Source organism: Salmo salar, chromosome 11 (genome assembly GCF_965601325.2).
Source record: "Salmo salar chromosome 11, fSalSal1, whole genome shotgun sequence".
Taxonomy (NCBI): domain Eukaryota; kingdom Metazoa; phylum Chordata; class Actinopteri; order Salmoniformes; family Salmonidae; genus Salmo; species Salmo salar.
This window is the reverse complement of record NC_138301.1, coordinates 114,011,254-114,155,432: the sequence shown is the minus strand read 5'-3', so window position 1 is coordinate 114,155,432 and position 144,179 is coordinate 114,011,254. Positions and strand designations below refer to the sequence as shown.

The 144,179-nt window shown below is 44.5% G+C and overlaps 2 protein-coding genes and 1 long non-coding RNA gene across 6 annotated transcripts; 2 read left to right on the top strand and 1 right to left on the bottom strand.

Annotated features, from left to right (window-relative positions):
* Positions 1–32,619: 32,619 nt before the first annotated feature.
* Positions 32,620–42,078, top strand: LOC123725204 (uncharacterized). The gene is made up of 4 exons (XR_014379491.1): positions 32,620–33,300; positions 36,505–36,574; positions 36,669–36,772; positions 41,678–42,078. It is a non-coding gene; the product is annotated as an uncharacterized LOC123725204 (long non-coding RNA).
* A 13,188-nt stretch (positions 42,079–55,266) lies between these two features.
* On the bottom strand, positions 55,267–132,359 carry LOC106563791 (uncharacterized). 3 transcript variants are annotated; one of them, XM_014129649.3, is made up of 16 exons: positions 132,180–132,359; positions 122,588–122,672; positions 102,826–102,869; positions 76,369–76,481; positions 75,922–75,986; positions 73,262–73,383; positions 73,111–73,176; positions 72,910–72,975; positions 72,122–72,316; positions 69,195–69,288; positions 68,964–69,092; positions 68,721–68,767; positions 68,389–68,535; positions 61,761–61,961; positions 58,697–59,867; positions 55,267–57,350 (listed from the first exon to the last, which is right to left on the bottom strand). In XM_014129649.3, the coding sequence occupies exons 2-16, from the start codon at positions 122,648–122,650 to the stop codon at positions 55,926–55,928; spliced, it is 3,948 nt and encodes a 1,315-aa protein (XP_013985124.1). In that variant the 5' UTR covers positions 122,651–122,672; positions 132,180–132,359; the 3' UTR covers positions 55,267–55,925. The 3 variants fall into 3 exon arrangements, with proteins under 3 accessions (XP_013985124.1, XP_013985123.1, XP_013985122.1); XM_014129648.2 differs by lacking the exon at positions 132,180–132,359 and having other exon boundaries at positions 122,588–122,800; XM_014129647.3 differs by lacking the exons at positions 102,826–102,869; positions 122,588–122,672; positions 132,180–132,359 and adding an exon at positions 85,139–85,703.
* Positions 132,360–135,268: 2,909 nt separating this feature from the next.
* nsrp1 (nuclear speckle splicing regulatory protein 1) lies at positions 135,269–139,155 on the top strand. 2 transcript variants are annotated; one of them, XM_014129651.3, is made up of 8 exons: positions 135,280–135,478; positions 135,875–135,962; positions 136,384–136,471; positions 136,808–136,864; positions 136,981–137,109; positions 137,370–137,577; positions 137,704–137,806; positions 137,907–139,155. In XM_014129651.3, exons 2-8 carry the CDS (start codon positions 135,943–135,945, stop codon positions 138,775–138,777), a joined length of 1,476 nt encoding a protein of 491 aa, XP_013985126.2. In that variant the 5' UTR covers positions 135,280–135,478; positions 135,875–135,942; the 3' UTR covers positions 138,778–139,155. The 2 variants fall into 2 exon arrangements, with proteins under 2 accessions (XP_013985127.2, XP_013985126.2); XM_014129652.3 differs by lacking the exon at positions 135,875–135,962 and having other exon boundaries at positions 135,269–135,478.
* Positions 139,156–144,179: the final 5,024 nt, after the last annotated feature.

The window sequence follows — 144,179 nt, the reverse complement described above, 5'->3', positions numbered from 1 at the left end:
ACACAGATTCAACCACAAAGACCAGGGAGGTTTACCAATGCCATGCAAAGAAGAGCACCTATTGGTTGATGGGTAAAAAAAACCAGCCAGATATCCCTTTGAGCATGATGAAGTTATTAATTACACTTTGGATGGTGTATCAATATACCCAGTCACTATAAAGATACAGGTGTCCTTCCTAACTCAGTTGCCGGAGAGGAAGGAACCCGCTCAGGGATTTCACCACTTAGGCCAATTGTGACTTTAAAACAGATACAGTGTTTAACGGCTGTGATAGGAGAAAACTGAGGATGGATAAACAATATTGTAGTTACTCCACAATACCAACCTAATTGACAGTGTGAAAAGAAGGAAGCCTGTACAGAAAAAATATCCCAAAACATGAATCCTGTTTGCAACAAGCTACTAAAGTAATACTGCAAAAAACGTGGCAAAGCAATTCACTTTTGTCCTGAATACAAAGTGTTATGTTTGGGGCAATTCTTATAAACCCATTACTGAGTACCATTCTTCATATTATCAAGCATAGTGGTGGCTGCATCATGTTATGGGTATGCTTGTAATCGTTAGGGACTGGGAAAGTTTTCAGGATAAAAAAAGAAATGGAATGGAGCTAAGCACAGGTAAAATCCTAGAGGAAAAGCTGGTTCAGTCTGCTTTCCACTAGACACTGGGAGATTCATTCTCCTTTCTGCAGGACCTAAAACACAAGGCCAAATCTACACTGGACTTGCTTACCAAAAGGACAGTGAATGTCACCGGGTTAGAGTTTTGACTTAAATCTATTTGAAAATCTATGGCAAGACCTGAAAATGGTTGTCTAGCAATGAAAAACAACTAATTTGACAGAGCTTGAAGAATTTTTAAAAGAATAATGGGCAAATGTTGCACAATCCAGGTGTGGAAAACTCTTGGAGACTTACCTAGAAAGACTCACAGCTGTAATCACTGCCAAAGGTGCTTCTACAAAGTATTGACTCAGGGGTGTGAATACGTATGAAAATGAGATATTCATTATCAATACAATTGCAAACATTTATAAAAACATGTTTCACTTTGTAATTATTTAATTCATTTTCAATTCAGGCTGTACCACAACAAAATGTGGAAAAAGTCAAAGTGTGTGAATATTTCCTGAAGGCTCTGTATATATTAGAATCTACACAATAATGGAAAGTTACCAGATAGTATAATAACAGAGAAAGGATTGATCATAATTACAAGACCAATAGTCACACCGGTGACACTAGCTATGTAGTGGCTCAAAGGGAGTGTGACAGAGACCAACATGATGAAACAGAGATAGGAGGAGAGGGATAGAGGAGAGCCCCTGCTGGCTGTGATGGCAACTATAGGTGTAGTCACAGTGATGCTGTTCTTTCTTAGTAACAGCATTGGGGACAATGGTGACTTGTGGCTGGACTGTGTTATCCACTCTCTGATAGACTTGAAACAGGTTCCCATGTTACCTACGGCGTCCACTTCCACCAGCTCTACCTCCAGGGAACAGCAGGAGGCGCTCTAGGCTGCCAGAGTCACGTACCCACCACGCGCCTACCACCTGGGTCCATGGGACAGCAACCTTACCTGGGTTCAGGGGACAGCAACCTTACCTGTGCCCAGGGGACAGCAACCTTATCTGGGCCCAGGGGACAGCAATGTTACCTGGGTCCAGGGCCAGTGCAAGCGGGTTATAGTTATTCAAGGTGACCAAAATAAATATATACACAAAATGAAATTACAAAGAGGCATGCCTAAACTAAAGATATTAACCAAAAACAGATTCACAATCGCTCATCATTTTCCGCACCTGAGTCATTTTCAATGCTTCCTGGCAGAGCACAACCTGACCTGGTTGGTGCTGCCACCTGGGGATTGAGTGTGGAAGTGTAGTGTAGTGAAGTGTAGGGAATTGTGTAGTTATACTCCTAACACTAACCTACAGTAACAAAGTGCGCTGAGAGTCGGGAAGCAAGTTCAGGGAGTGAGTGTTTTAATAAATAAATTAAACATAATAAAAAACAAGACACACGAACAATGAACAGACAGGAAACAGAAACAATGATGCCTGGGGAAGGAACCAAAGGGAGTGACATATATAGGGCAGATAATCAAGGAAGTGATGGAGTCCAGGTGAATGATGACACGCAGGTGAGTGTAACGATGGTGACAGGTGTGCGCCATAATGATCAGCCTGGTGACCTAGAGGCCGGAGAGGGAGCACACGTGACAGTACCTCCTCCCCGACGTGCGGTTCCAGCCGCAGGACCCCGACCAAAATTACAAACCCGGGGATCAGGAGTGGACCAGTCACCTCTGCTGAAGCGCGGGAAACCTGTCAGTCCAGCTGAGAGGCGGGAGCATGGCATACGTGACGGTACCCCCTCCCCGGCGTGTTCGGTTCCAGCCGCAGGATGCCAACCCAAGGGACGATCCCGGGGACACCTACCTAAACTATTCCATAACACCTTGTGATGAGAGACTTCAATTTCAGTTCAATTCCTCCTTAGTTCAATATAATGGACAAATGAAAAATCTCTGGATTATCTGTGGAATCTCTGGAATACCTGAGGGTCTAGTGAAATGGGGGAGAGGGAGCTTCCTGTGATGTAGATAGTCAGGTTTCTCATAGACTCATCTACTGTGAAGGAGAAATGATCAGCCCTTCCTGGACTCCTCACAGCCTGTAGAATTGTCACCTGGACGAAAGTACCCGCAAAACACTAGTCTCAACGTCAACAGTGAAGAGGCGACTCCGGGATGCTGGACTTCTAGGCAGAGTTGAAAAGAAAAAGCCATATCTCAGACTGGCCAATAAAAAGAAAATATTAAGATGGGTAAAAGAACACAGACATTGGACAGAGAAACTCTGCCTAGAAGGCCAGCATCCTGGAGTCGCCTCTTCACTGTTGACGTTGAGACTGGTGTTTCAGAAGAAAGTACTTTGTTTCTGGCCATTTTGAGCCTGTAATCGAACCCACAAATGCTGATGATCCAGATACTCAACTAGTCTAAAGAAGGCCAGTTTTATTGCTTCTTTATTCAAAACAACAGTTTTCAGTTGTGCTAACATAATTGCAAAAAGGTTTTCTAATGATCAATTAGCCTTTTAAAATGACACACTTGGATTAGCTAACACAACGTGCCATTGGAACACAGGAGTGATGGTTGCTGATAATGGGCCTCAGTACGCCTGTGTAGATATTCCATAAAAAATCTGACGTTTCCAGCTACAATGGTCATTTACAACATTAACAATGTCTACACTGTATTTCTGATCATTTTGATGTTATTTTAATGGTGTTTTTCTTTCAAAAACAATGACATTTCTAAGTGACCCCAAACTTTTGAACGGTAGTGTACATATTCTCATTCACCCCTTTAGATTTCTGTGTATTAGGTAGTTGTTTGGGAATTGCTAGATTGCTTGTTAGATATTACTGCACTGTCGGAACTAGAAGCACAAGCATTTCGCTACACTCGCATTAACATCTGCTAACCATGTATATGTGACCAATAAAATGTCATTTCATTGGAGAAAAACAAAATTAGAAAACAAACCCGATTTTGATAAACTCCCATATATACTGGGTGAAATACCACAGTGTGCCATCACAGCAGCAAGATTTGTGACCTGTTGCCACAAGAAAAGGGCAACCAGTGAAGAACAAACACCATTGTAAATACAACCCATATTTATGTTTATTTATGTTCCCTTTTGGACTTTAACCATCTGCACATCGTAACAACACTGTATATAGACATAATATGACATTTGTAATGTCTTTATTTTTTTGGAACTTCTGTGAGTGTAATGTTTACTGTTCATTTATATCATTTATTTCACTTTGTATATTATCTACTTTACTTGCTTTGGCAATGTTAACATATATTTTCCATGCCAATAAAGCCTTGAATTGAATTGAGATCGAGAGAGAGAGCGAGAAAGAGCAAAAGTAAAGGAATTTTATGTTCTCCTCTAGGATGTTGAAGGTCAATAAATACCAAGGTGATGAAAAAGATATGAGAGGAAAAATACAAATACTATCAGTTAATGTTGCTCGTTACATATACCAAGGCCCAGCTACTCAAATCAAATTGTATTTGTCACATGCACCGAATACAACAGGTACAACCTTACCATGAAATGCTTACTTACAAGCCCTTAACCAACAATAGAGTTCAAGAAAGAGATTAAATATTTACTAAATAAACTAAAGTAAAAACCATAAAATAACAATAACGAGGCTATATACAGTGGGAACCAGTAGAGAGTAAATGTGCGGGGGTACAGGTTAGTTGAGGTAATTTGTACATGTACAGCGCCTTCGGAAAGTATTCAGACCCCATGAGTTTTCCACATTTTGTTACGTTACAGCCTTATTTCAAAATTGATTAAATAAATACAAATTCTCAGCAATCTACACACAACACCCCATAATGACAAAGCGAAAACAGGTTTTTAGAAACAGAAATACCTTATTTGCATAAGTATTCAGACCCTTTGCTATGAGACCTGAAATTGAGCTCAGGTGCATCCTGTTTCTATTGATCATCCTTGAGATCTTTCTACAACTTGATTGGAGTCCACCTGTGGTAAATTCAATTAATTGGACATTATTTGGAAAGGCACACACCTTTCTATATAAGGTTCCACAGTTGACAGTGCATGACAGAGCAGAAACCAAGCCATGCTGTCAAAGGAATTGTCCACAGAGCTCCGAGACAGGATTGTGTCGAGGCACAGATCTGAGCAAGGGTACCAAAATAATTCAGCAGCATTGAAGGTCCCAAAGAACACAGTGGCCTCAATTATTCTTACATGGAAGAAGTTTGGAACCATCAAGACTCTTCCTAGAGCTGTCCACCAGGCCAAACTGAACAATCAGGGGAGAAGGGCTCATCCTGAGTGGCACAGCGGTCTAAGGTACTGCATCTCAGTGTTAGAGGCATCACTACAGACACCCTGGTTCGAATCCAGGCTGTATCACAACCGACCGTGAATGGGAGTTCCATAGGGCGGCGCACAATTGGCCCAGTGTCGTCCGGGTTTGGCTGGTGTAGGCCGTCATTGTAAATAAGAATTTATTATTCACTGACTTGCCTAGTTAAATAAAGGTTCAATTTTAAAAAATAAAAAAAAGGGCCTTGGTCAGGGAGCTGACCAAGAACCCGATGGTCACTCTGACAGAACTCCAGAGTTCCTCTGTGGAGATAGGAGAACCTTCCAGAAGAACAATCCTCTCTGCAGCACTCTTCCAATAAGGGCTTTATGGTCGAGTGGCCAGACGGAAGTCATTCCTCAGTAAAAGGCACATGACAGCACGCTTGGAGTTTGCCAAAAGCCACCTAAAGGACTTTCAGACCATGAGAAACAAGATTCTCTGGTCTGATGAAACCAAGATTGAACTCTTTGGCCTGAATGCCAGGTGTCACGTCTGGAGGAAACCTGGCACCATCCCTACGGTGAAGCATGGTGGGATGTTTTTCAGCGGCAAGGACTGGGAGAGAAGTCTGGATTGAGGGAAAGATGAACGGAGCAAAGTACAGAGAGATCCTTGATGAAAACCTGCTCCAGAATGCTCAGGACCTCCGACTGGGGCGTAGGTTCACCTTCCAACAGGACAAGAACCCTAAGCACACAACCAAGACAATGCAGGAGTGGCTTCGGGACAAGTCTCTGAATGTCTTTGAGTGGCCCAGCCAAAGCCTGGACTTCATCCCGATCAAACATCTCTGCAGAGACCGGAAAATAGATGTGCAGCGACGCACCCGTTCCAACCTGACAGAGCTTCAGAGGATCTGCAGAGAAGAATGGGCAAAACTCCCGAAATTGGTACCAAGTCAATGTGCGGGGCACAGATTAGTCGAGGTAATTTGTAGTGTAGGTAGGGGTAAAGTGACTATGCATAGATAACAAACAGTGAGTTGCAGCAGTGTAAAAACAAATGGGTGGGGGTGTCAATGAAAATAGTCCGGTTGGCAATTTTATTAATTGTCAGCAGTCTTATGGCTTGGGGGTAGAAACTGTTAACCTCTATGGGCTAGGTGGGACGCTTGCGTCCCACCTACTCAACAGCCAGTGTAATCCCGTGGCGCGTTATTCAAATACCTCAAAAATGCAAAAACTTCAATTTTTCAAACATATGACTATTTTACACCATTTTAAAGACAAGACTCTCGTTAATCTAACCACACTGTCCGATTTCAAAAAGGCTTTACAACGAAAGCAAAACATTAGATTATGTCAGCAGAGTACCCAGCCAGAAATAATCAGACACCCATTTTTCAAGCGAGCATATAATGTCACATAAACCCAAACCACAGCTAAATGCAGCACTAACCTTTGATGATCTTCATCAGATGACAACCCTAGGACATTATGTTATACAATACATGCATGTTTTGTTCAATCAAGTTCATATTTATATCAAAAAACAGCTTTTTACATTAGCATGTGACTAGCATTCCCACCGAACACTGCCGGTGAATTTACTAAATTACTCACGATAAACGTTCACAAAAAACGTAACAATTATTTTAAGAATTATAGATACAGAACTCCTCTATGCACTCGATATGTCCGATTTTAAAATAGCTTTTCGGTGAAAGCACATTTTGCAATATTCTCAGTAGATAGCCCGGCATCACAGGGCTAGCTATTTAGACACCCAGCAAGTCTAGCACTCACCAAAGTCAGATTTACTATAAGAAAAATGTTATTACCTTTGCTGTCTTCGTCAGAATGCACTCCCAGGACTTCTACTTCAATAACAAATGTTGGTTTGGTCCCAAATAATCCATTGTTATATCCAAATAGCGGCGTTTTGTTCGTGCGTTCAAGACACTATCCGAAAGGGTAAATAAGGGTGACGAGCATGGCGGAATTCGTGACAAAAAAATTCTAAATATTCCATTACCGTACTTCGAAGCATGTCAACCGCTGTTTAAAATCAATTTTTATGCCATTTTTCTCATAAAAAAAGCGATAATATTCCGACCGGGAATCTGCGTTTAGGTAAACAGACGAAAGAAAATAAAGCATGGGGTCGACTCGGGCACGCGCCTAAGCCCATAGTACTCTGATCGGCCACTTGCCAAACGCGATAGTGTGTTTCAGCCAGAGGCTGCCTCGATATCGTTCAGCTTTTTCCCGGGCTCTGAGAGCCTATGGGAGCCGTAGGAAGTGTCACGTTATAGCAAAGATCCTCAGACTTCAATAAAAAGAGCCAAGATAAACAACACCTTGTCAGACAGGCCACTTCCTGCATGGAATCTTCTCAGGTTTTGGCCTGCCATATGAGTTCTGTTATACTCACAGACACCATTCAAACAGTTTTAGAAACTTTAGGGTGTTTTCTATCCAAAGCCAATAATTATATGCATATTCTAGTTACTGGGCAGGAGTAGTAACCAGATTAAATCGGGTACGTTTTTTATCCGGCCGTGTCAATACTGCCCCCTAGCCCTAACAGGTTTTAAGGAGTCTTTTGGACCTAGACTTGGCGCTCCATTACCGCTTGCCGTGCGGTAGCAGAGAGAACAGTCTATGACTTGGGTGAGTGGAGTCTTTGACAATTTTTTGGTCCTTCCTCTGACACAGCCTAGTATATAAGTCCTGGAAGGCATGAAGCTTGGCCCCAGTGACGTACCTCTGTAGTCTGTAGTGCCTTAAGGTCGGATGCCGAGCAGTTGCCATACCAGGCGGTGATGCAAATAGTCAGGATGCTCTCGATGGTGCAGTTGTAGAAATTTTTAAGGATCTGGGGACCCATGCCAAATCTTTTCAGTCTCCTGATGGGGAAAAGGCATTGTCGTGCCCTCTTCACGACTGTCTTCGTGTGTTTAGACAATGATAGTTTGTTGGTGATGTGGACACCAAGGAACTTGAAACTCTCAACCCGCTCCACTACAGCCTTGTCGATGTGAATGGGGGTGTGTTCGGCCCACCTTTTTCTGTAGTCCATGATCAGGTCCTTTGTCTTGCTCACATTAAGGGAGAGGTTGTTGTCCTGGCACCACACTGCCAGGTCTTTGACCTCGCCCCTATAGGCTGTCTCATCGTTGTCGGCGATCAGGCCTACCACTGTTGTGTCATCAGCAAACTTAATGATGGTATTGGAGTTGTGCTTGGTCACACAGTCGTGGGTGAACAGGGAGCACAGGAGGGGACTAAGCACGCACCCCTGAGGGGCCCCTGTGTTGAGGATCAGTGTGGCAGATGTGTTGTTTCCTACCCTTTCCACCTGGGGCGGCCCGTCAGGAATTCCAGGTTTCAGTTGTAGAGGTAGATGTTTAGTCCCAGGGTCCTTAGCTTAGTGATGAGCTTTGTGGGCACTATGGTGTTGAATGCTGTGCTGTAGTCAATGAACAGCATTCTCACATACAGTTGAAGTCGGAAGTTTACATACACTTAGGTTGGAGTCATTAAAACTCGATTTTCAAATATTCTTGATAACAAACTATAGTTTTGGCAAATCAGTTAGGACATCTACTTTGTGCATGACACAAGTAATTTTTCCAATAATTGTTTACAGATAGATTATTTCACTTATAATTCACTGTATCACAATTCCAGTGGGTTAGAAGTTTACATACACTAAGTTGACTGTGCCTTTAAATAGCTTGGAAAATTCCAGAAAATGATGTCATGGCTTTTGAAGCTTCTGATAGGCCAACTGACATCATTTGAGTCAATTGGAGGTGTACCTGTGGATGTATTTCAAGGCCTACCTTCAAACTCAGTGCCTCTTTGCTTGACATCATGGGAAAATCAAAATAAAATCAGCCAAGACTGAAGGTACCACGGTCATCTGTACAAACAATAGTATGCAAGTATAAACACCATGGGACCACGCAGCCGTCATACCGCTCAGGAAGGAGATGCGTTCTGTCTCCTAGAGATTAACGTACGTTGGTGCGAAAAGTGCAAATCAATCCCAGAACAACAGCAAAGGACCTTGTGAAGATGCTGGAGGAAACAGGTACAAAAGTGTCAATATCCACAGTAAAACAAGTCCTATATCGACGTAACCGGAAAGTCCGCTCAGCAAGGAAGAAGCCACTGCTCCAAAACCACCATAAAATAGCCAGACTACAGTTTGCAACTGTACATGGGGACAAAGATCGTACTTTTTGGAGAAATGTCCTCTGGTCTGATGAAACAAAAATAGAACTGTTTGGCCATAATGACCATAGTTATGTTTGGAGGAAAAAGGGGGAGGCTTGCAAGCCGAAGAACACCATCCCAACCGTGAAGCATGGGGGTGGCAGCATCATGTTGTAGGGGTGCTTTGCTGCAGGAGGGACTGGTGTACTTGACAAAATAGATGGCATCAAGAGGAAGGAAAATGATGTGGATATATTGAAGCAACATCTCAAGACATCAGTCAGGAAGTTAAAGCTTGGTCACAAATGGGTCTTCCAAATGGACAATGACCCCAAGCATACTTCCAAAGTTGTGGCAAAATGGCTTAAGGACAACAAAGTCAAGGTATTGGAGTGGCCATCACAAAGCCCTGACCTCAATCCCATAGAAAATGTTTGGGCAGAACTGAAAAAGCATGTGCGAGCAAGGAGGCCCACAAACCTGACTCAGTTACACCAGCTCTGTCAGGAGGAATGGGCCAAAATTCACCCAACTTATTGTGGGAAGCTTGTGGAAGACTACCCGAAACATTTGACACAAGTTAAACAATTTAAAAGCAATGCTACCAAATACTAATTGAGTGTATGTAAACATCTGACCCTCTGGGAATGTTATGAAAGAAATAAACGCTGAAATAAATAATTCTCCCTACTATTATTCTGACATTTCACATTATTCAAATAAAGTGGTGATCTTAACACATTTTTACTAGGATTAAATGTCAGGAATTGTGAAAGACAGTTTAAATGTATTTGGCTAAGGTGTATGTAAATTTCCCACTTCAACTGTAGGTCCTCTTTTAGTCCAGGTGGGAAAGGGCAGTGTGGAGTGCGATTGAGATTGCGTCATCTGTGGATCTGTTGGGGCGGTATATGAATTGGAGTGGGTCTTGGGCAGGTTATAAATGAGATATTCTAGATATCACCATTTTTTCTAAGAGTGTGCAGATGAAAGAGAGATGTATTTTATTAGTTGTACGTGTCTGTCCTACACTACAAGTTTATCACCCACTGTCACTGTACCTGAAGTCCTGATAGACTGCAGTATCTCTCAGTTCATTGATCTGGTCTGCATCAGGCTCACAAAGTCTTGTAGCACAAAGAAATTGAATAGGATACAAAAGAAACACTGTCCATTACTTAACATACTACATAAATAACACATTATCCATGGTGCACTGGTCTTGTATGACCACATACAGAACCAGGAAAAACATGGACTTGCAACAATTTTCATGGTTTGATCAGATTGTGTGGACTACATATGAATGATTACTGACTAAAATGGGATAATACGTGTACAGGTTGTACAGTATAAGATTTTATGTTTTCCAAAATGATTTTGGAATTCAGTACTTTTTAGAATGTAGGGACAGTGGTGGTCCAAAATAGGGGAGGGTTGTCAAGCTTCTTTTATTGGTTTGAGGAGGATTGTTTTATTTTTTATTGGACACGGGACGATAGGGCATTTTTTCCCAGGTTTACATTCCCCATGTTGCAGGTTTTACTTTATAATTTATTTCATTCGAGCCAAATTTCCTCATCTGCTTGCATGCTCCTCCCCTATATCAAGGTGTTTTGGTACTTCCTTTATGCTCTACTCTTTTCTGTGTGCTAACTTTTACCATACCACAGGTCAGTATATTCTACCAGTCTAACAGTCTATCCTGCCCTCTATCCACCAGTCAGTGAAAATAGTGGATAGTTTGTCCAGATCTGCAATATGCAACTAGCAATCATACCACACATAAATAATTCAAAGCTGCACCAATTTTCAATATAAAAGAGGAGAAGCCAGGTTCATCATTGCGCATGAAAGAACAGTTAAGACATGAGACATGCAGTTTAAAAAGCTCCCCTATTGATCTTGTTTAGGGGCAATACAATTATTCTACCTAGACTAGCCTACAACACCACAATGCAATGCAAAATTACATTATTGTTTTCAAGTGAGTACAATTCTACTATAGGCTGCAAGTGCCATTTGAATAGTGGGGCATAAGTCCTGAATATTTAAGTCCATTTGGATCAGTTGTGGATCTACTCTTGCCAGTTTAGCGTAGAAGGCCAGTCTGGCTGTATTTTAAGCTCGGATACTGAGATGCGCTGTCTGTTGCAGATCATCATTCTCCCAAGTTGCCCTATGATAATGTGGCCACATATGCTCCCAGCAGGCAGTTATTCAGGAAAGCTTAAATGTTCACTTCCTTTCTTTTTGTCTCAATATAAAATAATTTCTGGGTAATAATTAAATACCTTACTGTGGATTGTTTGAAATTAAAAACGGTCAACATTAAACAAAAATAGTATCTTAGCAAAGAGAAATTTATCAAGCAAGAATTTTGCTAGGACTGTCTGGGAGTGGTCTGAGTGGGGAGTGACATCACCAGGCAGGCCAAAACGCCATCCCACCAAAACGGCTCTTACACTAAAATGGCATTTTCATCAATTTCACAGTATTATTCCAACATCATAGTGTGGAAATATATATAAAAGACAGGAAAATCACGTTTTTGACTGCACTGGGCTTTTAAGCAAAATGGGACTATGGCTAGTCCTGTCTGTGTGAAGGAGAGGCCAGTTAACAAGACTTATTATAACATAATAGTTTCTTTATATAGTGAACAAAAATATAAACGCAACAATTTCAACAATTTTACTGACTTACAGTTCATATAAAGAAATCAGTCAATTGAAATAAATGAATTAGGTGTAATCTTTGGATTTCACATGACTGGGCAGGGGTGCAGCCATGGATGGGCCTGGGAGGGCATAGGCCCAAATACCCCACTGGGGTGCCAGGCCCAGCCAATCAGAATTAGTTTTACCCTCACAAAAGGGCTTTATTACAAACAGAAATACTCTACATATTCATCAGCTGTCCGGGTGGCTGGTCTCAGACAATCCTGCAGGTGAAGAAGCCAGATGAGGAGGTCCTGGGCTGGCGTGGTTACACGTGGTCTGCGGCTGTGAGGCCGGTTGGACGTACTGCCAAATTCTCTAAAACGAAGTTGGAGGTAGGTTATGGTAGAGAAATTGACATCGAATTCTCTGGGATGGACACTTTATCGGTATGCCTGATTATATAAAGCGGTCACAGCAGATGTGTGTGTGCCACCCTGACAAAGGATTCCAGAAAGCAGGGACTTTCTACTGTCTGAATGATTGCTGTGGCCATACTGTATAAACCCCATGTGGTTGTGGTTCCTTGGCAGGTTGGCATGTTCTGTTCAGTTCAGATTCAGGTTCATTTAACATCATCAAAAATATACATACAATGTATGATGTCATTTTACATTTATTGAACCTTAAATTACACAAATGTTGGAATATATGCCAATCATCAACCTATTACCTTTAAAGGTAGCATCTCATTTAGAAGGAAAACAAATCGAAACACATTTCATCATCATCACAATCCTTATTGTCACAGACATCAATTCAACATCCATTCCATGTTGGTTCAACTTCAATTCATTGAAATAACGTGCAAACAATGTTGATTCAACCAGTGTCCAGTAGGATGTAAAACCTTTCTCCAGAAATACATTTTGACACAGCATACAAAGCAACAAAGTGAGAAAAGCTCATTTATATGGAAAATAATCTGACCAAGAGCAACCATTTCTTATCATCATCATCATCATCAGTCAATTCATTTTGAGAGTGCATACAAAGCATAGCAATGAGAAACCTTCTCCACACTGCATTAATGGGAAGGCTCCTGTTCTGAGAGAGAGACATAGACAGAGAGAGCTGGTGAACCTTTAGAGTCATTGAAAACAAGACAGTCTTCCCAGAGTTGGAGCAGCTATGAGGCTTCTCCCTCACTATGCACCTTTTAATGTTGCACCTACTATCTACTTTGAATGAAACTCTCACTTTGCAGAGTCAGAGCACTGGAAAATGGAAAGGTTTTAAGGCTCAGTCACACAGCGACTATTAACGGTTAAAGCAGCGGATGGTCGTCCTATCACTTACTGTCACCATGGTGTGTTATAGTGACTATCTGCTGGGTGCCTGGCGAACGACAGCTGTTTGCAACGATTCAACATGTAGAATCGTCGGGTAAATTAACAAAAAATAACTGACAATATTCTGGTCAGAAGCAGTTGGACCGTCCATCGTTCTAGTGTATTTTCCTTTCTAAAAGGTGTGCATGCTGCACTGATGTTGCTTTAGGCTGCTTGACTGAGAGAAACCCCCCCCACACTTGGCGCAGTGGTAAGGTTTCTCTCCAGTGTGAACCCGCGTGTTTTTTCATATTCGATGAAAAGGCACTTTTCTTTCCACACTGGGGGCATTCGTAAGGTTTCACTCCGGTGTGGCCTCTCTTGTGCCTTCTTAGATCTCCAGTTGAAGAGAAGCGTTTCCCGTAGTCTGAGCAGTAGTGAGGTTTCTCGGAACTGTGCAAACTTTGGTAATTCTCCTTCATGCGATCTACCCGTGAAAACACTTTACTACACACAGAGCACACACTAGCAGGCGGAGGGTGTACACTGTGAATAAGCTGATGAACTTGAAGTTTTGGGCGGTGGGAAAAACTCTTATCGCACTCTGAGCATCGGTAAAGTTTGTCTCCACTATGCACCCGCTGGTGTTATTTCATGTTACCTAAATGTGAGAAACCCTTACCACACAGGCAGATGTAAGGCTTCTCTCCTGTATGTATTCTTTCATGCAAATTCAGGTTTCCAGAGTTAGAGAAGCCTTTTCCGCATTGTATGCAATGGTAGGGTTTCACACCTATATGTATTCTTTGGTGGACTACGAAGCCTGATGACAAAGTCTTTGCCACAGTCAAAGCAGTGGTAAGGTTTCTCCAAAATACCACTAGGTATTTTCAAACTATGAACTCTATTGTGAGATGTTAGGTGATGTTTCAAGGAAAATCCCTTTCCACACAAAGAGCATATGTGTGGTTTCTCTCCTGTATAAATTGTCTTATGTTTTTTCAGATGTTTTGGTCTCGAGAAACTCTTCCCACACTGATCACAGATATGAGGCTTCTCTCCTGTATAAATTGTGCAATGGAATTTCAGGTTTGATAGTTGTGAGAATCTTTTTCCACACTGGGAGCAGTCATATGTTTTATCTGGTTTGGTCTTGTAAAGGTCTGGCTCCCCTGCTGCAGAACAACTCATTCCGCTGTCAGAGGTAGAGGTTGGGCTCTCTCCTGCTGAAGACAGAGTGTTTAGTTAAACAAAGAGACTTCCTAAAACCTCCATATCTATCTATCAGTCTGTCTATCAGAAATCCCTCCACCGTTCCTTGACTACTCACCCCTAACTTAGCTGAAACAATTGGATATCAAACATATGAGTAACAAGTCCTCCAGTACATGTAAAAGTATTCCATACAGTAGTTATATTAATACATTGACTAAATGTGCCTTCAGAATGTATTCACACCCCTTGACTTTTTCCACATTTTGTTGTGTTACAGCCTAAATTTATTAAAATGTAGATTTCTTTGTCACTGGTCTACACACAATACTCCATAATGTCGAAGTGGAATAATGTTTTTATAAAATGTTGCAAATTAATAAAAAATGAAAAGCTGTAATGTCTGGAGTCAATAAGGATACAACCCTTTTGTTATGACAAGCCTAAATAAGTTCAGAAGTATACAAGTCACATAATACGTTTACATGGACTCACTCTGTGAGCAATAATAGTGTTTAACATGATTTTTGAATGACTACCTCATCTCTGTACCCTACACATACAAGTATCTGTAAGGTCCCTCAAACAGATTCAACCACAAAGACCAGGGAGGTTTTCCAATGCCTCGCAAAGAAGGACACCTGTTGGTAGATGGGTATTTTTTTTATTTTTAAAACAGAGATTGACTATCCCTCTGAGCATGGTGAAGTTATTAATTACACTTTGGATGATGTATCAATACACACAGTCACTACAAGGATACAGGAGTCCTTCCTAACTCAGTTGCCAGAGAGGAAGGAAACCGCTCATTGATTTCAGCATGGGGCCAATGGTGACTTTAAATAGTTACAGAGTTTAATGGCTGTGATAGGAGAAAACTGAGGATGAATCAAGAGCATTGTAGTTTCTCCACAAAACTAACCTAATTGACAGAGTGAAAAGAAGGAAGCCTGTACAGAATAAAAAATATTCCAAAACACGCATAATGTTTGCAAGAACGCACTAAAGTAATACAGAAAAAACAATTGCTAAACAATTAACTTTTTTGCCCTGAATACAAAGTGTTATGTTTGGGGCAAATCCAATAAAACACATTACTGAGTACCACTCTCCATATTTTCAAGCAAAGTGGTGGCTACAGTACATCATGTTATGGGTATGCTTGTAATCGTTAGGGACTGGGAAAGTTTTCAGGATAAAAAAAGAAATGGAATGGAGCTAAGCACAGGTAAAATCCTAGAGGAAAACCTGATTCAGTCTGCTTTCCACCAGACATTGGGAGATTAATTCACCTTTTAGCAAGACAATAACCTAAAAACACAAGGACAAATCAAAGGCATATCTAATTAACATTGTACAATGAATGGATTCACATGCAATACATAAAACTTAAGTTACAAGCATTATAAAGCATACTTCTAGGCATATAGATCCCAAAGTTAACTTACAAGACAAAGCATGAACAAAGAACGGCCTAGAAGCCTAGGAAATGAGAATTGATCATAAAACCTACCTCCATGGACTGGATACAGGATGAGAGAGAGGACATAAAACCTTCCTCCATGGACTGGATACAGGATGAGAGAGAGGACATAAAACCTTCCTCCATGGACTGGATACAGGATGAGAGAGAGAACATAAAACCTTCCTCCATGGACTGGATACAGGATGAGAGAGAGAACATAAAACCTTCCTCCATGGACTGGATACAGGATGAGAGAGAGAGAGAACATAAAACCTACCTCCATGGACTGGATACAGGATGAGAGAGAGAGAGAACATAAAACCTACCTCCATGGACTGGATACAGGATGAGAGAGAGAGAGAACATAAAACCTACCTCCATGGACTGGATACAGGATGAGAGAGAGAACATAAAACCTTCCTCCATGGACTGGATACAGGATGAGAGAGAGAGAGAACATAAAACCTACCTCCATGGACTGGATACAGGATGAGAGAGAGAGAGAACATAAAACCTTCCTCCATGGACTGGATACAGGATGAGAGAGAGAACATAAAACCTTCCTCCATGGACTGGATACAGGATGAGAGAGAGAACATAAAACCTTCCTCCATGGACTGGATACAGGATGAGAGAGAGAGAGAACATAAAACCTACCTCCATGGACTGGATACAGGATGAGAGAGAGAGAGAACATAAAACCTACCTCCATGGACTGGATACAGGATGAGAGAGAGAACATAAAACCTTCCTCCATGGACTGGATACAGGATGAGAGAGAGAGAGAACATAAAACCTACCTCCATGGACTGGATACAGGATGAGAGAGAGAGAGAACATAAAACCTTCCTCCATGGACTGGATACAGGATGAGAGAGAGAACATAAAACCTTCCTCCATGGACTGGATACAGGATGAGAGAGAGAACATAAAACCTTCCTCCATGGACTGGATACAGGATGAGAGAGAGAGAGAACATAAAACCTACCTCCATGGACTGGATACAGGATGAGAGAGAGAGAGAACATAAAACCTACCTCCATGGACTGGATACAGGATGAGAGAGAGAACATAAAACCTACCTCCATGGACTGGATACAGGATGAGAGAGAGAACATAAAACCTTCCTCCATGGACTGGATACAGGATGAGAGAGAGAGAGAACATAAAACCTACCTCCATGGACTGGATACAGGATGAGAGAGAGAGAGAACATAAAACCTTCCTCCATGGACTGGATACAGGATGAGAGAGAGAACATAAAACCTTCCTCCATGGACTGGATACAGGATGAGAGAGAGAACATAAAACCTTCCTCCATGGACTGGATACAGGATGAGAGAGAGAGAGAACATAAAACCTACCTCCATGGACTGGATACAGGATGAGAGAGAGAGAGAACATAAAACCTACCTCCATGGACTGGATACAGGATGAGAGAGAGAACATAAAACCTACCTCCATGGACTGGATACAGGATGAGAGAGAGAACATAAAACCTTCCTCCATGGACTGGATACAGGATGAGAGAGAGGACATAAAACCTACCTCCATGGACTGGATACAGGATGAGAGAGAGAGAGAACATAAAACCTACCTCCATGGACTGGATACAGGATGAGAGAGAGAACATAAAACCTTCCTCCATGGACTGGATACAGGATGAGAGAGAGAGAGAACATAAAACCTACCTCCATGGACTGGATACAGGATGAGAGAGAGAGAGAACATAAAACCTTCCTCCATGGACTGGATACAGGATGAGAGAGAGAACATAAAACCTTCCTCCATGGACTGGATACAGGATGAGAGAGAGGACATAAAACCTACCTCCATGGACTGGATACAGGATGAGAGAGAGAGAGAACATAAAACCTACCTCCATGGACTGGATACAGGATGAGAGAGAGAGAGAACATAAAACCTACCTCCATGGACTGGATACAGGATGTGAGAGAGAGAGAACATAAAACCTTCCTCCATGGACTGGATACAGGATGAGAGAGAGAACATAAAACCTTCCTCCATGGACTGGATACAGGATGAGAGAGAGGACATAAAACCTACCTCCATGGACTGGATACAGGATGAGAGAGAGAGAGAACATAAAACCTACCTCCATGGACTGGTTACAGGATGAGAGAGAGAGAGAACATAAAACCTACCTCCATGGACTGGATACAGGATGAGAGAGAGAGAGAACATAAAACCTACCTCCATGGACTGGATACAGGATGAGAGAGAGAGAGAACATAAAACCTACCTCCATGGACTGGATACAGGATGAGAGAGAGAGAGAACATAAAACCTACCTCCATGGACTGGATACAGGATGAGAGAGAGAACATAAAACCTTCCTCCATGGACTGGATACAGGATGAGAGAGAGGACATAAAACCTACCTCCATGGACTGGATACAGGATGAGAGAGAGAGAGAACATAAAACCTACCTCCATGGACTGGTTACAGGATGAGAGAGAGAGAGAACATAAAACCTACCTCCATGGACTGGATACAGGATGAGAGAGAGAGAGAACATAAAACCTACCTCCATGGACTGGATACAGGATGAGAGAGAGAGAGAACATAAAACCTACCTCCATGGACTGGATACAGGATGAGAGAGAGAGAGAACATAAAACCTACCTCCATGGACTGGATACAGGATGAGAGAGAGAACATAAAACCTTCCTCCATGGACTGGATACAGGATGAGAGAGAGGACATAAAACCTACCTCCATGGACTGGATACAGGATAAGAGAGAACATAAAACCTACCTCCATGGACTGGATACAGGATAAGAGAGAACATAAAACCTACCTCCATGGACTGGATACAGGATGAGAGAGAACATAAAACCTACCTCCATGGACTGGATACAGGATGAGAGAGAGGACATAAAACCTACCTCCATGGACTGGATACAGGATAAGAGAGAACATAAAACCTACCTCCATGGACTGGATACAGGATAAGAGAGAACATAAAACCTACCTCCATGGACTGGATACAGGATGAGAGAGAACAAAGGCATTTCCTTTCCATTGATATCATCTGTAGGTGTAACCTTTCAACCCAAAATCATCCACCATTGACCAATCAAATGATACACACCAAGCCCCAATCTCCACAGGGTGTCACAGCATCAAAGTCCAAAACGAACAGAAAAACGTCACAAAATGTCCGAATTCAGAGTTCACCTTGTACAAGTACAAGTTACCACAGAGATCATCCATCCATATAGATAGCATCAGAGTTATCCTCAGTGACCAAGTCGCAGATAGAAACATTTACAAAAACATGGATACTATAGCCTTATTCTATCACAATAGTCAGTTCTCTGGATACTGTAACAGAGAGAAACATTTTGGCCCCTCAGAAGGGGGGGGGGGGGGGGGGGGACTAATCCTTGGGCATTGTCCTTTGCTTTCCTTGTGTTCCTGGACCAGTTGCCATGCAACTCCAGATAACAGAGAGCACATCAGCCTACACAGGCAGACTGTTCCCTCTGCTACCGCACGGCAGGTGGTACCATGTTTAGAACCAACAGGACCATAAACAGCTTCTACCCTCAAGCCAGAAAACGGCTAAACAAGACTTCTAAATAGGGACTCAAATGGCTTCCTGCACTTACCCTTTTTTGCGCTAACTCTCCTGCAATGACTATGCACACACACTGGACTCTACCCACACATCCTTACACTGACACCCCAAAACACACACATCCTTACACTGACACGCCAAAACACACACACATCCTTACACTGACACCCCAAAACACACACACATCCTGACACTGACACCCCAAAACACACACACATCCTTACACTGACACCCCAAAACACACACACATCCTAACACTGACACCCCAACACACACACACATCCTAACACTGACACCCCAACACACACACACACACACCCTTACACTGACACCCCAACACACACACATCCTTACACTGACACCCCAAAACACACACACATCCTTACACTGACACCCCAAAACACACACACATCCTTACACTGACACCCCAACACACACACACATCCTTACACTGACACCCCAACACACACACACATCCTTACACTGACACCCCAAAACACACACACATCCTTACACTGACACCCCAACACGCACACACATCCTTACACTGACACCCCAACACACACACACACACATCCTTACACTGACACCCCAACACACACACACATCCTTACAGTGACACCCCAACACACACATCCTTACAGTGACACCCCAACACACACATCCTTACACTGACACCCCAACACACACACATCCTTACACTGACACCCCAACACACACACATCCTTACACTGACACCCCAAAACACACACACATCCTTACACTGACACCCCAACACGCACACACATCCTTACACTGACACCCCAACACACACACACATCCTTACACTGACACCCCAACACACACACACACACACACACATCCTTACAGTGACACCCCAACACACACATCCTTACACTGACACCCCAACACACACATCCTTACACTGACACCACAAAACACACACATCCATACACTGACACCCCAACACACACACATCCTTACACTGACACCCCAACACACACACACATCCTTACACTGACACCCCAACACACAGACACACACATCCTTACACTGACACCCCAAAACACACACATACTTACACTGACAACACACATGCAAACTGATGTCATACACACACACACTCACCACATACAGTTGCTGCTACTGTTAATTATCTATCCTGTTGCCTAGTCACTTTAACCCTACTATCTGTACATAGTTACCTCAATTACCTTGTACCCCTGTAGCGACTAGGTACTCCCAGGATATGGCCATGTTATTTTTACTCGTTATTAGTATTCACTGTGTATTTATTCCTTGTGTCACTTTAAATATATATATATATATATATATATATATATATATATACTGCTCAAAAAATAAAGGGAACACTTAAACAACACAATGCAACTCCAAGTCAATCACACTTCTGTGAAATCAAACTGTCCACTTAGGAAGCAACACTGATTGACAATAAATTTCACATGCTGTTGTGCAAATGGAATAGACAACAGGTGGAAATTATAGGCAATAAGCAAGACACCCCCAATAAAGGAGTGGTTCTGCAGGTGGGGACCACAGACCACTTCTCAGTTCCTATGCTTCCTGGCTGATGTTTTGGTCACTTTTGAATGCTGGCGGTGCTTTCACTCTAGTGGTAGCATGAGACGGAGTCTACAACCCACACAAGTGGCTCAGGTAGTGCAGCTCATCCAGGATGGCACATCAATGCAAGCTGTGGCAAGAAGGTTTGCTGTGTCTGTCAGCGTAGTGTCCAGAGCATGGAGGCGCTACCAGGAGACAGGCCAGTACATCAGGAGACGTGGAGGAGGCCGTAGGAGGGCAACAACCCAGCAGCAGGACCGCTACCTCCACCTTTGTGCAAGGAGGAGCAGGAGGAGCACTGCCAGAGCCCTGCAAAATGACCTCCAGCAGGCCACAAATGTGCATGTGTCTGCTCAAACGGTCAGAAACAGACTCCATGAGGGTGGTATGAGGGCCCGACGTCCACAGGTGGGGGTTGTGCTTACAGCCCAACACCATGCAGGACGTTTGGCATTTGCCAGAGAACACCAAGATTGGCAAATTCGCCACTGGCGCCCTGTGCTCTTCACAGATGAAAGCAGGTTCACACTGAGCACATGACAGATGTGACAGAGTCTGGAGACGCCGTGGAGAACGTTCTGCTGCCTGCAACATCCTCCAGCATGACCGGTTTGGCGGTGGGTCAGTCATGGTGTGGGGTGGCATTTCTTTGGGGGGCCGCACAGCCCTCCATGTGCTCGCCAGAGGTAGCCTGACTGCCATTAGGTACCGAGATGAGATCCTCAGACCCCTTGTGAGACCATATGCTGGTGCGGTTGGCCCTGGGTTCCTCCTAATGCAAGACAATGCTAGACCTCATGTGGCTGGAGTGTGTCAGCAGTTCCTGCAAGAGGAAGGCATTGATGCAATGGACTGGCCCGCCCGTTCCCCAGACCTGAATCCAATTGAGCACATCTGGGACATCATGTCTCGCTCCATCCACCAACGCCACATTGCACCACAGACTGTCCAGGAGTTGGCGGATGCTTTAGTCCAGGTCTGGGAGGAGATCCCTCAGGAGACCATCCGCCACCTCATCAGGAGCATGCCCAGGCGTTGTAGGGAGGTCATACAGGCACGTGGAGGCCACACACACTACTGAGCCTCATTTTGATTTGTTTTAAGGACATTACATCAAAGTTGGATCAGCCTGTAGTGTGGTTTTTCACTTTAATTTTGAGTGTAACTCCAAATCCAGACCTCCATGGGTTGATAAATTGGATTTCCATTGATTATTTTTGTGTGATTTTGTTGTCAGCACATTCAACTATGTAAAGAAAAAAGTATTTAATAAGATTATTTCTTTCATTCAGATCTAGGATGTGTTGTTTAAGTGTTCCCTTTATTTTTTTGAGCAGTGATATATATATATATATAAAGATTATTTAAAAAAGAAATATATAACTCTGCATTGTTAGAAAATGACCCATAAGTAAGCGTTTCACTGTTAGTCTACACCTACTGTTTATGAAGAATGTAACAAATCAAATTTTATTTGCAACACATGCAGATGTGTGATATGACTGACTGTCCAGTACAGTAGTACTGATCATATTAAAACTTACCAGGCAGAGGAGACTCCGACATTTCCTCATACTTTTCTTCCTTCAGAACTCCAGAATAGTCTGCATAGAATGTTCCGATTACATCAGTTAAACAATACAGGATAAGGAAGGAAACCTCCTGGATGTCACCATTACACAAAATACACGTATCCATCCCTAATCAGCACTTACTTGGAATAGGGAAGAAAAATATTCATGATCCACTTCTTCCTCTTCTTTTTGGACTTCGCTCAGCTCCAGCGTCTGACTACGCGCTTCCATCTTTACTGACGTAATCTTACAGTATCCTACCGCTCCGGCGACCTCTACAGTCAGCTGAGTAGCGTCCCTAAATGTGTAGATCATTTGTTTTTATTATTTGTTTTGCTGGGGTCAAATACAGACAAATTCCACCTATATGTTTGGGCATCATCATCCTTGCAAAAACGGTCAAACGAACATTGCATAACAGTGAATGGTTGACATTTAAAGTGAAAACAAGAGGGTAACAAAAGGACAGGAAAAAAAAGATTGGGTATAGTCTAAATAAATGTGCATGCACGATAATAAAGCACTGGAGACATCTTGTAAATTGACTGAAGATTATACGGCACAAGGCAGGCCTATGCTTTCTATACAGTTTTTTTTATTTGATTTAACTAGGCAAGTCAGTTTAAAATGTTTATCTTGTAAACGCCATTCCGGGCTCCCGAGTGGCGCAGCAGTCTAAGGCACTGCATATCTAGTCACTACAGACACCCTGGTTCGAATTAAGGCTGTATCACAACCGGCCGTGATTGGGCGGCGCACAATCGGCTCAGCGTCGTCCGGGTTTGGCCGTCATTGTAAATAAGAATTTGTTCTTAACTGACCTGCCTAGTTAAATCAAGGTAAAATAAAAGTTTAACATATATTGAGGTGTGCTCACCGGGACAATGCCTAGACTACTACGATAATGTATTTAGTTCCCGTTTTATAAATCTAGTTTGATTGAATTTTTCATCCTAAACTTACATTTTATTGCAACCGGTAGAATGCAATGCAACATTTTCTCCCACTGTTTTTTTTTTACTGGTCTCACAAACATTTTTATGGTGCGTTTGACTTCGCTCACGAGTCTTTGGCCATTTATTCCCTTAGCTCAAGACCACACAGTAACCTAAGCTACATGAAACAAACATGAGAACTAGACCTACAGTTATTCAAATGGCAATCTATAAATACACTCACGTCATTTAATGACTTCACTTCTCTCTCTTAAGTTTTTCGGTTACCTATAGCCTACCTGTTTCAGCCTATGTTGAACAATAAGCTACATCTAGTATCAGTTTATACCATATTTCACTACATGTGTTCGCATAATCATCATCACCATCATCATCCCACGATATGACAAGTTTGGGTTACACATTCCATTGCCCTTATTATTGTTCTCCTTTCATAGTATTTCAATTAACCATTGCTACATTGTACATAGGCGTATGATGTTTCCCCAGAAATGCCAATACGAGACGTCAGGAACTGCATTAAACCTCAGTGGTTAGATGACTTCCAAATGAAATTAGGTCTGTGCCATCCAGGACGTACATACCAGGCGGTGTCTGAGAAAGTCCAGAAAAATTGCCAAAGACTCCAGCCACCCGAGAAATAGTAGGTTCTCCAGGCTCCCGTCCGGCAGGTGGTACCGCTGCATCAAGGCTCAAACCAACAGACTCCTAAACAGCTTCTATCCCCTGGCCATAAGACTGTTAACTGTTAAATGGCTAAAACTACTGCTGTTCCTGTCGCACAGACTATCCACACTGACTCTATACCCATCCACAGCGATCAGTTGAAGAGCATGCATTTAGTTTTACTAGCGTTTAAGAGCAGTTGGAGGCCACGGAAGGAGTGTTGTATGGCATTGAAGCTCGTTTGGAGGTTTGTTAACACAGTGTCCAAAGAAGGGCCAGATGTATACAGAATGGTGTCGTTTGCGTAGAGGTGGATCAAGGAATCACCCGCAGCAAGAGCGACATCATTGATCTATACAGAGAAAAGAGTCGGCCCGAGAATTGAACCCTGTGGTACCCTCATAGAGACTGCCAGAGGTCTGGACAACAGGCCCTCCGATTTGACACACTGAACTCTATCTGGGAAGTAGTTGGTGAACCAGGCGAGGCAGTCATTTGAGAAACCAAGGCTGTTGAGTCTGCCGATAAGAATACAGTGATTGACAGAGTCAAAAGCCTTGGCCAGGTGTATGAAGACGGCTGCACAGTACTGTCTTTTATCGATGGCGGTTATGATATCGTTTAGTACCTTGAGCGTGGCTGAGGTGCACCCGTGACCAGCTCGGAAACCGGATTGCACAGCGGAGAATGCACGGTGGCATTCGAAATGGTCAGTGATCTGTTTGTTAACTTGGCTATCGAAGACTTTAGAAAGGCAGGGCAGGATGGATATAGGTCTGAAATAGTTTGGGTCTAGTGTCACCCCCTTTGAAGAGGGGGATGACCGCGGCAGCTTTCCAATCTTTAGGAATCTCAGACGATATGAAAGAGATGTTGAACAGACTGGTAATAGGGGTTGCAACAATGGCGGCAGATCATTTTAGAAAGAGAGGGTCCAGATTGTCTAGCCCAGCTGATTTGTACGGGTCCAGGTTTTGCAGCTCTTTCAGAACATCTGCTATCTGGAGTTGGATGAAGGAGAAGCTGGGGAGGCTTGGGCAAGTAGCTTTGGGGGGTGCAGAGCTGTTGGCTGGGGTTGGGGTAGCCAGGAAGAAAGCATGGCCAGCCGTAGAGAAATGCTTATTGAAATTCTTGATTATCGTGGATTTATCAGTGGTGACAGTGTTTCCTAGCCTCAGTGCAGTGGGCTGCTGGGAAGAGGTGCTCTTATTCTCCATGGACTTTACAATGTCCCAAAGCTGTTTGGAGTTAGAGCTACAGGATGCAAATTTCTGTTTGAAAAAGCTAGCCTTTGCTTTCCTAACTGACTGTGTGTATTGGTTCCTGACTTCCCTGAAAAGTTGCATATCGCGGGGACTATTCGATGCTAGTGCAGTCCGCCACAAGACGTTGTTTTTGTGCTGGTCGAGGGCAGTCAGGTCTGGAGTGAACCAAGGGCTATATCTGTTCTTAGTTCTACATTTTTTGAAAGAGGCATGCTTATTTAAGATGTTGAGGAAATTACTTTTAAAGAACAACCAGGCGTCCTCTACTGAGGGGATGAGGTCAATATCCTTCCAGGATACCCGGGCCAGGTCGAAAGGCCTACTCGCAGAAGTGTTTTAGGGAGCGTTTGACAGTGATGAGGGTGGTCGTTTGACCGCGGACACATAACGGATGCAGGCAATGAGGCAGTGATCGCTGAGATCCTGATTAAAAACTCCAGAGGTGTATTTGGAGGGCAAGTTGGTCAGGATAATATCGGTGAGGGTGTCCATGTTTACGGATTTAGGGTTGTACCTGGTGGGTTCCTTGATAATTTGTGTGAGATTGAGGGCATCTAGCTTAGATTGTAGTACTTTCAGGGTGTTAAGCATGTCCCAGTTTAGGTCACCTAACAGAACGAGCCCTGAAGATAGATGGGGGGCAATCAATTCACATATGGTGTCCAGGGCACAGCTGGGAGCTGAGGGGGGTCTATAACAGGCGGCAACAGTGAGAGACTTATTTCTGGAGACTTGTCAAATATCCAGACACAATGGGTCCCTTACTATCTCCAGAGGTGGTCAGGAAGATCACAATGAGTCTTTTATTCGTCTATGTGGGCACAATCAGAATGTGGACAAGATGAGTACAAATGACACGTTAGAACCAGGTATAAACGGGAATTATATTTCATATATATTAACTATTGTCTTTTTTTAAATGAATGGTTCCTAAAAAAAAGACAACATTACAAAATTTCAAAACAGTAAAGTGCATATTTGACAAACCTCCCCATATCATTGTTATTTCTGATAGAAAGGGAAGGGAGAAACTGCACTTTTCAGTCCCACACACAGACACACTTCCGATTATGTGCAAAAATGATAACACACTCAAATACACACTACATACAGTACGCAACAAACATTACACATCCTGAAATGATAACACACTCAAATACACACTAGACAGTATGCAACAATAAACATTACACATCCAAGAAGTGACTATAAAATGCCCACAACTTACACACCCACACACACAAATACACACACTGTGCCGTGGCGGAGATCTTTGTGGGCTATACTCAGCCTTGTTCCGGGATGGTATGTTGGTGGTTGGAGATATCCCTCCAGTGGTGTGGAGGCTGTGCTTTGGCAAAGTGGGTGGGGTTATATCCTACCTGTTTGGCCCTGTCCGGGGGTTTCATCGGATGGGGCCACAGTGTCTCCTGACCCCTCCTGTCTCAGCCTCCAGTATTTATGCTGCAGTAGTTTATGTGTCGGGGGGCTAGGGTCAGTCTGTCACATCTGGAGTATTTCTCTTGTCTTTTCCGGTGTCCTGTGTGAATTTAAATATGCTCTCTCTAATTCTCTCTTTCTCTTTCTCGGAGGACCTGAGCCCTAGGACCATGCCTCAGGACTACCTGGCTTGATGACTCCTTGCTGTCTCCAGTTCACCTGGCCGTGCTGCTGCTCCAGTTCCAACTGTTCTGCCTGCAGCTATGGAACCCTGACCTGTTCACCGGACATGCTACCTGTCCCAGACCTGTTGTCCCAGACCTGCTGGAACCCTGACCTATTCACCGGACGTGCTACCTGTCCCAGACCTGCTGTTTTCAACTCTAGAGACAGCAGGAGCTGTAGAGATACTCTCAAAGATCGGCTATGAAAAAGCCAACTGACACTTACTCTTGTGTTACTGACTTGTTGCACACTCGACAACTACTATGATTATTATTATTTTACAATGCTGGTCATTTATGAACATTTGAACATCTAGGCCATGTGCTGTTATAATCTCCACCCGGCACAGCCAGAAGAGGACTGGCCACCCCTCATAGCCTGGTTCCTCTCTAGGTTTCTTCCTAGGTTCTGGCCTTTCTAGGGAGTTTTTCCTAGCCACCGTGCTTCTACACCTGCATTGCTTGCTGTTTGGGGTTTTAGGCTGGGTTTCTGTACAGCACTTTGAGATATCAGCTGATGTAAGAAGGGCTATATAGATACATTTGATTTGATTTGACACACTCCATTAAAGTGGCCTTGAAACCAATGTAGGCAAGCCTGAGACAGATGTGCTTGTTTTTAACTGATCTGAAGAAATAAGCTTGTGTTAGCATTAATCAATGTTCTTAGGGGAAGCAGCCATATTGTAGACCTATCTGGAGTTTCTCTAATCTATGAGGGATGGGGTACACCTAGTACCGGCAGAGGGCAACAAAGATACTCTGCACTGGCCGGTGGCCGCAAACAATTTGAAGGGGTAGTTCACACCACAAATTACATTATACAATCTATGTTCCAAGGAAGACTGTAAGCCACTATTTGTTTCATTTATATTTTATTGATGCCATAAATCAATGGTGCCACCTGTCAATCAATGATTTTAGAGGGTGGAATAATGATGATTAAGGGTTTCACAGTCCAGATCCGTCTACATTGCACAATGGGCGTCTGACTACCTCCAGAAGAGGTCAGGAAGACCTCACCACAATCAGATCACAATCTAAAACTGTGGTCACAATCAGAATGTGGACAAGATCAGGGAGAAGGATGCACGTTAGAACCTAAATAAAAAACAGGGCTATAGAATCTTTGCTCCAAGGAAGACTGTAACCCACGATTTGTCTGCAATGTTTCCGCGTTCGCGGATACCACATTTAGATTTTATTAGGATCCCCATTAGCGACATCTAGTCTTAATGGGGTCCGACACATAACAAAAAATACACAGATCAGACACGGACAGAGTATGATTAGCTCGGTTTCAAGGGTGTTTATTAAATAATAAATCAAAAAGAAAAGAAAAGGATAGGTCTCCCCCATGAGACCTTCTCCGGGATACTGTCTTCTGGGCCTTGCTGGATCCTGTCGTGCACACAAACTCAACTCACTCGCCGTAGCTCAGATAACCGTCTCCAACTACATGGAAGTCACCTCACTTCCCCTAGTCCTCTCCTGTGTGCTGCCCTTCTGGCAGCTTTATGGGGCTTGTACAGCTGGTGAGCAATCAGCCCTTGATTACTCACCAACTCCCCAATCAGCCCCAATTAGTCCTGGGAGGAGAGCCCGTCGAGACCTGGCACATCCAGCAGATGGAGCCATCGCCTCGACGAGTTTCCCCCTGGTGGCTGACCTGCTGTACACCACCCCCGTGACCAGGGTGAAGTGGGTACCCAACAGGTAATACTTGAGTGTTTAGTGCCCACTTCACCGCTAGACACTCTTTCTCCACAATGGAGTACTTTTTCTCTCTAGGAACCAGCTTTCTGCTGATGTACATGATGGGGTGCTCCTCCCATCATTCTGGGACAGAACGTCACCTAGTCCCGTATCGCACACATCCATCTGGACCACCTTCGGCACCTGGAAATCGGCGTTATGAGGATCGGATGGGAGTACAGCGCTTCCTTCAGACGGCTGAACGCCGCTTCTGTCTCGTTCGTCCATTTCACTGTTTTCGGGAGGCGGACCCTGGTTAGATCGGTGAGGGGGGAAGCTATAGCAGCAAAGTTAGGGATAAATCGGCTATAGTATCCTGCCAGTCCCAGGAAGGACTTGACCTGTGTCTTGGTGCGTGGAACGGGCCAGTCACGCACTGCGTGACCCTTCCTCTCCTGGGGCTTGACATTCCCCCGTCCGATGAAATACCCCAGGTACTCCACCTCCTCGAAACCTAGTTTGCACTTCTTAGGGAGTCAACCCGGCTTGTCTGAGTGTGTCCAGCACCGCCTGGAGGCGCATCAAGTGCTCTTCCCACCTTGGCTGTGGATGATGATGTCATCCAAATAGGCCGCTGCGTACTGCTGGTGGGGTCGAAGTACTTTGTTCATTAGCCGTTGGAATGTGGGCGGGGCTCCGTGGAGACCGAACGGGAGCACCCGGTACTGATACAACACATCTGGTGTCGAAAACGCCGTCTTCTCCCGGGAGGAGGCTGCCAACGGTATCTGCCAATATCCTTTGGTCAGGTCAAGGGTGCTGATGTACCGGGCCTTTCCCAATCGGTCGATGAGCTCGTCCACCCTCGGCATGGTATATGCATCGAACAAGCTGATGTCGTTCACCCCCCGGAAATATTTACAGAAGCGGAGGCTACCGTCCGGTTTGGGCACCAACATGAATTTACTAAAAATGTACTAAATTACTCACGATAAACGTTCACAAAAAGCATAACAATTATTTTAAGAATTATAGATACAGAACTCCTCTATGCACTCGATATGTCCGATTTTAAAATAGCTTTTCGATGAAAGCACATTTTGCAATATTCTCAGTAGATAGCACGGCATCACAGGGCTAGCTATTTAGACACCCAGCAAGTTTAGCCCTCACCAAAGTCCGACTTACTATAAGAAAAATGTTATTACCTTTGGTGTTCTTCGTCAGAATGCAATCCCAGGACTGCTACTTCAATAACAAATGTTGGTTTGGTTCAAAATAATCCATAGTTATATCCAAATAGCGGCGTTTTGTTCGTGCGTTCAAGACACTATCCGAATGGTAAAGAAGGGTCACGAGCACGACGCATTTCGTGACAAAAAAATTCTAAATATTCCCTTACCGTACTTCGAAGCATGTCAACCGCTGTTTAAAATAAATTGTTATGCCATTTTTCTCGTAAAAAAGCGATAATATTCCGACCGGGAATCTGCGTTTAGGTAAAAAGACGAAATAAAATAAAGCATGGGGTCGACTCGTGCACGCGCCTAAGCCCATTGTCCTCTGATCGGCCACTTGCCAAAAGCGCAAATGTGTTTCAGCCTGGGGCTGCCTCGATATCATTCAGCTTTTTCCCGGGCTCTGAGAGCCTATGGGAGCCGTAGGAAGTGTCACGTTACAGCAAAGATCCTCAGTCTTCAATAAACAGAGACAAGATTCTCAAGGAATAGTCAGAGAGGGCACTTCCTGTAAGGAATCTTCTCAGGTTTTGGCAGGTTTTGGCAGGTTTTTGCCTGCCATATGAGTTCTGTTATACTCACAGACACCATTCAAACAGTTTTAGAAACTTTAGGGTGTTTTCTATCCAAAGTCAATAATTATATGCATATTCTAGTTTCTGGGCAGTAGTAATAACCAGATTAAATCGGGTACGTTTTTTATCCGGCCGTGTAAATACTGCCCCCTACCCCCAACAGGTTAAAAACATTAACATGTAGTGTGTGTGCATCTCATAGTTACACCTTCATGTCAGTACATTCACACAGCAAGTAGGTCACATGGGGGAGAGGCGTTCACTGTAAACACTGCATATCGGGAACAATAGTAATGGCATCTTTTGTAGGAACTAACTCCACCATGGCTTGTTGGCCAAAGTCTATGGGGAAATTAATGTTGTTTTTTTTGTAGGGTTTTTGGATTAATGCTGGTAAAAACAGCCTTAGGAGATCTTATACATTTTGTTCTATGAGATAATCTTCATCAGCTAACATAATTTTTTGTGAATTTTGAAGCATTTATGTAATCAAAACAAACACATAAATCACAAAGGCTTTGTAATGAATAAATGTCATGTTAATTGACTGATATTATCTCATTAAACACCTTAAGCCTGTGTTAACCTCAAATCTTATTTTCGGTGTCTGCTGCAATAGCCCATCCGTGACAAGGCTTGATGAGTTGTGCGTTCTGAGATGCCATTCTGCACACCACTGTTGTACTGTGCCATTATTTGACTGTTTGTGGCCCGCCTGTTAGCTTACACGATTCTTGCCATTCTCCTGTTTTTTGTTTGTTACGCCATTCTCTGTAAACCCTAGAAATAATGGATCCGTCGCGCCTGGCATCGACAATCATACCACGCTCAAAGTCTCTTAGGTCACTCGTTTTGCCCATTCTAATGTTCAATCGAACAGTAACTGAATGCTTCGATGCCTACTTTATATAGCAAGCCATGGCCACATGACTCACTCTCTGAGAGATGGCGGAAGTGGATGCTGATTGTGGTGGGGATTATGATCCCAAGAGCCCTGTAAGGGTGAAGGAGATTGAGGTGGAAAAACTTAGAGTGGTCGAATCTCTCGAATCTCCTATGTGGAGGTGATTAAAAGTGTTGAGAAAACAAGTGACACTAGTAAAGATATGGTATTGGATGGATGACGTGCCTGTAGTAAATGTTAGCTGCCATTCAAAAGAAACCATGTATGTTAAAAAGGAGGATTTTGTGGTGTTCATTGCCACAGTTCTAAACTCAAGTCTCAAAGAAATCAAAGAAACTGGACATTATTGTGGTTGAGGCAGAAAGGTTTTTGGTACTGTGTAGGGATCAGATCTGTTTTGCTTTTAACAGAGCATTTGTTTGATTTAGTTTACTTAATTTTGTGAAGGTAGTTTATTCGTTTTTGGTAGTTTGTTCAGTTTTTCCTGTTCCCATCCCACACAGAAGAGGGCGGTGTGTACACAGTGATGTCAACTTAGCAATTTTGTTGCTAGATTTAGCAACTTTTCATACTACCCTGGCAGCTTCTTTGTCAAACAGCACCTAGCAACAAATTTAGTTACTTTTAAAAATATATTTTGAACTTTTAGCAACTTTTGAAAAGTGACTCAAACGCTAAAATGCTGGCATTTCCCCCTCTAAATGACACAAAAACGATTTTCTCTGTCACACACAACACACGTGCCCAGCTGCAAATGTGCATTGTGAGTGACGTCAGCAGCAGGCCAGCAGCAATTTCAGCAAATTGTAAATCATTGTTGGCTGATTGCAGCAGCAGTAGTACGGGTTCTACGAGCCAAACCCAATGAATATAGTTGGTCACGAATGTTTGATCTTGAACAGAACTTACAACATCAATCAACATGTCTCAATCAAAACTGTACAGAAAAGAGTGGGAGTCTGTACCTGAACTAATGTCAAATCATATTTTTCGCCGAGATGGCCAGTCAATTTGAGTAACGTTATTGTGTTTTCTACGTAATGACGCAGTTTTACGTTATCACGCAATGACATCGCAACGTCATTTAGCAACTTTTAGCAACAAATCAACCTGCCTCTAGCAACTTACCAAACGACATTATACCGTAGAAGAAGACTCGCCGTCTGTTGGAGTGATCCATTTTCGTGAACAGGTTGATGAACAAAATAAACCGGCCTGGACACTGGGTGTATGTAATAGCCTAAACATTACGACACTTCTAGTCAATCAAACAAGCCTCACGTAAATCGACAAACTCTCATACACCTCCATACAAAAAAAGGGTTTAACTCACGTGGACACATTTTGGGCGGAGTAAATCCTCTCGCTTCGCCTCTTCATCTGATTACCTTGAAAACAACGGTCGGACATCTTGGACGCAGTGTCCAATTCTTGAATTTATACCAGTGGTCGAGTCAGTAGCTAGTGCTTTGAAAACTTCATCGGAGTATCGGCGCTCCGGTATCACGAGTCCCATCACAAAGCCTCTAGCGCGACCGAACAAAGCACATACTATAACATATATTTAGGTACTTCCTAGCTACTGTAGTTAGCAACAACAATGAGAAACTGCTGTGCGGTGAACTGTGCTAATAGAGGTGGTCAAGGATGGAGATTCTTCACTATACCAAGAGGATCTCACCCCTTCCAAAAGAATAGAAGACGGTTGTGGCTGCAAGCCATAAAACGAGTGGATTGGGGTCCTGATGGTCTGAGGGGTGATTATAGCTTGTGTGGAGCACATTTCATCTCTGGTAAGTATGCTTGGGCTAGTTAGCAAATGCTAATACGTTTACTAGTTAAAGTTAAAATGACGGAATCAATAAAAATAACAGCGCAATACCCGCCTTTGTTTAGCTAAAAAGTTAGGGTATGGGGCTGGAGAAATGTACTTAACCACTGAAATTCACATGTGTGTCGTGAACAGCGTGAGCAACAATAGTGGAATCGGCTGTTCGCCTTTAAAAAAAAATTACCCTGTTTACATTTATGTAAACTGATAAAAATTTAGGAATCATCACACAATTGAACTAGATAGACCCACATGGTTGGAATGTTTTTTTGTTGTTTGTTAATTCAACAGACAATAATTAGTTAATTTGACACAAAATACATTTTGAAATCTCATTGTGGATGTATTAGACTTCATAATTGCATTGTGGGCAAAAGTTCCAACCTTACCTGTGGATCTTGGGTCCATGAAATGGGGTATCAGCCTACACAGTGACACCCACAGATTACAGTTCTTGAAGAGTATAGACAAATATTAACGTAGTAGCTTCTTATCGTGGGACTTCAGTACCTCCAGTGATTTTTATTTATTTTTATTTTTTATTTTTAGAACTTTTCTTGTTGAAAAGCAATATCCCAATTTATAAATACAGTAAAGTACACACACTGAAGGGTAAATTAAAAGTAACACAATAAAATAACTAACAAGGCTATATACAGGGGGTACCGGTACTAAGTCAATGTGCGGGGGTAAAGGTTAGTCAAGATAATGTGTACATGTAGGTAAGGGTAAAGCGGGCGGGGGTCAATGTAAATAGTCCGGGTGGCCGTTTGATTAATTGTTCAGTAGTCTAATGGCTTGGGGGTTGAAGCTGTTAAGGAGCCTTTTGGACCTAGACTTTGCGCTCCGGTACCGCTTGCCTTTTGGTAGCAGAGAGAACAGTCTATGACTTGGGTGACTGAAGTCTTTGACCATTTTTTGGGGCCTTCCTTTGACACTGTCTAGTTGGGCATTCAAGGAGTTGGTTTGATGGAAAGTTGTGATGTCAATAGAGAACAAAAGAGGAAAGTCCCCCCCCACACTTGTGGCATGTCATGACTTACCTGGACCACTTAATGAGATATGCCGTTAAGTAATCAGGTGCTAAATGAGGTGAAATGGAGAATGGAGTGCCATTTTAACTGTGGGAAATCAACTTACTATTCGGGTCTATTGTGTGTATGGAACATATTGCGATATACCGGACACTTGAGAAATTTAACCAACCCATAAAGCATCATCACATTTGCAGACTTATGTAAGACAGCCTACTATTCAGAATGTGATGAGTAGATTGGCCAGTCATAATTTAGGCTTATAATATAACTGAATCACTGTTCGCAAAAAAAGCCAGTTCAAAGCATGGCTGAGTGGCGTATAGCGTAGAGGCCTGGGCTATAGGCCATATCAGATATGTTCTTTCTTTGTACGGGAAAACACATTTCATACAATTCTACTACACTTTGTATGACTGGAGACATCAGCAGAATAGTTTTTAATTTGAGAAACAGATCAATAAAACCAACGTTGTCCATATAAACAGGCCTAAGGGGATACACAAATAGAATACTTTCCAAATGAACTGTAGTTGATTTGATTAAAACACATAGGATGTATGTATACATACATACATACATACACATATATATATATATATATATATATATATATATATATATATATATATATATATATATATATATATATATTATATATATATATATATATATATATATATATGCCTGTTTTTAAAATGTTCAACCAATTGATCAATCAAGTACTTGGGAGTATGGCTAGATGGTACTGTCTTTCTCTCAGCACATATCAAATCTGCAGGCTAAGGTTAAATCTAGACTTGGTTTCATCTATCATAATAGCTCCTCTTTCACCCCTGCTGCCAAACGAACCCTGATTCAGACTACCATCCTACCCATGCTAGATTATGTAGACGTAATTTATAGATCGGCAGGTAAGGGTGCTCTCGAGTGGCTAGATGTTCTTTATCATTCGGCCATCAGATTTGCCACCAATGCTCCTTATAGGACACATCACTGCACTCAATACTCCTCTGTAAACTGGTCATCTCTGTATACCCGTCGCAAGACCTACTGGTTGATGCTTATTTATAAAACCCTCTTAGGCCTCACTCCCCCCGATCTGAGATATCTACTGCACCCCTCATCCTCCACATACAAGACCCGTTCTGCCAGTCACATTCTCTTAAAGCACCCACATCCATGGGTTGCTCCTCTTTTCAGTTTGCTGCAGATATCGGCTGGAACGAGCGGCAAAAAAACACTCAAACTGGACAGTTTTATCTTCATCTCTTCAGTCAAAGACTCAATCATGGACACACTTACTTAAATATAGGTTAAATAAAAATAAATCAATTGAACAGGTCAGGGTTCCATAGTCCTAGGCAGAAACTGGATCAGCTGCACGACCAGGTGGACTGGGGACAGGGGGGCACTGTAGCCCCATCCGACAATACCCCCTGACAGGGCCAACCAGGCAGGATAAACCCCATCCACCCCACACCACCAGAGGGATAGGCTGATACCCCATTTCATGGACCCAAGATCCATAGGTAAGGCTGTACATTGCAATATTAATGTCCAATACACACAATAGACTGACTGTGAAGATTATTTCCCCAAAATTGAGGTTATAAAGTGTTTTATATTTACGTTGTTTACAAACGTTGGAGTAAAACAAGCTGATATTTTGGCTTCTGATGTGGTACGACAGTTGAACTAAGCTCATGAGGCATTTATAAGTTACTGCTATATTCTTCAAGAATCAGTGGGTATAGATCATTCAACTAAGGATTCTAGCTTTAAAGGAATAATTCACAAAAATAACAAAATTAACATATTGATTTCCATAGCCTGCAAAGGACAAGCAATTAAATGATTTGGTTTTGTTTACCATGTCACTGTTTCCCAATGTGAACTTCATAGCATTTGTGGCACATCCAACACAGGTCAATGGTACTGATTTTATCCTCTTTTTGTTGCTTCATGTCCAAATCTTCTATAATGAACTACATTGACCTACACAATCAATTCTAGATACTTAAGGATGATTTTGACATAATTTAGCAAGCCAAGATAAAATAACCTTCTAGTAAATCAGATAAGTTTGCTAGCCAGTCCATTCACTAATCACCATTTTTCTTTCCAACCAGGAGAACCTTCTATGGACTACGACAGCCCCGATTTTGTTCCATCAATATTTCCCCAAGGCAAACAGACAAGGTATGTTTGTATTCATTACATTTTGTGTTTTCCATTTTAAATGCATTTTCATTCAGTTGCTAATTCTCACTTGAGCTCTACTGTTGTCCCCTAGAAACTCAAGAAAGACAAGATGCAGTAAAGCACAGTCTAACGGCAGTGCTGTTGCCATGGCAAGCCCAGACACAGAGGTCGATGACCTTCCTGACTGTTCTGAAGGTACACAGTTATGTTAACACTTAGGCTTTGACATTGTAAGGCATTACTGCTGAGCGATTAACCAAAATGTCAGTTATTTTTCGTTTTTTAAACAACTAATTGACAGATGTCGGTTAAATAATTTTAATTCCATTTCGTTCAGTTTTTTTTTCCTGTGAGCTCAATGCGCACATCACACAGTTTCTTTAGAGATAAATAAGATCAAGCCTGAACTTCACAATGTAGTAGGGAGTTGTAGTTTCCAACAGGCCAACATTCTACATAGTTTAGCGCATAAAACATGGTAGTTGACTACAATGACCATAATCCATTGCGCATCTACTCGTCCAGTCTGTTTCTTTTATAACTGCTACTACGGAATAGAGAAGAGTGCAAAGTGCGTGATGTGAGGAGATTACAGAGAGCAGCTGTTGCTCTACCTGAAAATACATGATCTAAGTGATTGATAGTTGGTATTCAGCAGTCCTAAAAGTATGCCTTCATTTTGTAGTTCTACAAAGTAAATGTTATTTTGTCAAGACAGCATAGGCAGCAGCTCTATAGAGATGAGATGATGACTTGGAATAAAATGATAGTAATTAAATAAAACAAATGTAATATACACAACAAGGAACACCTAGGTCCTGGAGAACAGGAGCAGAGTTAAAGGGAACAGGGTAGGAGACAGAGACGTAAACAAGCAAACACACATCACTCACCCTCCCCCGTAAAGATGTTCATGTTCACAAGCAATCTTTCATAATTTCATATCACTGTCATTTGTCTGTAAAAACAAAGTTGAGCAAATAAAGTTGTTGCTGTCACCCTGCGAAAACAATTTTTTGCCCTGTTCTGACATTGTACATGATGCATTGTCATGCTCATCTTTGTGACAGATTTTCTCTACTATAATTAGCTAGCCAATAACACTGGGGGGGGGAAAAAACATTTTGGTGGAATGTGACCAAGCAATAAATGTACAAAGAAATGGAAGTATGCTTTTTTGCCAGTTGTTATTATAATAACTTAAACATTTAGCTACAATTTGATTTTCATTTATTATGTACCTGTCTAGTTAGCTAGCTAATAGATGCAATGACAAGGTCAATGGAACACAGGCCGTGAGGGATAAAGGACACCGGATTGGCACACATTGAACAAATCTGATCTAACAAAGTGGATATTCGTCAAATCTATCATGATTGGGGCATTGGAACAAACCCAGATTGTGGTTACTAAAGTTTGATTTGGATATATTTGTTTGTTTTCACTGCATAACATTTAACGTTTTAGAAGTGAAATGCTAACCCCCGTGCGTATAAGCTGGTATCATACAGTTGAAGTCGGAAGTTTACATACCCTTATTTTGGAGTCATTAAAACTCGTTTTTCAACCACTCCACAAATTTCTTGTTAACAAACTGTAGTTTTGTCAAGTCGGTAAAGACATCTACTTTGTGCATGACACAAGTAATTTTTCCAACAGTTGTTTACACAATTCCAGTGGGTCAGAAGTTTACATACACTAAGTTGACTGTGCCTTTAAACCGCTTGGAAAATTCCAGAACATGATGTCATGGCTTTAGAAGCTTCTGATAGGCTAATTGACATCATTTGAGTCAATTGGAGGTGTACCTGTGGATGTATTTCAAGGCCGACCTTCAAACTCAGTGCCTCTTTGCTTGACATCATGGGAAAATCAAAAGAAATCAGCCATGACCTTAGAAAAAAAATTGTAGACCTCCACAAGTCTGGTTCATCCTTGGGAGCAATTTCCAAATGCCTGAAGGTACCACGTTCATCTGTACAAACAATAGTTCGCAAGTATAAACACCATGGGACCACGCAACCGTCATAGACACGTTCTGTCTCCAAGAGATGAACGTACTTTGGTGCGAAAAGTGTGAATCAATCCCAGAACAACAGCAAAGGACTTTGTGAAGATGCTGGAGGAAACAGACAACAGTAAAACAAGTTCTATATCGACATAACCTGAAAGGCCACTCAGCAAGGAAGAAGCCACTGCTCCAAAACCGCCATAATAAAAAGCCAGACTACGGTTTGCAACTGCACATAGGGACAAAGATCGTTCTTTTTGGAGAAATGTCCTCTGGTCTGATGAAACAAAAATATAACTCTTTGGCAATAATGACCATTGTTATGTTTGGAGGAAAAAGGGGAGGCTTGCAAGCCGAAGAACACCATCCCAACCGTGAAGCATGGGGGTGGCAGCACCATGTTGTGGGGGTGCTTTGCTGCAGGAGGGACTGGTGTACTTCACAAAATAGATGGCATCACGAGGCAGGAAAATTATGTGGATATATTGAAGCAACATCTGAAGACATCAGTCAGGAAGTTAAAGCTTGGTTGCAAGTGGGTCTTCCAAATGGACAATGACCCCAAGCATACTTCCAAGTTGTGGCAAAATGGCTTAAGGACAACAGTCAAGGTATTGGAGTGGCCATCACAAAGCCCTGACCTCAATCCTATAGAACATTTGTGGGCAGAACTGAAAAAACGTGTGCAATCAAGGAGGCCTACAAACCTGACTCAGTTACACCAGCTCTGTCAGGAGGAATGGGCCAACATTCACCCAACTTATTATGGGAAGCTTATGGAAGGCTACCTGAAATGTTTGACCCAAGTTAAACAATTCTAAGGAAATGCTACCAAATACTAATTGAGTGTATGTAAACTTCTGACCCACTGGGAATGTGATGAAAGAAATAAAAGCTGAAATAAATCATTCTCTCTACTATTATTCTGACATTTCACATTATTAAAATAAAGTGGCATTTTTACTGGGATTAAATATCAGGAATTGTGAAAAACTGAGTTTCAATGTATTTGGCTAAGGTGTATGTAAACTTCCAACTTCAGCTGTATAAACTCAGCAAAAAAAGAAACGTCCTCTCACTGTCAACTGCGTTTATTTTCAGCAAACTTAACGTGTAAATATTTGTTTGAACATGAGATTCAACAACCGACATAAACTGAACAAATTCCACAGACATGTGACTAACAGGAATGGAATAATGTGTCCTTGAATAATGGGGGGGGTCAAAAGTAACAGTCAGTGTCCGGTGTGGCCACCAGCTGCATTAAGTAGTGCAGTGCATCTTCTCATGGACTGCACCAGATTAGCCAGTTCTTGCTGTGAGATGTTACCGCACTCTTCCACCTGCAAGTTCCCGGACATTTCTGGGTGGAATGGTCCTAGCCCTCACCCTCCAATCCAACAGGTCCCAGAGGTGCTCAATGGTATTGAGATCCGGGCTCTTCGCTGGCCATGGCAGAACACTGACATTCCTGTCTTGCAGGAAATCACGCACAGAACAAGTAGTATGGCTGGTGGCATTGTCATGCTGGAGGGTCATGTCAGTATGAGCCTGCAGGAAGGGTACCACATGAGGGAGGAGGATGTCTTCCCTGTAACGCACAGCGTTGAGATTGCCTGCAATGACAACAAGCTCAGTCCGATGATGCTGTGACACACCGCCCCAGACCATGACGGATCCTCCACCTCCAAATTGATCCTGTTCCAGAGTACAGGCCTCAGTGTAACGCTCATTCCTTCGACGATAAACGCAAATCCAACCATCACCCCTGGTGAGACAAAACCGCGACTCATCAGTGAAGAGCACTTTTTGCCTGTCTGGTCCAGTGACGGTGGGTTTGTGCCCATAGGCGACGTTGTTGCCGGTGATGTCTGGTGAGGACCTGCCTTACAACAGGCCTACAAGCCCTCAGTCCAGCCTCTCTCAGCCTATTGCGGACAGTCTGAGCACTGATGGAGGGATTGTGCATTCCTGGTGTAACTCGGGCAGTTGTTGTTGCCATCCTGTACCTGTCCCGCAGGTGTGATGTTCGGATGTACCGATCCTGTGCAGGTGTTGTTACACGTGTTCTGCCACTGCGAGGACGATCAGCTGTCCATCCTGTCTCCCTGTAGCGCTGTCTTAGGCATCTCACAGTACGGACATTGCAATTTATTTCCCTGGCCACATCTGCAGTCCTCATGCCTCCTTGCAGCATGCCTAATGCACGTTCACACAGATGAGCAGGGACCCTGGGCATCTTTCTTTTGGTGTTTTTCAGAGTCAGTAGAATGTCCTCTTTAGTGTCCTAAGTTTTCATAACTGTGACCTAACAGCTTACAAACGGTAGGCAATTAAGACAGTAGCCGTTCCACAGGTGCATGTTCATTCATTGTTTATGGTTCATTGAACAAGCATGGGAAACAGTGTTTAAACCCTTTACAGTGAAGATCTGTGAAGGTATTTTGATTTTTATGAATTATCTTTGAAAGACAGGGTCCTGAAAAAGGTGTGTGTATATATATATATATATATATATATATATATATATATATATAACTCATTACATACTCATTGTAAAATTGAGTATGTAATGAAGTAATACCTCAGATATTGAAATGATAAATTACCCAACATGATGACTTAAAATTTGGAATTTGGTGATGTCCTTTAGCCATCTCTTGTTCAGCACAATCTCAGTTGGGGCCAGATGAGCTGGTGATCCTCTTTCCAGCCAGTCCTTGGAATGAAGATCCTCCAGACTGCTGTGGTTACATTGTCCCAACATCCAGCTGTGCTCATTGACAACATCGGTCTGGATGATAAATAACATAGTCTAGCTTATAGCAGCCACAATCTAACTGGTCTTTGATGAGCTGGCTTGGCTACTGCATTTCTCTCTCCCTCCTGTCCGCTCCCCTGTTATCTCACATTGGCTCAGCTTCCTCCTCCTGCAGCAGAGCTGCACCGTCTCTCCCGGTGTGCAGAGCAATAAAATAGAATATTCGACTAGTGAAATTATTTCACACGCTCATCCCAAGTTTGAGCCCTGCTTTGGTAGGTAACCCTCAAACACAGCACTTGTTAAGTTAACAATTTTTTTTCAACAGTGCTGCATGGTCCTGACTGTTACCATAGTGACCAAAGCACGCCAGATCCGAAGATGGCGGATGAAAGTCAGAGGCTGGACCTGAATATCAAAATCAAAGAGGAAGATGTGGATAATTTTATGTATCTAAGTGAGTATTAATATCAGATTCAGTATTAGGCCTGTTGAGATCAATAATAGTACCGAGCGATGAGTTGCTTTTTGAGGTTTCGTTTAAAAAAATATTATTTTTTTTGCGTAATGATATGTAACCTTGAAATGATTTTAGAGCTTTTGAATTGAAATTCCATAGTCTCTAACAACATAGAATACAACTATTAATAAGAGCCCCATGATGGTAGTGACTTCCCGTTACTGCTTAGCACATTACTTTACATCAATAAAATATTTCAGTTGTGTATATTACTTTTTTCTTTGATTATTATTTCATTAAGTCATCTCTGCTCAGGCAGTAGCAGCCAGCCAACCATCTAACATTATCTGTCTCTCATCTAACGTTGTCTCTGTCGCTCTCCCCCGTCTAACGTTGTCTCTGTCGCTCTCCCCCGTCTAACGTTGTCTCTGTCGCTCTCCCCCGTCTAACGTTGTCTCTGTCGCTCTCCCCCGTCTAACGTTGTCTCTGTCGCTCTCCCCCGTCTAACGTTGTCTCTGTCGCGCTCCCCCCGTCTAACGTTGTCTCTGTCGCGCTCCCCCCGTCTAACGTTGTCTCTGTCGCGCTCCCCCCGTCTAACGTTGTCTCTGTCGCGCTCCCCCCGTCTAACGTTGTCTCTGTCGCGCTCCCCCCGTCTAACGTTGTCTCTGTCGCGCTCCCCCCGTCTAACGTTGTCTCTGTCGCGCTCCCCCCGTCTAACGTTGTCTCTGTCGCGCTCCCCCCGTCTAACGTTGTCTCTGTCGCGCTCCCCCCGTCTAACGTTGTCTCTGTCGCGCTCCCCCCGTCTAACGTTGTCTCTGTCGCGCTCCCCCCGTCTAACGTTGTCTCTGTCGCGCTCCCCCCGTCTAACGTTGTCTCTGTCGCGCTCCCCCCGTCTAACGTTGTCTCTGTCGCGCTCCCCCCGTCTAACGTTGTCTCTGTCGCGCTCCCCCCGTCTAACGTTGTCTCTGTCGCGCTCCCCCCGTCTAACGTTGTCTCTGTCGCGCTCCCCCCGTCTAACGTTGTCTCTGTCGCGCTCCCCCCGTCTAACGTTGTCTCTGTCGCTCTCCCCCGTCTAACGTTGTCTCTGTCGCTCTCCCCCGTCTAACGTTGTCTCTGTCGCTCTCCCCCGTCTAACGTTGTCTCTGTCGCTCTCCCCCGTCTAACGTTGTCTCTGTCGCTCTCCCCCGTCTAACGTCGTCTCTGTCGCTCTCCCCCGTCTAACGTCGTCTCTGTCGCTCTCCCCCGTCTAACGTCGTCTCTGTCGCTCTCCCCCGTCTAACGTCGTCTCTGTCGCTCTCCCCCCGTCTAACGTCGTCTCTGTCGCTCTCCCCCGTCTAACGTCGTCTCTGTCGCTCTCCCCCGTCTAACGTCGTCTCTGTCGCTCTCCCCCGTCTAACGTCGTCTCTGTCGCTCTCCCCCCGTCTAACGTCGTCTCTGTCGCTCTCCCCCCGTCTAACGTCGTCTGTCGCTCTCCCCCCGTCTAACGTCGTCTCTGTCGCTCTCCCCCCGTCTAACGTCGTCTCTGTCGCGCTCCCCCCGTCTAACGTCGTCTCTGTCGCGCTCCCCCCGTCTAACGTCGTCTCTGTCGCTCTCCCCCGTCTAACGTCGTCTCTGTCGCTCTCCCCCGTCTAACGTCGTCTCTGTCGCGCTCCCCCCGTCTAACGTCGTCTCTGTCGCGCTCCCCCCGTCTAACGTCGTCTCTGTCGCGCTCCCCCCGTCTAACGTCGTCTCTGTCGCTCTCCCCCCGTCTAACGTCGTCTCTGTCGCTCTCCCCCGTCTAACGTCGTCTCTGTCGCTCTCCCCCGTCTAACGTCGTCTCTGTCGCTCTCCCCCCGTCTAACGTCGTCTCTGTCGCTCTCCCCCGTCTAACGTCGTCTCTGTCGCTCTCCCCCGTCTAACGTCGTCTCTGTCGCTCTCCCCCGTCTAACGTCGTCTCTGTCGCTCTCCCCCCGTCTAACGTCGTCTCTGTCGCTCTCCCCCCGTCTAACGTCGTCTGTCGCTCTCCCCCCGTCTAACGTCGTCTCTGTCGCGCTCCCCCCGTCTAACGTCGTCTCTGTCGCGCTCCCCCCGTCTAACGTCGTCTCTGTCGCTCTCCCCCGTCTAACGTTGTCTCTGTCGCTCTCCCCCGTCTAACGTTGTCTCTGTCGCGCTCCCCCCGTCTAACGTCGTCTCTGTCGCGCTCCCCCCGTCTAACGTCGTCTCTGTCGCTCTCCCCCGTCTAACGTCGTCTCTGTCGCTCTCCCCCGTCTAACGTCGTCTCTGTCGCTCTCCCCCCGTCTAACGTCGTCTCTGTCGCTCTCCCCCCGTCTAACGTCGTCTCTGTGGCTCTCCCCCGTCTAACGTCGTCTCTGTGGCTCTTCCCCCGTCTAACGTCGTCTCTGTCGCTCTTCCCCCGTCTAACGTCGTCTCTGTCGCTCTCCCCCCGTCTAACGTCGTCTCTGTCGCTCTCCCCCGTCTAACGTCGTCTCTGTCGCTCTCCCCCGTCTAACGTCGTCTCTGTCGCTCTCCCCGTCTAACGTCGTCTCTGTCGCTCTAACGTCGTCTCTGTCGCTCTCCCCCCGTCTAACGTCGTCTCTGTCGCTCTCCCCCCCGTCTAACGTCGTCTCTGTCGCTCTCCCCCCGTCTAACGTCGTCTCTGTCGCTCTCCCCCGTCTAACGTCGTCTCTGTCGCTCTCCCCCGTCTAACGTCGTCTCTGTCGCTCTCCCCCCGTCTAACGTCGTCTCTGTCGCTCTCCCCCCGTCTAACGTCGTCTCTGTCGCTCTCCCCCGTCTAACGTCGTCTCTGTCGCTCTCCCCCCGTCTAACGTCGTCTCTGTCGCTCTCCCCCCGTCTAACGTCGTCTCTGTCGCTCTCCCCCCGTCTAACGTCGTCTCTGTCGCTCTCCCCCGTCTAACGTCGTCTCTGTCGCTCTCCCCCCGTCTAACGTCGTCTCTGTCGCTCTCCCCCCGTCTAACGTCGTCTCTGTCGCTCTCCCCCCGTCTAACGTCGTCTCTGTCGCTCTCCCCTCCGTCTAACGTCGTCTCTGTCGCTCTCCCCCCGGTCTAACGTCGTCTCTGTCGCTCTCCCCCCCGTCTAACGTCGTCTCTGTCGCTCTCCCCCGTCTAACGTTGTCTCTGTCGCTCCCCATTGAGTCATACTATTTGTTGGCTTGCTAGCAGCTGCCCATGCTGCAGAGCTGTCTGACTAAATCATTTTTAGTAGTTCTAGAATAAGTAGATAAGGCATACTTTCAAGTCTGCTACCACTATCAATTGGGTAGAGCTACATCGAACTGTCAATCTCTCATCTCTGTGTCATGTACATTCCTCTCTCATGCGGTCTGTGTGTGGAGCTGGGAAGAACAGGCGCAATGTATTCTGGTCTTTTGTAGTTAATTCAAAGAACAAAAATAGGACAGCCCTCTGAATAACCTTAAATAAACATTTTTATTGATGCACAAACATTTTCTGTCCTATTTTTGACCTTTTGGATTATATGCGAAGATTCAGCACCTGGTCTAAGTTTATATAAAGGTGGAGTCGAGCACCTTGTTTCTTTTCATAGTAGTTAATCACCACTTTTCTGAGCGTTCTAGGTTGAATATCTGGGTATTCTAGGTTGAATATTTGCCTATTGAAAACTACAACTCTACAGCGTCGTATGATTTCTCTCTAGAGAACTAAATGGAATTAAACTAATTGATCCAATGTCGGTCAATTATAAAAAAATAAAAAAATGTGGCTAATCGCTCAGCACTAACAAATAAGTTGTCAGTCAGAACGAGAGTGAGCAGGGAATCAATCTGCCTTCTTCAGTGATGCTTATTGTTTATATTCTGTCTAGACTATTCTGGAGTTCTGAAAGAAGAAAAGAAAGAGGAAACGTGGGAGTGTCCTCAGCCTGGGAAATTGGGTCCTGACTGTAACCATAGTGACCTAAGCAAGCCGGATCCAAAGATGGAGTCAGTCAAAATGGAGGATGAAAGTCAGACGTTGGAGCTGAATGTTAAAATCAAAGGAGGAGAAGAAGATGAGGAAATGTATGGCACTGAATGTGGCAAGACCTCTTTGGCAACAAGGAATCAGCTCACATCCACTGTAGAGAAGTCTTACCATTGCTCTGACTGTGGGAAGAGTTTCAGCCAACATTCAAACTTAAAACAGCATCAGAGAACACACACAGGGGAGAAATCTCATAACTGTTCTGACTGTGGAAAGCGCTTCAATCATAAGGGGAGTTTGGTATACCACCAGAGAATACATACAGGGGAGAAACCTTATAGCTGCTCTGACTGTGGGAAGAGGATTACGCTCCCCCCGTCTAAGGATTACTTTATCCTATCCTAGGTATTCCTTAAAGAGGTGGGGTTTCAGGTGTCTCCGGAAGGTGGTGATTGACTCCGCTGTCCTGGCGTCGTGAGGGAGCTTGTTCCACCATTGGGGTGCCAGAGCAGCGAACAGTTTTGACTGGGCTGAGCGGGAACTGTGCTTCCTCAGAGGTAGGGGGGCCAGCAGGCCAGTGGTGGATGAACGCAGTGCCCTAAATATAAATACCTAAATTACATAACTATTCAGACCTTTTGCAAAGAGACTCAAAATTGAGCTCAGGTGCATCCTGTTTCCATTGATCATCCTTGATGTTTCTAAAACTTGATTGGAGTCCACCTGTGGCAAATACAATTGATTGGGCATGATTTGAAAGGTACACACCAGGTCTATTTAAGGTCCCACAGTTGACAGTGCATGTCAGAGCAAAAACCAAGCCATGAGGTCGAAGGAATTGTCCGTAGAGCTCTGAGACAGGATCGTGTTGAGGCACAGATCTGGGGAAGGGTACCAAAAAATGTCTGCAGCATAGAAGGGCCCCAAGAACACAGTGGCCTCCATCATTCTTAAATGGAAGAAGTTTGGAACCACCAAGACTCTTGCTAGAGCTGGCCGTCTGGGAAAACTGAGCAATCAGGGGAGAAGCGCCTTGGTCAGGGAGGTGACCAAGAACCCGATGGTCACTCTGACAAGAGCTCTAGAGTCCCTCTGTAAAGATGGTTGTTATTCTGGAAGGGTTTCCCATCTCTGCAGCACTCCACCAATCAGGCCTTTATAATAGAGTGCCAGACGGAAGCCCCTCAGTAAAAGGCACATGACAGCCCGCTTGGAGTTTGCTAAAAGGCACCTAAAGACTGACCATGAGAAACAAGATTCTCTGGTCTGATAAAACCAAGATTGAACTCTTTGGCCTGAATGCCAAGTGTCACATCTGGAGGAAACCTGGCACCATCCCTATGGTGAAGCATGGTGGCAGCATCATGCTATGGGGATGTTTTTCAACAGCAGGGACTGGGAGACTAGTCAGGATCGAGGCAAATTACAGAGAGACCTGCTCAGGACCTCAAACTGGGGTGAAGGTTCACTTTTCAACAGGACAACAACCCTAAGCACACAACCAAGACGACGCAGAAGTGGCTTCGGGAAACGTCTCTGAATGTCCTTGAGTGGCCCAGCCAGAGTCCAGACTTGAACCCGATCTAACATCTTTGGAGAGACCTGAAAATAGCTGTGCAGCAACGTTCCCCATTCAACCGAACAGAGCTTGAGGATCTGCAGAGAAGAATGGGAGAAACTCCCCAAATACAGGTGTGCCAGGCTTGTAGCGTCATACCCAAGAAGACTCGATGCTGTAATCAAGTACTAACAAAGTACTGAGTAAAGGGTCTGAATACTTTTGTAAATATTTTTTATTTATGTTTTTATTTATTTTAATTTCACTTTTATTTAACCAGGTAGGCTAGTTGAACAAGTTCTCATTTACAACTGTGACCTGGCCAAGATAAAGCAAGCAGTTCGACACATAACAACACAGAGTTACACATGGAGTAAAACAAACATACAGTCAATAATACAGTAGAAAAATAAGTCTATATACGATGTGAGCATATGAGGTGAGATAAGGGAGGTAAAGGCAATAAATAGGCCATGGTGGCGAAGTAAATACAATATAGCAATTAAAACACTGGAATGGTAGATTTGACAGATGAGTGTGCAAAGTAAAAATACTGGGGTGCAAAAGGGGCAAAATAAATACAGTAGGGGAAGAGGTAGTTGTTTGGGCTATTTATAGATGGGCTACAGTGGGGGGGAAAAAGTATTTGATCCCCTGCTGATTTTGTACGTTTGCCCACTTACAAAGAAATTATCAGTCTATAATTTTAATAGTAGGTTTATTTGAACAGTGAGAGACAGAATAACAACAACAACAAAAATCCAGAAAAACGCATGTCAAAAATGTTATAAAATTATTTGCATTTTAAATGAGGGAAATAAGTATTTGACCCCTCTGCAAAACATGACTTAGTACTTGGAGGCAAAACCCTTGTTGGCAATCAGAGGTCAGACGTTTCTTGTAGTTGGCCACCAGGTTTGCACACATCTCAGGAGGGATTTTGTCCCACTCCTCTTTGCAGATCTTCTCCAAGTCATTAAGGTTTTGAGGCTGACGTTTGGCAACTCGAACCTTCAGCTCCCTCCACAGATTTTCTATGGGATTAAGGTCTGGAGACTGGCTAGGCCACTCCAGGACCTTAATGTGCTTCTTCTTGAGCCACTCCTTTGTTGCCTTGGCCGTGTGTTTTGGGTCATTGTCATGCTGGAATGCCCATCCACGACCCATTTTCAATGCCCTGGCTGAGGTTCTCACCCAAGATTTGACGGTACATGGCCCCGTCCATCGTCCCTTTGATGCGGTGAAGTTGTCCTGTCCCCTTAGCAGAAAAACACCCCCAAAGCATAATGTTTCCACCTCCATGTTTGACGGTGGAGATGGTGTTCTTGGGGTCATAGGCAGCATTCCTCCTCCAAACACGGCGAGTTGAGTTGATGTCAAAGAGCTCCATTTTGGTCTCATCTGACCACAACACTTTCACCAGTTGTCCTCTGAGTCATTCAGATGTTCATTGGCAAACTTCAGATGGGCCTGTATATGTATTCTTGAGCAGGGGGACCTTGCGGGCGCTGCAGGATTTCAGTCCTTCACGGCATAGTGTGTTACCAATTGTTTTCTTGGTGACTATGGTCCCAGCTGCCTTGAGATCATTGACAAGATCCTCCCATGTAGTTCTGGGCTGATTCCTCACCGTTCTCATGATCATTGCAACTCCACGAGGTGAGATCTTGCATGGAGCCCCAGGCCGAGGGATATTGACAGTTCTTTTGTGTTTCTTCCATTTGCGAATAATCGCACCAACTGTTGTCACCTTCTCACCAAGCTGCTTGGCGATGGTCTTGTAGCCCATTCCAGCCTTGTGTAGGTCTACAATCTTGTCCCTGACATCCTTTGAGAGCTCTTTGGTCTTGGCCATGGTGGAGAGTTTGGAATCTGATTGATTGATTGCTTCTGTGGACAGGTGTCTTTTTACAGGTAACAAGTTGCACTTAGGAGCACTCCCTTTAAGAGTGTGCTCCTAATCTCAGCTCGTTACCTGTATAAAAGACACCTGGGAGCCAGAAATCTTTCTGATTGAGAGGGGGTCAAATACTTATTTCCCTCATTAAAATGCAAATCAATTTAGAACATTTTTGACGTGTTTTTCTGGATATTTTTGTTGTTATTCTGTCTCTTACTGTTCAAATCAACTTACCATTAAAATTATATACTGATCCTTTCTTTGTCAGCGGGCAAACGTACAAAATCAGCAGGGGATCAAATACTTTTTCCCCCCACTGTATGTACAGATGCAGTGATCTGTGAACTGCTCTGACAGCTGGTGCTTAAAGCTAGTTTGGGAGATAAGTGTTTCCAGTTTCAGAGATTTTTGTAGTTCGTTCCAGTCATTGGCAGCAGAGAACTGGAAGGAGAGGCGGCCAAAGGAGGAATTGGCTTTTGGGGTGACAAGTGAGATATACCTGCTGGAACGCGTGCTATGGGTGGGTGCAGCTATGGTGACCAGCGAGCAGAGATAAGGCGGGACTTTACCTAGCAGGGTCTTGTAGATGACCTGGAGCCAGTGGGTTTGGCGATGAGTATGAAGCGAGGGCCAGCCAACGAGAGCGTACAGGTCGCAGTGGTGGGTAGTATATGGGGCTTTGGTGACAAAACGGATGGCACTGTGATAGACTGCATCCAATTTGTTGAGTAGGGTGTTGGAGGCTATTTTGTAAATGACATCGCCAAAGTCGAGGATCGGTAAGATGGTCAGTTTTACGAGGGTATGTTTGGCAGCATGAGTGAAGGATGCTTTGTTGCGAAATAGGAAGCCAATTCTAAATTTAACTTTGGATTGGAGATGTTTTATGAGTCTGGAAGGAGAGTTTACAGTCTAACCAGACACCAAGGTATTTGTAGTTGTCCACATATTCTAAGTCAGAACTGTCCAGAGTAGTGTTGCTGGACGGGCGGGCAGGTGCAGGCAGCGATCGGTTGAAGAGCATGCATTTCGTTTTACTTGTATTTAAGAGCAGTTGTAGGCCACGGAAGGAGAGTTGTATGGCATTAAAGCTCGTCTGGAGGGTTGTTAACCTCTCTGGGAAATGTGGGACGCTAGCATCCCACCCGCAGGACACACTATTCAACAGCCAGTGAAATAGCAGGGCGCCAAATTCAAAACAACAAAAACCTCATAATTCAAATTTGTCAAACATACAACTATTTTACACCATTTTAAAGATGAACTTCTTGTTAATCCAACCACATTGTCCGATTTTCAAAAAGGCTTTACGGAGAAAGCATTGCATTAGATTATGTTCGGACAGCGCCGAGACAAGAAAAACCACACAGCCATTTTCCAAGCAAGGAGAGGCGTCACAAAAACCAGAAATACAGCTAAAATTAATCACTAACCTTTGATCTTCATCAGATGGCGCTCATAGGACTTCATGTTACACAATACATGTATGTTTTGCTCGATAAAGTTTTACATTGACCTGTAATTTTACATTTTACATTGACGTGTAATGTTCAGAAATGTTTTGCCTCCCAAAACTTCCGGTGAATGAGCACATCAATTTACAGAAATACTCATCATAAACGTTGATAAAATATTAAACTGTTATTCAAAGAATTATAGATACACTTCTCCTTAATGCAACCGCTGTGTCAGATTTCAAAAAAACTTTACAGCAAAAGCACACTTTGCAATAATCTGAGTACGGCACTCAGAGACGAAACCAAACTCGCCATTTTGTGGAGTCAACAAAACTCAGAAATAGCATTATAAATATTCACTTAACTTTGATGATCTTCGTCAGAATGCACTCCCAGGAATCCCAGTTCCCCAATAAATGGTCATTTGTTTCGATAAAGTCCATATATGTCCAAATACCTCCTTTTTGTTTGCGCGTTCGGTAGAGTACTCCAAATGCGCTGTGCTTGCGCAGTTAAGTTCAGACGAAAAGTCAAAAGTTATATTACAGACGATGTATAGAATGTCAAACGATGTATAGAATCAATCTTTAGGATGTTTTTATCATAAATCTTCCATAATATTCCAACCGGCTGATTCCTTTGTCTTCAAAAAAGAAAAGGAACACAGCTAACTCTCTCATAGGAGTGCGCGCCACTGAGCTCATGTCATTTTCTCACTCATCTACTTCCAGGAGCTCTTATTCTCTCCCTATTCGCAATAGAAGCATGAAACAACGTTCTAAAGACTGTTGACATCTTGTGGAAGCCTTAGGAAGTGCAAAATGAACCCTAAGTCACTGTATACTGGATAGGGAATCACTTGAAAAACTACAAACCTCAGATTTCTACACTTCCTGGTTGGATTTTTCTCAGGTTTTTGCCTGCCATATGAGTTCTGTTATACTCAGACATCATTCAAACAGTTTTAGAAACTTCAGTGTTTTCTGTCCAAATCTACTAATAATATGTATATCCTACCTTCTGGGCCCAAGTAGCAGGCAGTTTAATTTGGGCATGTCATTCATCTGAATTTCCGAATACTGCCCCGTCACTAAAAAGTTAAGTGTCCAAAGATGGGCCAGAAGTATACAGAATGGTGTCGTCTGCATAGAGGTGGATCAGAGATTCACCAGCAGCAAGAGCGACATCATTGATATATACAGAGAAGAGTCAGCCCAATAATTGAACCCTGTGGCACCCCCATAGAGACTGCCAGAGGCCCGGACAACAGGCCCTCAGATTTGACACACTGAACTCTGTCGGAGAAGTAGTGGCGAACCAGTTGAGGGAATCATTTGAGAAACCAAGGCTGTTGAGTCTGCCGATGAGGATGTGGTGATTGACAGAGTTGAAAGCCTTGGCCAGGTCAATGAATACGGCTGCACAGTACTGTTTCTTATCGATGGCGGTTAAATATAATATATTTAAATTAGCAGAAATTCTAAACCTGTTTTTGCATTGTCAGTATTGTGTGTAGATTTGATTCATTTTAGAATAAATTTGGAAAAAGTGAAGTGGTCTGAATAGTTCCCGAAGGCACTGTATAAGTGAGTTTGTCCCAATACTTTTAGTCCCCTCCATTTTAGATGACTACGTGCAAAAAGTTCTTTAACTTTTTAAATGTTCACTCAGATGACAATACCCTCCAATTAAAGCTGACAGTCTGCACTTTAACCTCGTAGTCATTCTATTATTTAAAATACAAAGTGCGGGAGTACAGAGACAAAACAAAAAAAAGAGTAATTGTCACAATACATTTGGAACTCTGTGTTTGTTTCTTTTTGACCATTTTAATAGAAAATAATCACATTAAGGTACTTCATTGTTAACCAGAAATGATTTGATATTGAGATAAAAACGGTTGCAATGGATCTTTAAGCTGGCACACTTCATGGTGGTCTTCATCAGTAACCACATTTCCATCCAGTTTTTATGCAAGTAAAGTCATACCGTATAAAAATATCACGACAGCTGTGATGGAAACGAGTAGTTTTGGTACAATTTTCTTTTTGTGTCGAATTATTTAGGCAAGAAATGGTGGTGGAAATATTGGTATAATATATCGAGGAAACGGAGTCCCACTATGACTCTGTTCAGTTATGATGATCTTCAGTGCATGGTCATCTTGATGCTCCTTTCCAATAAAATTCAAAGTATTGTTTTAAATATACTGAAGTAGCAAAATGAAAAGTATAAATCATAACTTCTTCACAGTATATTAGGCAAACCAGACTGCACTGTTTTCTTGGACAGCCAGGGTCACACTCCAATACTCAGATACCATTGAACACATGCTTCGTTTGTGAGTCCGCCAGATCTGAGGCAGTAGGGATGACCAGGGTTGTTCTCTTCATAAGTGTGTGAATTTGACCATTTTCCTGTCCTGCTAAGCATTCAAAATGTTATGAGTACTTTTGGGTGTCAGGGAAAATGTATGGAGTAAAAAGTTATTCAGTGAAGTAAAAGTTTTCCAAAATATAAAGTACAGGTTCCTACAAAAAACAACCAAAGTAGTACTTTACACCACTGCCATGACCAAAGCACATTTGCTATTTAACGGAACAGTTGTGATAAACCGGTAGTTGAAATGCGATGGAAACGTTACATTTTTATTCGGTGTGAAAGAGTACGTCATAAGCGCCTGTCTGGTGGAAACACTACTGCTCTAATTGGATGGAAACTTAGCTAGTGACTCACTGTGGAAAAGAGGGAAACACTACTGCTCTAATTGGATGGAAACTTAGCTAGTGACTCACTGTGGAAAAGAGGGAAACACTACTGCTCTAATTGGATGGAAACTTAGCTAGTGACTCACTGTGGAAAAGATGGAAACACCACTGCTCTAATTGGATGGAAACTTAGCTAGTGACTCACTGTGGAAAAGATGGAAACACCACTGCTCTAATTGGATGGAAACTTAGCTAGTGACTCACTGTGGAAAAGATGGAAACACCACTGCTCTAATTGGATGGAAACTTAGCTAGTGACTCACTGTGGAAAAGATGGAAACACCACTGCTCTAATTGGATGGAAACTTAGCTAGTGACTCACTGTGGAAAAGATGGTAACGATTAAAAGTGTAATCATTGATCGGGCTTGCATAGAGCTCACCAGATTGTAGTCCTAAAACCTGGAAATTATACTGAACAAAAATATAAACACATGTAAAGTGTTGGTCCCATGTTTCATGAGCTGAAAAAAAATATCCCAAAAATGTTCCATAAGCACAAAAAGCTTATTTCTTTAAAATGTTGTGCACACACGTTTACCTCCCTGTTAGTGAGCATTTCTCCTTTCCCAAGATAATCCATCCACCTGACAGGTGTGGCATATCAAGAAGCTGATTAAACAGAATGATCATTGCACCTTGTGCTAGGGACAATAAAAGGCTCCTCTAAAATGTGTTATTTTATCACACAACACCACAGATGTTTTGAGGGTGTGTGCAATTGACTGTAGGAATGTCCACCAGAGCTGTTGCCAGAGAATTTTATGTTCATTTCTGTACCATAAGGCACCTCCAACATCGTTTTAGAGAAGTTGGCCGCATACCACGTATGTCCGTCCACATCCGGCTTCTTCACCTGCAGGATAATCTGAAGGGGGGTGCTGAGGAGTATTTCCCTCTGTTATAAACTCCTTTTGTGGGAAAAAACTAATTCTGAGTGGGTGGGCCTATGGCTGCACCCCTGCCCAGTCATGTGAAATTTACATTTACATTTAAGTCATTTAGCAGACACTCTTATCCAGAGCGACTTACAAATTGGTGCATTCACCTTATGATATCCAGTGGAACAACCACTTTAAATCTATGGATTAGGGCCTAATGAATATATGAACTGTAACTCAGTAAAATCTTTGATATTTTTGTTCAGCCATCCCTATAGGATAAATGAATGGGGTTTTGGAATAAATGCAGAACATTTGGTCTGAGTTAACAGTGGCTTATTATTTTGTCCTGAGATAATAGCAGCGAACATGACCTTAATGAAGCCTTTGTTTTTTTTATTGACTAATTCTTCAAGTGAAATTAGCTGATGATTATCAAACAGAACGTATTAGGTCTCCTAAGCCTGTGTTTATCCAAAATAGCCATTCATTTTCTCCAACGAACCATGGCAGAGTTAGTGCCTACAAAAAGATGCCATTACCATTTCTCTCTTTTGAATGTCTTTTGAAAACAAAAAGGTTGTGCCTGAAGATATTACTACAGTAGTTAAGTTCTCAAAGCTCATTGGAGGAGAGGATCCAAGGTCGACTTCCTCCTCCAATGAGCTTTGAGAAGTAAAGGACAGAGGAAGAACTGGGGTGCGTGCAGTTTGTACTGAATGACACGTGGTGAAAGTGCAGGTTTGGATGGTGAGGTGTGGCCTGATTAATATGGGTGTGAACATCTGAAATGCCAAAACTCATGCAGCTCACCGTAATCACAACGGTTCTTAACTGGTTCTGTACAGAACGGTTCTTAACTCGTTCTGTACAGAACCATTTCCATTGAATTCAACATTGCACACCGTTCTGTCGTCAGTCTATATGTCATACGTAAAGAAATATTTTGTGGTCCTTTTGAGAAACAGTCGGAGTTAAGTTGTCATTATTTATTGGTCACAGTTTAAGCACATAAAAAAATGAGAATATTTACAGATTTAAAAGGAAATGACATTTCTGCACTGTAAAATACTCACAACTATTCAACTCACATTAAGCATGCTCCAAGAGTAGGAACCATACATTAATCAAAAAACACTAAAGTGCATATTTGAGAAACCTCCCCATATCATTGTTATTTCTGATAGGAAGGGAGAAACTGCACTTTTCAGTCCCACACACACTTCCTATTATGTACACAAAAGTCAAACATTATTTTAAAACACACACACACACGGAGATATTCTGCCTCACACAAACAGTTCAGACTCCAACCAATAGAAAACAAAGGACATCCTAAAATGATAACTCAAATACACACTACATACAGTATGCAACAAGAAACATTACACATCCTAGAAGTCACTACATACATGATGCCCTCACGCCCTGAAGCGATCAGCTTTGTGTTAGCTATAATCCATCTAGCCTTCCAATGATCCTAGAGGAGGCTGGCATATTTTACACACATCTGACTATCATCTGCCAGGGAAGGTGGTAGGGGCTAAGGGAAGTGGCTGGCGTTTGACCAGCTTTCAAATAGTTCCAGAAAGAAATGAACCAGTTTTCATCACTCTCTCACACACAGTGAGGGTCACATAGTGTGGTAGAGGGTGCTGACAGTCCGTTTCTTCAGCCTACGTAGGGGGTGTGTCCTTCCGTACTGCTGTCGTGTTGCCACGGAGATCAGGTCAGGCGTCAGCGAGGGGGCGTGGCCAGAGTCACGACGTTTCCCCTTCTGCCAGCCTTGATTGGATGTAGGAGAATGCAAGTGTTCTGAGGGGGTGTGTCCACTCTCACAAGGCCTCTCCGCTCTGTTGGTGAGGGACTCTTGCCTGCTGGTCGAGACAGAAGGACACAGGGCATTGTGGAACAGCACCCTCAGTTTCCTGGAGGACTCGTCAGCTGCTGTGGAAGGAAGGAGGGGTTCCACAGCGGGTGTCGCCAGAGAGGTGGGGCTAATATCCCAATTGCTCAGGTCATTGGCCGACAGCTCTAAGCAGCCCAGCTTAGCCAATGAGGCAGAGCGCTTCATCAGGGAGGGCGGTGTAAGCCCAGCCTGGCGAATCCGTGCCTCCACCTCCCTGGCTCTCTGCCTGTCGCCACCCCTGACCCTCTTCTGCCTCGCCTGCGTACCTTCCCCCCACACCTGGCCCACACACCTGGGTACCTTGGCTCCGCCCCCGCTCACCTGGCGAAGGAACGCCCCCAGCTCCCGCAGAGTTTCCCATGTCTCCCTCATGATGTCGTCACCGGGGAGTCCTCGACCCGGGAGACTGTCCCAGTCTGTGCCCGACTCAAACTCTGTCACCCCCTCCAGACACAGGAAATCCACGGAAGAGAGGGGGTCGATGACGGAGTTTAGGGTAGGATAGAGAGGGGTGATGAGGGTAGGGTGGAGGGTAGATGCAAGGCTGCCATCACTAAGGTTGTGTTTGTGCATTTGGACACTGTCTTCATGTAAACCTTCTCTCCAAGCCTCCTGTCCTCCATCTTCCTCCATAGGACTACAGCCCCCATCCTTTTCCTGCACAGTGCTGACCTCTGACCCCTGCAGGCAGCGTGGTGCATTCTGGGGGTTGGAGTTTGTCTCTGGGAAGGGGTGAGAGGCAGGAGGGGAGTGTTCTCTTGAGTGAGGGAAGAGAGGGGAGCGACGATGGGGGTGGGTGGGGGGGAGGGAAGGTGGAGGAGGGGAAGGGGAGTCCTGCCTCATTCGCTGCTCCAGCTGTTGGGTGACGCGGCGCACAGAGCCCATCGCCCAATCAGCAGAGTGAGGGGCGGGAGGAGAGTGGGAGACTGCTTCCATCTCTTCTGCTTCATCCTTCACTTCCTCTTTGACAACCTCCACTTCTTGCTGTGACTCTGCATCTTTGCCCTCTACTTCCTGGTTTGACTGACCCACTTCGTGGTCCTGGGAAGCAGTAGGCTCTGGTTGGCTGGGAGGGCCAGGGGGAGGGGCCACAGTGTGCGTCATGGACTCCAGTTCAGTGACTATGAGGTGAACAGAGACAATGCTCTCCTGAGAGAAAGAACAGCAATCAGTACAATAAATAACAATATAGAAGTAGTCCTTTTGCAAGTTGGTAGCCTAAATTAATTTTCTTAAGATCCCCACTAACACCACTGGGTGGTGATGTTGGAGAACACAAACACACAACTGAATCTATTAGGTACTCATATCTTCAGGGCATGGATTCTACAGGTCAGAAACGTTCAACAGGTATGTTGTTCCATGCTGATGCATCACGCAGTTGCTGCAGATCGGACTGGCCCATCTTAGCTAGCATTTCTTTTGGTTTTTTTAGCCCATAGATTTTGTTGTCATTTTTTTGTCACTAAATATCACATGAATACACATTATACATGGCAAAATGTGTAGAATTGCAAGAAAATTAGCTTTAACATCTGCAAAATGTTCTTTCCACCCCATGACAAAATGTAAAGAACTGCAGGAAATAAGCTTTAAACCTGCAAAATTCTTTCCAACAAGAGCAGTGTGAACAGTTTGTGGTGTCATGAACGGTGCTTGTGCCCATAGAAATAGACGTGGGTGCTAGCTGGGGGCGCGGGATGTTCCCCAATGCTGGAAGAGGGGCCACGAGTGAAAAAGTTTGGGAACCCCTGATTTAGCAGGTGCTGTTATCCAGAGTGACTTACAGGAGCATTAAGTGTCTTGCTCAAGGGCACAGACAGATGTTTCACCTAGTCGGCTCGGGATTCGTACCAGCAACCTTTCGGTTACTGGCCCAATGCTCTTAACCCGCTAGGCTATCTGACATCCAGTTTTTAGCTGATAAGAGTGGAACCCATCTGTGACAAAGAGCAACGAGTTGTGCATTCCGAGATGCCATTCTGCACACCACTGTTATTTGTCCGTTTGGGGCCCGCCTGTTAGCTTGCACGATTCTTGCCATTCTCCTTTGACCTCTCTGCCGCTGACTTGATATTTTTGGTTTATCCTACCGTTCTCGGTAAACCCAAGACACTGTCGTGCGTGAAAAGCCCAGGTGGGCGGCTGTTTCTGAGATACTGGCACCGACAATCATACCACGCTAAAAGTTGCTTAGGTCAGTCGTTTTGCCCATTCTAACATTCAATCAAACAGTAACTGAATGCCTCGATGCCTGTCTGCCTGCTTTAAATAGCAAGCCACAGCTACGTGACTCACTGTCTGTAGGAGCAATGCATTTTTGTGAACAGGGTAATAAACTGTCCGGTGAGTGTATTTCTGTATGAACATGCTTCTGTGTGGAACAGTTGTATTGCAACTACAGATAGTCAAACCCTAATTAAATCACCAATTGCCTTTATTACAGTGCAAAGACTCATCACAGGATTTGATCAAAATCATTCAAATAGTCTCACCCTCTTCCTCTCCTCGACCTCCTCCTCCTCCCCAGTCGCCACAGCAGAGGGATCCTCCTGCTGTTCCTGTCCTGGATCCCTGGGTATGGGCTGAGGTGTCTGCTGCAGTGCCTGATCAGAAAGGCAACGGGTCCTCCCATCCTGAGTCAGGCCCTGGAACTTCTCTCTGGCGCTGAAGAAGTTGATGTGGTCTGTGCTGAGAGCCGAGGACCCCTCCGCCTCGAGAGCAGGGTCCTGAGGGGGAGCACTGGGCTGACTAATGATGAGTACCTCAATACTGGAGGGTTGTTGTAATGCTGAACTGCCCAATGATGCCCCAGGTAACCGCTGGTCACAGTCTAGTTTCTTGTCAGGCACTGGTGTGGACGGCTCTTGTGGTCCTGCTGTTTGTGTGCTTGTTTCCGGGGTCATCGACGATGACTCAGGCACTGATGGTGTCACCTGCAGCTGGCAGTATTTTTCCTTAGGCAAGGTGGTGGACGGCTCCTTGGCTTTCGGAGTCTCGTCTTCATCGGAGGGGGTTGGAAGGGTGGCGGGGGAGACAAGGAGGTGGTGGATAGGGGGCGAATGAGGGCGTCCGACCGGCACGGTCTCCGCCACGGTTACCGTGGAAATGTTAGGCACCACAGTGGCCGCCCGCGGCTGAGGGAGAGGGGTTGAGGGGTCCTCTTCATAATCACACAGGCCGTTGGAAAGAGGGGGTGACTGGGAACACACAGACTCCCCCTGGGCCTGGGAACCAGTGGAACCAATAGTAGCTGCTGTTGAAGGATTCTGGTCCCCGGTGCCTAACGACCGGTCCCCGGTGCCTAACGACCGGTCCCCGGTTGTGGAGGTCAACAGAGCTTCAGTCCTAGTCTCCTGGTTAGTGTCCAGATTATTCTCCTGGGTAGCAGTAGTATTGGGCTGGCTACTGGACTGTACCACCTTCCCTGCACTAGAAGGGGTCCCACACTCAGAGATGGACCGCACCACCTGGCCCGTGTTGGAGGGGGATCCCAGCGGCTGCAGCAGCTCCTGCAGGGAGGGGGCGGCGGGGCTGTTACCCTGGTTACGAGGGTGGGAGCGGCCCAGGGTGTGGGGGTGTTGGACGGTCTTACACAGCGGCTCGTGGTGCTCCGATAGGTCACTGTCCGAGTGGGAACGCCACAGCTTGTTGTGTCTCTGCTTACTGGGGGGGTAGTGGAGAGAGAGGGTAGTGGAGAGAGAGGGGGGAGAGAGGGTAGTGGAGAGAGAGGGTAGTGGAGAGAGAGGGGGGAGAGAGGGTAATGGAGAGAGGGTAGTGGAGAGAGAGGGGGAGAGAGGGTAGTGGAGAGAGAGGGTAGTGGAGAGAGAGGGGGAGAGAGGGTAGTGGAGAGAGACGGGGGAGAGAGAGGGTAGTGGAGAGAGAGGGGGGAGAGAGAGGGGGAGAGAGGGTAGTGGAGAGAGAGGGGGAGAGAGGGTAGTGGAGAGAGAGGGGGGAGAGAGGGTAGTGGAGAGAGGGTAGTGGAGAGAGAGGGGGAGAGAGGGTAGTGGAGAGAGAGGGTAGTGGAGAGAGAGGGGGAGAGAGGGTAGTGGAGAGAGAGGGGGAGAGAGGGTAGTGGAGAGAGAGGGGGGAGAGAGGGTAGTGGAGAGAGAGGGGGGAGAGAGAGGGGGAGAGAGGGTAGTGGAGAGAGAGGGGGAGAGAGAGGGGGAGAGAGGGTAGTGGAGAGAGAGGGGGGAGAGAGGGTAGTGGAGAGAGAGGGGGAGAGAGGGTAGTGGAGAGAGAGGGGGGAGAGAGGGTAGTGGAGAGAGAGGGGGAGAGAGGGTAGTGGAGAGAGAGGGGGGAGAGAGGGTAGTGGAGAGAGGGTAGTGGAGAGAGAGGGGGAGAGAGGGTAGTGGAGAGAGAGGGGGAGAGAGGGTAGTGGAGAGAGAGGGTAGTGGAGAGAGAGGGTAGTGGAGAGAGAGGGGGGAGAGAGGGTAGTGGAGAGAGAGGGGGGAGAGAGGGTAGTGGAGAGAGAGGGGGAGAGAGGGTAGTGGAGAGAGAGGGGGGAGAGAGGGTAGTGGAGAGAGAGGGTAGTGGAGAGAGAGGGTAGTGGAGAGAGAGGGTAGTGGAGAGAGAGGGGGGAGAGAGAGGGTAGTGGAGAGAGAGGGGGTAGTGGAGAGAGGGGGTAGTGGAGAGAGAAAGAGGGGGGGCGAGGGTAATGCGAGAGAGGGGAGTTGGAGAGAGGCAGGGGAGAAAGGAAAGAATGACCGAAGAAGAGGAAAAAAGAGGGAATTGAGAGAAGAGATCAACATTAAATACTAGTTTCTGGTAGGCTCCTCCATCCAGCTCCATACCAGACTGGCTGCTCATTGGCTGACTGAAAACTGACTCATGGGCCCGGCTGACTCATGGGTAATTCCCCTGACTCATGGGTAATTCACACCAGGAGTTACTTGTGTGTTTATGTGTGAGGCACACACACACACACACACACACACACACACACACACACACACACACACACACACACACACACACACACACGTGTACAAAACATTAGGAACACATTCCTAACATTAAGTTGCACCCTTTTTGCCCTGAAAACCATCTTAATTCATTGGGGCATGGACTCTACAAGGTGTTGAAAGCGTTCCAAGGTGGCTGGGTGTCCTTTGGGTGGTGGACCATTCTTGATACACACGAGAAACTGTTGAGAGTGAAAAACCCAGCAGCGTTGCAGTTCTTGACACAAACCAGTGCGCCTGGCACCTACTACCATACCCCATTCAAAGGCACTTTAATTATTAGTCTTCCCCTTCACCCTCTGAATGACACACAATCCCTGTCTCTGTTGTATGAAGGCGTTTTAAACCTTCTTTAACCTGTCTCCTCTCCTTCATCTACACTGACTGAAGTGGATTTAACAAGTGACATCAGTAAGGGAACATAGCTTCACCTGGATTTACTGGTCAGTCTCATGGAAAGAACAGTGTGTTTCTCACAACTAACATCTGCTTAGAATGTCTTTACTGGGTTTGTGCTGTAAGTGACAGACAATGCAACCTGAGTGAGAGTGAATGGGTATGTGTATTAGCTAGTGCAGTGTGTGTGTGTGTGTACCTGGCCAGCAGTATGCCCTGGTACTCCTCTAGCTGTCTCATGAAGGAGGGGTTAGGTTTGGTGACAGCACGTCGTTCCTTAACGAAGTTGAATGCTCTCTCCAGGTCCCAGCCGTACTCCTTCATAGCGTAGGCTATCACCGTGGACGCAGAGCGACTCACACCCATCTTACAGTGAACCAAACACTTAGCTCCTGCTTTCCTACAGGGACACGACGAGACATTATTTAACACACACACTATAACTGGTTAACGTAATGACATAGGAGCAGAGATCAGAAACATTAGAGAGACAGACAAAGATGGGAAAGACAGAGAGAAACACAGAGACCCATCTCTAGAAAGATGTGAGTGAAAGTTAATGTGGCGAGAGAGTTGAGAGAAAGAGAGAGTTGAGAGAAAGAGAGAGTTGAGAGAGTTGAGAGAAAGAGAGAGTTGAGAGAGTTGAGAGAAAGAGAGAGTTGAGAGAAAGAGAGTTGAGAGAAAGAGAGTTGAGAGAAAGAGAGAGTTGAGAGAGAGTTGAGAGAAAGAGAGAGTTGAGAGAAAGAGAGTTGAGAGAAAGAGAGTTGAGAGTTGAGAGAAAGAGAGAGTTAAGAGAGTTAAGAGAGAAAGAGAGAGTTAAGAGAGTTAAGAGAGAAAGAGAGGTTAAGAGAGTTAAGAGAGAAAGAGAGTTGAGAGTTAAGAGAGAGTTGAGAGAAAGAGAGAGTTGAGAGAAAGAGAGAGTTGAGAGAAAGAGAGAGTTGAGAGAAAGAGAGAGTTGAGAGAAAGAGAGAGTTGAGAGAAAGAGAGAGTTGAGAGAAAGAGAGAGTTGAGAGAAAGAGAGAGTTAAGAGAGAGTTGAGAGAAAGAGAGAGTTGAGAGAAAGAGAGTTGAGAGAGTTGAGAGAAAGAGAGTTGAGAGAAAGAGAGTTGAGAGAGTTGAGAGAGAGAGAGTTGAGAGAAAGAGAGAGTTGAGAGAGTTGAGAGAAAGACAGAGTTGAGAGAAAGACAGAGTTGAGAGAAAGAGAGAGTCACAACTTGCAGACTTGTTTACGCTGCTGTGCGTTTTTGTTGCCGATCTTACTTTGATACCTGACGGTTTTTTACTTTTTCATTACCGTATATTTTTACTTTTTCCCTCACTCAACTTTTTTCCTCACTCAACTTTTTTCATTCATCCCCGGAGGTTTTATCTGGACATGGTTCGTCAGGACTTCAAACAGCCGAAGCTAAGTAACATTAACATGATGCCTTCTAATTGCAGTCGTTGTATTTATAATATACAGGAGAACGATCGCCTTACGGCAAGGATAGCTGTGCTGCAAGCCCAGCTTCAGACGCGATCGTTAGGCAAGGGTAATTTCAGTGTAGGAAAGGATGAAACAGCGTCTGTGCCACCAGTAAGTACAGATAGTAACGTTAGTATAAACCCCCTCGCACGGTCCCCGCAGCCGGACATCTTTCTCATGGCTTCTGGAGGGAAACGCTGTAGGAATGCTCAACCGGTGTCGCTTATTCAGCCGACAGAAACTTTCAACCGGTTCTCCCCATTAAGCGAGTCGGAGTCGGAGGCCGAGACTTCTCTGGTCTCTACTCCTCCCGTTGTGGGGTCTGAGACGCCGACGGCTCCCACCATTAGCTCTGACAAATTGAAAACCCTAGTCATTGGCGACTCCATTACCCGCAGTATTAGACTTAAAACTAATCATCCAGCGATCATACACTGTTTACCAGGGGGCAGGGCTACCGACGTTAAGGCTAATCTAAAGACGGTGCTGGCTAAAGCTAAAACTGGCGAGTGTAGAGAGTATAGAGATATTGTTATCCACGTCGGCACCAACGATGTTAGGATGAAACAGTCAGAGGTCACCAAGCGCAACATAGCTTCAGCGTGTAAATCAGCTAGAAAGATGTGTCGGCATCGATTAATTGTCTCTGGCCCCCTCCCAGTTAGGGGGAGTGATGAGCTCTACAGCAGAGTCTCACAACTCAATCGCTGGTTGAAAACTGTTTTCTGCCCCTCCCAAAAGATAGAATTTGTAGATAATTGGCCCTCTTTCTGGGACTCACCCACAAACAGGACCAAGCCTGGCCTGTTGAGGAGTGACGGACTCCATCCTAGCTGGAGGGGTGCTCTCATCTTATCTACGAACATAGACAGGGCTCTAACTCCTCTAGCTCCACAATGAAATAGGGTGCAGGCCAGGCAGCAGGCTGTTAGCCAGCCTGCCAGCTTAGTGGAGTCTGCCACTAGCACAGTCAGTGTAGTCAGCTCAGCTTCCCCCATTGAGACCGTGTCTGTGCCTCGATCTAGGTTGGGCAAAATTAAAAATGGCGGTGTTCGCTTTAGCAATCTCACTAGTATAAAGACCTCCTCCATTCCTGCCATTATTGAAAGAGATTGTGATACCTCACATCTCAAAATTGGGTTACTTAATGTTAGATCCCTCACTTCCAAGGCAGTTATAGTCAATGAACTAATCACTGATAATAATCTTGATGTGATTGGCCTGACTGAAACATGGCTTAAGCCTGATGAATTTACTGTGTTAAATGAGGCCTCACCCCCAGGTTACATTAGTGACCATACCCCCCGTGCATCCGGCAAAGGCGGAGGTGTTGCTAACATTTACGATAGCAAATTTCAATTTACAAAAAAAAAAACAACAATGACGTTTTCGTCTTTTGAGCTTCTAGTCATGAAATCTATGCAGCCTACTCACTCACTTTTTATAGCTACTGTTTATAGGCCTCCTGGGCCATATGCAGTGTTCCTCACTGAGTTCCCTGAATTCCTATCGGATCTTGTAGTCATAGCAGATAATATTCTAATTTTTGGTGACTTTAACATTCACATGGAAAAGTCCACAGACCCACTCCAAAAGGCTTTCGGAGCCATCATCGACTCAGTGGGTTTTGTCCAACATGTCTCTGGACCTACTCACTGCCACAGTCATACTCTGGACCTAGTTTTGTCCCATGGAATAAATGTTGTGGATCTAAATGTTTTTCCTCATAATCCTGGACTATCGGACCACCATTTTATTACGTTTGCAATTGCAACAAATAATCTGCTCAGACCCCAACCAAGGAGCATTAAAAGTCGTGCTATAAATTCTCAGACAACCCAAAGATTCCTTGATGCCCTTCCAGACTGCCTCTGCCTACCCAAGGACGTCAGAGGACAAAAATCAGTTAACCACCTAACCGAGGAACTCAATTTAACCTTGCGCAATACCCTAGATGCAGTTGCACCCCTAAAAACTAAAAACATCTGTCATAAGAAACTAGCTCCCTGGTATACAGAAAATACACGAGCTCTGAAGCAAGCTTCCAGAAAATTGGAACGGAAATGGCGCCACACCAAACTGGAAGTCTTCCGACTAGCTTGGAAAGACAGTACCGTGCAGTATCGAAGAGCCCTTACTGCTGCTCGATCATCCTATTTTTCCAACTTAATTGAGGAAAATAAGAACAATCCGAAATTTCTTTTTGATACTGTCGCAAAGCTAACTAAAAAGCAGCCTTCGCAAATGGAGGATGGCTTTCACTTCAGCAGTAATAAATTTATGAACTTCTTTGAGGAAAAGATCATGATCATTAGAAAGCAAATTACAGACTCCTCTTTAAATCTGGGTATTCCTCCAAAGCTCCATTGTCCTGAGTCTGCACAACTCTGCCAGGACCTAGGATCAAGGGAGATACTAAAGTGTTTTAGTACTATATCTCTTGACGCAATGATGAAAATAATCATGGCCTCCAAACCCTCAAGCTGCATACTGGACCCTATTCCAACTAAACTACTGAAAGAGCTGCTTCCTGTGCTTGGCCCTCCTATGTTGAACATAATAAACGGCTCTCTATCCACCGGATGTGTACCAAGCTCACTAAAAGTGGCAGTAATAAAGCCTCTCTTGAAAAAGCCGAATCTTGATCCAGAAATTATAAAAAACTATCGGCCTATATCGAATCTTCCATTCCTCTCCAAAATTTTAGAAAAAGCTGTTGCACAGCAACTGACTGCCTTCCTGAAGACAAACAATGTATACGAAACGCTTCAGTCTGGTTTTAGACCCCATCATAGCACTGAGACTGCACTTGTGAAGGTGGTAAATGACCTTTTAATGACGTCAGACCGAGGCTCTGCATCTGTCCTCGTGCTCCTAGATCTTAGTGCCGCTTTTGATACCATCGATCACCACATTCTTTTGGAGAGATTGGAAACCCAAATTGGTCTACATGGACAAGTTCTGGCCTGGTTTAGATCTTATCTGTCGGAAAGATATCAGTTTGTCTCTGTGAATGGTTTGTCCTCTGACAAATCAATTGTAAATTTCGGTGTTCCTCAAGGTTCCGTTTTAGGACCACTATTGTTTTCACTATATATTTTACCTCTTGGGGATGTCATTCGAAAACATAATGTTAAATTTCACTGCTATGCAGACGACACACAGCTGTACATTTCAATGAAACATGGTGAAGCCCCAAAATTGCCCTCGCTAGAAGCCTGTGTTTCAGACATAAAGAAGTGGATGGCTGCAAACTTTCTACTTTTAAACTCGGACAAAACAGAGATGCTTGTTCTAGGTCCCAAGAAACAAAGAGATCTTCTGTTGAATCTGACAATTAATCTGGATGGTTGTACAGTCGTCTCAAATAAAACTGTGAAGGACCTCGGCGTTACTCTGGACCCTGATCTCTCTTTTGAAGAACATATCAAGACTGTTTCAAGGACAGCTTTTTTCCATCTACGTAACATTGCAAAAATCAGAAATTTTCTGTCCAAAAATGACGCAGAAAAATTAATCCATGCTTTTGTTACTTCTAGGCTGGACTACTGCAATGCTCTACTTTCCGGCTACCCGGATAAAGCACTAAATAAACTTCAGTTAGTGCTAAATACGGCTGCTAGAATCCTGACTAGAACCAAAAAATTTGATCATATTACTCCAGTGTTAGCCTCCCTACACTGGCTTCCTGTTAAGGCAAGGGCTGATTTCAAGGTTTTACTGCTAACCTACAAAGCATTACATGGGCTTGCTCCTACCTATCTTTCCGATTTGGTCCTGCCGTACATACCTACACGTACGCTACGGTCACAAGACGCAGGCCTCCTAATTGTCCCTAGAATTTCTAAGCAAACGGCTGGAGGTAGGGCTTTCTCCTATAGAGCTCCATTTTTATGGAATGGTCTGCCTACCAATGTGAGAGACGCAGACTCAGTCTCAACCTTTAAGTCTTTACTGAAGACTTATCTCTTCAGTAGGTCCTATGATTAAGTATAGTCTGGCCCAGGAGTGTGAAGGTGAACGGAAAGGCTGGAGCAACGAACCGCCCTTGCTGTCTCTGCCTTGCCGGTTCCCCTCTTTCCACTGGGATTCTCTGCCTCTAACCCTTTTACAGAGGCTGAGTCACTGGCCTACTGGTGTTCTTCCATGCCGTCCATGGGAGGGGTGCGTCACTTGAGTGGGTTGAGTCACTGACGTGGTCTTCCTGTCTGGGTTGGCGCCCCCCCCCCCCCCCCCTTGGGTTGTGCCATGGCGGAGATCGTTGTGGGCTATACTCGGCCTTGTCTTAGGACGGTAAGTTGGTGGTTGGAGACATCCCTCTAGTGGTGTGGGGGCTGTGCTTTGGCAAAGTGGGTGGGGTTATATCCTGCCTGTTTGGCCCTGTCCGGGGGTATCATCGGATGGGGCCACAGTGTCTTCTGATCCCTCCTGTCTCAGCCTCCAGTATTTATGCTGCAGTAGTTTATGTGTCGGGGGGCTAGGGTCAGTCTGTTACATCTGGAGTATTTCTCTTGTCTTATCCGGTGTCCTGTGTGTATTTAAATATGCTCTCTCTAATTCTCTCTTTCTCTCTTTCTGTCTTTCTCTCGGAGGACCTGAGCCCTAGGACCATGCCTCAGGACTACCTGGTATGATGACTCCTTGCTGTCCCCAGTCCACCTGGCCGTGCTGCTGCTCCAGTTTCAACTGTTCTGCCTGCGGCTATGGAACCCTGACCTGTTCACCGGACGTGCTTGTTGCACCCTCGACAACTACTATGATTATTATTATTTGACCATGCTGGTCATTTATGAACATTTTAACATTTTAACATTTTGACCATGTTCTGTTTTAATATCCACCCTGCACAGCCAGAAGAGGACTGGCCACCCCTCATAGCCTGGTTCCTCTCTAGGTTTCTTCCTAGGTTTTTGGCCTTTCTAGGGAGTTTTTCCTAGGGAGTTTTTCCTAGCCACCGTGCTTCTTTCACATGCTTTGCTTGCTGTTTGGGGTTTTAGGCTGGGTTTCTGTACAGCACTTTGAGAATATCAGCTGATGTACGAAGGGCTATATAAAAATAAATTTGATTTGATTTGATTTGAAGAGAGAGTTGAGAGAAAGAGAGAGTTGAGAGAGTTGAGAGAGTTGAGAGAAAGAGAGAGTTGAGAGAAAGAGAGAGTTAAGAGAGTTGAGAGTTGAGAGAAAGAGAGAGTTGAGAGAAAGAGAGAGTTGAGAGAAAGAGAGAGTTGAGAGAAAGAGAGAGTTGAGAGTTAAGAGAGAAAGAGAGAGTTGAGAGAAAGAGAGAGTTGAGAGAAAGAGAGAGTTGAGAGAAAGAGAGAGTCCACAGAGGTCTGAGTCAGTCGGCCAGTCCAGTAGTGACTCACCTGGCTCTGGAGATGAACTTGTAGGTGTCGTTCCAATAGGCCAGCAGGTCTGTAGCCTCTTCATCATACACACGGATGTTATGGTACTCAAACACACCTGGGAAGAAGTTGTCAATCTCCCTCGTCACGTTCAGAATATACTGCACACTGGGGAGGATGAGGATGAGGGAGAGAAAAGGGAAGGAATGAAGGGAGAAAGAGGAACAAGGGAAGGAGAGAGAGGTGGCCAGGTTGTCATTATAGATAGGCAATGGAAATGTCAATAGAATTGAGATTTTGAATTTTATGAGCAGTGCAGTATGGGAGTAGTAGTTCTCTAGAACAAGACTTACCCACTGTTCTGCAGCTCTTCCAAATTGGATGCGTTCCACTCAGAGCCCTGGAGGGAAACAAAAACACTAAGATCAGTTCCACTCCAGTCCAGCTTTTTTTCCAATGTGCCTTTACCCCTTAAGGTCATGTGGAAGCCAGTTTAATGGCCGACAATAATAGCCAGTTTAACAGTAAGGATTACTAGAGAAAAGACTGGGATAGAATCAGAAAAGAATGCCAGAGAGACCAATCGACCGACCTACCAGGTAAACATGGTCAAATATCTCAGTGGGACTGTCCATCTGACCCAGGATCAGGATCATCTCGTTGTCTATGTACTCCTTAAACTCACACAGGTTACACACCATGTGCACCTCCAGCTCTGTGCGGATCTAGGACAGACACACAGGTTATACGCTCATACACACAATGTGCATTTCCACCACGCTACTAACAGACAATGTAAAAACTATGAGGGCATGTTATGAACACACCTCTTTGCAGGTGACATTCTCCAGGTCTTTATGCATCATGATCTCTCTCAGACGAGTCTTGATGAGCCGCTCTGTCCTCTCTCTCTCCGTCGGCCTGGAAACAGAGCGGGGCAGTGGAAGTGTGTGAGATAACCCTCCCTCCTGGACTTCAAACGCTGACCCTTCCAGCTTTATTCCTACCCTTTCTTAACCCCTCCCGTTCTTAACCCCTCCCGTTCTTAACCCCTCCCTTTCTTAACCCCTCCCTTTCTTAACCCCTCCCTTTCTACCCTTTGTTAACCCCTCCCTTTCTACCCTTTGTTAACCCCTCCCTTTCTACCCTTTCTTAACCCCTCCCGTTCTTAACCCCTCCCGTTCTTAACCCCTCCCGTTCTTAACCCCTCCCTTTCTTAACCCCTCCCTTTCTTAACCCCTCCCTTTCTACCCTTTGTTAACCCCTCCCTTTCTACCCTTTGTTAACCCCTCCCTTTCTACCCTTTCTTAACCCCTCCCTTTCTACCCTTTGTTAACCCCTCCCTTTCTTAACCCCTCCCGTTCTACCCTTTCTTAACCCCTCCCTTTCTACCCTTTCTTAACCCCTCCCTTTCTACCCTTTGTTAACCCCTCCCTTTCTTAACCCCACCCTTTCTTAACCCCTCCCTTTCTACCCTTTCTTAACCCCTCCCTTTCTACCCTTTGTTAACCCCTCCCTTTCTTAACCCCTCCCTTTCTACCCTTTGTTAACCCCTCCCTTTCTACCCTTTCTTAACCCCTCCCTTTCTACCCTTTGTTAACCCCTCCCTTTCTTAACCCCTCCCGTTCTTAACCCCTCCCTTTCTTAACCCCTCCCTTTCTTAACCCCTCCCTTTCTACCCTTTGTTAACCCCTCCCTTTCTTAACCCCTCCCTTTCTTAACCCCTCCCGTTCTACCCTTTCTTAACCCCTCCCATTCTACCCTTTTTCAGGCCATAAACCACAGAGCTATATAATAGTGGTATACACCTGTGAATATGTAGTGGTGTGTGTGTGTGTGTGTTATAGTGGTGTGTTGTATAGTGGTATAGTGGTGTCTGTGTGTGTTATATAGTGGTGTGTGTGTAGTGTATAGTTGTGTGTGGCGTGTATAGTGGTGTGTGTGTAGCGGCGTATAGCGGTGTGTGTGTAGCGGCGTGTGTGTGTAGCGGCGTGTGTGTGTAGCGGCGTGTGTGTGTAGCGGCGTGTGTGTGTAGCGGCGTATAGCGGTGTGTGTGTAGCGGCGTGTGTGTACCGTGTGTATAGCGGTGTGTGTGTAGCGGCGTGTGTGTACCGTGTGTAGTGTGTATAGCGGCGTGTGTGTAGTGTGTGTAGCGGTGTGTGTGTTGCGGCGTATAGCGGTGTGTGTGTAGCGGCGTATAGCGGTGTGTGTGTTGCGGCGTATAGCGGAGTGTGTGTTGCGGCGTATAGCGGAGTGTGTGTAGCAGCGTATAGCGGTGTGTGTGTTGCGGCGTATAGCGGAGTGTGTATAGCGGCGTATAGCGGTGTGTGTGTAGCGGCGTATAGCGGTGTGTGTGTAGCGGCGTATAGCGGTGTGTGTGTAGCAGCGTATAGCGGTGTGTGTGTAGCAGCGTATAGCGGTGTGTGTGTAGCGGCGTATAGCGGAGTGTGTGTAGCGGCGTATAGCGGAGTGTGTGTAGCAGCGTATAGCGGTGTGTGTGTAGCGGCGTATAGCGGTGTGTGTGTAGTGTATAGCGGAGTGTGTGTAGCGGCGTATAGCAGTGTGTGTGTAGTGTATAGCGGAGTGTGTGTAGCGGCGTATAGCGGTGTGTGTGTAGCGGCGTATAGCAGTGTGTGTGTAGTGTATAGCGGAGTGTGTGTAGCGGCGTATAGCAGTGTGTGTGTAGTGTATAGCGGAGTGTGTGTAGCGGCGTATAGCGGAGTGTGTGTAGCGGCGTATAGCAGTGTGTGTGTAGTGTATAGCGGAGTGTGTGTAGCGGCGTATAGCAGTGTGTGTGTAGTGTATAGCGGAGTGTGTGTAGCGGCGTATAGCAGTGTGTGTGTAGTGTATAGCGGAGTGTGTGTAGCGGCGTATAGCGGTGTGTGTGTAGTGTATAGCGGAGTGTGTGTAGCGGCGTATAGCAGTGTGTGTGTAGTGTATAGCGGAGTGTGTGTAGCGGCGTATAGCGGTGTGTGTGTAGTGTATAGCGGAGTGTGTGTAGTGGCGTATAGCGGTGTGTGTGTAGTGTATAGCGGAGTGTGTGTAGCGGCGTATAGCAGTGTGTGTGTAGTGTGTAGCGGCGTATAGCGGTGTGTGTGTAGTGTATAGCGGAGTGTGTGTAGCGGCGTATAGCGGTGTGTGTGTAGTGTATAGCGGAGTGTGTGTAGCGGCGTATAGCGGTGTGTGTGTAGTGTATAGCGGAGTGTGTGTAGCGGCGTATAGCGGTGTGTGTGTAGTGTATAGCGGAGTGTGTGTAGCGGCGTATAGCGGTGTGTGTGTAGTGTATAGCGGAGTGTGTGTAGCGGCGTATAGCGGTGTGTGTGTAGTGTATAGCGGAGTGTGTGTAGCGGCGTATAGCGGTGTGTGTGTAGTGTATAGCGTACACCAGCACTATGTGAGATTTTAACAATAACTATTTCTAGAAGGTCCCTTTCAGGTCCATAGAAACAGCAAGGATGTTTAAACCCTCCTTCTTAATCCACCTTCACCTAATTAGGCAGTTAAACAAGAACTTGATGGCAGAGATAGTTATTCCTCAGGACCAGAGCCTTGTGAAGCTGGTTGTAGCCCTGTCAACATCTGAACAATACATGTCTCTGGTGACAACACACGTTTTGTTTTACTGCACATCGGCTATGTGTTGATCATGGGACCTCAAGTCATAAAACATTTCCAATGTAGTGATTACACACGGCAAATAAACATCAACGTTGAAACAGTCCCACGCATCATGTAGCGCGTTTATGACACTCACACGTCAGAGAACATCACGGGAGAGTCGGCACGGTGTGATTGGACGTCCTGCATGGCGTTCCACTCGTTGATGCGCGATTGGTCAGAGGAGACCCGGCTCTGGTAGTAGCTGACCCAGGTCAGGAACAGACTGCCGGGGAAGTAGTTATGGCAACGAGCCACCTCACACGCCTTGTGGAGCGACTGCAGAGCAGACCTGGGAGAGGGAGTGGAGAGAAATGGAGAGGGGGGGAGAGGAGAGGAGAGAAATGGAGAGGGGGGGAGTGGAGAGGAGAGTGGAGAGGGGGGGGGAGTGGAGAGGAGAGTGGAGAGGGGGGGGGAGTGGAGAGGAGAGTGGAGAGGGGGGGGAGTGGAGAGGAGAGTGGAGAGGGGGGGGGAGTGGAGAGAAATGGAGAGGGGGGGAGTGGAGAGAAATGGAGAGGGGGGGAGTGGAGAGAAATGGAGAGGGGGGGGTGGAGAGAAATGGAGAGGGGGGGAGTGGAGAGAAATGGAGAGGGGGGGAGTGGAGAGAAATGGAGAGGGGGGGAGTGGAGAGAAATGGAGAGGGGTGGTATAGAGAAGGATGAGAGGGGGTAGAGGGAGAAGATAGAGGGATGGAGAGAAATGGGCAGAGAAGGATGGAGAGACCGTGGGTGGGGGGGGGGGGGGAGAATGTGACATTGATGAGAAATTGAGAAGATCAAAAGGTAAATGGTATGCAAGGTAAAATAACAAAGAAGAGGTGTATCAGACATTAGCTAGCATGGTGGAAACAAACCAAAAACAGAATATTCTGAAAAGTGTACTCACCACATGGCCTGCACCGACACAGGCTTGAATACATGGATCCTGTTATCAGTGGACACACTGAAACCCCTGAGAGAGAGAGAGAAATAAGCACTCATAAGAATTTACAAGGTCCCTTTTTCCTGAAAGTCCTCTGAAACATACATCTGTGGAGATGAGTGTGTCCCTGTCAGTATGGTGTGTATGTGTGAGAGACATTGTTACCCGTCTCCATCCAGGTGTATCAGCGAGTCGCTCCATAGAGGGAGAACCAGCCCCACCGAGCACGAGCTGGAAGACCCACACAATAAGCCTGTGTTACTACACCACATTTCTCTGTGATAGAGATCGTATTGGACTGAGTCCACACACACACCTGTCTGCAGGGCTGAAGTCCATACCCAGCACCAAGCTCTCCTCGGTGTCCTGACGGCCGTTAGTGGAGACCACCACCATGTAACGAGTCCCCTGGTACAAGCTACTCTCCAACCGGACAGCCTAGAGAGAGAGAGAGAGAGAGAGAGAGAGAGACAGAGAAGTACAGAGAGAGAGAGAGAGCGACAGAGGGAAGTACAGAGAGAGAGAGAGCGAGAGGGAAGTACAGAGAGAGAGAGAGAGCGACGGAGGGAAGTACAGAGAGAGAGAGAGCGAGAGGGAAGTACAGAGAGAGAGAGAGCGAGAGGGAAGTACAGAGAGAGAGAGAGAGCGAGAGGGAAGTACAGAGAGAGAGAGAGCGAGAGGGAAGTACAGAGAGAGAGAGAGCGAGAGGGAAGTACAGAGAGAGAGAGAGAGAGCGACGGAGGGAAGTACAGAGAGAGAGAGAGCGAGAGGGAAGTACAGAGAGAGAGAGAGCGAGAGGGAAGTACAGAGAGAGAGAGAGAGCGAGAGGGAAGTACAGAGAGAGAGAGAGAGCGAGAGGGAAGTACAGAGAGAGAGCGAGAGGGAAGTACAGAGAGAGAGCGAGAGGGAAGTACAGAGAGAGAGAGAGAGCAACAGAGGGAAGTACAGAGAGAGAGAGAGAGCGAGAGGGAAGTACAGAGAGAGAGAGCGAGAGGGAAGTACAGAGAGAGAGAGCGAGAGGGAAGTACAGAGAGAGAGAGAGTGAGAGGGAAGTACAGAGAGAGAGAGAGCGACAGAGGGAAGTACAGAGAGAGAGAGAGCGAGAGGGAAGTACAGAGAGAGAGAGAGCGAGAGGGAAGTACAGAGAGAGAGAGAGAGAGAGACAGAGAAGTACAGAGAGAGAGAGAGAGAGCGACGGAGGGAAGTACAGAGAGAGAGAGAGCGAGAGGGAAGTACAGAGAGAGAGAGAGCGAGAGGGAAGTACAGAGAGAGAGAGAGAGCGAGAGGGAAGTACAGAGAGAGAGAGAGAGCGAGAGGGAAGTACAGAGAGAGAGCGAGAGGGAAGTACAGAGAGAGAGAGAGAGCAACGGAGGGAAGTACAGAGAGAGAGAGAGAGCAACGGAGGGAAGTACAGAGAGAGAGAGAGAGCAACGGAGGGAAGTACAGAGAGAGAGAGAGAGCGAGAGGGAAGTACAGAGAGAGAGAGCGAGAGGGAAGTACAGAGAGAGAGAGCGAGAGGGAAGTACAGAGAGAGAGAGAGCGAGAGGGAAGTACAGAGAGAGAGAGCGAGAGGCGAGAGGGAAGTACAGAGAGAGAGAGAGCGACAGAGGGAAGTACAGAGAGAGAGAGAGCGACAGAGGGAAGTACAGAGAGAGAGAGAGAGAGCGAGAGGGAAGTACAGAGAGAGAGAGAGCGAGAGGGAAGTACAGAGAGAGAGAGAGAGCGAGAGGGAAGTACAGAGAGAGAGAGAGCGACAGGGAAGTACAGAGAGAGAGAGAGCGAGAGGGAAGTACAGAGAGAGAGAGAGAGCGACAGGGAAGTACAGAGAGAAAGAGAGCGACAGGGAAGTACAGAGAGAGAGAGAGCGAGAGGGAAGTACAGAGAGAGAGAGAGCGATAGAGGGAAGTACAGAGAGAGAGAGAGCGAGAGGGAAGTACAGAGAGAGAGAGAGAGCGAGAGGGAAGTACAGAGAGAGAGAGAGAGCGAGAGGGAAGTACAGAGAGAGAGAGAGAGAGCGAGAGGGAAGTACAGAGAGAGAGAGAGAGCGAGAGGGAAGTACAGAGAGAGAGAGAGAGCGAGAGGGAAGTACAGAGAGAGAGAGCGACAGGGAAGTACAGAGAGAGAGAGAGAGCGAGAGGGAAGTACAGAGAGAGAGAGAGAGCGAGAGGGAAGTACAGAGAGAGAGAGAGAGAGCGAGAGGGAAGTACAGAGAGAGAGAGAGCGAGAGGGAAGTACAGAGAGAGAGAGAGAGCGAGAGGGAAGTACAGAGAGAGAGAGAGAGCGAGAGGGAAGTACAGAGAGAGAGAGAGCGAGAGGGAAGTACAGAGAGAGAGAGAGCGACAGGGAAGTACAGAGAGAGAGAGAGAGCGAGAGGGAAGTACAGAGAGAGAGAGAGAGCGAGAGGGAAGTACAGAGAGAGAGAGAGAGCGAGAGGGAAGTACAGAGAGAGAGAGAGAGCGAGAGGGAAGTACAGAGAGAGAGAGAGAGCGAGAGGGAAGTACAGAGAGAGAGAGAGAGCGAGAGGGAAGTACAGAGAGAGAGAGAGAGCGAGAGGGAAGTACAGAGAGAGAGAGAGCGAGAGGGAAGTACAGAGAGAGAGAGAGCGAGAGGGAAGTACAGAGAGAGAGAGAGAGCGAGAGGGAAGTACAGAGAGAGAGAGAGAGAGAGAGAGGGAAGTACAGAGAGAGAGAGAGAGAGAGGGAAGTACAGAGAGAGAGAGAGAGAGAGAGAGGGAAGTACAGAGAGAGAGAGAGAGCGAGAGGGAAGTACAGAGAGAGAGAGAGAGCGAGAGGGAAGTACAGAGAGAGAGAGAGAGAGGGAAGTACAGAGAGAGAGAGAGAGAGAGAGAGAGAGGGAAGTACAGAGAGAGAGAGCGACGGAGGGAAGTGCAGAGAGAGCGAAGGAAAGGAAGCGTGAAAAGCAGATCTTGATTATTGCGTTGACGTTTTGATCATGCAGGTGTGTGTGTTTACTCACCAGTTTGATGTTGTCCTCTGGTCGGAGGAGAGTGAACATGGTCTGCAGGTGCTGCTGGAGGTCACCTGGAGAGACGGGCGCACACACACTTAACACTGCACTCTGTGTTCCCATGATAACCACCACCACACTGTTCCATTCCTCAGTATAGCATCCTAATGGCCTTTACAGTAGACTGCATATCTGCTCATCTCTTCTCTTTGTCACATTAATGCTTCATCACTGGCATCTTTCCATCTCTCTCTCCGCTAATTGAACCGTGAATTAGGGAGTTTCTCATGGCCACGGTGCTTTGCTTGCTCTTTGCGGTCTAGGCCAGGTAACTGGTAAACACTTGGTGACAACTGCTGATGTCAAAAAGGGCTTTATAAAATACATTTCAATGATTGATCTGGACATGAAACTACTGTGCTCAGTTTCCCATAATGTCTGTACTCCGTACTGTACCTGCATGTTTGCTGCGGAGCTGAGCGAAGCGGGAAGCAGAGGTAGGGGAGGAGCCATTTCCCCGGGGCAGGAAGAGGGCGGCACCTTTCACTGTCAGGAAGCTCTCACTGATACTGGAGAGAGAGAGTGGGACAAGAGAGAGAGATGGAGCGGAGGAAGAGTGTTAAAATGCTTTCACAACAACCAATACAATCCTATTATGGTAGAACAGCCCAATCTGCTGCCCCTGAGGCAGGGCAGTGTAACTGAGGAATAACAGGGAAAAGAGGAGGTCGCTTAGAGACAGAGCGGAACAAAAGCAGACCGTCCCGTGCCCCCCCGACTCTCTTCAAGGTTCCAGCACACCACTACATATGGGTTGTTGTCTGATGACAGAGTGTCACCTATTAGATGGATGTTCTCTAAAAACGCTACAGGCCGAGGGGCGATGTTCTCTTAAAACGCTACAGGCCGAGGGGCGATGTTCTCTTAAAACGCTACAGGCCGAGGGGCGATGTTCTCTTAAAACGCTACAGGCCGAGGGGCGATGTTCTCTTAAAACGCTACAGGCCGAGGGGCGATGTTCTCTTAAAACGCTACAGGCCGAGGGGCGATGTTCTCTTAAAACGCTACAGGCCGAGGGGCGATGTTCTCTTAAAACGCTACAGGCCGAGGGGCGATGTTCTCTTAAAACGCTACAGGCCGAGGGGCGATGTTCTCTTAAAACGCTACAGGCCGAGGGGCGATGTTCTCTTAAAACGCTACAGGCCGAGGGGCGATGTTCTCTTAAAACGCTACAGGCCGAGGGGCGATGTTCTCTTAAAACGCTACAGGCCGAGGGGCGATGTTCTCTTAAAACGCTACAGGCCGAGGGGCGATGTTCTCTAAAACGCTACAGGCCGAGGGGCGATGTTCTCTTAAAACGCTACAGGCCGAGGGGCGATGTTCTCTTAAAACGCTACAGGCCGAGGGGCGATGTTCTCTTAAAACGCTACAGGCCGAGGGGCGATGTTCTCTTAAAACGCTACAGGCCGAGGGGCGATGTTCTCTTAAAACGCTACAGGCCGAGGGGCGATGTTCTCTTAAAACGCTACAGGCCGAGGGGCGATGTTCTCTTAAAACGCTACAGGCCAAGGCGTGTGTGAACCAGAAGTCCTCACAAGGATAGTAAAACAGCTGAAAATACTATATTTTTGGTTATGGAAAATATATTATACAGTGGTTTAGATGGTACAACGATTATCTACACTAAACTTGCTTGTTTTGACAAACTGAAACTAGGCAAACTAACATTTTTGCAACCAGGAAATGGCAGAGCGATTTCTGCATAGTGCAACTTTAACATGGTTGTGAATGTATCTCATCTGTATCACTGAATTTGCACAACGACTCATCCCGAATTGAATTCCGCTGCTCTACAGATCGCTCCAGGGAAGAAACGCTAGTAGGTGTGGTATTTGGCCGGAGCGATGTGGTAGTCAGGCCATCATTGAATACCTACAGTAATCAGAAAGATGACTTAACAGTACAGAGGACTAGGCCTACTCACTGACTGTGTCCCAATGGTAACCCATTTCCTGTATAGTGCACGAGTTTTGACTAGGGCTTTGGACAAAAGTAGTGCATCATATAGGGAATAGGGTGCCATTTGGGACAAGCCTCCTACTGTACAGTCATCTACTGTACTCCCAACTCTGTCTACTTGCGGTGGTCTTCCATGTTTTCTGCTGAGAACAGCAGTTTTATCCTGCAGGCTGAAACTGACCTCAGTACTAAAGGCATTCATGTACTGGTCGGCAGCAGAATACCGTAGGTACAGTACTGATCTGCAGCAGAATACCGTGCAGAAGGTACAGTACTGGTCTGCAGTAGAATACCGTACAGAAGGTACAGTACTGGTCTGCAGTAGAATACCGTGTGGGAAACTGAGCTACAGTATGGGACTGAAGCAGTGCAAACTGAGCTTTCAGACCAAAACACTGAACACACATGCCACTAAATACCTCTGCCATGTTCTCTACCACCCTTACACAAATCACTGTTTCTGGAGAAAATACACTTTTTCATACTCTGAATCTATGGGTTTTAACCCTGAGCAATACTAATGTTCTTTCATCATGACAACAAACCATCCTCCATAACATGACACACAGGGAGAGATTACACACAAAGACACACACGGAAATGTGCTTTCAAACACACAGCTGGTTCCAATTTTGTGGTGGCTTAACTGTACTGGACATGCTCATAAACTAACGAACGAGGGGGAGAGAGAGGAGCTTAAAAACACAGGAGGTCAAGAAAACAATGTGTGTGAGACCTCTGCACGGCCATTTTAAACTTGACCCTCCTCTACAGTGCTTCATTCAGCCACTCTCTCTCTACTGCAGTCACTAGCTTATGGCTTTGGCCTTTATACAACATGAGGCGCAAACCCATATTAGATAAAGTAATGATATTTCTATGGGCTTACCCATTGGTCTAACTTACCCAGAAGGCCATGTAGCTGCACTTCAGGAAACATATTAAAGTGTTTTACATTTTATTACAGCAGGGGTTCTCAAAGTATATATTACTTTTTTAATTTTAATGATTAAACGACTTTTGGCCAACGGATCCGTGGAATACGTTTAAAGTGTGTAAAACAAAAAAGGTGATATTATTCATCTACAATGTATGTTCTTAACCCTGGGCAACATGGGCCTGGGGAGGCTCACAGGGATATTAGTATCCACAGTACTCTGTTCTTAACCCTGGGCAACATGGGCCTGGAGAGGCTCACAGGGATATTAGTATCCACAGTACTCTGTTCTTAACCCTGGGCAACATGGGCCTGGAGAGGCTCACAGGGATATTAGTATCCACAGTACTCTGTTCTTAACCCTGGGCAACATGGGCCTGGAGAGGCTCACAGGGATATTAGTATCCACAGTACTCTGTTCTTAACCCTGGGCAACATGGGCCTGGAGAGGCTCACAGGGATATTAGTATCCACAGTACTCTGTTCTTAACCCTGGGCAACATGGGCCTGGAGAGGCACACAGGGATATTAGTATCCACAGTACTCTGTTCTTAACCCTGGGCAACATGGGCCTGGAGAGGCTCACAGGGATATTAGTATCCACAGTACTCTGTTCTTAACCCTGGGCAACATGGGCCTGGAGAGGCACACAGGGATATTAGTATCCACAGTACTCTGTTCTTAACCCTGGGCAACATGGGCCTGGAGAGGCTCACAGGGATATTAGTATCCACAGTACTCTGTTCTTAACCCTGGGCAACATGGGCCTGGGGAGGCTCACAGGGATATTAGTATCCACAGTACTCTGTTCTTAACCCTGGGCAACATGGGCCTGGAGAGGCACACAGGGATATTAGTATCCACAGTACTCCACCAATTATCAATTGTTCAACTGAATACTATTCCCCAGTGCATTTTGACATAAATGCACTGCAACTTAAAGTTCATATGGATCCGTTTAAATCGCAATATCAAACAATTTCTGGGAAACAATTAAGTACCTTTTTTGCTTACTACATGATTCCATATGTTCTATTTCATAGTTTTGATGTCTTCACTATTATTCTATAGCAAAAACAAAGAAAAACCCTTGAATGAGTAGGTGTCTCCAAACTTCTGACTGGTACTGTATATTTCCCAAGCCAATAAAGCCCTTTGAATTGAGAGAGCGAGAGCGGGACAGAGAGCGGGACAGAGAGCGGGACAGAGAGAGGGACAGAGAGAGGGACAGAGAGAGGGACAGAGAGAGGGAAACAGAGCGAGCGAGCGAGACAGAGAGAGGGACAGAGAGAGGGACAGAGAGAGGGAAACAGAGCGAGCGAGACAGAGAGAGGGACAGAGAGAGGGACAGAGAGAGGGACAGAGAGAGGGACAGAGAGAGGGACAGAGAGAGGGACAGAGAGAGGGACAGAGAGAGGGACAGAGAAGGGACAGAGAGAGGGACAGAGAGAGGGACAGAGAGAGGGACAGAGAGAGGGACAGAGAGAGCGAGACAGAGAGAGGGACAGAGAGAGGGACAGAGAGAGGGACAGAGAGAGGGACAGAGAGAGGGACAGAGAGAGGGACAGAGAGAGGGACAGAGAGAGGGACAGAGAGAGGGACAGAGAGAGGGACAGAGAGCGAGCGAGCGAGACAGAGAGCGAGACAGAGAGAGAGGGACAGAGAGAGGGACAGAGAGAGGGACAGAGAGAGGGACAGAGAGAGGGACAGAGAGAGGGAAACAGAGCGAGCGAGCGAGACAGAGAGCGAGACAGAGAGAGAGGGACAACGAAAGCTGTTTAATGTTTCCCCTGTTTATTTCCCTTTTGTTTATTGTCTATTCCATTTGCTTTGGAAATGTAATCCTGTTTCCCAAACATAAGTTTGTACTTTAACTATTTGCACATAATGACATTTGTAAAGTCTTTATTCTTTTGGAACTTGAGTGTAATGTTTACTGTTCATTTTTATTGTTTATTTCACCTTTGTTTATTATCTACTTCACTTGCTGTGGCAATGTTAACATATGTTTCCCATGCCAATAAAGCCCTTGAATTGAAATTGAATTGAGAGAAACAGAGACCGAGAGAGAGAAACAGACAGAGTAATCCAACCATTTGTATGCAGCAATCTTCTCCATTTCAAATCCTCTCACTCATTGATCGATACAGGTGAGTGTCATAATGACATGGGGCACATTGGGGTGGACCCACCAGTCTCAATGAGCGGAGATTTGAAATATAAAAATGGAAGCGTACACATTGTTGGATTACTTCATAGAGCAAATAAAGATATATATTTGAATGTACAATATGTTCCATTATCAAAACGCACCACCTGCAACTGGACACAATGACATCTTAGAATATACCAAGATGATATCGCCAAGTTAACCTGTTGTGGATAGGGGGCAGTATTTTCACGGCCGGATAAAAAAACATACCCGATTTAATCTGGTTACTACTCTTGCCCAGAAACTAGAATATGCATATAATTAGTAGATTTGGATAGAAAACACTCTAAAATTTCTAAAACTGTTTGAATGGTGTCTGTGAGTATAACAGAACTCATATGGCAGGCAAAAACCTGAGAAGATTCCAAGCAGGAAGTGGCCTGTCTGACAATTTGTTGTCCTTCTGTTGCATCTCTATCGAAATTACAGCATCTGAGCTGTTACGTGACACTTTCTAAGGCTTCCATTGGCTCTCTAAAGCCTTCAGAAACCGGATTTAGGCGTCTCTTGTCTCTGGGCAGATAACAGCAGCACAGTTTGTCAGTGGTCTGCCTGGTGACAGAAAGACTGGAGATGCGCGTTCACGAGCCCTTGCCATTTTTTTCTTTCCCTCTTTGAATGAATACAACATTGTCCGGTTGGAATACTATCGCTATTTTACAAGAAATAGCATAAAAATTGATTTTAAACAGCGTTTGACATGCTTCTAAGTACGGTAATGGAACATTTTGATTTTTTTTGTCACGAAATGCGCTCGCGCGTTACCCTTTGGATAGTGACCTGAAAGCACGAACAAAACGAAGGTATTTGGATATAACTATGGATTATTTGGAACCAAAACAACATTTGTTGTTGAAGTAGAAGTCCTGGGAGTGCATTCTGACGAAGAACAGCAACGGTAATACCATTTTTCTAATAGTAATTCTGAGTTTAGTGAGCCCCGAAGTTAGCGGGTGTCTGAATAGCTAGCCTGTGATGGCTGAGCTATGTACTCAGAATATTGCAAAATATGCTTTCGCCGAAAATATATTTTAAAATCTGACATAGGGATTGCATAAAGGAGTTCTGTATCTATAATTCTTAAAATAATTATGTATTTTGTCAACGTTTATGATGAGTAATTTAGTAAATTCACCGGAAGTTTTCGGTGGGAATGCTAGTTCTGAACATCACATGCCAAAAGCTGTTTTTTGATATAAATATGAACTTGATTGAACAAAACATGCATGTATTGTATAACATAATGTCCTGGGAGTGTCATCTGATGAAGATCATCAAAGGTTAGTGCTGCATTTAGCTGTGGTTTGGGTTTTTGTGACATATATATGCTTGCATGGAAAATGGCTGTGTGATTGTTTTTTGGCTATGTACTCTCCTAACATAATCTAATGTTTTGCTTTCGCTGTAAAGCCTTTTTGACATCGGACAATGTGGTTGGATTAACGAGAGTCTTATCTTTCAAATGGTGTAAAATAGTTGTATGTTTGAGAAATTGAAGTTATAGCATTTAAGGTTTTTGCATTTCGCACCACGCTATACTATTGGATATTTGGCGAGGCGTTCCGCTAGCAGAATGTCTGTCCTCAACAGGTTTTAAGGTTGGTCGAAAATTCTCTGTCCTACACCAAACACTACTTAGCCTGTAACTCCCAGTAAGTAATGGACACCAAAAATCTTTGGTTAAATCACATTATCTGGGCTCCTGAGTGGCGCAGTGGTCTATGGCACTGCATCTCAGTGCTAGAGGCATCACTACAGACACCCTGGTTCAAATCCAGGCTGTATTTTAATGAGCAGGCTTTCTTTCATGATTTGTTTTATTTTGACTGGAGCAAGAGAGCTTATTCCTGATGTGGAAACTGCCTGGAAATGATTTCATGATGGTTTTTTTCCCCAAATAGTAAACAAACATGCCCCACTCCACCGGCTCAGAGTTAAAGGGAGGGATAATCCATGGTTTTCTTCTGAGCTGTATTATTCACAAACCTAGTCTAGCCTGGGCTAAAGCAAGGAAATCATGTTCTGATGCTAAATGGCTTCTTTTTAGGCAGTTACGAAAGGTGCTATTTTCTTCTCAGGAAGGCAAAGTCTGAATATTTTATGTCTGTTACCACTGATAACCTGAATGACCCTAGAAAGTTTTGGAAGGCTATTAAGTCTGTCTGGTAACAGTAATGGTAATGAAATTACCGTCACATGTATTGAAGGACTGCTGCTGTATATGACAAAACTGAAATGCTGAATTGTTTCAATGAGCACTTTGTATCATCTGGTAGGAGGTTTGATTCAGTATCCTGTCTCTGTACAACCCTGTATGGATGAACCTGTGAGAGTTGGTCAAACGTTTAGCTTTTTGCCATTCTCAGTGCAGGAGGTACATAAAGCCCTGAAAACATTAGATCAGAGAAAGCCTGCAGGTCCCGATCTTCTTGATCCCTGCTTTGTAAAACTGGCAGCTGATTTCATAGCTGAACCACTTACATATCTGTTCAATCTAACCCTGGAATGGAATGAAATTCCCAAGATCTGGAAATCAGCATTTGTAAAGGGGGGAGATCCAACTCTTAAATAATTATTGGCCAATCTCAAAGCTGTCTCACCTGGTGAAAATACTTGAAACCCTTGTGAGTGAACAGCTAAAAGAGTTTTTATATACTAACTCTATTTTATCAATGTACTAAAATCGGGCTTCAGGAAGAAGCATAGCACAATTACAACAGCCATGAAAGTTTTAAATTATATCACTGAAGCCCTTAACAAAATACAGCACTGTCTCTCACTTTTATTGATCTCTAAGGCTTTTGATAGAGTTGATCATGCTATACTGAGGCAGAGATTGTCAAGCGTAGGTCTTTCGGAGGATGCAGTTTTATGGTTTGCTAACTATCTGTCTGATAGTGCACTCAATTTGATGGGCTCATGTCTGTTAAAATTGTCTGTCTAATGGTGTGCCCCAGGGCTCTGTACTTGGTCCCCTCTTATCCCATATTTATATAAATAATTTAGACAAATGTGCAAAATGCACGACTTCACTTTTATACTGATGACACTGTTTATTGTTGTGCCTCGTCTCTCACAAAAGCTTTTTATACTCTTCAACATACCTTGTGTCAATTGAAGCTTATCCTCAATACTGACAAAACTAATGGTGTTTTCTAAAGCAAGAACTAGACCTCTGAGCCTTTCACCACCTGTCAGGGCAATGAGACAGACTGTAACCTCATAAATATCTTGGAATTTTAATTGATGAAGGCCTCTTCTAAATTGCATATTCAACAACTTACATTTATGCCTATACTAGACTATGGGGATATTTTATAAATGAATGCTTCTGCTCAGTGTTTGAGATCAATTGACACCCTTTACCATGGAGCATTGAAATTTATTTTAAACCGCAAAACCCTTATGCACCACTGCACTTTATATACACATGGGTTGGCTGGCCTTCTCTAGTCAATAGTAGGCTCAGTCACTGGTATACTTTTATTTACAAAGCCATTTTGGGGTTTCCTACCATTTTATTTTGACATTTTTATTGTTCAGAAATGTGGTGGGTACTCTTCGTTTGGGGGAATTTATCCTGCTAACTGTTCCAAATGTCCGAACTGAATTTGGTAAAAGGGCTTTTATGTACTCTGCGCCATCGTCTTGGAACGCCTTACAAAATACTTTAAAACTGGAAGAACTTGTCCAGATTGGTGTTTTTAAATAATTGATTAAGGATTTTGAGGCCGATTCCCTGACCTGTCAATGTTGTTTATTTGCTGTTTTATGATTTTGTTATACTCTTGTGAATAATATATATATATATATATATTTTTTTTTTACTAGATTACCTGTCGTTTTCATGTCCGTCTGTAATTATGTAATGACATGGTGCTGCCTAACTTGGCCAGGACGCTCTTGAAAAAGATATTTCAAAATCTCGATGAGCCCTTCCTGATTAAATAACGGCTAAATAAAACATATGTAGCTAAATGTAAATGCAGCATGATTGGGGTATATGAAGCTAGAGGTGGGAGCAGGGCCTCAACTGGAGCCTTTAACTGCAAACTTACAGCTGATCAATCTTGCTCTGGGAGATGACGGAGTCCTCTATGAAGTACGGTGTCAAGGCGTAGAAGCACCGGGCCGGAGAGCTCCGTGGAGACGGGGCTACAACACCGGGAGGCATCGCTGCGATGTGGAGGACGGGAGTGGGTCGACCTGTGGTGCTGTGGCGAGGCTTGCTTCACTCCAGAGCGGCCATGTGATTGGTTACGCACGGGTGACCATGAACCACTGTACTGCACTGACCACGATCGGGGACAAACCGAAAAACACGCCACTGATGTCTAGTTTTAGAACCTCAAACTCTTATTTCATCCAGATACACGGTTCGCGCACGAGCACCAAATCACTAGCACACCAAACAACGCGAGTCCGCTCCGTTTAGTCCAAAGTCAACATATGTAATAACACTAACATAATAAAAACGTAAACAAATAAAATCAATATAAAAACGCTAAAAACAGAAGTTCAATGTTTCACAATTCGCTCTCCAGATTCACTTCATTATTGGTGCCAAATAAACGCTTGACTGGATCAAGAGCCTGATCTGTGTGAGCTGTATTCTGTTCAGATGATGACATCCTGAATGTTCCCAACCGGCAGTTGGGCTGCGGTAAATACCACTACCCGGGAGAAAGGGAGGAGACTGCGCACATGTGCTTCAATCCGGGCTCCGCGGGGATAGAAGGTGTAGCGCTGAAGCCATAAACACTGATCTTAGATCGGCGTTGGTGGTGCTCCCCAATGATCGTTATGGTTACAGGATGTGGAGGAAAGCTGATCCTAGATCTGCGCCTAAAGGTCGCCTTCTGCCTAGCGGCAGCGACACACGACCCGACTGTTTTCAGCTTCCTTCCAGTAAGAACGCGACGAAAACAAAACACGGAACAAAGATTAGGAAATCCAACAGCAACCAGATAACACGAGGAGAACATGAGCCAGGTCCTAGCCGGGGTTGTTTATCTGGTAGTGAAGCAAGCATGTTGATTTCAATGTATTAGGTGGCCTACACCTACATTTTATGTTGTGGAAAATACAGGCTTAAACCAACAAACATGTTCATATTCTCAGCTGTCAAATGACAACAAGTAGCATCCTAATCCTACCACATTGTGTGAGTCTGTGTATGATGTTTTCTAATTGTGTGTCTGGCTGAATGTTTGTGTGTGTTGTCCTCGACCCTCTATGTGGTATAGAGGAAAGACAGTGAGGTGTTGTGGTTAGATTGATTATGGCTCAGCAGTGTGCAGCGATGCTGCTGTCATGCCCTTGATTAACCTGATGGGCCACACACACACGAGATTGAATCCTTCCATGATCACATGCAATCTATCAATTTAATTTCAATCACAGACACATTTAATCCTAACATATAGCGGATGTATAGAATAGGATAGATAAGGTTATATATAATGATGATTGGGTCCAATAAGATAATAGTATAATATTCAGAGCTGTTAAAGCCTGGATACTACAGCTGATGACAGAGAAACCCTTCATCCTCTACTGCTAACTGATTGGAAGAGGAACTCATGACCCAATCACCTTCCTGCTCCATTGCTCTTTATTTTTACGCCACTTACCACATTCTTTTCTCCCTCATATCACTACATGTCTTCTCTCTCTCTTTCTGTCATGCTTGTCTTTCCTCTGTTCAGATTTATCTGTCTCTATCATTCCATCTCTAACACACAAAAACTCACACGGAGGATATCGCTGTGCTTGTGGAAACCTTGTTCACTAGGGAGCTGAGCTCATGTTTGCAGCACTGTGAGTGGGAAAGCAGGAAAATGTTCAGTGTGTGTGTGGGAATGTTCCTCTTTCTCCCTAGCTCAGCGTTTCCCAAACTCAGTCCTCGGGACCCCAAAGGGTGCACGTTTTTGCCCCAGCACTACACAACTGATTCAAATCAAAGTTTGATGATTAGTTGATTTGAATCAGCTGTGTAGCACCAGGGCAAAAACCAAAACGTGCACCCCTTGGAGGGGCCCCAGGACCGAGTTTGGGAAACCCTGCCCTAGCTCATCTTCTATCTCTCTGGTTGGACCACTGAAATTGAAACTTTCCAATGAGACAGAAGATGCTGGACAAAAACACCAGACACTCTGTTGGACCAGCCATGTCACTGGGTCTGTGTCCACACACACACACACACACACCATGGTGACCCTACAAGCCACATGTAAAAACACTCACACCAGGCTCACAAAAATATATACACACACATACTCTAATCCTTTCTGAGGCGGGATGGGGTTTACTAATTGATTAGTGCGTTAATAATCTGATCGACTTCCTGCTAGTAGATTATTTAGATAACCTTCAATACCTGACTGGATTGGTGCCAAATGCCAATAAATATACACTGAGTATACAAAACATTAAGAACACCTGCTCTTTCCATTACCAAAGGACTTCCAGCCAATTTGACACAACTGTGGGAAGCATTGGAGTCAACATGTACCAGCATCCCTGTAGAACGCTTTAGACACCTTGTAGAGTCCATCCCCCTGATTAATTGATGCTGTTCTGAGGGCAAGGGAGGGTGCAACTCAATATTAGGAAGGTGTTCCTAATGTTTGGTATACTCTGTGTGTGTCTCTCAGAGTTTAGCCTACCGGTGTCTGGGCAGTCATCTTACTGTATGCAGTGGGGCACACTACATGGACTAGATCCCTCAAAACAACTCTGGATGCCCAAGCCAGTTCAACCACATTTTTTCATTGTTCTAATCAGGGACTGATTTAGGCCTGAGAACCAGGTTGGTGCAATGAATTATCAAGTAGGACAGAAAACCAGCCGGACTTGGCAGGAGAAGAGTTGAATACCCCACGGACTAGAGAGTATGTTTTAACCAGCCGGACTTGGCAGGAGAAGAGTTGAATACCCCACGGACTAGAGAGTATGTTTTAACCAGCCGGACTTGACAGGAGAAGAGTTGAATACCCCACGGACTAGAGTGTGTATGTTTTGCTCCCCCGACATCATTGTATTGCTACTGTTCACTGACCTGCAAGGTTACACCTGGCTGCTGCTATCTGACATTAATGTGGAACAGACAGCGGTTTAACTACTTTGCAGATATGAAACCGACAATCAGAATATATCAGTAAAAAATATGAAATTCCCAGGTTATGCTACAAAACAAACTTTATAAGAGTATTTAAAAATAGGTTATATTCCATGATGTACACTAAGACATTGTTGGCAGAATAGATGGATTCAGTTCAATGCATGATTAATATAACTCACCAATACATTTCTTGGTAGTCCAAAAAATATTGCTATCAGGTTGTAAATCACAGATACACTGTTTCAATGACTCAATATTTTGGACAAAAACGGATAAACGTTACTAAGGCTGGGAATGTCAATACAATCAAACTAGCAAAGGCAATTATCACAGGTAAGTCATAATGTGGCTAATAGGCTAGCGTATCTATTTATGTAGCAAGTTAAAAACACAGGGCTTACCGTAGGCTAGATAGCTAGCTATCTGCTAGGAGGATGTCATGTCATTGGAGGAGTGGTTGAGTGACTGACTTTTTCCCCTCATATTGTTTTCGGTAGCTATATACAGCTAGAGATGCAGGTGTCATTTGGTTAGCTAACAAGAACTTGAACGACTGTTATACAGTTAGCATATATCTTGCGTTAGCAAATTCACTCTGGCTATCTACTCCGATTTCAGATCACTTGTCTGAGTGTGCCACAGCGCAGAATAACTGAATTTACGCAACACCTGAATATGACCGCTGTCAGTAAACGTTGGCAAATCAATAGTCACGAACGCTCTAGATAACAGCCTAGCTAACCCACTCTGCTAGGGCAAGTAAAATGGTCAGAGTGAAGTAGCAAGCTAGCCAACCTTAGCCAGGAAGACAAGCTGCAGAAGGACGAGAACGCTACAATTCCCCATTGTTTATCATTGCAATTTTGATGGCCAACTAGCTGAAATAGTTGAGAGGGTTTATCTAATGTCCCATCATTATATTTTAGCTCATCTTGCTCTGGCTAGCATTAGTTGTTGATGTACAGTATCAGTAAGAAGTATTGACACACCTACTCATTCAAGGGTTTCTTTATTTTTACTATTATCTACATTGTAGAATAATATTGAAGACATTGAAACTATGAAATCATGTAGCAACCAAAAAAAAGTGTTATCAAAATACTTTATATTTGAGATTCTTCTATGTAGCCACCCTTTGCCTTGATGACAGCTTTACTTTGAATGCTTTTCCAACAGTCTTGAAGGAGTTCCCACATATGCTGAGCACTTGTTGGCTGCTTTTCCTTCACTCCGCGGTCCAACTCATCCCAAACCATCTCACTTGGGTTGAGGTCAGGTGATTGTGGAGGCCAGGCTATCTGATGCAGCACTCCATCACTCTCCTTTTTGGTCAAATAGCCCTTACAAATGACGGTGCAAACCAGATGGGATGGCGTATCACTGCAGAATGCTGTGGTAGCCATGCTGGTTAAGTGTGCTTTGAATTCTAAATAAAATCAGACAGTGTCACCAGCAAAGCACACCATCACACCTCCTCCATGCTTCACGGTGGGAACCACACATGCGAAGATCATCCGTTCACCTACTCTGCGTCTCACAAAGACACGGTGTTTGGAACCAAAAGTCTCAAATTTGGACTCCAGACCAAAGGACAGATTTCCACCGGTCTAATGTCCATTGCTCGTGTTTCTTGGCCCAAGCAAGTCTCTTCTTATTGGTGTCCTTTAGTAGTGTTTTTTTGCAGCATTTTAGCCATGAAGGCCTGATTCACACAGTCTCCTCTGAATAGTTGATGTCGAGATGTGTTTGTTACTTGAACTCAGAAGCATTTTTTTGGGCTGCAATTTCTGAGGCTGGTAACTAATGAACTTATCGTCTGCAGCAGAGGTAACTCTGGGTCTTCCTTTCCTGTGGCGGTCCTCATGAGAGCCAGATTCATCATAGCACTTGATGGTTTTTGCGACTGCACTTGAAGAAACTTTCAAAGTTCTTGACATTTTCAGGTTTGACTGACCTTCATGTCTTAAAGTAATGATGGACTGTCATTTCTCTTTGCTTATTTGAGCTCTTCTTGCCATAATATGGACTTAGTATTTTACCAAATAGGGCTATCTTCTATATACCACCTCTACCATGTCACAACACAACTGATTGGCTCAAATGCATTAAGTAAGAAAGAAAGAAATTCCACCAATTCACTTAACAAGGCACACCTGTTAATTTAAATGCATTCCAGCTGACTACCTCATGAAGCTGGTTGAGAGAATGCCAAGCATGTGCAAAGCTGTCAAGGCAAAGGGTGGCTACTTTGAAGAATCTCAAATATTTTGATTTGTTTAGCACTTTTTTGGTTACTACATGATTCCATGTGTTATTTCATAGGTTTGATGTCTTCACTATTATTCTATAAATGTAGAAAATAGTAAAAATAAAGAAAATCCATGGAATGAGTAGGTGTGTCCAAACTTTTGACTGGTACTGTGCATAATGGAGAGAGCCTACCTTTCATGGTTGTTTGATCAATAGGACTGTAAAGTTCCCAAATGTAAGGGGACTCCTGTGGTACTGACATATTTTTAGAAATCCATTCAGGTGTATTTTGTGGCTTTTGGTGAATGCATCCTAATGATCTAAAGTCACGCTGTTGCAACTGTCTGTAAACACACAGTACAGTTCAAAGTGAATGATGGCAGGCCTGTGTAGCAAATGGCTTGTTTGCATAAAGGCCTACTGTAGCTCTGATTGTCTATGGTGCACCGGTCTGTGTAGACTCCGGTCCTGGACGAGACAGATGTTTTTATTAGGTTTTATTTGCTGCAGTGTCTATTAAATTGTCCAAACACACGGCCGCTTTCCCAATCTATATTGCTATAGCAGTTTCACAAATTACCTAGAATGTCTGGGAATTACGTATACGAAAAATGAATGAAACGTGAAAATGACCATAAGTGCTTGCTTGTCAGAAAATGTAAAAAAAATAAAAATCTTCCTGTGGTGTCTATGAATAGGATTTAATAAGATTTCATGTTGCTAAAATGCTGTCAGTTCCACTTTAAGGAACTGGTATAATGCTTTTAATTTCCTGGTAAAATGAAGGTAAACATTACCTGAATACAACAGGGAGGTGTTCAACAGTCCCAGCAGCTATTTCTAACCTCATCTCTCCTTGTTTATTTAGGACTGACCTACTGAAACAAAACCTCACAAAAAAACTGCTTACAGAGAATGGAGGGACTGACTGGTACAAATCGGTTACACTCATACAATCGTTTCCTTTCTTTAGCTCTATTCTCTTCTCATATCACCTGGCTGTATGTTCTAGTCCCTCCTCATATCATCTGGCTGTATGTTCTAGTCCCCCATATCATCTGGCTGTATGTTCTAGTCCCTCCTATCATATCACCTGGCCGTATGTTGAAGTCCCTCCTCATATCATATCACCTGGCTGGTATGTTCTAGTCCCTCCTCATATCATATCACCTGGCTGTATGTTCTAGTCCCTCATATCATATCACCTGGCTGTATGTTCTAGTCCCTCATATCATATCACCTGGCTGTATGTTCTAGTCCGTCATATCATATCATCTGGCTGTATGTTCTAGTCCCTCCTCATATCACCTGGCCGTATGTTCTAGTCCCTCATATATCACCTGGCCGTATGTTCTAGTCCCTCATATCATATCACCTGGCTGTATGTTCTAGTCCCTCCTCATATCATCTGGCTGTATGTTCTAGTCCCTCCTCATATCATATCATCTGGCTGTATGTTCTAGTCCCTCCTCATATCATCTGGCTGTATGTTCTAGTCCCTCCTCATATCATCTGGCTGTATGTTCTAGTCCCTCCTCATATCACCTGGCTGGTATGTTCTAGTCCCTCCTCATATCATATCACCTGGCTGGTATGTTCTAGTCCCTCCTCATATCATATCACCTGGCTGTATGTTCTAGTCCCTCCTCATATCATATCACCTGGCTGGTATGTTCTAGTCCCTCGCCAAATCACCTGGCTGGTATGTTCTAGTCCCTCCTCATATCATATCACCTGGCTGGTATGTTCTAGTCCCTCCTCATATCATATCACCTGGCTGGTATGTTCTAGTCCCTCCTCATATCATATCACCTGGCTGGTATGTTCTAGTCCCTCCTCATATCATATCACCTGGCTGGTATGTTCTAGTCCCTCCTCATATCATATCATCTGGCTGTATGTTCTAGTCCCTCCTCATATCACCTGGCTGGTATGTTCTAGTCCCTCCTCATATCATATCACCTGGCTGTATGTTCTAGTCCCTCCTCATATCATCTGGCTGTATGTTCTAGTCCCTACTCATATCATATCATCTGGCTGTATGTTCTAGTCCCTCCACATATCATCTGGCTGGTATGTTCTAGTCCCTCCTCATATCATCTGGCTGTATGTTCTAGTCCCTCCTCATATCATCTGGCTGTATGTTCTAGTCCCTCCTCATATCATCTGGCTGTATGTTCTAGTCCCTCCTCATATCATATCACCTGGCTGGTATGTTCTAGTCCCTCCTCATATCACCTGGCTGGTATGTTCTTGTCCCTCCTCATATCACCTGGCTGGTATGTTCTAGTCCCTCCTCATATCACCTGGCTGGTATGTTCTAGTCCCTCCTCATATCACCTGGCTGGTATGATCTAGTCCCTCCTCATATTATATCACCTGGCTGTATGTTCTAGTCCCTCCTCATATCATATCACCTGGCTGGTATGTTCTAGTCCCTCCTCATATCACCTGGCTGGTATGTTCTTGTCCCTCCTCATATCACCTGGCTGGTATGTTCTAGTCCCTCCTCATATCACCTGGCTGGTATGTTCTAGTCCCTCCTCATATCACCTGGCTGGTATGTTCTAGTCCCTCCTCATATCACCTGGCTGGTATGTTCTAGTCCCTCCTCATATCATATCACCTGGCTGGTATGTTCTAGTCCCTCCTCATATATCACCTGGCTGGTATGTTCTAGTCCCTCCTCATATCATATCACCTGGCTGGTATGATCTAGCCCCTCCTCATATCATATCACCTGGCTGGTATGTTCTAGCCCCTCCTCATATCACCTGGCTGGTATGTTCTAGTCCCTCCCCATATCACCTGGCTGGTATGTTCTAGTCCCGCCCCATATCACCTGGCTGGTATGTTCTAGTCCCTCCCCATATCACCTGGCTGGTATGTTCTAGTCCCTCCCCATATCATATCACCTGGCTGGTATGTTCTAGTCCCTCCCCATATCATATCACCTGGCTGGTATGTTCTAGTCCCTCCCCATATCACCTGGCTGGTATGTTCTAGTCCCTCCCCATATCACCTGGCTGGTATGTTCTAGCCCCTCCCCATATATCACCTGGCTGGTATGTTCTAGTCCCTCCTCATATCACATCACCTGGCTGGTATGTTCTAGTCCATCCCCATATCACCTGGCTGGTATGTTCTAGCCCCTCCTCATATCACCTGGCTGGTATGTTCTAGTCCCTCCTCATATCACCTAGCTGGTATGTTCTAGTCCCTCCTCATATCACCTAGCTGGTATGTTCTAGTCCCTCCTCATATCACCTAGCTGGTATGTTCTAGTCCCTCCTCATATCACCTGGCTGGTATGTTCTAGCCCCTCCTCATATCACCTGGCTGGTATGTTCTAGTCCCTCCTCATATCACATCACCTGGCTGGTATGTTCTAGTCCCTCCTCATATCACATCACCTGGCTGGTATGTTCTAGTCCCTGCCCATATCACCTGGCTGGTATGTTCTAGTCCCTCCTCATAGCACCTGGCTGGTATGTTCTAGTCCCTCCCCATATCACCTGGCTGGTATGTTCTAGTCCCTCCCCATATCACCTGGCTGGTATGTTCTAGTCCCTCCCCATATCACCTGGCTGGTATGTTCTAGTCCCTCCCCATATCACCTGGCTGGTATGTTCTAGTCCCTCCCCATATCACCTGGCTGGTATGTTCTAGTCCCTCCCCATATCACCTGGCTGGTATGTTCTAGTCCCTCCCCATATCACCTGGTTGGTATGTTCTAGTCCCTCCTCATATCACCTGGCTGGTATGTCCTAGTCCCTCCTCATATCACCTGGCTGGTATGTTCTAGTCCCTCCTCATATCACCTGGCTGGTATGTTCTAGTCCCTCCTCATATCACCTGGCTGGTATGTTCTAGTCCCTCCTCATATCACCTGGCTGGTATGTTCTAGTCCCTCCCCATATAACCTGTCTGGTATGTTCTAGTCCCTCCTCATATAACCTGTCTGGTATGTTCTAGTCCCTCCTCATATCACCTGGCTGGTATGTTCTAGTCCCTCCCCATATCACCTGGCTGGTATGTTCTAGTCCCTCATATCATCTGGCTGTATGTTCTAGTCCCTCCTCATATCATATCACCTGGCTGGTATGTTCTAGCCCCTCCTCATATCATATCACCTGGCTGGTATGTTCTAGCCCCTCATATCACCTGGCTGGTATGTTCTAGTCCCTCCTCATATCATATCACCTGGCTGGTATGTTCTAGTCCCTCCTCATATCACCTGGCTGGTATGTTCTAGTCCCTCCTCATATCACCTGGCTGGTATGTTCTAGTCCCTCCCCATATCACCTGGCTGGTATGTTCTAGTCCCTCCTCATATCATATCACCTGGCTGGTATGTTCTAGTCCCTCCTCATATCATATCACCTGGCTGGTATGTTCTAGCCCCTCCTCATATCATATCACCTGGCTGGTATGTTCTAGTCCCTCCTCATATCATATCACCTGGCTGATATGTTCTAGCCCCTCCTCATATCATATCACATGGCTGGTATGTTTTAGCCCCTCCCCATATCACCTGGCTGGTATGTTCTAGCCCCTCCCCATATCACCTGGCTGGTATGTTCTAGCCCCTCCTCATATCACCTGGCTGGTATGTTCTAGTCCCTCCTCATATCACCTGGCTGGTATGTTCTAGTCCCTCCTCATATCACCTGGCTGGTATGTTCTAGTCCCTCCTCATATCACCTGGCTGGTATGTTCTAGTCCCTCCTCATATCATATCACCTGGATGGTATGTTCTAGCCCCTCCCCATATCACCTGGCTGGTATGTTCTAGCCCCTCCTCATATCACCTGGCTGGTATGTTCTAGTCCCTCCTCATATCACCTGGCTGGTATGTTCTAGTCCCTCATATCATATCACCTGGCTGGTATGTTCTAGTCCCTCCTCATATAACCTGGCTGGTATGTTCTAGTCCCTCCTCATATAACCTGGCTGGTATGTTCTAGTCCCTCCTCATATAACCTGGCTGGTATGTTCTAGTCCCTCCTCATATAACCTGGCTGGTATGTTCTAGTCCCTCCTCATATAACCTGGCTGTTATGTTCTCGTCCCTCCTCATATCATATCACCTGGCTGTATGTTCTAGTCCCTCCTCATATCACCTGGCTGGTATGTTCTAGTCCCTCCTCATATCATATCACCTGGCTGTTATGTTCTAGTCCCTCCTCATATCATATCACCTGGCTGGTATGTTCTAGTCCCTCATATCATATCACCTGGCTGGTATGTTCTAGTCCCTCATATCATATCACCTGGCTGGTATGTTCTAGTCCCTCATATAACCTGGCTGGTATGTTCTAGTCCCTCATATAACCTGGCTGGTATGTTCTAGTCCCTCCTCATATAACCTGGCTGTATGTTCTCGTCCCTCATATCATATCACCTGGCTGTATGTTCTAGGCCCTTCCCATATCACCTGGCTGGTATGTTCTAGTCCCTCCTCATATCATCTGGCTGTATGTTCTAGTCCCTCATATCATCTTGCTGTATGTTCTAGTCCCTCATATCATATCACCTGGCTGTATGTTCTAGTCCCTCATATCATATCACCTGGCTGTATGTTCTAGTCCCTCCCCATATCACCTGGCTGGTATGTTCTAGTCCCTCCTCATATCATATCACCTGGCTGTATGTTCTAGTCCCTCATATCATCTGGCTGTATGTTCTAGTCCCTCATATCATATCACCTGGCTGTATGTTCTAGTCCCTCCCCATATCACCTGGCTGGTATGTTCTAGTCCCTCCTCATATCATATCACCTGGCTGTATGTTCTAGTCCCTCATATCATCTGGCTGTATGTTCTAGTCCCTCATATCATATCACCTGGCTGTATGTTCTAGTCCCTCATATCATATCACCTGGCTGTATGTTGCAGTCCCTCCTCATATCATATCACCTGGCTGTATGTTGCAGTCCCTCCTCATATCATATCACCTGGCTGTATGTTCTAGTCTCTCCTCATATCATATCACATCACCTGGCTGTATGTTCTAGTCCCTCCTATCATATCATATCACCTGGCTGTATGTTCTAGTCCCTCCTATCATATCATATCACCTGGCTGTATGTTCTAGTCCCTCCTATCATATCATATCACCTGGCTGTATGTTCTAGTCCCTCCTATCATATCATATCACCTGGCTGTATGTTCTAGTCCCTCCTATCATATCATATCACCTGGCTGTATGTTCTAGTCCCTCCTATCATATCACCTGGCTGTATGTTCTAGTCCCTCCTATCATATCATATCACCTGGCTGTATGTTCTAGTCCCTCATATCATATCATATCACCTGGCTGGTATGTTCTAGTCCCTCATATCATATCACCTGGCTGGTATGTTCTAGTCCCTCATATCATATCACCTGGCTGGTATGTTCTAGTCCCTCATATCATATCACCTGGCTGGTATGTTCTAGTCCCTCCTCATATCATATCACCTGGCTGGTATGTTCTAGTCCCTCCTCATATCACCTGGCTGGTATGTTCTAGTCCCTCATATCATATCATATCACCTGGCTGTATGTTCTAGTCCCTCATATCATATCACCTGGCTGGTATGTTCTAGTCCCTCATATCATATCACCTGGCTGGTATGTTCTAGTCCCTCATATCATATCACCTGGCTGTATGTTGCAGTCCCTCCTCATATCATATCACCTGGCTGTATGTTGCAGTCCCTCCTCATATCATATCACCTGGCTGTATGTTGCAGTCCCTCCTCATATCATATCACCTGGCTGTATGTTCTAGTCTCTCCTCATATCATATCACCTGGCTGTATGTTGCAGTCCTTCCTCATATCATATCACCTGGCTGTATGTTGCAGTCCCTCCTCATATCATATCACCTGGCTGTATGTTGCAGTCCCTCCTCATATCATATCACCTGGCTGTATGTTGCAGTCCCTCCTCATATCATATCACCTGGCTGTATGTTGCAGTCCCTCCTCATATCATATCACCTGGCTGGTATGTTCTAGTCCCTCATATCATATCACCTGGCTGTATGTTGCAGTCCCTCCTCATATCACCTGGCTGTATGTTGCAGTCCCTCCTCATATCACCTGGCTGTATGTTGCAGTCCCTCCTCATATCATATCACCTGGCTGTATGTTCTGAGAAGTGTAAGTATTGGGACATAGACCCAAGTGTGTGTGTTTTTTTGGTTTTACTATCCTTGTAGGGACCAGACATCCTGACAATGATAGTAAAACAAGGAACATTTAGACAAATGGGGACATTTCACAGGTCCCCACAAGGAAAAAGGCAATTTAAGGCTTAGGTTTAGAATTAGGGGTAAGGCTTAGGGAAACTATGATTTTTTAAAATGGGAAACAATTGTTTAGACCCACAAGGATATTAAAACAAACGTGTGCTTGAATGAGTAATCAGGTTCTGAGGTAATGATTAACACTAGGAACACAGACTAACATTGTGGTCATCCAAAGCCTGATTGATGGAAGGCTGTGGGGTGCAAATGGGTATCTGACGCTATCACTGTGGTCAGATAAACAGGGAAGTCCACTAACCCAAAGTCTGATGCAAGAGGGTGCAGTCAAACTGTGAAAGCAGTTCCTGGTTGATTTCCTCTCTGGAACCAGCTCACCAGGGTTTGCATACAGAGCAGAGGTTTATGTCATTTTATCTGATCAAATAAACGTATGTACATGTGTAGAGGAGGCGGCGTGAGTCACCTAGGCTTTAGCTCAGAGGGCTAGTACAGTCCAAGTCACATTGGCAACCTGGGTTCAATACAACGTCTGCTGTATGCATGCATGCATGCTGGATGCACGTAATCTATCGAGAACAATAAAAGGTATCTCATGAAAGTCACACCTCGCCCTGACATAGCCAATCACAACCTGTGGAAGCCTGAGGCGGCCAATCACCTGAACGCTGTGTCATTAGACTTGATAAATCAGTCATTTATGACTGTGCAAAGACAGACACAGCCAGCCAGCCGTTAATACTGTACTAGTGCCAGGGGACTTTTACAGTGAACAATATAAAAGTGACGTCCCCTGTTGACATTGTCCAACCACTACTGACTCAGTCAATACACAGAGCAGTGTATCCCTTTCCTTTATAGATGCTGGGGCGGGACAGCTGTTTACCTCTGTTGCTGCCTCCCAAAACAACTTGGCTTCAATCTGGTTTTAAAAGACCTTGGATGTTGTTTTGGGGACTTCTGTGCTCCTTCCATGGAACAATGGAGAGAAAACACCAGTTGACCTAAAACAGCATGGTTTCTCACAGTGTAGTAGATTACCCTCAGAAGCACACACACACATACATATATAAAACTAGGCCTATGTAGTCCAGGTACAGTATATTGACACACACACACACATATAAAACTAGGCCTATGTAGTCCAGGTACAGTATATTGACACACACACACACACACACATAAAACTAGGCCTATGTAGTCCAGGTACAGTATATTGACACACACACACACACACACACATACATATATAAAACTAGGCCTATGTAGTCCAGGTACAGTATATTGACACACACACACACACACATATATAAAACTAGGCCTATGTAGTCCAGGTACAGTATATTGACACACACACACACACACACATATAAAACTAGGCCTATGTAGTCCAGGTACAGTATATTGACACACACATACACATATAAAACTAGGCCTATGTAGTCCAGGTACAGTATATTGACACACACACACACACACACACACACACACATACATATATAAAACTAGGCCTATGTAGTCCAGGTACAGTATATTGACACACACACACATATATAAAACTAGGCCTATGTAGTGCAGGTACAGTATATTGACACACACACACACACACATATAAAACTAGGCCTATGTAGTCCAGGTACAGTATATTGACACACACACACACACACACACATATAAAACTAGGCCTATGTATTCCAGGTACAGTATATTGACACACACACACACATACACATATAAAACTAGGCCTATGTAGTCCAGGTACAGTATATTGACACACACACACACACACACACACACATATAAAACTAGGCCTATGTAGTCCAGGTACAGTATATTGACACACACACACACACATATATAAAACTAGGCCTATGTAGTCCAGGTACAGTATATTGACACACACACATATAAAACTAGGCCTATGTAGTCCAGGTACAGTATATTGACACACACACACACATACACATATAAAACTAGGCCTATGTAGTCCAGGTACAGTATATTGACACACACACACACATACACATATAAAACTAGGCCTATGTAGTCCAGGTACAGTATATTGACACACACACACATACACATATAAAACTAGGCCTATGTAGTCCAGGTACAGTATATTGACACACACACACACACACACACACATATAAAACTAGGCCTATGTAGTCCAGGTACAGTATATTGACACACACACACACACACATATAAAACTAGGCCTATGTAGTCCAGGTACAGTATATTGACACACACACACACACACACACACATATAAAACTAGGCCTATGTATTCCAGGTACAGTATATTGACACACACACACACATACACATATAAAACTAGGCCTATGTAGTCCAGGTACAGTATATTGACACACACACACATACATATATAAAACTAGGCCTATGTAGTCCAGGTACAGTATATTGACACACACACACACACACACACACACACACACATACATATATAAAACTAGGCCTATGTAGTCCAGGTACAGTATATTGACACACACACACACATACATATATAAAACTAGGCCTATGTATTCCAGGTACAGTATATTGACACACACACACACACACACACATATATAAAACTAGGCCTATGTATTCCAGGTACAGTATATTGACACACACACACACACATATAAAACTAGGCCTATGTAGTCCAGGTACAGTATATTGACACACACACACACACACATATAAAACTAGGCCTATGTAGTCCAGGTACAGTATATTGACACACACACACACACATACACATATAAAACTAGGCCTATGTAGTCCAGGTACAGTATATTGACACACACACACACACATATATAAAACTAGGCCTATGTAGTCCAGGTACAGTATATTGACACACACACACACACACATATAAAACTAGGCCTATGTAGTCCAGGTACAGTATATTGACACACATACACACACATATATAAAACTAGGCCTATGTAGTCCAGGTACAGTATATTGACACACAGGTCCATCTGACAGTTTACATGGTATTAGGACGACCCCTGTTCATCCCCTTAAACGCTACACCATTTGCACTTAGCAGCACACCAGGACGCACAAACAACCCCAGGCAGGCAGCATCTGGAAATAGGATCCACTCGAAGAGTTCGCCTGAAAAGGTTAAATCTGGAGCGGCTGAAAACAGCAGCGTGTGTATGTGTGTGTGTTAAAATACTTTCCATAGTGTGAGCTGCTCAAAGGGGTGTGATGGGTCCACACTCAAAAAGGATGTCGCATAAAGATTACTTCATTACTCATTGTTTGTTCATTACTCATTCATTGTTTTTAATTATTTTCACTGCATCAGGGATAGCGTACACAGATGTTTCGGCTTTACATCCTTCTTCAGCGTGTTGTGTGAGCTGCTTCCATGTGTATTTGTTGAATAGATAAAAATATATCTTTTTCAAAAGTGATTTGTATCCTCTTTTAATGAGAAGGCACACACACACACACAACTCAAAAGAGTGCGCGCACACACACACGTTGCTGCTCCTTGTGAATATTGATTTCACTCCCAGCTGCACAAACACTGACAGCTCTCTCAGTGCGATAACAGAAACCCAAACTGGCCTGTGATCCATGTTCTGTTCTAATTATTTTGGCCCACATCCTGACAGACTCCGACAAGCTACACTGCTCTCTAGTTGACAGTCAGAGAACTGCAGTGCCAATCTTGGCAGCCTTTCTGACAAGAATGGGACAAATAAAGCATTGGGAAGAGATGAAGCCCTAATACAGACTTTGTTTTGTAAACACACAGACGAACACACGAGCAGAAGGCAATGTTACGTGAGAGCTGTTCAGCTGGAGTCTGTTGTGGACAGAGACATGACAAACCTGATCTACAACGACTCCACAGCTCAGGCACTCACTGGTCTAGGCAACAATGGGAGAACCAGATTGTGATGTTACAATAGCACAGGACAGTACTTTAGCACAGGAGTTCTTTATGGAGTCTCAATCACAGAGAAGCTCTTTATGATGTCACAATCACACAGGACAGAACACTCACACAGGTGCTGTTTGAGGTCACCAGCGATGTTTCCATTAACTTGTCCAGTGATTTGTCGATTTAGAAAGTTTGCATAGAGAATACATGTGACAATTGCCTGCTAGGGTGCGTTTCCATTGAACTATCTTGTGCCGATGAAAATAGCTGGACATAATGACATCACACCTATTTGTTTCATGTCTCAGGTAGTCCGCGAAAGCCAGCATGGATAGAATGCAATAATTGTCTAATATTTTCCATATTCTAATAATTATCATGTGCCATCGTATCGCCACGGTGAGACTTGCACTCCTGTAGATCTGAAATAATTGGAAGGTGAAACTTGCCAGCCAACCAGAAAAGCAAGGCGAAGCAATTCAGGCATTCTTGAAAGTCAGGACAATTCTTGTCCTGCAGAGAAAAATGCTTATAGTTGAAGAAAAAAAGAAAGGTATTTCGCAAGACCTAGGCATTTACAATTATGCCGCATTCAAAACAACTGGAAGCTCGGATCTCCGAAATAGCAGACTTCAGTGCATTCAAACCTGGGAACTCTGGGGGAAAAAACAAGCTCCGACTGGGAAAAAATATATAGCGATTTGTACAGCCATCCGACTCGGAAACTCGGGCCTCTTTCTAGAACTCTGACTTTCTGACCTGAAGATCACTGATGTCATGACTTGGCCTATTTTTCCGAGGTCCCAGTTGTTTTAAACGCAGTATCTGTTGTGGAGTGAGCTTTATAGTTACGCAGTGACATCACATGCCCTGCGTACCTTCAAAATGATTCGTCAATCATCATTTATTCAAAAAACACAGTTTCCATCGTCATTTGCCACAAAATTTAGACCGAAGAAAAATCCACCCGTCAAACGGATAAAATGTTTGTCGATCTTTAGAACACATACGTCTCAATGATTTTTATTTGCAACATTGCTTTTGTCGAATAAACCTGGGTCAATGGAAACCTGCTTACTGCCATACTGCCACATTTCTCAGATTTCTCACAATTGCACATGGTCTCTCTCTGATGTCACAATGACACAGAGTGACATTTGTAGTGTCACAAACAAGAGTGATGATATCGGGGTGTGTGTCTGTCTTACCTCCTAGGCTGAGAGCGCCGGTCATCCTCCCCACTGCCAGACTCCTGAGGAGAGAAAACACAACATCAGTGTGGTCAGCTAGTCCAGAGAATGACCAACTCTCACACTGACCAGCTGAGGTAACAGATCCCATTTAACTGATTCAAAAAAGGGTTTTAACTGTAATCCACTACCTTACCAGCAAAAATATTGTAATCAGATTTACAGATACTTTTCATTTCAGAAAGAATGTTTGCACCATTTTTCTGACACCTTTCTGTTTCAATAACCATGTGGATGAATTATCTGATGTGTGATAAATCATGACCAGGCTGATGGAAACAATACGCCAGTACAATTTTATAAATGCTAACAGACCATTTATTTGTTGACATCGTGAGATTTCTTTTTGTCGATACATTTAATTATATGAGAAATTGCGGTGGAAACGCCTTTATGCACAAATATTGATATACTATTCATCATATCGAAGTAAACTTGGAGTCACGTGATATGTTGTGTGGTCCTCCCACTAGGACTCAGGAAAGCATACAGTTTATTAAACTACAAATTAAATAAATGATGAACTGAACAGGGTGATGAAAGTGTACGTGATGAGCTTGATGCTCCTTTCCAATAAATATTGAGGGTCGTATTCTGGTGACATTATAATCGATGTGGCTGCCATTTGACAAATAAAATTAAATGGCTCGTATCCATAACCTCAATGTAGGTAGTCATACCCGCACTGTATATGCGACCTGTTGAGCAGTTGGCTAGAGCACACCAGACAAGACCAGAGTGGGCACATTTGCTTTATAACGCAACAGTATTTGTGACAAAACCATCAGTAGAGTTGAAAATGCGATGGAAACCCATGTAACTTGTATTTTTCCATTCGGTACCTGGGAATGTAACCTTTATTTTATGTGTATACGTCACCACACACAGATTTTTATCCGCAATAAGTCAGTTTGATGGAAACATCTCGTGAAAAACGCGCCATATGCACATTTTAGAAAATTCGCATGAAAATCGGTCGCAAATTGGATGGAAACCTAGCCAATGACATTCAAATAAGCATTGAAAAAAAGCGCAAGATTAAGTTAGTTTCGCCTGAGTGAGTCTGACCACAAGTCAGAGACCACTATGATGACCCACCAAATGCGTTTGATGGATCGTGGGAAAGGAGCCGGAATAGGCTTTGGTAGGCTACAGTCCAAGCTCTTCCAATGGTGCTTCTGCTGTCGGCATCCAAAGATGATCCAACTTGAATAAACGCTTGGAGGTAAGGACAACAGCAGTGGTGTAGCCTACGTAAATCCGAGATACAAAACGTAACAAAATACTAAATTGTGTATGGTATGTATACATTTCTGGATGTCCACCACACATGTCGTATGATATGTTACGAATTCCAATTCGTATTATACGTGATGCATTTGCAAAACGTACAATATGTTTTAATTTTCAAAACATGATATCGCTAACGTTAGCTAGGCTATGGGTTAGGGTTAAGTTTAGGAGGGTTAGGGGAAGGGTTTGCTAACTTGGTAAGTATACTGAACAAAAATATGAATTCAACATGTAAAGTGTTGGTCCCATGTTTCATGAGCTGAAATAAAAGATCCCAGAAATGTTCCACATTTACAAAAAGCTTATTTCTCAATTTTCTGGCCACAAATTTGTTTAAATGCCTGTTAGTGAGAATTTCTCAGTTTCCAAGATAATCCATTCATTTTACAGGTGTGGCATATCAAGAAGATGATTAAACAGCATGAACATTACACAGGTGCACCTTGTGCTGTGATTGTGGCCTCTGGAATGTTGTCCCACTCTTCAATTACTGTGCGAAGTTTCTGGATATTGGCAGGAACTGGAACGTTGTACACGTCAATCCAGAGCATCCCAAACATGCTCAATGGGTGACATGTCTGGTGAGTATGCAGGCCATAGAAGAACTGGGACATTTTCAGCTTCCAGGAATTGTGTACAGATCCTTGCGACATGGGGCTGTACATTATGCTGAAACATGAGGTGATGGCAGCAGATGAATGGCACAGGATCTCGTCACAGTATCTCTGTGCATTCAAATTGCCATCAATAAAATGCAATTGTGTTTGTTGTCCGTAGCTTATGCATGCCCATAGCATAACCCCACCATGGGGCACTCTGTTCACAACGCTGACATCAGCAAACTGCTCGACCACAGGACACCATACACGCTGTATTCCATCTGCCCGGAACAGTTGAAACCCAGATTAATCCTTGAAGAACACTTCTCCAGCGTGCCAGCAGCCATCGAAGGTAAGCACTTACATATTGAAGTTGGTTACGACGCCGAACTGCAGTCAGGTCAAGACCCTGGTGACGACGACGAGCATTCAGATGAGCTTCTCTGAGACAGATTCTGACAGTTTGTACAGAAATCTTTGGTTGTGCAACCCCCCAGTTTCATCAGCTGTTCGGGTGGCTGGTCTCAGACGATACTGCAGGTTAAGAAGCCAGATGTGGAGGTCCTAGGCTGGCATGGTTACACATGGTCTGCAGTAGCGGGCATATGCTTAAAGATTCTGGTGAAAATACGCACGGTCTTTATCAAAATGAAATGTTTTTGCATATTTTCAGTGTGGAACCTGTCTATGTTTAGGGGAGTTATAGCCTAGGCTAACCAATTCTAAATGGCTCTAGCAGTTCCTAAAGTGGAAAATAGACAAAAAACTGCAGCTCATTGTCGGAACACATATTTTCCTAAGTCAATCAACCAGTCCATTTAGAATTTGTGATAAAACTGTTGTCATTTGGCAAGGAATGTAGCTTGTGTATCCCATCAATTAGATATGTTTTTATAGGAACTTTTATAGGGTCCAGTGTGGTCCTCGACCTGAATTTTTATTTTACATTTGAAAATGCATTTCCTGCCATTTTACACAGTTTGACATGACTTATCATGCCCCTCTTCAGGGGGATTTTGATGAGGATTTTGAAACCACAGTATAAGTGGAAGGATAAGTGCTAATTTCCTGCTACTCTAGACATTTTGCCATGAGGCTGAGAGAAAATGTTGCCGTTTTAAAGTAACAGTCCAGTGAAAATCTCACTTTTAAAAAGTTCAGATTCTGTTAAACCCCTAGAGTCGATGTCCATGCCCCCACAGAAATCTAATCAGCATATATTTTTTTTAAATCCCATAAAAAATCTGTCAGTTTAAGCTAGATGTATCTGTTTTTCTTGCATTTGACGCGTCTCAATCCACCGCATTGCGGTGCCATCTGCATTGCGGTGAAAGGTGACAGAGTGGTGTTTGTCAGACCATGAGACAGCCCGAAAATTGGTATTCTGTACTGTTTGAACGGTTCGGCCAACAAACTATTATGAACCCTGTATGGAAAGATTAGACTCTCACGATGGTGTTCTCCGTCTTGGGACTCATCTGAAGTCGGTACAGCCGATCTGCCAACTTCAGTCTTTAGGGGGTGAACAGTTTGGGCTACACACTAATCTGTGTAAAGGTGAGACTCCCAGGAACATGTAAGTTGTTTTGCTCTAGGACGCTTCAAGACTTGTCTGAACGTCCCCTGGTACCAGTCCAAAAAATGTATGGAAGAATGTATGGACACTGTTTCGTGACAAAAATAAGGGGTTAAATATATTTTTTTTAATTACTAATGTTTCCTGATCTTTCTTATATATCTCAGGATATAGGACAGACACATCGGAACAAACTTCTTATATATCTCAGGATATAGGACAGACACATCGGAACAAACTTCTTATATATCTCAGGATATAGGACAGACACATCGGAACAAACTTCTTATATATCTCAGGATATAGGACAGACACATCGGAACAAACTTCTTATATATCTCAGGATATAGGACAGACACATCGGAACAAACTTCTTATACATCTCAGGATATAGGACAGACACATCGGAACAAACTTCTTATACATCTCAGGATATAGGACAGACACATCGGAACAAACTTCTTATATATCTCAGGATATAGGACAGACACATCGGAACAAACTTCTTATATATCTCAGGATATAGGACAGACACATCGGAACAAACTTCTTATACATCTCAGGATATAGGACAGACACATCGGAACAAACTTCTTATATATCTCAGGATATAGGACAGACACATCGGAACAAACTTCTTATATATCTCAGGATATAGGACAGACACATCGGAACAAACTTCTTATATATCTCAGGATATAGGACAGACACATCGGAACAAACTTCTTATACATCTCAGGATATAGGACAGGGGTGTCTATCAGTTCCATGCAGTGAATCTGTTATTCAATGCGTTTTTATGGGCTAATAGCAGTACAGCTATATAAAATGTTTAAATCAAATTATTGTATATATTTTTTTTATACATCAAACAGCAAAATTATCCTTTGTATGAACCTCTCAAAACAATTCCATATAGCTTAGTAGAACCCTGTGAAATGACGTCAACACATACTGGAGGAGTTCATGGCTAGCTACAAGTGGCTAGTTTAGCTAACACACTAGCTTCTGTACGTCGGTCATGGCGTGCATGACTAGAATAACACGTCGATGAACCACCAAAGGCATACCCCATTTCTGTTTGAAAATTGAGGAAGGAATAGGAGATGGGCCTTTTTTCATGCCCAAAGTCTACCGTTAAAGCTAATTTCCTGCAATTCTACACATTTGGCCATTGCTTATGACGTGTTCTTATGCTATCTGAGGGTCCCCCGAAATCTCTTCAGGAAAATCATTTCACTTGCCCGTTCATGCAGCCACAATGCACATTTCACCAAATAGTTGTACAGTATTTGAAAAAATTATTTATCCCTACAATTGAGTAGGCTAATAAGTCCTTATTGTTTTACCTGAGCATAATCTAAAAACTTTGGCTAATCTATATTTCCAAGGACTATTCTTGAAGATCAAGGGGTATTTTCTTAAATTGTAATGACTGGAAATTACAGACTTTGGTTTTTAATGTGAAAATATAGACCAATCAAATGATTATCTGCAGGAGAAAAGCAATGGGTTTAGAAGAAGACTACATATCCAACCCATCAAGTCAAATGCAACACCCAGTATCTATGTATCTAACATTGATTTATCCTGCAATATATGTTGTTCAATTGGTAATATTCATTTTTGATAACTGAGTTTGGGAAATCCAAAGGTTACTTTACTGATTACAATTTTGGAACGGTAACTAGTAAATAACGGATTACATTTAGAAAGTAACCACTCTAAACCTGGCACTAACACACACACACACACACACACACACACACAGAGAATGACCAACTCTCACTCACACACCCAACAATGACCAACTCTCTCTCTCTCTCACACACACACACACACACACACACACACACACACACACACGACAATGACGAACTCTCTCTCTCACACACACACCCGACAATGACCAACTCTCTCTCACACACACACACCTGACAATGACCAACTCTCTCTCACACACACACGACAATGACCAACTCTCTCTCACACACACGACAATGACCAACTCTCTCTCACACACACACACACGACAATGACCAACTCTCTCTCTCACACACACACACACACACACACACGACAATGACCAACTCTCTCACACACACACACACGACAATGACCAACTCTCTCTCACACACACGACAATGACCAACTCTCTCTCTCTCACACGACAATGACCAACTCTCTCTCACACACACACGACAATGACCAACTCTCTCTCACACACACACACACACGACAATGACCAACTCTCTCACACACACACACGACAATGACCAACTCTCTCTCACAAACACACACACACACGACAATGACCAACTCTCTCTCACACACACACACACACACGACAATGACCAACTCTCACACACACGACAATGACCAACTCTCTCTCACACACACACACGACAATGACCAACTCTCTCTCACACACACACACACACAACAATGACCAACTCTCTCTCACACACACACACACACGACAATGACCAACTCTCTCTCACACACACACACCCACGACAATGACCAACTCTCTCTCACACACACACACCCGACAATGACCAACTCTCTCTCTCACACACACACGACATTGACCAACTCTCTCTCACACACACACACGACAATGACCAACTCTCTCTCACACACACACACACACACACACGACAATGACCAACTCTCTCTCACACACACACGACAATGACCAACTCTCTCACACACACACGACAATGACCAACTCTCTCATACACACACGACAATGACCAACTCTCTCACACACACACGACAATGACCAACTCTCTCACACACACACACACACACACACACACACACACACACACACACACACACACACACACACGACAATGACCAACTCTCTCTCACACACACACGACAATGACCAACTCTCTCTCACACACACACCACAATGTCCAACTCTCACACACACACGACAATGACCAACTCTCTCTCACACACACACACACACACGACAATGACCAACTCTCTCACACACACACGACAATGACCAACTCTCTCTCTCACACACACCCGACAATGACCAACTCTCTCACACACACACACGACAATGACCAACTCTCTCTCACACACACACACGACAATGACCAACTCTCTCTCTCACACACACACGACAATGACCAACTCTCTCTCTCACACACTCACACACACACACGACAATGACCAACTCTCTCTCACACACACACGACAATGACCAACTCTCTCTCTCACACACACACACACACGACAATGACCAACTGTCAGACACACACACACACACGAGAATGACCAACTCTCTCTCTCACACACACACACGAGAATGACCAACTCTCTCTCTCACACACACACACACACACACACGAGAATGACCAACTCTCTCTCTCACACACACACACACGACAATGACCAACTGTCAGACACACACACACACACGAGAATGACCAACTCTCTCTCTCACACACACACACGAGAATGACCAACTCTCTCTCTCACACACACACACACACACACACGAGAATGACCAACTCTCTCTCTCACACACACACACACGAGAATGACCAACTCTCTCTCACACAAACACACGAGAATGACCAACTCTCTCTCACACACACACGAGAATGACCAACTCTCTCTCTCTCACACACACACGAGAATGACCAACTCTCTCTCTCACACACACACACGAGAATGACCAACTCTCTCTCTCACACACACACACACACACACGACAATGACCAACTCTCTCTCACACACACACACACACACACACACACACACACACACACACACACACACACACACACACACACACACACGACAATGACCAACTCTCACACACACACGACAATGACCAACTCTCTCTCACACACACACCACAATGTCCAACTCTCACACACACACGACAATGACCAACTCTCTCTCACACACACACACACACACGACAATGACCAACTCTCTCACACACACACACACGACAATGACCAACTCTCTCTCTCTCACACACACCCGACAATGACCAACTCTCTCACACACACACACGACAATGACCAACTCTCTCTCACACACACACACGACAATGACCAACTCTCTCTCTCACACACGACAATGACCAACTCTCTCTCTCACACACTCACACACACACACACGACAATGACCAACTCTCTCTCACACACACACACACGACAATGACCAACTCTCTCTCACACACACACGACAATGACCAACTCTCTCTCTCACACACACACACACACACGACAATGACCAACTGTCAGACACACACGAGAATGACCAACTCTCTCTCTCACACACACACACGAGAATGACCAACTCTCTCTCTCACACACACACACACACACACACGAGAATGACCAACTCTCTCTCTCACACACACACACACGAGAATGACCAACTCTCTCTCACACAAACACACGAGAATGACCAACTCTCTCTCACACACACACGAGAATGACCAACTCTCTCTCACACACACACGAGAATGACCAACTCTCTCTCTCTCACACACACACGAGAATGACCAACTCTCTCTCTCACACACACACACACACACACACACACACACACACGACAATGACCAACTCTCTCTCACACACACACACACGACAATGACCAACTCTCTCTCACACACACACACACGACAATGACCAACTCTCTCTCACACACACACACGACAATGACCAACTCTCTAACACACACACACACACACGACAATGACCAACTCTCACACACACACACACACGACAATGACCAACTCTCTCACACACACACACGACAATGACCAACTCTCACACACACAAACACACGACAATGACCAACTCTCACACACACACACACGACAATGACCAACTCTCACACACACACACGACAATGACCAACTCTCTCTCACACACACACCACAATGTCCAACTCTCACACACACACGACAATGACCAACTCTCTCTCACACACACACACACACACGACAATGACCAACTCTCTCACACACACACACACGACAATGACCAACTCTCCCTCACACACACACGACAATGACCAACTCTCCCTCACACACACACGACAATGACCAACTCTCTCTCACACACACACACGACAATGACCAACTCTCTCTCACACACACACACGACAATGACCAACTCTCTCTCACACACACACACGACAATGACCAACTCTCTCTCACACACACACACGACAATGACCAACTCTCTCTCACACACACACACGACAATGACCAACTCTCACACACACAAACACACGACAATGACCAACTCTCACACACACACACACACGACAATGACCAACTCTCACACACACACACACACGACAATGACCAACTCTCACACACACACACACACGACAATGACCAACTCTCTCACACACACACGACAATGACCAACTCTCTCACACACACACACGACAATGACCAACTCTCTCACACACACACACGACAATGACCAACTCTCTCACACACACACACACACACACACACACAATGACCAACTCTCCCTCACACACACACGACAATGACCAACTCTCTCTCACACACACACACGACAATGACCAACTCTCTCTCACACACACACACGACAATGACCAACTCTCTCTCACACACACGACAATGACCAACTCTCTCTCACACACACACGAGAATGACCAACTCTCTCTCACACACACACGAGAATGACCAACTCTCTCTCACACACACACGAGAATGACCAACTCTCTCACACAAACACACACGACAATGACCAACTCTCACACACACACACACGACAATGACCAACTCACACACACACACACACGACAATGACCAACTCTCACACACACACGACAATGACCAACTCTCTCACACACACACGACAATGACCAACTCTCACACACACACACACACGACAATGACCAACTCTCACACACACACACACACACGACAATGACCAACTCTCACACACACACACACACGACAATGACCAACTCTCACACACACACACACACGACAATGACCAACTCTCTCACACACACACACACGACAATGACCAACTCTCTCACACACACACGACAATGACCAACTCTCTCACACACACACGACAATGACCAACTCTCTCACACACACACGACAATGACCAACTCTCTCACACACACACGACAATGACCAACTCTCTCACACACACACACGACAATGACCAACTCTCTCACACACACACACGACAATGACCAACTCTCTCACACACACACACGACAATGACCAACTCTCTCTCACACACGACAATGACCAACTCTCTCTCACACACGACAATGACCAACTCTCTCTCACACACACACACGACAATGACCAACTCTCTCTCACACACACACACGACAATGACCAACTCTCTCACACACACACACGACAATGACCAACTCTCTCACACACACACACGACAATGACCAACTCTCTCACACACACACACGACAATGACCAACTCTCTCACACACACGACAATGACCAACTCTCACACACACACACACACGACAATGACCAACTCTCTCTCACACACACACAAGAGAATGACCAACTCTCTCTCACACACACACGAGAATGACCAACTCTCTATCACACACACACACACACACACACGACAATGACCAACTCTCTCTCACACACACACACGACAATGACCAACTCTCACACACACACACGACAATGACCAACTCTCTCACACACACACACGACAATGACCAACTCACACACACACACACGACAATGACCAACTCACACACACAAACACGACAATGACCAACTCTCACACACACACGACAATGACAAACTCTCACACACACACACGACAATGACCAACTCTCTCACACACACACACACGACAATGACCAACTCTCTCACACACACACGACAATGCCAACTCTCACACACACACACGACAATGACCAACTCTCACACACACACACGACAATGACCAACTCTCACACACACACACGACAATGACCAACTCTCACACACACACACGACAATGACCAACTCTCACACACACACACGACAATGACCAACTCTCACACACACACACGACAATGACCAACTCTCACACACACACACGACAATGACCAACTCTCACACACACACACGACAATGACCAACTCTCACACACACACACGACAATGACCAACTCTCACACACACACACGACAATGACCAACTCTCACACACACACGACAATGACCAACTCTCTCACACACACACCCACGACAATGACCAACTCTCTCACACACACACCCACGACAATGACCAACTCTCTCACACACACACCCACGACAATGACCAACTCTCTCACACACACACACACGACAATGACCAACTCTCTCACACACACGACAATGACCAACTCTCTCACACACACACACACACGACAATGACCAACTCTCACACACACACACGACAATGACCAACTCTCACACACACACGACAATGACCAACTCTCACACACACACGACAATGACCAACTCTCTCACACACACACCCACGACAATGACCAACTCTCTCACACACACACACACACGACAATGACCAACTCTCTCACACACACACACGACAATGACCAACTCTCTCACACACACACGACAATGACCAACTCTCTCTCACACACACAAGAGAATGACCAACTCTCTCTCACACACACACGAGAATGACCAACTCTCTCTCACACACACACACACACACACACACACGACAATGACCAACTCTCTCTCACACACACACACGACAATGACCAACTCTCACACACACACACACACACGACAATGACCAACTCTCACACACACACACACGACAATGACCAACTCACACACACACACACGACAATGACCAACTCACACACACACGACAATGACCAACTCTCTCACACACACACACACGACAATGACCAACTCTCTCACACACACACACACGACAATGACCAACTCTCTCACACACACGACAATGACCAACTCTCTCACACACACACGACAATGACCAACTCTCTCACACACACACGACAATGACCAACTCTCTCACACACACACGACAATGACCAACTCTCTCACACACACGAGACAATGACCAACTCTCTCACACACACATGACAATGACCAACTCTCTCACACACACACACACACACACGACAATGACCAACTCTCTCACACACACACACACACGACAATGACCAACTCTCTCACACACACACACACACACGACAATGACCAACTCTCTCACACACACACACACGACAATGACCAACTCTCTCACACACACACACACACACGACAATGACCAACTCTCTCTCACACACACACACACACGACAATGACCAACTCTCTCACACACACACACACACGACAATGACCAACTCTCTCACACACACACACACGACAATGACCAACTCTCTCTCACACACACACACACGACAATGACCAACTCTCTCTCACACACACACGACAATGACCAACTCTCTCTCACACACACACACACACACACGACAATGACCAACTCTCTCTCACACACACACACACACACACGACAATGACCAACTCTCACACACACACACACACACACACACGACAATGACCAACTCTCACACACACACACACACACACGACAATGACCAACTCTCACACACACACACACACACGACAATGACCAACTCTCACACACACACACACACGACAATGACCAACTCTCTCACACACACACGACAATGACCAACTCTCTCACACACACACGACAATGACCAACTCTCTCACACACACACGACAATGACCAACTCTCTCACACACACACGACAATGACCAACTCTCTCACACACACACGACAATGACCAACTCTCTCACACACACACGACAATGACCAACTCTCTCACACACACACGACAATGACCAACTCTCTCACACACACACGACAATGACCAACTCTCTCACACACACACGACAATGACCAACTCTCTCACACACACACGACAATGACCAAATCTCTCACACACACACGACAATGACCAACTCTCTCACACACACACACGACAATGACCAACTCTCTCACACACACACACGACAATGACCAACTCTCTCTCACACACGACAATGACCAACTCTCTCTCACACACACACACGACAATGACCAACTCTCTCTCACACACACACACGACAATGACCAACTCTCTCACACACACACACGACAATGACCAACTCTCTCACACACACACACGACAATGACCAACTCTCTCACACACACACACGACAATGACCAACTCTCTCACACACACACACGACAATGACCAACTCTCTCACACACACACACGACAATGACCAACTCTCTCACACACACACACGACAATGACCAACTCTCTCACACACACACACGACAATGACCAACTCTCTCACACACACACACGACAATGACCAACTCTCTCACACACACACACGACAATGACCAACTCTCTCACACACACGACAATGACCAACTCTCACACACACGACAATGACCAACTCTCTCACACACACACACGACAATGACCAACTCTCTCACACACACACACGACAATGACCAACTCTCTCACACACACACACGACAATGACCAACTCTCTCACACACACACACGACAATGACCAACTCTCTCACACACACACACGACAATGACCAACTCTCTCACACACACACACGACAATGACCAACTCTCTCACACACACACGACAATGACCAACTCTCTCACACACACACGACAATGACCAACTCTCTCACACACACACGACAATGACCAACTCTCTCTCACACACACACGACAATGACCAACTCTCTCTCACACACACACGACAATGACCAACTCTCTCACACACACACACACACGACAATGACCAACTCTCTCACACACACACACACACACGACAATGACCAACTCTCTCACACACACGACAATGACCAACTCTCCCTCACACACGACAATGACCAACTCTCTCTCACAAACACACACACACGACAATGACCAACTCTCTCTCTCTCACAAACACACACACACGACAATGACCAACTCTCTCTCTCTCACACACACGAGAATGACCAACTCTCTCTCTCTCACACACACGAGAATGACCAACTCTCTCTCTCTCACACACACGAGAATGACCAACTCTCTCACACACACGAGAATGACCAACTTTCTCACACACACGAGAATGACCAACTTTCTCACACACACGAGAATGACCAACTCTCTCACACACACACACGAGAATGACCAACTCTCTCTCTCACACACACACACGAGAATGACCAACTCTCTCTCTCACACACACACACGAGAATGACCAACTCTCTCTCTCACACACACACACACGCGAGAATGACCAACTCTCTCTCACACACACACACACGCGAGAATGACCAACTCTCTCTCACACACGCGAGAATGACCAACTCTCTCTCACACACACACGTGAGAATGACCAACTCTCTCTCACACACACACGCGAGAATGACCAACTCTCTCTCACACACACACGCGAGAATGACCAACTCTCTCTCACACACACGCGAGAATGACCAACTCTCTCTCACACAGACGCGCGAGAATGACCAACTCTCTCTCACACAGACGCGCGAGAATGACCAACTCTCTCTCACACAGACGCGAGAATGACCAACTCTCTCTCTCACACACACGCGAGAATGACCAACTCTCTCTCTCACACGCGAGAATGACCAACTCTCTCTCTCACACGCGAGAATGACCAACTCTCTCTCTCACACGCGAGAATGACCAACTCTCTCTCACACGCGAGAATGACCAACTCTCTCTCTCACACGCGAGAATGACCAACTCTCTCTCTCACACACACGAGAATGACCAACTCTCTCTCTCACACACACGAGAATGACCAACTCTCTCTCTCACACACACGAGAATGACCAACTCTCTCTCTCTCACACACGAGAATGACCAACTTTCTCACACACGAGAATGACCAACTCTCTCACACACACACACGAGAATGACCAACTCTCTCACACACACACACACGAGAATGACCAACTCTCACACACACACACACGAGAATGACCAACTCTCACACACACACACACACGAGAATGACCAACTCTCTCTCTCACACACACACACACACACGAGAATGACCAACTCTCTCTCTCACACACACACACACACACGAGAATGACCAACTCTCTCTCTCACACACACACACACACACGAGAATGACCAACTCTCTCTCTCACACACACACACACACACGAGAATGACCAACTCTCTCTCTCTCTCACACACACACACGAGAATGACCAACTCTCTCTCTCTCTCACACACACACACGAGAATGACCAACTCTCTCTCTCTCACACACACACACATGAGAATGACCAACTCTCTCTCTCTCTCACACACACACACACACACGAGAATGACCAACTCTCTCTCTCTCTCACACACACACACACACGAGAATGACCAACTCTCTCTCGCTCTCGCTCTCTCACACACACGAGAATGACCAACTCTCTCTCGCTCTCGCTCTCTCACACACACGAGAATGACCAACTCTCTCGCTCTCGCTCTCTCACACACACGAGAATGACCAACTCTCTCGCTCTCGCTCTCTCACACACACGAGAATGACCAACTCTCTCGCTCTCGCTCTCTCACACACACGAGAATGACCAACTCTCTCGCTCTCTCACACACACGAGAATGACCAACTCTCTCGCTCTCTCACACACACGAGAATGACCAACTCTCTCGCTCTCTCACACACACGAGAATGACCAACTCTCTCGCTCTCTCACACACACGAGAATGACCAACTCTCTCGCTCTCTCACACACACGAGAATGACCAACTCTCTCGCTCTCTCACACACACGAGAATGACCAACTCTCTCGCTCTCTCACACACACGAGAATGACCAACTCTCTCGCTCTCTCACACACACGAGAATGACCAACTCTCTCGCTCTCTCACACACACGAGAATGACCAACTCTCTCGCTCTCTCACACACACGAGAATGACCAACTCTCTCGCTCTCTCACACACACGAGAATGACCAACTCTCTCGCTCTCTCACACACACGAGAATGACCAACTCTCTCGCTCTCTCACACACACGAGAATGACCAACTCTCTCGCTCTCTCACACACACGAGAATGACCAACTCTCTCGCTCTCTCACACACACGAGAATGACCAACTCTCTCGCTCTCTCACACACACGAGAATGACCAACTCTCTCGCTCTCTCACACACACGAGAATGACCAACTCTCTCGCTCTCTCACACACACGAGAATGACCAACTCTCTCGCTCTCTCACACACACGAGAATGACCAACTCTCTCGCTCTCTCACACACACGAGAATGACCAACTCTCTCGCTCTCTCACACACACGAGAATGACCAACTCTCTCGCCCTCTCACACGAGAATGACCAACTCTCTCTCTCTCGCTCTCTCACACACACGAGAATGACCAACTCTCTCTCTCTCGCTCACACACACACACACACACACACACACACACACACACACACACACAACAGGCTATGCAGTTTAACTACCCTTATTAGAGCAGAGAGACGAGCCGTTCAGCCTGGATTCAATTTGCTCACCCTCTCCAGGAAAATGACCTCAGTCTGTTTATAAGGCGCGGTCCGAGAGAAAAAGATTCACACACAAACATGTTTAGATTCTCCCTGACTGTCTCGTTTTTATTTTGGTGATTGTTAGTTCTCAAAGATGATCTTATTTAAAAATATATAGCTCCATTATCTTTCCTACATACATTATCTGGTTTTAGTCGTTTAAGTTTACACTGAAAACATTATACCATCTTAAATAATTTCCCCCAAATATATACATTTATTTTTTATTTTTAAAAAATGCAGTGGGGGCCATTATTTATCAACTGCAATGCACCTCTGCTAAATGCATACAGGGAAAACACTGATCTCCATATTAACACAGCTATAACACGTTATACTCCACTAGTATATATTTTATGCTTCTATTTTTGCAAATAAATAAAGAGAACCATTAATGTATATGGCTGAGCGAAGAAATTATGACCAGAGCCTAAAAATGGAAATTCATGAAGAGTGGGGAGACAGTGTGGTTCAGGGTTACTACGGTTGGTCAGTGTGGTCAGATACCAGGAAGGGGCCAGGTTTTTGTATTTGTCTGGACAGGAAGTGAGAGAAGCACAGATTCCACCAGTCGGGACATTTACATACATGCAAAACCCTCAAGGTGTATGGAAATGTGTGCATGTAGTTCAAGACATGTCATATGATGGGACAATGAGATACCAGGTGGGTTGGATGATAAACTTTACCTCAATTATCTTAAAAAAAAAAAAAAAAGGTGTACTTAACTGTCAATCAACATCCTCCATCTTTAAGACAATGGAAAAATCCTACGCTTCATTATCTAAATATTAAGAATGTGGGATTTGAGGACATGTTGGCCAGAGAGTAGTGCAGGTGCTGGAGATGGGGGTAAGAACAGGTGGGTCTGGGCAGGTGTGATGTTGTAGATAGGTGTGTGTCTGTATATGTTTTGGATTGTTTGAAAAATATATAATTAATAAAAAGCAGTGCGTTTTGAGGCACCTGCAGGATAGGACGGGTAGGGGGGAAAAATGAGGTGAATCCCCACCGCCATTCAAGGTTTTCCACTGACCACTCAGGAAGAGAAGGGTGAGCTACTGAATGTAGGAGTCCCTTGACTCCATGGACTATTACAGCAGTGTCTCTGGCCCTCATTGTCATAGCAACACTGTATTGGAGCTGGCCAGGTTCAGCATGGGGTTCTAGAGAGCGAGAAGACCCAGTGGGCATCTCACAAGACACCTCACACACCACCACCCAGCCATGGGACACAGCGCATGTATGCGTTGTGGGTTTGTTCATTAGGATCCCCAGTTGCTGATGCAGCAGCTACTCCTCCTGGGTCTACACAAAGGATAGATAGATGTGTGCGTTTATCTGTATCCCCATTAGCTTTTGCAGAAGTAGCAGCTACTGTTTCTGGGGTCCTGTGTGGAGGGCAGGGGGAGGAAAGCAAGGCTATCATCTGGCCTCACTCACAGAACCTGTTCGGCTGGGGGAAGGCAGAGAGAGATGTCAATGACAGGGTCACGTCCAAGATCACAATGCTGGTGAGGAACGTTCAGCAACATAACCTCAGTTCACACTCGTTGTTTTGAGGAAGCTAAAAGCAAATGACCGGTTGTATTCCTTTCTGTCCCCCCAGACCGCCTAGTCAGTACTGTCTTTGACTCCAAACAGGCTCAACTGGTCGACACAGACAGTTCAAGGACAGACTGATGACAACAACAACCATGGTAGTGGTTTAACTTAGTTTGAGGCATCTTCTGCAACTAAACTGTTACGCCATAAACAGAGCTGCTTCCCTGATAGTGTCAGCCTGACTGACTCACCAGAGCACAAACACTCAAACTCGGGTGAGTTTGTGGCATTGACTGGTGTTATGACTAATCTAGCATCCTCATGAGATCAAGGTGTTACTCACAATATATCGTGATCTGATAACGTCGCAATGAAGTCCTACCATTTCACTTCAGCCCAACAGTCTTCTGGTTTAGATGAAAACACAGAATAGGAGAAATACACATAACTTGTTGTGTATGCAAAAAGGCTGAAAATTGGCTGATGTTTTTTTCTGTTTTGTTCTTTGTTAAAAAATGTAGGGTTGCTGCAGTTTCTTATTATGTACATTGTGAGAAATGTAGAGTAAGAGTACTTTCTAAAGGCAGAGCACCCAACGAGGGACGTACTCCTGAGAAGTGAACCACTACTGTTGCTCCACTTGTGACATTCAAGAGCTGAAGAGAAAGAATGAGAGGCATTGACCGTTGGAGTAGTGGCATTTCCCGTGCTTCTATATCTACATTGCTTGCTGTTTGGGGTTTTAGGCTGGGCTTCTGTATAGCATTTTGTGACATTGGCTGATGTAAAAAAGGACTTTCTAAATAAATGTGATTGATAGTTGCTAGAAGATACTGAGCCAACTTTACACTTGTTTACACTGAGCTGCACTGGAGTCAAAATGCTGCTGACAATACTGGAAAACTGCAATTTTCATCCTCATGGTAGCTAGCATTAGCCACAGCAGCCATTATGGAATGGCACACCTGTGAGGTTTGTTTTTCGACCCATATCTCGCGCCGGATCCATGGTGTCTCCATGATCGCATTCCGACCCCAGTGCAGTTCAGTAAAAACAAGCGTAACAGTAGGGGTCGGAATATTCTGGCAAGATTGACAGATAATACTACACTGTACCTAAGAGACACATTGTGTTGAGTGAATATTTATCTGGTTCTTCAGGCAGCCTACAACTACTAGCACTCACTATTATGCAAGTGACCCCTGAACCATGCAGGAAGACAGAGCACTATTTAGCAATATGCAGCATGAACTCTTGCTTCCTGATTGCCTGACAGGCTTCTGTAACGAGGCACAGGACACACAGGCGGTGTGTAAATACCGGAACCCGGTTCAGCTGCTTTGCATAGATAGATAATACGTCTACACCGGTCAAGGCAATAAACTACTAGTTTACATGCCAACGACACAACAGTCTAGAGACTTGTAAATTACCCGCATTCATAAGCGTCACGAGAACCACAAGGCTTTATTACATACTGAAGAGCAGGAAATGTGGCTTTAGTTAGTTACTTCAACAACAAACGGGTCACGGTTTATTCCAGGAAACAAAGAAAGTGACAAAACCATGTTCCTGGTCTGATAAAGTGTTTTTTGATGACTTGGGGAGGCCAGTTATTCTAGTGAGCGAACCTGCCCATTTTACATTAGACTACGGTCACTCGCTGATGTTTCTAGTAGCCTGGGCTTACCGGCGTGTAAGTTACGTCGCGATGTCAGTAGCAGCTGACGAAACCTACCAGACAAAATGTAGCCTCTTTCTCCTCATGAAACCATACTAAGATGTGATACTATTTAACACACACTTCATTGTCTGTGCTTGGTAAATTTGTTGCAACAGTGATAGTTACAATGCGTCACATTTGAACTGATACATTTGCTACTGTAATTACAAAATGAATATACATTTTACGCATGCGTACAAGTACAAAGGCAGTTATGTACAGTCCGCAAAAACAGCGGAAATCAACCCAAAGCTTCGAGCGAGAGATTCGATGGTTGGGGGGTCGAAACGACCGTGGCTTACCGAAACACAGGGGCTGGAACTGGTGCTGGGGGTCGGCGAGCGCTGCACGGTAACCAGCGCCATTCAGCGACCGGGAAACAGATACCTGAGAGAAAGCGACAACGGAAAGACGGTCATAATTGTTTCAAGAGAAACCAGCTGTACCCGTGGTATTCGCTCGTTCTCAGGCAGCTACCTACTCCCCGGCTATTTCCTCTGTATGGAGGATCTGCGCATGCGCAGCAACCGCCAGCTGTTAATTCCGATTAACCCGTGCTGGAAACAGACAAAGCAGCAGACAATACACCAGAGGGGTGTACAGTGCATTCGGAAAGTAATCAGACCCCTTCACTTTTTCCACATTTTGTTACATTATAGCCTTGTTCTAAAATGTATTAAATTGTTTTTATTCCTCATCAATCTACACACAATATTACATAATGACAAAGCAAAAACAGTTTTTATTTTATTTTTGCTTTGTATTAAACAAAAAATAATAATGAAATATGACATTTACATAAGTATTCAGACCCTTTACTCAGTACTTTGTTGAAGCACCTTTGGCAGCGATTACAGCCTCGAGTCTTCTTGGGTATGACACTACAAGCTTGGCACACTTGTATTTGGGGAGTTTCTCCCATTGTTCTCTGTAGATCCTCTCAAGCTCTGTCAGGTTGGATGAAAGATAAGCTTGAAATGGGCATAGTCTAATTGATTCAACAACCCAAAACACATATTTTCTTAGTTAGTTGGCTAACTCATTGAGCCTTCTTTGTAGTATACCTCTTAGTGTAAGCTATGAAGTGATTTCCCACACTCTCCATCTAGAATAATAATAAACATGGCTGTCTGACTTGTCTTCTGCTGAATTTACATTGCTAAATGACTATAATGACAGATGCTCTTATTCAGAGCGACTTACTAAGATAACCACATATCACAGTCATAGTATATACATGTTTCCTCAATAAAGTAGCTATCAGCAAAGTCAGAGCTAGTCAGGGTGGAAAAAAGTAAAGTGCAAGTGTTTGTTTCTGAAAATATGTATTTTTTTTTGGGGGGGGGGGGTATTTATGATACTTTGAAGACGTAGTGTTTCAGATGTTTTCGGAAGATGGGCAGGAACTCTGCTGTCCTAGCGTCAGGGGAAAGCTAGTTCCACCACTGGGGTGCCAGGACTGAGAAGTGCTTGGGCTGAGCGGGAGCTGTCCTCCCGTAGGGGTGGCAGGGCCAAGAGACCAGAGTTGGCAGAACGGCATGCTCAGGTTGGGGTGTAGGGTTTGAGCATAGCCTGAAGGTAGAGTGGGGAAGTTCCTCTTGCTGCTCTGTAGACAAGTACCATGGTCTTGTGATGGATACGAGTTTCGACAGGAAGCCAGTGGATTGTGTGGAGCAGCAGGTTGACATGGGAGAACTTACTTGCCTTTTTTTGTGTGCTTTGAGAGTCTTTGAAAAGCGCTATATTTTTTTTATTAATTTATTTTTATTTCACCTTTATTTAACCAGGTAGGCAAGTTGAGAACAAGTTCTCATTTACAATTGCGACCTGGCCAAGATAAAGCAAAGCAGTTCGACAACATACAAAAACACAGAGTTACACATGGAGTAAAACAACATACAATCAATGATGCAGTAGAAAAAAAAATAAGACTATATACAATGTGAGCAAATGATGTGAGATAAGGGAGGTAAAGGCAAAAAAATGCCATGGTGGCAAAGTAAATAAAGTATAGCAAGAAAAACACTGGAATGGTAGATTTGTAGTTTGAAGAAAGTTCAGAGATAAAATATATATAATATGGTGCAAAGGAGCAAAATAAATAAAATAAATAAATACAGTAGGGGAAGAGGTAGTAGTTTGGGCTAAATTATAGATGGGCTATGTACAGGTGCAGTGATCTGTGAGCTGCTCTGACAGCTGGTGCTTAAAGCTAGTGAGGGAGATAAGTGTTTCCAGTTTCAGAGATTTTTGTAGTTCGTTCCAGTCATTGGCAGCAGAGAACTGGAAGGAGAGACGACCAAAGGAGGAGTTGGCTTTAGGGGTGACCAGAGAGATATACCTGCTGGAGCGCGTGCTACAGGTGGGTGCTGCTATGGTGACCAGTGAGCGGAGATAAGGGGGGACTTTACCTAGCAGGGTCTTGTAGATGACCTGGAGCCAATGTGTTTGGCGACGATTATGAAGCGAAGGCCAGCCAACGAGAGCGTACAGGTCGCAGTGGTGGGTAGTATATGGGGCTTTGGTGACAAAACGGATGGCACTGTGATAGACTGCATCCAGCTTGTTGAGTAGGGTATTGGAAGCTATTTTGTAAATGACATCGCCGAAGTCGAGGATTGGTAGGATGGTCAGTTTTACGAGGGTATGTTTGGCAGCATGAGTGAAGGATGCTTTGTTGCGAAATAGGAAGCCAATTCGAGATTTCACTTTGGATTGGAGATGATTGATGTGAGTCTGGAAGGAGAGTTTACAGTCTAACCAGACACCTAGGTATTTGTAGTTGTCCACAAATTCTAAGTTAGAACCGTCCAGAGAAGTGATGCTGGACAGGCGGGCAGGTGCAGGCAGCGATCGGTTGAAGAGCATGCATTTAGTTTTACTTGTGTTTAGGAGCAGTTGGAGACCACGGAAGGAGAGTTGAATGGCATTGAAGCTCGTCTGGAGGGTTGTTAACACAGTGTCCAAAGAAGGGCCAGAAGTGTACAGAATGGTGTCGTCTGCGTAGAGGTGGATCAGAGATTCACCAGCAGCAAGAGCGACATAATTTATGTATACAGAGAAAAGAGTTGGCCCAAGAATTGAACCCTGTGGTACCCCCATAGAGACTGCCAGAGGTCCAGACAGTAGGCCCTCCGATTTGACACACTGAACTCTGTCAGAGAAGTAGTTGGTGAACCAGGCGACGCAATCGTTTGAGAAACCAAGGCTACTGAGTCTGCCGATGAGGATGTGGTGATTAACAGAGTCAAAAGCTTTGGCCAGGTCAATGAATACGGCAGCACAGTATTGTTTCTTATCGATGGCGGTTACGATGTCGTTTAGGACCTTGAGCGTGGCTGAGGTGCACCCATGACCAGCTCTGAAACCAGATTGCATAGCGGAGAGGGTGCGGTGGGATTCGAAATGGTCGGTAATCTGTTTGTTGACTTGGCTTTCGAAGACCTTAGAAAGGCAGGGTAGGATGGATATAGGTCTGTAGCAATTTGGGTCAAGAGTGTCACCTCCTTTGAAGAGGGGATGACAGCAGCTGCTTTCCAATCTATGGGAATCTCAGACGACACGAAAGAGAGGTTGAACAGGCTAGTAATAGGGGTTGCAATAATTTCGGCAGATAATTTTAGAAAGAAAGGGTCCAGATTGTCAAGCCCAGCTGATTTGTAGGGGTCCAGATTTTGCAGCTCTTTCAGAACATTAGCTGAATGGATTTGGGAGAAGGAGAAATGGCGGAGGCTTGGGCTAGTAGCTGTGGGGGGTGCAGTGCTGTTGAATGCAGTAGGGGTAGTTAGGTGGAAAGCATGGCCAGCCGTAGAAAAATGCTTATTGAAATTCTCAATTATAGTGGGCTTATCGGTGGTGACAGAGTTTCCTATCCTCAGTGCAGTGGGCAGTTGGGAGGAGGTGTTCTTATTCTCCATGGACTTTACAATGTCCCAGAACTTTTTAGAGTTGGAGTTGCACGAAGCGAATTTCTGTTTGAAAAAGCTAGCCTTGGCGTTTCTAACTGCGTGTGTGTATTGGTTTCTAACTACCCTAAAAAGATGCATATCGCGGGGGCAGTTCGATGCTAATGCAGAACGCCACAGGATATTTTTGTGTTGGTTAAGGGCAGTCAGGTCTGGGGAGAACCAAGGGCTATATCTCTTCCTGGTTCTAAATTTCTTGAAAGGGGCATGCTTATTTAAGATGGAGAGGAAGGCATTTAAAAAAAATAACCAGGCATCCTCTACTGACGGGATGAGGTCAATATCCTTCCAGGATACCAGGGCCAGGTCGATTAGAAAGGCTTGCTCGTTGAAATGTTTCAGGGAGCGTTTGACAGTGATGAGTGGAGGTCGTTTGACCGCTGACCCATTACGGGTGCAGGCAATGAGGCAGTGATCGCTGAGATCTTGGTTGAAAACAGCAGAGGTGTATTTAGAGGGCACGTTGGTTAGGATGATATCTATGAGGGTGCCAGTGTTTGCGGCTTTGGGGTTGTACCTGGTGGGTTCATTAATAATTTGTGTGAGATTGAGGGCATCAAGCTTGGATTGTAGGATGGCTGGGGTGTTAAGCATGTCCCAGTTTAGGTCACCTAGTAGCACGAGCTCTGAAGATAGATGGGGGGCAATCAGATCACATATGGTGTCCAGAGCACAACTAGGGGCCGAGGGGGGTCTATAGCAGGCGGCAACGGTGAGAGACTTGTTTTTGAAGAGGTGGATTTTTAAAAGTAGAAGTTCAAATTGTTTGGGTACAGACCTGGATAGCAGGACAGAACTCTGCAGGCTATCTCTGCAGTAGATTGCAACACCGCCCCCTTTGGTCGTTCTATCCTGTCTGAAAACGTTGTAGTTAGGGATGAAGATTTCAGAGTTTTTGGTGGACTTCCTAAGCCAAGATTCAGACACAGCTAGGACATCCGGGTTGGCAGAGTGTGCTAAAGCAGTGAATAAAACAAACTTAGGGAGGAGGCTTCTAATGTTAACATGCATGAAACCAAGGTTATTACGGTTACAGAAGTCATCAAAAGAGAGCGCCTGGGGAGTAGGAGTGGAGCCAGGCACTGCAGGGCCTGGATTCACCTCTACATCCCCAGAGGAGCAGAGAAGAATAAGTATGAGGGTACGGCTAAAAGCTATAAGAATTGGTCGTCTGTGACGTCCAGAATAGAGAGAAAAAGGAGCAGGTTTCTGGGGGCGATAAAATAGCTTCAAGGTATAATGTACAGACAAAGGTATGGTGGGATGTGAGTACAGAGGAGGTAAACCTAGGCATTTAGTGATTATGAGAGAGATATTGTCTCTAGAAACATCATTGAAACCAGAAGTCGTCATAGCATGTGTGGGTGGAGGAACTGAGAGGTTGGATAAGGTATAATGAGCAGGGCTAGAGGCTCTACAGTGAAATAAGCCAATAAACACTAACCAGAACAGCAATGGAGAAGGCATATTGACATTAAGGAGAGGCATGCTTAGCCGAGTGATCAAAGGGTCCAGTGAGATTCAGACAGCTAGCCGGGCCATAGGTAGCAAGCTGGTGGAAGATGGGAGGGAAGTCTGTTTTTAGCCACCTCGTGCGTTTCCGTCTGTGGGTTAGTGGGGTTCCGTGTGGAAGGGGGGACCAGTCCAAGTTGGCAAAATAGTTAGTTATAGTGGCCCAAGAAAAGTGTCCGATAGACCTATTCAGATCGCAGCCGAAAAGACAGCTAACGATTAGCGGGCCGCAGATGGGCGATCAGGTTACGTCGCGACGGAGGGGCCAGTTGGATAACTCCCTCGGGCAGATAACGTCGGTGGTCCAGTCGTGAAGACCCGATGGGGCTCCGCATCGGCAGTAAAACGGGTCAGGATAGGTGAGTTGTAGCCCAGGAGACACTTCAGCTGGCTAGCTCAGGAATAGCCCAGGAGTGGCTGACGGAACTCTTCAGCTGGCTAGCTCCGTAATAATGTGTGTTAATTCCGTGACCGACGTTGCCAATAGTCACTCAGGTAGCAGCTAGTTAGCTGCAAGATCCAGGTGTAAATGTCCAGAGCCTGCGGTAGAAATCGGGGAAAGGAGAGAGAATAGGTCCGGTATGCTCTGGTCTGAGTCGCGCTGTACAAAAACTGGCGATAGCATTTTCGAGCTAATGGATAGCTGAGGACAGCTAACCGTGGCTAGCTGAACTTCAACGTTAGCCAGTGAAAATGGCTAACCTCTTGCTAGCTTCTGTTGTGGAATTCAGATGAGGTAAATAATACTTTCTTTTTTAAATTGGTGAGGCGGGTTGCAGGAGAGTGCTTTGAGGTTGAGTTTTTAGAATAAAAAAAAATATATATATATAAAAAGATAAGTGAAGAAAAAAAATATGTAAATATATATATACACACGGGACACGACAAGAGGAGGGTAGAGGACGTCTGAACTGCTACGCCATCTTGGAAATAAAAGAGAAAAAAAAAAAAGAAGATAAGGTGAATAAATTATAATTATTATATGCAGTCGGTCTTCAGGACAAAGGTTTGGATTCAAAGCCTACATTATCCACTATCAGCTCAGTTTTGAACTAGTGAGCACGGTGAATCTGAGGGAGAAAGTCAAGACTGTGTTTCTTAGCTCCTGTGGCACAAGACTCGCTGCCTGTCTGAGCTTGCACTATGCTACTACTCTCTTCAACCGCAAGTAGGTAGAAGATGTCACTAAACACAAATCCGTTTATGTTTTCCCAGTTTAATAAATGAGCTCAGGACAGGGGTGGGAAAACTACGGCCCGCGTGCCCATTCAATCCAGATCCGGCCCATGGGAATTATTACCATTTTATTTGGCCAAAAGTATGTGGACACCCCTTCAAATGAGTGGATTCGGCTATTTCAGCCACACCCATTGCTGACAGATGTATAAAATCGAGCACACAACCATGCAGTCTCCATAGACAAACACTGTCAGTAGAATGGCCCGTACTGAAGACCTCATTTACATTCAACGTGGCACCGTCATAGGACGCCACCTTTCCAACAAGTCAGTTCGTAAAATTTCTGCCCTGTTATTGTGAAGTGGTAACGTCTTGGAGCAACAACGGCTCAGCTGCGAAGTGGTAGGTCACACAAGCTCACAAGGTAATAGCCATTGCATTGCATTGCTGTCTGTGGTTGCAACACTCAATATAGAGTTCCAAACTTCCTCTGGAAGCAATGTGAGCACAAGAACTGTTCATCGGGAGCTTCATGAAATGGCTTTCCATGGCCGAGCGGCCACACACAAGCCTAAGATCAACATGCGCAATTCCAAGCGTTGATTGGTGTGGTGTAACGCTTGCCGCCATTTGACTCTGGAGCAGTAGAAACATGTTCTCTGGAGTGATGAATCACGCTTCACCATCTGGCATTCCGACGGACGAATCTGGGATAGGCTGATGCCAGGGGAACGCTACCTGCCCCAATATATAGTGCCAACTGTAATGTTTTTCATGGTTTGGGCTAGACCCTAGTTCCAGTGAAGGGAAATCTTAACGCTACAGCATACAATGACATTCTAGACGATTCTGTGCTTCCAACTTTGTGGGAACAGTTTGGGGAAGGCCCTTTCCTGTTTCAGCATGACAATGCCCCTGTGCACAAAGCGAGATCCATACAGAAATGGTTTGTCGAGATTGGTGTGGAAGAACCTGACTGGCCTGCACAGAGCCCTGACCTCAACCCCATCGAACACCTTTGGGCTGAATTGGAATGCCGACTGCGAGTCAGGCCTAATCGTCCAACATCAGTGCCCGACCTCACTAATGCTGTTGTGGCTGAATGGAAGCAAGTCCCCACAGCAATGTTCCAACATCTTGTGGAAAGCCTTCCCAGAAGAGGCTGTTATAGCAGCAAAGGGGGGACCAACTCCATATTAATTTTTGACGAACAGGTGTCCCCATACTTTTGGCAATGTAGTGTATTTAGAAATCATTACAATTTTTCTGGCCTGAAAACAAAATCTGTTGAATTTCGAAATCCCGATGTGGTCCTCGAGCCAAAGAATTTGACCACCCCTGGGTTAGCGCGTGGAGAGTAAACTGATCCTAGATCTGTGCCTAAGGGCAACTTCTACTCTGAACATACATTACCTACGTCCCTAATGGCAAACTATACTCTCTATAGTGCACTAGTTTTGACCAGGTTCTCTGTTCAAAACTAGTGCACTAAATAGAGAATAGGGTGCCATTAGGGACACTCCCTGTATTCACACCATCCACACACACAGCTGTTGTCAGCAGGAAGTGTATCGCCACTTCCACCACTTCCTCTTCCTGTAACCCCTATCCCCCATAATACAATGTGCTCAACAACAGCAATATAGGTCTTCATAAACAATATAGTGTGCATTGTCCTATAATTCTGGCTATGTTCAAATGTCTGTTTTGTTTTGTTTTAAAGGATGGTTCTGATGCAAAACAAAGTTTTGTTTAGACAACCAATACGCACATGGACAACACCTGTTTACTCAAACAGACACACATATACTGTGCTTTATCTCCATGAGAGGGATTTGCTGCTCTGTCGAGTCTTCTCCAATAGAGAAGCAAACCCTTCATGGGTGGTGAAAAGGAGAGATAGTTTTAATGTCATATGCACAAGTACTGTGAAATGCCTTTCTTGCAAACTCAAAACCCAACAATGCAATAATCAATAATGTATTACTAGGAAAAAACACACAAGAATAAGAAATATGAAATACACAATAAAGTAAGTAAGCATACTATATACAGGAAATATTTAAAAAGTCCATTCCAATACCATATTTACAATTTGCAGGGATACTGGAATGATGGAGGTAGATATGTATAGAGATATCTTTATGAGTGGAGAAGAGGAGAGATATCTTTATGAGTGGAGAAGAGGATATATCTTTATGAGTGGAGAATCAGAGAGATATCTTTATGAGTGGAGAAGAGAGAAGGATATATCTTTATGAGTGGAGAAGAGGAGAGATATCTATGAGTGGAGAAGAGAAGAGGAGAGATCTTTATGAGTGGTGACGAGGAGAGATATCTTTATGAGTGGAGAAGATAAGAGATATCTTTATGAGTGCAGAAGAGATAGTCACAAACTACCCAGCTGAATTAAAACACCCTGACAAAACTTCCCATTAAGAAGGCTTTTTGACACAATGGCCAGAAATCAGTTTGTTTTGTTAGGTTGTTAAGTTGTTGTTAATTGCTTCATGCATCATACCTATAATTGCTTCACCACACAATTATGCATGTGTGAAAGAACATGACTACGTGAAAATAAATTGTAACACACAGTTCATGTTTCAGTAGAGCCTGCCCCACCCATTTCAGTACTTAGCAACCTGCAAGAGCTATAACACACAGAAAGAAAGAGATAGCTCTGAGGTGTACCAAATAGAAACAAAGCTAAACAGAACCAACATTTTTACAGAAACGCTTGTTTTCGTTAGGTTGTGTGCAAATGAATACACTCGTGATCTAGTTATCCATCCATCCCTGGTAGTCCCTCTGCCTGAGTAGCAGAGTCTCACTGTCTTTGTGAGGGGATAAACAACAGTGGCAGCAGAGAGTACGGGACATGAGATTTGGATTACGACAGGGATAATGGTGTTGAGGTTTACAGTCACTCAGGAGAGACAACGGAAGAGTCAGGAGGGAATCAAAGCCTCAGCTTTAATCACAGGGTAGCTCTCTGAGCACACTGATCTCAGCAGAGATAATGACAATCAGAGAAAGCGTGGGTATTAGTGGTATGGTATTACTAAGGAGAACTGGCATGGTGGTGGAGATCCAACAACCCATGAAATTGTTATGGTTTTACGGTAATTAAATGCAATAAAAACTTCTTTTTTTTTCAAGCCTTCCTCATCTCCAAATAGGAATTATCGTTTGTGCTGTTGCCCAAAGGCTGGCAGATATTGAGTCGTTTTCCTCTTACCGTCCAAAGGGAATGCATGCAGCCCGCTTTACACTCGTATCCTCGATTTAATGGCGAGAAGACGGATAAAACTGGGAAAATATGCATACTTTCTTTATGAAACACCATTTGATTTTCCACAAGCATGCTAGATTAGCTAATGCTAGTCCTGAATGTTGCGTATCGCGTTCAGACAATTAGGTTGCAGCGGTCTGTTTTTTTAACCTCTGCTCTGATGTTTCAAAATAAAAGACTGCTGCAACTTGATTGGGTGAACGCGACACGCAACGTCCAGGACTAGCATTAGCTAATCTAGCATGGTGGTGGAAAATTGTGTTTCATAAAGAAATGTACGGACGAAATCGATGCCTTTGCAGCCTGAATGGAGACTGTTTTATGTACGAACCGGTCCACCTGGGATACGAGTGTACAGTTGGCTGCATGCATTCCCTTTTGGACAGTAAAATGAAACAACTAATATCGCCATCTGCCAGCCTTTGGGTTAGGTCAGGGATCATCAACTAGATTCAGCCGCGGGCCAATCATTTCTTGAGCGGATGGTCGTTGGTCCTGAACATAATAAAAACAATTTTTAGACTGCAAATTGACCGCAAGCAGATATAATATTGGACTAAAACATAATAAATTCAAACGTTGATTACATTTGGAGTCATTCCTCTACATAGGGTGCTGTCTTTCAGATGGGATGTTAAAATGGGTGTCCTGACTCTGTGGTCATTTAAATGCCCGTGGCACTTATTGTAAGAGTTGGGGTGTTCACCCCAGTGTCATGGCGAAATTCCCAACCTGGCCACATTCCATCATGGCCACCTATAATCATCCACCTCATTCCTAATTGGCATATATCACTCCTCACCTCTCCACCTGATAGCTGATGTGTGGTGAGCTGTCTGGCACAAAAATGGTCGCTGTACATCACTGAGGTGGATGCTACACATTGATGGTGGATGAGGTGAGTTTCCCCCTACTATGTAAAGAGCTTTGAGTACCTCAGTTAGTAGACCTCAGTTAGTAGAATAGTGCTATATAAATCCAATCAACTATTATTCATTATTATTATTTGTATACATTCACGTCTATTATGTGGAGGAATCATTTGGTACAGATTTCCAAAATAAAAATCACTTGAAGCTGATTTCCTGGTGTTTTCATCGTCTTAAAAAAAAAATGAGCTCAGAAAACTTGGGGGGGGGGGGACAAATAAAACCACCCACGGGCCAAATTTGTCTCTCGGGCCGCCAGTTGGGGAATTCTGGGCGAGGTTGTGCCAGAGAGGAAAAGGCAAAGTGAGAGGGATATAACTGGGCCCAAAATCTGTATTTTCCAGCAGGTGGCGTCATTTCGTTTATTTCGCTCATCAATCAAGGAGTTTTTGTATGGAGGTCAATGAGAGTGTTACATTTGGTTAACGAACACATTGCATGGTTTATTTGCTACGTGTGGTTTATTTAATCTAATTTAAGTGTCATGATGCTTAGGTTGTTACGAGTGTACTGATATAAGTAGGACACTTGACTTTTTTTATTGAAAAAACAATATATTAGAGTTGTGCCTGTTGTTCATACATGCCAGTTGGCTCGAACGGTCCCACCTGGTCTTGCCTCCCGACTGCCTTTCATTTTTTAAGACATTTATTTTCATTGTTAGAGCGGCCACTTGGAATCTGATCAATATAATGGATAATCTGTGGTTGTGCTTCATTTGGCCAAAGATTATAAATATACCGACAAGATACTTGTCTCTCTGCCAAACAATGGGTGTCGTTGTCCTCAAAGCGGCACGGTGGGCTGTCCTCATTGTTATTTTATTGTGTTACTTTTTTTATTTAGTAAATGTTTTTCTTAACTCCTATTTTCTTAAAACTACATTGTTGGTTATTAAGGGCTTGTAAATAAGCATTTTACCGTAAGGTCGACACCTGTTGTATTCCGCGCATGTTAGAAATACACTTTGATTTGATTTAAACCTGGGTCAATGGAAACCTGCCCATTGAGAGAATGTCGAATTTGGTGAACAAAAAATGTAACGGCCTACGTGAGGTTTATTTGACCGAATAGAAGTTTCGTAATGCTTAGGTTGTTATGAGTGTACTGATATAAGGACACGTGACATATCGGCGTTGTCTCAAAATGGCTAAACATATTGATGACATGAGGCTATTAGCATAGCATCTCTCTCCATTGAATACAGGCGGTTGACGTCAAAAACCCTCATAGAATATCCACCTATCCAAAGAGAGGAATAGAAGGCAGAGGGAAAAGCAATGTCGCAAAAAAATTGTAATTGAAACGGCAGATATAGGATACAACATTTTTATCCGTTCGACAGGGGTGGATTTTTCTTTTGTGAAACATTCTTTGTTATGACAAATTCTGTTAGAAACGGTTTTTCGAATAAATTATGATTGCCGAATATTTTTGAAGGATGCGTCTATAAGCACCACTCCACATTTAATTCTGAATTCCTAATGCTTGCAATTATTATTATTATTTTTACTTTTTGAACCCTTAACCCTTTATTTAGTTAATTTCAGAGGTCTCTATAGCATGTCATTTGGGAATTTCTATTTTCTAGTATTCTAATGGGCGGACTTGAAAAAAACCACATGTCCTGCTGTTTTTTTCATCCCAAGTCAAGCACTAGAGACATGAAATAAATAAGTGGGAGGGCATAGGCTACAGGCTGTCTCCAAAATATTCATGTGTAATTTGCCAAATGGGCAATGGAAACACTTCAATCACTAAATTTTTATTTGACACTAGGATTTTGGGAATAAAAAAAAGTCATTACGTCCAGCTGTTTTCATCGACACAAGATAGTTCAATGGAAACCCACCCTAGCTGACATTGTCGCATCTATTTTCTATGCGAATTTTCTAAATGTCGACAAAAAACAATCACTGGACAAGTTAATGGAAACAGCTACTGACCTCCATACAAAAACTCATCGCTTGTGAGCGAAGGAAACGAAACAACGCCACCTGCTGGTGAAGACAGATTTTAGGCCGAGTTAAACGTCTCGCTTCGTCTCTTCTCTGATTTGGCATTGGAAGTGACGACTTTCCACTAGTTACCACAAAGTCAAAATAGCTGTTTCATTAAAAAACATGGTTCTGAGGTTAAGCATACGGTTATCAGTGTGGTTAAGGTTAGGCTTAGGTTAAAAATCAGATTTTTAAGAGAAATATGCGGGGGTTATGACTTTGTGCTTGTGGTAACTAGTGACGACCGAAGTGGCGGTGTACTGTGTCCAAGCAACCATCTTTGTTGATTCACTCTAGACCTGCTGGAGTTTACAAGGTACATTTACAGACAGGCCTTTGCTGATAAAATATTAATAGAGATTGTTTTACTCGGTCCAATAAACGGAGCCTACTAAAACGTAGACCCTGAAATGTCCATCTGAACGACTCTTCTCCACATCCGGCCATGATTGGGCGTCCCATTTTGTCCGGGTTTGGCCGTCATTGTAAATAAGAATTTGTTCTTAACTTACTTGCCTAGTTAAATAAAAAATACAATTATCCAATTCGCTGCAACGTTGAGCGTCTGATCATTGGTATTTGGCACTTTCGCTATATACAGCGACGAGGACAAGGCTTCACATGAATTGAGAAAATATAACCGTATTCTATTTATGTATATTAACCTGGCTATATTGCACATGTTTTTGTAACCATCAAATTATTTTTGAAGGCTTAATACTTTATATTCGCTTGCCAACGAATCTGCCGCAGCGGTTCAGAGATATTTCAAGGAGTAAGATGGCGGCACCTAGTAAACAGTAAGTAGAAATTGACACTACAAAATGTTATTATATCGCAACTAGCTAGGTATTTATAATACAAACATGTTTATTTCGTCGTTGTTTCTTATGGTCGCCGTGTGCAATGACTGGACACACTACAAACAGCAATGTGTGCACGACCATGCAATCCACTACCAACAACATTGTTAGCTACTTGCTAACGTTAGCTATCAAGTTAACAAAAGGTAGCAGCCAGTCGGTCCCGCATTACCACCTTCATGCAATCAATGAAGTTTAGAGAAGAGAACACAAACCTGATTTGGCCTAGATTTTAGATCACGGAAATTCTGTTCCTTTTCGTAACGAATAGCTTGTATCTAGCTACCGTTAGTTAGTTTCCCACTTTATTTCTTTCAAATGTTGGTGCTTGCTGTCCATTCATGTCACCTGTTCCCAGGTACGGCCTGATCATACCCCAGAAGAGAGCGCCTAAGACAGCCACCTTGCCCAGACCCTCAGTGTTTGGGGATGACTCTGATGAAGAGGTAGGAAAAGGGTCTGAATGTCCATCAATCTCCTATTGTATCTTATTGAGATATGCTAATAGTTAGTCTCGTAGGGCCATCCTTCCAAATCTAGTTTTGTTTACTTGTGAGAAGCCTGGGGTTTCCTAGGCTAATTAGTAGTGAACTCTTTTGCTAAGAAGCCTAAGAAGATTACATTGTGTGTGGGTTACAGATCATTTAGAGAAGTCTGAAGTTTCTCCACTCCTTGGCTCATGCCCTTTGTTGCAGCCAGTGAGATGAGTGTGAGTGAGTTGCAAGCTTTGCCAAATGATTGAAGCTCTATCAGAAGTGATGTTGTGTGATCCTGTCTTCCAGACCTCGGTTGGGGAGAGTTTGCAGAAGGAGGCTCTGAAGAAGAGGATGATGAAACAGGTGAGTGAATGGATGAATGAGAAACCTCCGGTGGTAACAACAAATTCTCCAGAAGTTGCTTCTTTATGTATTTTTGTGACCGAGACCCAGCTTTCTCTCGTGTGTGTGTGTGGCAGACACGTCTGGAGATGCAGAAGGCTCTAGAGCAGGACAGCAGTGTGTATGACTACGATGGTGTCTATGATGACATACAGAAACAGAGGCTGGAGAGCAGCAAGAAAATGCTGGGAGGAACCGACAGGAAGGTACAGCAGATCCAGAACAACCCCCAGCCTCCTCCCACCTTTTCAAATCTTCTCTAATTTGCTATTCTTTCCATTTCAATCCCCCCTTTCCTTCACCTTTTCACTTGCTCCCCCGCCCCCCTCTTTTCCTCTCCTCACAATTTCACTGTGTTTTTCTCCATTTTGCCTTTCTTTTGTCACTTATGTCCACCCACTCTACTCATCCTTCCTCTCCTCTTTGCTCATACTGCTCTCTGTCCTTTATCTCTCTCTCTCCATAGCCAAAGTACATCAACCAGCTGCTGCAAGCGGTGGAGGAGAGGAAGAAGGAGCAGGAACGAAGAGATGAGAGGAAGATCCAGAAGGAGAGAGAGGCGGAGGGAGAGCAGTTTGCAGACAAGGAGGCTTACGTCACCTCAGCCTACAGACAGAAACTCAAGGAGAGACAGGAGGAGCTGGAAAAAGAAAAGCGAGAGGCAGCAATGGAGGGTGAGAGACACTGCTGTGTGCGCATGTGTGTTTGTGAACATAGATGTGTGTGTGGGAGAAACTGTCTGTTATGAATCCAGTAGTTTATATAATAAACAAAGCCATGCTGTGTGTTTGTGTGTCTAGCTGCTCTGGATGTGAAGAAGCAGAAAGACCTGAGTGGTTTCTACAGACACCTGCTGAACCAGACCGTAGGAGAGGAGGCCATACCAGACCGCTCTGTACCGAGGTCAGAGTTCACACACCCAAACACAGCTAAAATCTCTCCCTTTACTACCAGTATGTGTACATGAATATTTGATTGAACTCTCCTCTCTCTCTTAATGCAGGGATCAGAGTTCAAAGGCAGTCAAGACAGAAGCGCCATCCCCACCGCCTTCACCTCCCTCACAAGACCACGTCCCCAGTTCCCATAGCGACAGCGAGGAGGGGCAGGATCAGAAGGCAGGGTTCAGTAAGCCGGCCCCTGGTGCCAAACGCCACTACAGACAGAGGTCCCCTTCCTCTGGGAGTGGAGAAGAGGAGCGAGAGAAGGATAGAGAGAGAGAAAAGAAGAGACACAAAGAGAGAGACAGAGACCAAGGAAGGGATAGAGAGAGGGTCAGAGAGAGAGACAGGGAGGACAGGCATGGTGGACGGAGAGATGAGAAGGATGGAAGAAAGGAGAGGGATAGAGACAGGGAGGAGGACAGGAGCAGGGGGAGGCGGGATAAAGAGAGAGAGGAGAGACACGGGAAGAGAGAAAGGAGCCCGAAAGACAGAGAGAAGGAGAATGGGGAGAAAGAGAAACAGAGAGAGCTAGACAAAGACAAGGGGAGAGAAAGGGACAAGGGCAGGGAGAAAGAGAGGAGTAGGGATGGAGAAAAGGAGAAGACTATAAGAACCGACGGAAAGGATGAAAAGGAGGGAGAGGGGTCAGAGAGGAAGGGGAAGGAGGGAGAGGGGTCAGAGAGGAAGGGGAAGGAGGGAGAGGGGTCAGAGAGGAAGGGGAAGGAGGGAGAGGGGTCAGAGAAGGAGGGGTCAGAGAAGAAGGGGAAGGAAGGGTCAGAGAAGGAGGGGAAGGAGGGAGAGGAGAGTAAAGTGAGTAAGTTTGTCAAGCGCAGCAGTGAGCAGACCGTGACCTCAGCCAGAGACCGATACCTGGCCAGACAGATGGCACGCTCAGCCACCAAGACGTACATAGAGAAGGAGGAGGACTGAACACACACAAACTGTGACAGCTGTGACTGTGTGATGATATAGAGGGTGACCGATGAACTGAGACACGTCAACAGATGTGTGTGAACTTCGTTCTCTAATACACTGCACTTGATGGACCCACCAAATAAGAGTGTGGTCTCATGGTTCTACTGTCTGGGGAGATAGATGTAATGGTAGAGAGTGATTTAAATGAGTGAATGCAGGACTTGAGTTAAGTGAGAGGGTGAATAAGTGATGAAAATGTAGTGTGAGTGAGTTGCCCCACACCAGGGAACTATGTGTTTTTGTTGAATATTTCTGTTCTATTCCAGTTTTTTTTCTCCTGGTGGACAGAACCGTACTTCCTGTTTATGTTGTGTTAATAAATGTCTGAACATATGGCTGGTGTCATTGTCTCTCATATATTCAGTATTTATCTGTATATTAATATGGGCTATTCCTGGGGCAGCTGTAATGACCGTTTAACATAGTTTACTGTACCCAATTGTTGTCTTTACATACCCATTAATAATTTAATATACCCCCAGTCACTATTTTTATATACCAATTATCTATAGATAGAAATGTTTCTGCGATTGAATGGGACTGATGTAGTCTCAGTCAACAGAGCAGAACAAGTATATAGTTGTTGACATGTTTGGGAGCATCGATTATAACATGTTTTCACAACAAAACATTGAATTAAACTGTTGACAGCCTCTCTCTGCACGCTGGAGAAAGGAATGAAGGAGAGAGAGGAGGAGCTGGGAACTCAAGTGGTGAGTATTCTGTAGCTAAAGGTAATATGTCAGCCTATTAATTATGAAAATATAAAGAAATGCCTTATTAGATTATTCAAATACAAATTCACTGTAATTGTAGGCTACTGTGTAAGCTGCCCTGCACAATCAATGAACCAACAGCCCCGCCTTGACCTGCCTATATGCTCTCTCCCAGACTCATTAATATAATACTAATATTAATAATATGCATGTCCATCTCTCCTGGCTGAAAGTGGAGAGATTGACTTCATCGCTACTTTTATTTATGAGAGGTATTGACATGTTGAATGCACTGAGCTGTCTTGTCTAAACTACTGGCACACAGCTCGGACACCCATGCATACACCGCAAGACATGTCACAAGAGGTCTCTTCACAGTCCCCAAGTCCAGAACAGACTATGGGAGGCACACAGTACTACATAGAGCCATGACTACATGGAACTCTATTCCACATCAAGTAACTGATGCAAGCAGTAAAATTAGATTTAAAAAACACCTTATGGAACAGCGGGGACTGTGAAGCAACAGTGGCGCAGACACATGCATACACACACACGATAACATATACACTATACATACACATGGATTTAGTACTGTAGATATGTGGTAAGGGGGGGGGGGGTAATGTTTTTTTAAATTGTATAAACTGCCTTAATTTTGCTGGACCCCAGGAAGAGTAGCTGCTGTTTTGGCAGCAGCTAATGGGGATCCATAATAAATACAAATTAATAGAATGCTTGGAGCGTACAATAATGTGACCAGTCCATCCATTATAATAATGATACAGGCCACTCAAAGCGATTACTAGAATTTGTTTAATTTTGGAGTATAGGCTAGACCAATTATGTACCAAAGATATGTGTTTAATATGCGGTAGGTTATGTATTGTATAACGGCATAATCATTTTCATTATTACTTTTATGGGCTCATATATAGGCCTATATATATGCATAAGCTCTACTAGGCATCTGGGTGTTTTGAATCACCACCTTAGAAAGGGCTGTCCATTTCATTGTTGAAACAACATCCACAATGACCATGTTTTTCACTCAATTTCAACCTGTTGAACTTTATTCTAGACCATGGGACAAAATAGACAGGGTAACTTTTTATTTTTCCCACAAGTGAACTTCTGCACTGGAATGAAATGTTTTTCAACAGCTTTTCCCTGACCAGCTCGTTCCCAATGTGTAGTCCTGTCCTGTGTAGTCCTGTCCAATGTGTAGTCCTGTCCTAAGACTTTGGAACTATGGTTGAACCCACCACCAATTTAATCCCTGTTCATTAACCTTCATAACAGTAATATTATCCTTCTTAGCAGTGCTATAAACATGTCTTTTTTTTCTACAACATTTTTATAATGTATACATTTAGAATTTTAGCCATCTAGCAGACAGTATTATTCAGAGTGAATATGGTAGGTAAAACAACCACATATCACAATCACTGCAAGTCAAACTTTTCTGCAAAATCAATGCTAGAAAGAGAGAGAAGTATAAAGGTTGTATTCCAAACAGCACCCTATTCCCTATGTAGTGCACTAGTTTTGACCAGTGCCCATAAGGCTTTGGTTAAAGTAATGCACTATATAGGGAATAGGGTGCCATTTGAGGCAGAGGGCGAGAGTACAGAAGCTTTCCAGAGTGATGTTCTTATGGGAGCCGTGTCATTCATAATAATGTGTCTCAGAGTGGGATAGTAGATGAATGAGAGAGAGGAAACAGAGAGAAAGAGACTTCACTATTTGCACATCGTTACAACACTATATATACATAATATGACATTTGAAACATCTTTATTCTTTTGTAACTTCGGTGAGTGTAATGTTAATTTTTATTGTTTATTTCTACTTCACTTGCTTTGGCAATGTTTACATATGTATCCCATGCCAATAAAGCCCTTCAATTGAATTTAATTGAGAGAGTGTGGGAGAGAGACAGACACACAGAGAGAGGCAGAGGGAGAGAGAGACAGGCAGAGGAACTTAGGAGACTCAGAGAGACACAGGCAGAGAAACAGAGAGAGTGTGGAGAGAGAGTGTGGAGAGAGACAGAGAGAGATCAGAAGACGGAAGATCAGGTACCTGCAACACAGACTACACTGCACAACTCATTGAAGGACAGGGTGCCAGTACCGGAGACATCAGTACCATAGAAGATGTTCTGGAAGAGACACACACACACACACACACACATATATATAAATAAATAAATAAATATATATATATATATATATACAATTTACTATGAGCTTTCCTAAATAAATGTAACTGATTGAATAACAAACAGGTTTCAAACCCATCCCTAATGCCACTAAAGACTGCTTTAGCCCTCTAACCTAAAGGCATTAACTCCCCCAGAGGGCAGAAATATTCAAATTCTCTTGAAATTGAACTATATAATCTTGTTCACCTACCTTGAATCTGGTTCCACAATCATAGACTAAGAAACTCTGGGTAACTTATGAAGCCGTTGGCCAGGTGATGTTGGACTGGGGATAATAATGTTAAGGACGTCTCCTTAACAAGCTCTGTGACCCCTTTCTAATTGAGACTCATGTAATTTCCTACTTAAACTTTTCAAATAAAGCCTGAACTCCAACATATTCAATCAGTTACATTTATTTAGGAAAGCTCATAGTAAATGGTATGTGTGTGTGTGTGTGTGTGTGTGTGTGTGTGTGTCTTCCAGAACATCTTCTATGGTACTGATGTCTCGGGTACTGGCACCCTACCCTATCCTGATCTTCTCTGTCTTCTGATCTCTCGCTCTCTCTGTCTGTTTCTCCCACACCCTCTCTGTTCTTATGCCCATCTCTCTCTGTGTCTCTGTGTCTGTCTCCTCTCTGTTTCTCACCCTCTCTCTCTCTCTCTCTCTCTCTCTCTGTATGTCTGTCTCTTGCCTAGTTAATAAAGGTAATAAAAAAAATATATATATAGACTTTAAGGATAATAATGAACGTGGTTTAATTTGGAAATCACAAATTTTACATGTGCATGCTCAGGTAAATATTTACATGGAATCGGCCAAAATGACAATGACAGATTGTAGTGCTAGGTTCTGTACAAACGGAGTATAAACTCAAACGGACGACTAGAAAAACCTCACACCCAGTTTATTCACCTACTAAGTCATACAGCTGCAAATACATGTTGCACATGATCAAACAAGCATTTATATGTCAAGATGAGATGAGTGGTGTAACTTTTTCACAACTGCTATCAGCTACCCGACACTGCCTAGATGTTGCTCTGTTGTCTTCGCAGTCGAACCGTCTGCTAGCAGTTCCTCTTTATCTGGTCACTTCTCCATGATGTTTATAAGTGACCTCGTGTTCACTTTACTCAACAGACCTGGGTCATCTACTGTATTCCCCTTTTCTCTCACAGTAACTTTCACTCACACCTAGTTCCTCTTTACCCTTCCCTGACCCCTAACATCTACAACTTTTGACCGGTAGTGTATAACACCTACTCATTCAAGGTTTTTTCTTAATTTTTTACTATTTTCTACATTGTAGAATAATAGTGAAGACATCAAAACTATGAAATAACACATATGGAATCATGTAGTAACCAAAAAAGTGTTAAACAAATCAAAATATATTTGAGATTCTTCAAAGTAGCCACCCTTTGCCTTGATGACAGCTTTGCACACACTTAGCGTTTTCTTTTAACCAGCTTCAAGAGGTAGTCACCTGGAATGCATTTAAATTAACAGGTGTCCCTTCTTAAAAGTTAATTTGAGGATTTTCTTTCCTTCTTAATGCATCTTCACTATTATTCTCAATGTAGAAAATAGTCAAAATAAAAAATTGAATGAGTAGGTGTTCTAAAACTTTTGACCGGTAGTGTATATTCTTTATAAACTCAGCAAAAAAAAGAAACGTCCCTTTTTCAGGACCCTGTCTTTCAAGGATAATTTGTAAAAATCTAAATAACTTCACAGATATTAATTGTAAATGGTTTAAACACTGTTTCCCATGCTTGTTCAATGACCCATAAACAATTAATGAACATGCACCTGTGGAACGGTCGTTAAGACACTAACAGCTTACAGACGGTAGGCAATTAAGGTCACAGTTATGAAAACTTAGGACACTAAAGAGGCCATTCTACTGACTCTGAAAAACACCAAAAGAAATATGCCCAGGGTCCCTGTTCATCTGCGTGAACGTGCCTTAGGCATGCTGCAAGGAGGCATGAGGGCTGTAGATCTTGCCAGAGCAAAAAATTGCAATGTCCGTACTGTGAGACACCTAAGACAGCTCTACAGGGAGACAGGATGGACAGCTGATTGTCCTCGCAGTGGCAGAACACGTGTAACAACACCTGCACAGGATCGGTACATCCGAACATTACACCTGCGGGACAGGTACAGGATGGCAACAACAACTGCCCGAGTTACACCAGGAATGCACAATCCCTCCATCAGTGCTCAGACTGTCCGCAATAGGCTGAGAGAGGCTGGACTGAGGGCTTGTAGGCCTGTTGTAAGGCAGGTCCTCACCAGACATCACCGGCAACAACGTCGCCTATGGGCACAAACCCACCGTCGCTGGACCAGACAGGACTGGCAAAAAGTGCTCTTCACTGATGAGTCGCGGTTTTTTCTCACCAGAGGTGATGGTTGGATTCGCG

Excerpts from the sequence above, each read along its gene's own strand:
- LOC106563791 (XM_014129647.3), bottom strand. The coding sequence starts at position 85,254 with ATGCCTCCCGGTGTTGTAGCCCCGTCTCCACGGAGCTCTCCGGCCCGG. Across the intron at positions 75,987-76,368 it reads GCTCCGCAGCAAACATGCAG|GTGACCTCCAGCAGCACCTG; the intron begins GTACAGTACGGA and ends CCGTCTCTCCAG. Across the intron at positions 73,177-73,261 it reads GACTTCAGCCCTGCAGACAG|CTCGTGCTCGGTGGGGCTGG; the intron begins GTGTGTGTGTGG and ends TGGGTCTTCCAG.
- nsrp1 (XM_014129651.3), top strand. The coding sequence starts at position 135,943 with ATGGCGGCACCTAGTAAACA. Across the intron at positions 135,963-136,383 it reads ATGGCGGCACCTAGTAAACA|GTACGGCCTGATCATACCCC; the intron begins GTAAGTAGAAAT and ends ACCTGTTCCCAG. Across the intron at positions 137,110-137,369 it reads TGGGAGGAACCGACAGGAAG|CCAAAGTACATCAACCAGCT; the intron begins GTACAGCAGATC and ends CTCTCTCCATAG.